The sequence below is a fragment of the Amborella trichopoda genome, chromosome 8, assembly GCF_054954075.1.
Source record: "Amborella trichopoda isolate Santa Cruz 75 chromosome 8, AtrichopodaSantaCruz75HAP2 v2.0, whole genome shotgun sequence".
NCBI lineage: Eukaryota > Viridiplantae > Streptophyta > Magnoliopsida > Amborellales > Amborellaceae > Amborella > Amborella trichopoda.
In genome coordinates, this window is record NC_142343.1 from 31,916,828 (window position 1) to 32,057,053 (window position 140,226).

The following is a 140,226-nucleotide window of genomic DNA, read 5'->3' on the forward strand; positions in this document are numbered from 1 at the left end:
CCAGATTAATCTAGGTTGTTGGGCTCCTATGTTCATATGAAGTAGTGGGCTAATCTCAACATTATATATATATATATATATATTTCTTTTTTTATTTTTTATTTATTTTTTATTTTTTTTTAAAAATGCTCATTCTGAATTTCAAAAAATTATGAATGAAATCTTTAATCCATACATGAAATTTATGATAGTATATATAGATGATGTACTTATATTCTCAGAAAATATTAATCAGCATTTTAAACATACAAGAATATTTATAAATGCAGTAAAAAATGCAGGACTTGTTGTATCTGCTAAGAAAATTAGTTTATGTCAAACTAAAATCAGATTCTTAGGTCATAACATATTTCAGGAAAGTATCATACCTATTGATAGAATTATAGAAATTGCAGACAAATTCCCAGATATTATTCTTAATAAAACCGAACTGCAAAGGTTTCTAGGTTGTCTAAATTATATCGGAGACTTTTATAAAAATTTAGCTATTGATGCAAAACCTTTGTTTGATAGATTAAAGAAAAATCCTCCTAAATAGACAGATGAATATACTCTTGCTGTAAAAAAGATCAAAAAACGTGTTAAAGAATTACCATGCTTAACCTTATCTGACCCAAATGCCTTTAAAATAATAGAATGTGATGCTTCGGATATTGGGCTTGATGGAATTCTTAAACAACAAATGAATAATACTGAATAGTTGGTTCGGTTTACATCAAAAGCCTGGAATTCTACTCAACAAAACTATTCTACAATTAAAAAAGGAATTTTGGCAATAGTACATTGTATGGCAAAATTTCAAAGCGACATCCTCAATTAGAAATTCTTAATTCACACAGATTGTAAAGCAGCTCGTGATGTTTTATTAAGAGATGTTAAAAATCTAGTTTCTAAGCAAATTTTTGCCCGTTGGCAAGCTATTATTTGATCTTTCGATTTTGATATTCAACATCTTCATGGTTCTGCTAACTCTCTTCCTGACTTTCTCACTCGTGAATTTTTGCAGGGGGGAAAGGGATAACCAGCAGCAGCAGCTAAATAGTCTAATAGTAGATATGAATACTCAAAATAAGGGCAAGGGGAAGATGGAAATTGTTCCATCCTCATCTGTAGGGTCACCATTAATAAGTTACCCACCTGCTTCACCTTCAAGACCCATAGTAACTTATACAGGATCTTCTGGTCCTCTAATAACTCATCAACCTCCAGTTTTTATGTCTTCACCATGCCCAAATAAAGTTTTCCCTTCAGGGAAATCCCAATTTGAAGAAACTGCCTTTATGATGGATACCATCATAGAAGATGAGCATTGGAATATGAACCCAATTAAAACAGCCAATCTCTATTTGCTGAATAACTTAAATTCTTCAAATGGTAACAAAACAAGAGAATGGTATGAAGCCATTCTGCTTGAAACTGGATCCATCACTCTAGTACATTACTACTAGAGAAATACAAATAATATAACATATTCAAAGCTCGAGATACAGAAAATAATAACATATAAAGAATGGGGCTCAGATCCTTTGAGAAGCAAAAAGTTACAAGTTGCAGAATTTACCAATAAATATTATAACTACTCAGAATATATTGATTCTTGGCATAAAGCTTTAACGCTCCAAAATAATAATAATTCTCATACATGGTTCCTCCAAATAAAAATGCCAGTTACTGAAGTATTTCTTAACTGGTTTCGAAATTGGTTTCTCATCTGAGGATCAGGATCACAAATCCTCCCAGAAAGGTTTCAGAGATCTCAGGCCAAATTTGTTGAATATAATAATAGAGACCCCAATATAGACTACCATTTATATTTTATGACAATATACCAGGTCCCATGGATAATGAAATGGGAATATGCTATATCTGAGAATTTAACAAATTGATTATGAATATATTCCAAAGCTGGGAAAAAAGATATCCATCAAATGGTGGGATATATATGAGAATAAATCTCTTGAACCAGAAAATATCAAACTAAAGAAAATTCCGGGACAAGTACTATATGAAAACCCAAATAGTTTCTCAGAATACATCAATAAAATGAGAAAACAACACCCTCAAGCCATAAAGGAAGAGTTGAAAAAACAACTTCTACAAATATTCGAAGAAGAAGGAGAATTAATGACTACTTCAAGTCAGAATGAAGAAGAAGATTATGCCCAAGAAAACGAAGACGGTGAAGTAATCCAACCTGCTATCGAATTCTCCCAGTAAAAGCCCACAAGCTCGACCCGATAAATAAAAAGATGCTGCCGACACCACAGTAACGCCATCTGTCCTTACTACAGTAAAGAGATTCTGCCGACATCTCCACCTGTCCTTGCTACAGTGAAAAGCTTCTGCCGACACCTCCACCTGTCCCTGCTACGGTAAAAAACTTTTTCCACTTGTCCTTATAAAGCTTCAGTCGATAAGATGGAAAGGGGGAATCAGAAAGAGACTGGACGGATCACAACAAACATGAGTGAAGAAACCGTTGGGGTCTGGGCTCTATAAAAGGGGCAGAAGACCTCTGTATCGAAGCATCCAAAAATCTCAGTCCACTCCTACTTTCTCTTTTCCTAACTACTCTCTCTCTTATATGGTCTCTCTCTCTCTCTCAAATAGTTATGACAGAACTCAGCAGTCCTTAGGTACTCTGTATTACAGTTTATTCCAGGTTCTTCTCTTCATCTCCTTTTTATTTCATAGTTTGTATAATAGATGGTAATCTATAAACCATCTTAATAGTTGTTTAAAATGTGTGACTGTAAGTTTAGCGATCTTCCAAGTTTCTTTCCTGATGAGTGAAAGCTATTTACTAGCTTATGTATGTGTAAAATGTAAGTATTTCACTTTATTGTGGTGTAATAGTTTGCTATGAAATGAAAGTGAAGTTTATTATTAACCAAAAAATTTGTCAAACTGTGTATACTAATTGGATAATTATTGATATTTCTTTCGTTTCATTATTTATTATAGTTCTTGCTTTAGTATATTTAGAAATCTTTAATCTACCTAGAACTTTCTTAAGATTTTAATACTGGGATTTTAATAACTAATAACAAAGACAATAGAATTAAAAAATATGATCTGAATAGAATAAAAATAGATCCTGAGTCGAATGTTATCAAAGCCATAATTCCTTTAATACTGGCCAGTGATAAAATCTTAAAGATTAGGAACTTAATAAAATATTTCCAATCAGAACTTAGTCCGAGAGTTGAACTTGACGCCTAGTCAGTTCCCAAGGCCAGGAAGAGCCCGAAAGGGATTTAGGACGTAAGAGGTTGTCTAGAGATATCATCCGTAACTCTGTAATGGAAAATTTTATTAAGAACCTAGCCAATAAGAAATTATCTCAGTCTAGTAGTATATTAAGAGTAAAAAATAAAGAAGAAATAGTTATTGAAGATATAGAAAAACAAGTAGAAAACTGGAATATTCCTAAGGTCCCAATAACAGATGTTTATACAAAAGAAACCTTTGAATTTAAAACCAGTTATGCTACAAAGACTGTAGAACAAAGTATGTCTGTTAATGATAATCAGGAAACTTTCCAATTATTATCCAAAAAAATGATTCAGTCTCATAAAGATAAAAATTATAAATATCTTCATATAGGATTAATATAGATAGCGGTAAAACCTCTTACAAGACTAGGATTGAATAATTCGATATTATTGTGCTTAAGAGATAGTAGGCATAATAGATTTTCAGATTCATTATTAGGAATAGTTGAATCTAGTTTATGCAGTGGTCCAGTCTACTTTAATTGCTTTCCCAACTATTTTGTATCACTAAGTGATCCTAACTTGCTTAAGGTTCTTACCCACCTAAAAACTCAAGGATTTGACACGAACCCAGGATCAGAAAATATAGCTCTAATCTACCGAATTGCTCCAAATTTGCTATAAAGTTATGAATACTTTAAGTCCTAATGTATTACAAATAGATACAAAGGGACACAATATTCTTTCAAACCAATATAGATAAATCCAACACTGTAATCCCAAGGTCAATTAACTGGTCCCAAATTATTCTTCCACCAAATTGGTCTACAAATGAAAATTAGCAATATAGGAACCCTATATATCAAAATCTAGAACAAATAATAGAACATCCTGATGGAGAGATTGAAATCCAATTCCATTATAAAAAAAAAACCACGTTAAGTACGTCAGAAAGAAAGCCTGCATCCGCGAGGCATTCTATTGATTCTCTAAGACATTAGTCTACCTCTTCTTAGACAAAGGTTCTACATCTTCTAGTAAAGAAGAACCAATAATATAAGGATTAAAAAGAACCACCAACAATATACATATACCTATTTATAGACAAAGAGATTTGGATTCCTCCACCCCTGACAAAAATTTTAATATTTTAGTTATAGAAAAAGAAGAAAAAATAGATATTCAAAAAGACTATTTGTCAGACCAAAATGCAGAAATAAGAAAGTGGTATTTAAAGGAATTTTCAGAAGAACTAATAAATGCTCTCCATAAAAGATATAATAAATTTATAAGAAAGAATAAGAAAAAAATAGGATTTTTTGAATGGTTAAAATTTGCACTGAAAGAAAAAAATGTTGCTATTCCAAATTTTGAAATAAATACTTTAGAAACCCAATACCAAACCTATAGTGCTATTGAAGGAGGAGAAATAAGAAGTATACATCCACCTGAGAAAAATCTCCAAATCAAAGGAATACAAAAAGATAAATGGCAAAAGCAATCCCTTATAAACTAGCTCCTAATGATCATAAGCTAGAACTAATACCCCATATCATAGAACAAAATAATTATACTAATCTTTATTTACAATCTCTAGGAAAACAAGCAACTAGAATAGAAAATATTGTAAGACAACCTCAAGAAAAAATAAAAAGCCATACTCTTTGAACCACCTCTAGAAATAAACAAAGAGTGGTTTAATTTAAGAAAAAAGGAAAAGAATAAAGAATTAATGGATCAATTAATACAAAAGCTATCTCAACTAGACATAAAAGACAAACCAAAAGGAAAAGGGATAATTTTAGAATCAGAAGCTATGGTAATCCAAGAAGAAGATACTATAACAAATATGGAAAATGCTTTTAAAGAAGATATAGATAAAATGAATATTAATCGAATAGATTATGGGAGAAAATGGCGGCCTACTGCTCCCACTAGGATGTATCATACTAGGCCTACCCCTATATATATTCAATTTGAAGAAGACTTAATATCTCATACAGTATCTTATTCAAGACGAACTATTGTAAATTGGAATATTGATGGTATGTCAGACAATCAAATACTTGATACAATGAAGCATATGACTATGTATGCATCAACTTGTAAGATAACTGGTAATCATGACCAGGAAGTCGCAAAAGCCATTGTATGTGGATTCAATGGATGGCTGAGAGGATGGTGGGACTTCTACATGAATGACAACACTAAAAACCAAATACTTACTGCAACCAAACAATGGGTTGTAAAAAATGAGCAAAATCAAGATATACCTTATAGTGAAAGTGATGCAGTGAATACACTTATATATACAAGCACTCTTCACTTTATAGGAAGTACATCCCTATTAGATGCTCGATCGAAAGATCTACTTTCTAACTTACGATGTTCTACTCTATCGCATTATAAATGGTATAAAGACGTTTTCTTTTCTCGCCTTCTTACGGGAGAAGATAGCAGTGCAGACCACTGGAAGGAAAAATTCATAGCTGGCTTACCCTATTTGCTCGCTGAAAAAGTTAAAAATCGGTTAAAAAATAAAAATGGGGGTATAATGCCATATTCTGCTTATACACTAGGAGAATTATCAGTTGAAATTTGTGCCAAAAGCCTTGCCCTATGCACAGACTTAAACCTTAAGCAACATTTAGATAAACAAAGAATGACCGGGAAAAAAGAATTAGGGGATTTTTGTGAATAGTTTGGTTATAATATAAACCCGACCCTAAATAAAGCTTATTAAAGAAAAAATAAAAAATATAAGGTTAAAACAAGAAACGAAAATAAAGATAAATTTATAAAAAAATTCATGCCTAAAGCTAAATTTAAAAAAGGGAAAAAGAAATTACCAGTCTGTTATAAGTGTGGAAAAGTTGGACATTATAAAAATAATTATCGAGTTAAAAAACAGATTGATGCCTTAATATTAGAAGATCATATCCAAAATCAAATATATGATATTATTCAAATAAATAAAGACTCAGAGAATAGCACATCTGATTTTGATTTTGATTTTGATTCCTTAGCAGGAATAATCGAAGACGAAAATCTAATATGGAGTAGTCCAGAAGATCAAACCAACTCTGACTTTGATGAACTAATGAAAAATTGTTTTTGTAATACCCTTACAAATGAAGAAAATCTAATATTAGACTTAATAGAGAAAATTTCCAACCCTGAAGATAAAAGAGAAATTATAACTCAGTATGTAAAAATGGCCAAAACAAAAAATAAACCTACTCCGTTCACTAAAACACAAGAAGAATATAGCTTTTCTGAAATAATGAAAAGAATAAATAAAACCCATAATACACAAAAGGAACCAACTATATCTGAGTTAAAATGCGAAATTAATGAAGTAAAAACTGAAATACAACAACTAAAAAAAAGGATAAGAATATTAGAATTAAATAACAGTTTTTTTATTGATATATCAGACAATGATGATGAGCTAGAATTTGATGAATTAATAAAATCTTATAAAGAAGATACATTACCTAGCAATTCTGAACTTCCAGAATCTTCTAACACAGACAAAAAGAATAACTATGTAAATCTTATAAATAAAGTCGTAACCAAAAAATAATATACTCTAATCAAGATAATAGTTAAAAATGAATATAGTTTTCAATCCCTGGCACTTATAGATTCAGGGGCTGATTTAAACTGTATAAATGAAGGATTAGTCCCAACAATATATATATATATATATATATATATATATATATATATATATATATATATATATATGGGTGCGGTTTCTATAAGGTTGCAACCTTAAACAATCCAATTAAGGCGTACCTACAAATTCTATCATAACATGTAATTTTGTTGTAAATTTTTTTTTAGGATTATCTTAAAACTATTTTCATATATAATTAGAAAATTTATCGAAAAGGCTGTTTTAATGTTGAAAAACCCTCTAATTGATCATCTCGACATCGAGATATATGAATATTAAAAAAGAAAAGTTTTTGAGTCCCAAAATAATGCATCTTGCCACATATTATCTAGACCGTCCATTTTCATGATTTTCATTTGTTTGTAGATGTAGACACCCCCTTTTAAAGCGGGCAAATTCTATGGTTTTTTGAACTCTTATGATCACATTATCCTATTAGATTTAATTTAATTACTTTAAAATTACCCAAATCCTATCCCAATTTGAAGTAGAGCCCAAGATCTTTCCAACGGTCTAAGAATCTCCTAAATCGAACCTACGGATAAAAAGATATAATAAATGACAATTTAGTCCTTGTGATACCCAACTGTCGGGTCGTGGGCGGGGCTGTAACGAGCCCGACAGGCCCATACGCGGGCTGATGATGCAGTCAACACATCTGATGATGCAAAAAATATGTTTTCTTTAATTAGATAAGGCTAAAACTTCAAGATAAATAAAAAATTTTTCGAAAAAACTTCAAAAAATTTAGACAAAATCACCAATTGAATCTTATAAATACCCTATCTCCCTAACCCAAAAAGAGAGAAAAGGAGACAAAAAAGACCTTAGAAATTTCTGAAATTAGGAAAATTATACAAAAATACTAAAAATAAAAAAAACCCTTACAAAAATTCCTAAAAATTTAGAAAAAATCTCAAAAGATTAGAGAAAAATCTCAGAATTAATATTTAATCTCTGGAGATCACAAAAACCTTAGAAAACTAAAGAAATTCTCCATCAGACCCTGAGAAAGACCGACAGCTTTAGAAATATCTTTAGATTGAAAACCCTAGAGAAGATAGAAATTCTAGTCTCCTGAAGTCCTAACCCCAAAGACTGAGAAAACCTAGACCTAGGGCATAAAAACCTTAGATCAAAACTAGAATTAGAGCACAACAACCCTAGATCTAACCCTTTACACCAGAGATCTGCTGGTCAACATCTGAAATCAGAGAGGCAAAGTGGACCGGTTTTTATATGGGCGAGCCCTTGAAGGCTCGGGAATCCCGGACCATCTGATCCGGTTTGGTATTATTTCTTCCTCTCTCTTTCTTCTTCTTTTTACTGTTTTGTTTTATTTATTTATTTTTGATATGTAAACTTGTCTTAAAAATCGCATTTTAATGCTCTTGATCATGTTGGTTCTGCCATAGATTTGAGAGTAGATCTGCTTGTTTTCGGGCAACCCTAGTCTCAGATCTGAATTCGATTTGTCCCACTGTCTCTACCACTTTATTTACATCTTTTTAATTAGTTTAAGGAATTAAAATTTCTAGAGATCTTCATCGGAAGATCTGTCAGATTTTCATCATAAACAGTTTGGAGCCCACCATGGGGCTATTTCGAGCTTGATCGAAACTTCAAAATATGATTTTTATTCACTGTTTTTCACTATTTTCAGTCACAAAAGGTACCAAAAGTCGGCTGTGACTAGAATCCAGGGTTTCGATGCTCTGAAACCCTGCTTTTTCTGGGTGACACTCCCAATGTCGCCCAAATTCAAAGGTCTTAAAAACCACTAGAACTTTGTGGATCTGTTCTAGGGACTCTTTTGTGACTGCACAAAAACATTCAAATCAAAATAAAATTTTTAAAAATAATAAAAAAAAAGTTTCATTTCAATTTGGGCTCATCTAGTTTACTTTATTTTAATTTATTTCATCATAAATATTTTTATTTTCTACTTCTTCCAAGTTAAAAGTTGTCTTATTTTATCAAGATTAATAAGTTAAAAATATAAAACAAATAATAAAAATAATTTTTTGGGCGACACTAGTCGTGTCGCCCACCTTGCAAGGGCAACACCACTAGTGCCGCTTGGGTGACACCACTCGGTCGCCCAACTGCAAGTGTCCCAGAAAAATTCTAGGACCCTACAAGACCATTCTAAGGACTTTTGGCTCCCTGTTGACCAATTTTTGACCTAAAATAAAATTTTTAAAAATATAAAAAAAAATATTTTGCTTCAGATAGATCTGTTTTGTGACTGCCCTTTTGATTTTATTTTAGTTTGTTAATTTTGACTGAACTCATATTTTCTTTGCTTTCACCATGCTTAGTTTAACTATGTTTCATCAAAATTACAAAGATAAAAAAAAAGAAAAGATACATTAGGGTTGCTTACCCCTCTAAACCAAGACCCACTCTTGGTCTGAGCCGAGACTCGTGCACCATCTAGTCTAGATCTTAGTCTAGGTTCTAGCATAGGTCTATGCTTAAGAGTTGCCCTTAGAGCTAGACTAGGTTTACCCTAATTTAGGGTCTTAACCAAAATCCATTGAGTATAGTAAGTCTAGGTTCCAATCTAGTCTTAGCCTAGGTCTTAGCTAAGGTTTTTGCTCCTAGTGTCAGGCTAGGTTTGCTCTAAGTCGTCGAGTTTAGATCTTACCTAAGTTTAGATTTTATAACTCAACCAAAAGCAATCACCATGTCAGTCACTCAAGGTGACCATGATGGCTGCTCCACGGCTGACTCTAAGCCTAACCTGCCCAAACTTAGGGACCAGTATGCTACAATCCCTTGGAGTTATCGACAGACCTCAGGACAATCCATTATCCAACGCCCAAGTCTTCAATTAGAGGCAAAGTCCTAAGCATCCACTCCTAATCCTGAGATCTGTGTGGCCTGAAAAGTGGGCTCTGCTCGAAAAACCTTGAATAGTCAGGGAGTCCTACCAGGTGTCGTCCTACAGGGGATTTTAGGCAACCAAAGTAGAAGTCGAGTGAGAGAAGAAATTCATGCAACATCTAAAGCTAATTCCCGTAACTTGAACCAAGATAACTCTAAGGTGCAGCGATCTCAAAACCAAGACCCACCTAGGTTTAGGGGATCTATCCCAACCTCAAGCCACCATATTACAAGTCATGATGTCCTGAACACTGTACGAAGTAAAGGTATCGACTCAAACCGACCCTTAGGCGAGATAGGCGTCCAAACTGCCCTCAAAAGTCTAGTTGACCTAGGTTACATTGTTTATGCCTCAGCTTACGGGTCGATCCCAAACCAAGTTAGTGGTATAGCTCAACCCTTAGCACAGTCGAGTCAGCCGATTCTTCAATCGGTCTTTCTGGTTCATCCGGTCTAACAAACCGTGCAATTTCTGCAACTAGTGGCGACACCTATGGGTCAGTATGCCCCTTAGGCACCAATGTATCAAACCACCCCGGTGACTGCGGCTCATCAATCTCAGGCCCATGCAGGCCAACATATACTCCAAGTTTCAACTTATCACTCTACGCTTAGGACCCCACCAACCATTGGGCCTACTACCATGCCAAATACTCAACAAGAAGGCACCTTAAAAGCAATGCAGGATATGCTTGTAAGAATGGGCATGCATGAAATTCTACCCCCAATGGCCTATGCTCATGAGACCCTTGCAGGCATGGAAGACCTTCCCCTGGGATTTGTCGTCCCAGAATTTAGAAACAAGTTCAATGGGAAGAACGATTTAGATGCTCACGTCAACGCATACCTCCTCTACGTTCAAGCTTTACGAGACAAGCCTAACCAACTAAAGGCTATTAGTCACAAACATTGACCGGTGAGGCCTTGAACTGGCATCAGAGAATAATGTTTGCTCGACCACACATCACTCCTGACGAAATGTTCAACCTATTCATCTCTCACTACCACAAGTAGAAACCAAGACCTCTCTCCTTGGGCGAACTCAGTGCAACAAAACAAAACCCAGGAGAATCCTTTGAGGATTTCATCGGTCGATTTTGCGAGGCGGCAATGCAGGGTCATGGAATGTCCACTTACATACCCAGCCAAGATCTCCATAGTCTTAGAGAATACTGCTTCCGAGTACATGACCTTCTTCAGCCAAGATCTTATCCCCCACTCTTTCGACTCCATGATCGAGCGGGTGGCGCGACATGAAAGAGTTAGGCGGACACCCCTCAGCACCAAGCCCGGCAACAAGCCGATAACAACTCCCCAAAATAAGAACAAAAATAAGGGGAATGCTTCCTGTCAAGTTAATGAGATCGTTGTTAACAGATCGGCCCAAGATTCAGCTGCTCAATGCAATAATCAGAATCAAAACCGAATGGGTTAGCATAGAGCCAACGCTCAAAATAATAACCAAATGCGAGAGGATAATTTCACCCGTCGTAAAGACCCATTAGAAAAGTATTAGAATTACTCTTGGCTAAGAATATGGTTTATCTCCTGCCACCATCTGAACCACCATTTCAAGTCACGGATAAGAGCAGATGGTACAAATGGCATCAAAATCATGCTCATGATACACAAAACTGCATATATTTGAAACAGGTGATTCGAGGGTTAATCAATAGGGGGGACATCACTGTTGCACCTAGAAATCAACCTGTCGAAGAGCCTAATCCAAATGTCGGTAGCTTCAGATGCACTAGTTAAGGCAAAACCATGGTTCCACGATGTTTTGTCCTTGTTGAAAGATGGGTTATACCCTGAAGGAGCCACCAAAAAGAATAAAGAAGCCGTTTGAAGGTTTTATATGAGATTCTTAGTAAGAGGAGATCTCCTGTTCAAAAAGTCAGTCGATGGCATCATTCTGCGGTATCTTGATCAGCTAGCAATCGACCAAGTACTGACAGAGTTACACAATGAAGGAGGTAATTCTGACAAAGCCGACTTAGCTCATAAAATCAGGCGTCAAGGTTATTACTGGACGACCATGGCTGAAGATTGTTGATTCGTAAAGAGGTGCCCCAAATGTCAGTTTTATGGAGACCTCATCCATGCAGCGTCTGTACCACTCAACTCAACGCCGCCTGTATGGCCCTTTGCCAAGTGGGGTCTTGATATCATCGGAATGATCTGACCAAAAGCCTCAAACATCCACCATTTTATATTAATGGCTACATAGTACTTCACAAAATGGGTAGAGGTCGCATCATTTGTCAAATTGGGGGACAACATGTTGCCCGTTTCATAAAGAACAATATTGTATTCAGGTTCGGTGTTCCTGAGTCAATCATTACTGACAATGGATCCAATCTAAAAAATGAAAAGGTCTCTAAGATGTGCAAAAAGTTTGGGATAATACATAAATTCTCCACATTTTACTACCCTCAAGGAAATAGACAAGCAGATGCTACAAACAAAGGGCTTCTCAGAATTATAGATAGAATAATAGAAGGTGGCAAGATTGACACGAAAAGCTAAATGATGTGCTATGGGCATACCGGACAGCTAAGAAGACTCCTACTGGCATGACCCCGTACTCATTGGTGTATGGTATGGAAGCAGTGCTACCCATTGAAGTTGAGATACCGTCTCTCCGAGTGCTTATTCATAAAGATTCAGATGAGGAACAAAAGATCGAAGCACGAATCGCTGCCCTCGTTAATTTGGATGAAAGACGACTACGAGCACTACAAAATATTGTTTCTTACCAGAGTAGAATCGAGAGGGCATACCAAAGTAAAGTTGTTCCTCGACAGTTCAAAGAAGGGGACATAGTACCCAAGAAACTATTCTACACTCATGCAAACCCACACCCTTTAGGCAAGTTCAAACCTAATTGGGAGGGGCCATTCATGGTCACTCGAGTGCACACAGACAATTCTTACAAGATCAAGAATCAGGTGGGGTGCGAGCTCATCGACCCCATCAATGAGATGTATATCAGAAAATACCACCCGTAATGGGATCAAAAGAGTGGTGAAAACTTGAAAAAGCATAAAAAAAAAGAAAAAAAAAGAAGAAAAAAAAATGGACGTGGTGAAACCCTGAAAGGGCATCACGGGTAAAAAAAAAAAAAAAAAAAAAAAAAAAAAAAAAAAAAAATCTCCAAGAAGGAGCTTTTGATTAAAAAACACTCAAGTACAAACAAGTACTTGCATGTTCCAACAATACAGCACAAGCAGACCCTGAGGACGAAGACTCCTCTTAAACCCTGCAGGTTCCCAACAGAACCAACTCAAAAAGATGTGGGAGCATGATATGAATGAAAACCGAAGTGACTTCGACGAATCCTGGAACATAGGGACCTCTACAAGATGGAAGCTCAACAAGAATCCAGAGAACTCTTCATGGACCCGCGAAGCACATGATGAAAGCTCTAAAGGTAAAAAGACAACTTCGAGACTTTTGAGTTCTCACGATCCTACAAGGTAATCCTTTCATCATCTTTGGGTAAAATATAATAAAGAAAATGACCACTAAAGGGGCCACATGTGGCAAAACTGTAAGGAATATCCCTTTTAAAAGCGCTTTTTTAATCTGATTGTTAAAACCCTCCAGTTCTAAAATCCTTTTAGAAAGGACTTCCTCCATCACTACAAGATGTTAAACTGTTAGTCGACCTGGTCTCGTTCTTGAAGCCAACTTCCTACGCTTGTTGTGAAGGTTTGAAATTAGCCAGGTACTCCATGATTATATGAGTATAACTACCAACTATCACATGTCGGAGATGGGTGAACCTCGCCAATGACGATATTGACTAGTATGGGAGCGTTTTTCTCTCGACTGGATCCCTTGAGGCAAAATGAGGCAAGCTCATCCTCGTGTGTGCATATGATGTCCCAAAGTCCAATTCAGAAAAATGTCAAATTCATGCGATGTAAAAGAGCCGAGACAGGATAAATGTCAAACTCGTGCAACGTAAAAGAGTCGAGACATGATAAGCGTCAAACTCGTGCAATATTAAAGAGCCGAGGCAGGAAAAAAACGTCAAACTCGTGTGATGTTAAAAGAGCCGAAACAGAAAGAACATGTCAAACTCGTGCGACGTGAAGGAGTCGAGACCAAAAAAAAGTCAAACTTGTGCGATGTTAAAGAGCGGAGATAACAAAATGTCAAACTCATGTGACGTTAAAGAGCCGAGACAAGAAAGACATCAAACTTGTATGACGTAAAAGAGCCGAGGTAGGTACCGTCTATCCCCATACGACGTGAAAGGTCAGGTGTATTCAGGGCACAACCACCCAGTTCGATGGAAAAACGTCAAACTTGTGCGACGTAGAAGAGCCGAAGCAGGTACCGTCTATCCTTGTATGAGGTGAAAAGTCAGGTGTATCCAAGGCTCAACCACCCTATTCAATGGAAAAATGTTAAACGCGTACGATGTAAAAGAGCCAAGGCATGTATCGTCTAGCCCCGTATGACGTAAAAAGGTCCGGTATATCCAGGGCACATCACCCTGTTCGATGGATTCCATCTATCCCCGTATTGACGTAAAAGGGTCGGTTGTATGTCCATCGTTGCATGATGCTAGACTACTTAGAGGGCTCTATGGTTGCAAGAGTTAAAACTGCTAACCAACCTTGTTTTTCGAAATATCTTTCTCTTTTCAAAATTTTCACTATATGTTTTGTGTTTTTTAAAAAATTTAATTTCTTTGTTAAAATCGTAACCTGTCCTTGCTCCGGTTTTATTTCAAATCTCCCCATACTTTCAAAAAAAAAATAATCTAAAAAAGTATTAAAAAAATGAAGGAGCTTGGATACCCCGTATATGATGATTACCGTGTTGTCGCGATTGTTGCGTTGCTGCCTCGTTTCACTTCGGATTCGGCCAGACAAGTCTCTTCTTATAGAAAACCTTTTCCTATAGGCAGCCTTAAGAAACCCTAAGGAGATCAAAGAAAATACCAAGGTTAAAAATTCAAACTACAAAAACCCCTGAAGTTAAGTGGCATGACTAGAAAATCCAACTCGAGTTTCAAGCTTGAGTAACTCACCAGCACCTCATGTCGAAAACCCTAGGAGAAAAAATTCCCTAGGTGGGTGAGCTCGGTGAGCGCAGTGACTTGGAGGGATGGATAGTTGGTGTGCCCCTTGACCGCCTGACCTCAAGAAGAAATTTAAAATGTCTACTTTATCTTTGATGTTCATCTGCCCTTTGAACATCAAAGTATCTACTTCTTTGTCACTCACCTATCCCTCGAAGGATAGGGAGTGCCAAAGAGGGGCAACTGTAGACACCCCATTTTAAAACTGGCAAATTCTATGATTTTCTGAACCCTTAGGATCATATTATCCTAGTAAATCCAATTTAATTACCCCAAAACTACCCATTCCTATCCTAATTTGAAGTAGAGCCCAAGAGCTTTCCAACGGTCTAAGAATCGCCTGAATCAGATCTACGGATAAAAAAATATAATAAATGACAATTTAGTCCTCGTGAGACCCAACAATCGGGTTACGGGACGGGTTGTAATGGGCTCGAGAGGCCTAGACGTGGGCTGATGATGCAGTCAACACATCTGATGAGGCAGTAAATGTGTTTTCTTTAATTAGGTAAGGCTAAAACTTCAAGATAAATCCAAAAAATTCCAAAAAAATTCCAAAAAATAGGAAAAACTCACCTATTGAATCTTATAAGTACCCTCTCTCGCTAACCCAAAAGGAGATAGAAAAAGAGACACAAAAAACTTAGAAATTCTTGAAATTAGGAAAATTACCCAAAAATACCAAAAAAAAGAAAAACCCTTAGGAAATTCTTAAAAAATCAGAGAAAATCTTAGAATTCATATTCAACCTCTGGAGATCACAAACTTAGAAAACCATGGAAATTCTCCTCCAGACCTCGAGAAAGACCCATAGCTTTAGAAAAATCTTTAGATTGAAAGCCTTGGAGAAGATAGAAACCCTAGCCACATGAAGTCCTAACCCTCAAGACTGAGAAAACCGAGACCTAAGACACAAAAACCCTAGATCAAAACTAGAATTAGGGCACAACAACCCTAGATCTAACCCTTTACACTAGAGATCCGCTAGTCAACATCCGAATCAGAGAGGCAAAGAGAACCGGTTCTGATACGAGCGAGCCCTCAAAGGCTCGAGAATTTCGGGCCATCCCACCCAGTTTGGTATTATCTCTTTCCATCTCTTTCTTCTTCTTTTTATTGTTTTGCTTCTTTAAAATTGGAGTTTAAAATTTTCTAATTAGATATGAAAATAGTTTTTAAGATAATCCTAAAAAAAATTTACAACAAAATTGCATGTTATGATAAAATTTGGAGGTGCGCCTTAATTGGATTGTTTAAGGTCACAATCTTATAGAAATTGCACCCATATATATATATAGAAAAATTCAAAAACAATTCTAAAAAAATCATAAACTATTAAAATAAACATAATTAAGTACTTTGATGGGGAAAATGATCCATATAAACAAATAAATATACATTGAGGCACTCCACCTTCTACTGTGGACTATGGTCCACACTTGTTTTCTCAAATTGATTCAGTATTGCCTATGACTCAGAGTCTATGTGTGGGCTTATTAGTGGGTCACCAACGTCTAACCAATGGGCAATGGGTTATAGTCCCAATCTATGGATTTCAGGTTCTCCCTTAGAGACGTACCAAGGTCACCTAGACCTGATGCAATCCATTGCTTTATGATGCATATAGTTTATCTCTCGCACACGGACAAACTTCACCCTAAAAGGTGGTTTACTTTTCTGAAAACGGCTATCATATGTGCATACTGTGTGATCGTACGTGGATAAGGCTTTTAGCCATGTCTCTGAAGGCCTTCATCACACATAAGGGCAGCATAATCCATCGGCTCACTCTTCCAAACATACTCCGACCTCATCAAAGGATGACCCATTATAACCCTTATCAGTTTATTCTCTACGCTCAGATAAAATGTGTTTTTCCCAACTAGACTAACCTAGCTCGTAAAACTCAGTTTGGTATCAACAAACCTCATTTGCTAAGTATGATCCAGACAGGACCACACTCCCACTGAATTCATATTCCACTATATTAATTGATTTGCAAGCACTCATAAGGCCTTTACTGGCCACACACACCCAAGAGCGTCACACTCCTTGCCATCTCCCCTTGCCCTTACCTTGCATTCAAACTTTTCTCTCTACACAAAGTGCAAATGCCTTGTCAAAGCCTGCCTCATTTTCTCTCTCATCCCCGAACCCAACCTCTTCGCCTTCAACACCCTCCTTATTGCTTTCTCTCTCCATAATCTCTACTCCGAAACCCAAACTTTCTCTCTCCTCATTTTGTCGAACCTTCACCTTAATAACTTCTCTCTTACCTATCTCGCTGAGCCCTCGACTTGTCAAGAGGCCCATGCTTTCTCTCTCCGCCTCTCTCTTATCGATGTCGATACCTTCATTCCAAACTCTCTTGTCACAGCTTATGCGATTCATGGGTGAATTGGTTATGCTCGCAAAGTGTTTGATAAAATGGGGGAGAGAGATGCTGTTTCTTGGAATGCCATGGTTTTTAGTTATTCACAAGCTGAACTTTATGAGGAATGTTGTGTGTTAACAGATAGATGGTGAGTTTTTCAAGGTGTAGGCCAAATGGGGCCACAACAATGAGTGTTTTCCTTTCCGCTCCACCTTCACAGACTCAGACCACTTTAAAAACAAAAAAACTTATCATAGTACTCATGAGAGATGAACAATTTAACACCCTACTAATCTCTTTTGATTCAATTTTATAATACCCATGAAAAAATATGATCATGAGTTATAATAGTTGCAAAATGGTAAAATCTACTAGAATTTTATAGCATGAGACCTTTTACTTTTGGTACAAGAAAGTCACAATCAGTTTTGATCATTGGATATGAAAGATAGATTGAAGTGTATCTCAACATTTTAAAAAATTTACTTTAGAGTTTGTGCCCAATCAATAACACATCTTCAATCGCCCAATTTTACATCTAACATCTATAATGACTGTAACCTACTTATATTAAATAATTCATCTCTCATGGTGTTTTTATATTACCCGTACCACCAAGCTACCTGCCATTCATTGCCCGCGCCTTCTCACATACCATGCCAAGTAAAAGGAGTCAGGAAGCATTCACAAGTGCGGCCCCATGAATTATTAGATAGCCAAACCGAAAATGACATAGGGTACATATGGTGGTTCAATGGGACCACATTATATAATGGGTCCTATGGTCAAAACGCCCATTTGAGGAATCCTTCTAATCAATTTCAAAATAAAAAATAATGGAAATAATTAATAAAAATTAGCCAGCTACAAAACAATAATAATTAATCGAGGAAATACCTTTAAAATATGTAGCTTCCATTGACATCAACTATTTTAAATAAGGGAAAGGTTGAGGTTAGTCCATTAGTTCACAACTACATCAATGGTCTAGATTGAATCTGGACCGATCTGACGGTCATAACATCATTTTGTATTTGAATTTTTATATGTTTTTACAAATCCAAATCAATTGAAATTTTAGGCATCCATTTTTCTCATCAAGATACACATAAAAAATATTAAAAATATAATTCGCAAAAAATAAATTTATCAAAATACCCCTATAAAGTTTTGGAGGTATTTTAGTCCATTTATTATTTTACAAATCATTTTTTGATATTTTTATTAGATTCTCATATTTTTAAAGAATACATGACCAAAATTTCAAGTGATTTGGATTTGTAGGACAAAAAAAGTAAATTTTAAATATGAAATAAGGTTGTGGCAGTTACATCGCCAGATTCAATTTGAGCTGTTGGGCTCATATGTAGCTGTGAGCTAGTGGGCTAACTTCAACCTTTCCCTTTAAATAAAGTTAGACCAATGCAAGAACCATTAGCTGGAGGTTCTTAGTTTTGGAATTTGGAGCTAAATTTGGTCAAAGAGACTATCTGTGTGCCATTATTTCTGCATGAAAATAGGGATTTCTACCTGTTATTCAACTTCTCTTTTCAAAATTTTATATTGTATATCCCATTGTTTTGTTATCTTTTATGTCGAACTAGGTCTCTGATATTTTAAACAGCAAGTGTAGGATGGGGCTAGGCTGTGAGGCTCGAGCATGAGAGTTGATTCGGCTTCTGGATCATAAGCATTTCACGAATGCTTGTAGCCATGTATGCATCCTTAGCATTAATAAGAAAATAATTGAAAAGGAAAATATAAGCAAATTTTCATATCTCAGTTTAATATCTCCCTGCCTCAACCTCAATACAACCCCCTAGTGAACTAATTTCATCATAACAAAACAGCACACATCAGATTGGAGGAAGCCTTACTTTCCTACTTGGCCTTTACTACAATTGAGACCAGATGGAGACATGGTTGACTATCCAAGCATAACCATTAAGTATATTTGCATTCAATCTAAAGTAAGTCATAGTCGTAGCATTCTAACTTGCATCACTCACATGAACCTTATGCAACATATCCTTGTTTACATAATTTAAAGGAAACAAGAAGATATCAAGCATAGATAACACAGATTCATTTACAAAATGAATGAAACTGCATATTCCTTCACAAATGCCTTAGTCACTACCTTAATCCCCATCCCTGGAATGGACTAGAAGATAGCAAACTATTGATTCGACTGCTGGCAGGACCAAGGATTGCAGGCCCAGAAGCACTAAAATCAGGATACTTAGAATTCGAACTTTAATAAGGTTAGAAAACAACGCATCAAAAATATGTTTTACGAAAGAATAGCAGTGACAGTTCAGTAAATGGAGCACTCTTGGACAACTTTGGAAAATGCGACTGTAAAATCGAACCAATTGAAACTGATATGGTTGTGGTGCTCATGCGTAACAAAGCCATCAATTTTCTCTTATGATTCTGAAAATAAGAATTGGGTTTTGTTGCGTTTCAGCCATCAAACTTTATATACTCTCTGCACTGATATGTTCATATGTCTTAGTGATTATCACTATAATAAAGGCTCATAAGAAAACTAAATTGTTGATGACTTAGAATTAGCCTTTGCTCATTCTAGACTAACCATAAAACAAGAGCATTTTTACATCTGAATAGATAGAGGTGAATGTCCAAGGACACCTAAACTATGGTGTTGACAACACTGGATTTTTGTGGCTACAGAGTTTTGCACACAGTGCAACATCCTAAATCTCAATTGTACACAGATATATGCTCCATGACTAAATTACAATGCATAGAAGCACTCATCCACACAAAAATTCAATAGCCAGAAAGAGAAAACAAGAAAGAGGGGGATGACACATGAATTGAGCCATATGAATTATTCGAACACCGGTAAAATTGACTGATGAATTCAGCAATCATTTCCAACATACATGAACTCAGATTATAAATTATCAAGTATCTTTTATGCTAGATTGGAGCTGAAGAAACCTCAACCTCATAATTAAATTTTCAATTATGAAACCAAAGCCAACAACTGATGTAGCACTGTGCCTCGAAGCATAATTCACAAAGCATCTGGAGGATAACAAAATGAGCTTGCATTATAGGGAACTTAAAAACATCAGACAACTTTCCTCGAAAAGAACAACTATTGGAACACAAAATAAAGATAAAATAGCAATAAACAAGTCCTAAGCTGAATAAAATACAAAAGGAACATAAAAAGAAGGACTAAAAGCACTAATAAACTAATTCTCTTGTCCATAGAGGATAGAATCATTTGAACTTTTATGTTTAAAGTTACTTTTAGATGATCTTTAAAAGTTCTCAAATAGACAAACTATTAATCTAACAGAGTAATAGAGAAAGTGCATGCATCTCAGGTCATCTTTTATACTGAAATGCGAGACCACAATTTGATGGCTTGGAAAGAGCAGGGCCATCTATGTTGTTGTCCTGTGCAGCCGCTCGACTATAGTCTTACACTGCAAGAGTGTTGGTGTGAATGGAGAAATTCTAATTATGGAATTCTCAGAAAGTTTGGAATCCCGCTGAAATATCCAATGGATGTTGCTTTTGTTGCCATTGATATCGTATGAAGAGACCTCAATGCAATTCCGTACAACTCGGGCGACGAAAAGATCTCGACAGTAGCTGGCAACACCCAAAACATAATTGTGAGGATATCTCTCTCTGCGGTAGAATCTTGTCTCTAGACACAATTTCGTGACTTTCTCCCATGTCGATTCGGTCAGTCCCCATATCAATAATTCGCCTCTTTTCAGTCCATGAACCAGGCATAGCCGTCCTTCCCACTCCAATAAGCTGCACTGAAGTCCAGAGGCCCCTGAAGGCATTGGAATCGTTCTGCATGCTTCAGTTTCCATGTCGAAAGAGAGCACAAAATGCTCTTCTATTTGGTACAACACATTTCTCATGCACAAGAACCGTCCCGGGTATGCCAGCCCCCATAGGCCCAGGGCAAAAGGTTTCCAAAATCCAATTGCTGAGCTGAACATGCAAAGGCATCTGTTTGATGTATCAATACGCCAGCACCATGCCCACACCTTGAAGTTATAGGTTGATGGATCAAAATAGAAACCTTGAATATCAAAGTCATGACCTGGGATAAGCGGGATGACGATGAATTGCCGGGAAATTGGGTTGCAAACATACATATTTTCACCATCATCCACAGTTCTATAACACATTAATCCTTGATTGCATGCAAATTGCCTCACACCCCCCTCCCTGTGTAGCTTTAGTTTTCTTAGAGCTACCTTAGCATTTTGTCGGCCGAGGGAGCGAAGAGCGAAACATCCAGATGACACAGAGACTATTGCAAAGGTTTCCGAAGTCATGTGGGGAGCACCATGGTGCACTTCACCAAAGTCGGCCGAGGACAACTGTTGTTCCCATGGTTTACACACACATTTGAAACGGCAAATTACTTCAACAGGGAGCTCAGACAAGATTTTGAACACAGAATCTTGTGGCAGCATAGGAAGTGATTGAATCCCTGCATCAGCGACAACGAGAGGAGCATTGTTGATTTGCTCGTTTTCATGTGCAGTGAGAGAGGTATCAGCCTCTACTTGAGAAGAAGAAACTTCCTGTGATTGCTTTCTCTTCCTCGAGTATACTTGAATTGTCACCATAGTGAGAGGAAGAAAAACTACACACACAGACAGTCACAGAGAGAGAGAGAGAGAGAGAGAGAGAGAGAGAGAGAGAGAGAGAGAGAGAGAGAGAGAGAGAGAGAGAGAGAGAGAGAGCTCTGACGATACCAAGAGAAAAGGGTCAAAGGGCAGAAGGGAGAACTACATGCAGAGGAAGGAGCCCTGTTTATTGACACTAGCAGCCATGAGGTTTTGCATGGGTTTCTTTTTTTGGCTCACCAAAATTAAAATATAGAGATAGAAGGCCCGAGATGCACAAGAAAGGCCCAAACATAGTGAAGACCGGCCACAAGAAGTTTTGACTCTTTAGGCTGTCTATTTCCCTCTCGAATGTATGCGTTTTCTTTCTAAATATTAAACACCTTCTCTAAATAACTGTCTGCTATATTATATTTCTGTATGCCATGAGACCATTTATCTTGGGTAAGCGGTTACAATCATCATTAGCCATTAAATATGAAATCTAACATCATGGAGTATGGCACATATTTTAAAATTTTTCCTACACATCAGCTGCTCGAATTCAATTTCAATGGCCAATAAATGATTATCACCTCTGATACCAACAGTAAATGATCTTATTGTATACTGTATGGGCAGTGAGCTCCATGGAGTGTGAAAGCTTTTGACTTTGTCTAAAGATGCAGTCTTCTTGACTTGTTATCCTAGTCTTTTTCGATTTATTGATGTTAGAGATTGTATATTATGAGACATAGATCATAGAAATAGTATTCGACATACTGATCTGTCAACATTTACAAAAAAACAAATCATATTTCCATAAGAATGGTTCATCTCAAACACCCACTAAATATCAAACAAACATTGAACATATAATTTTTTTAGCAGGGCTAAGAGAAATATACGAGTACTTCAATCGGTCATAATGGGGATGATTATAGCCTTTGATCAATAACAGAGGCAAAAAAAATCCAAAAAATAGTCTGTAAAGCCTGTTCTTTTTGAAAATTTTTTTTGTGAAATGTGGGGTAACGAGCAGCGCGCCTGAGTTCGGGCGATCATTGGCCTAGTACTCTCCCTATCCAAGTTTGACTTGGGCGATTACAAGTTGAAACAACAATTTTCTTTATCATTTCTTCATTATTATGATACATCTTTCAATAATTATATTTGAAGTATCTATATAACACACATTAAGCCATAGTATGGGGTGGTAAATTACTTAACAAGGGGGAGCCTAGAGGTTATATGTGACCCCATCTAAATGAGTTATCCTGGAGCTATGAGGCTAAGTTTCCTTCTAGTAAGTTTGGATATTGCCTAGCGTAGACATTAATATTAGGGTGTGGTTTGCTGTAGGTTGCACCCTAAATGATTGAAGTAAGGTGCACCTCCAAACTCTGTCACAAGAAGCAATTTCGATGTCAAAAATCCTTAGAAAAATCTATTTTTATCTCTAATTATAAAATTTTAAACTAAAAAAAAAGGTTCAAATTAAGTAGATTTATAAACGCACTAAAATCTTGAAAATATACAGCCTAGATAACATGTTGCATGATGTACTAGTTTTAGGACTAGAAATCTTTTTTTTCTCCTTATTTATTTATACATCTCGATGTTGATATGATTAATTAGATGTTTTTCCTACATCAAAAAAACCTTCTTCAAGGGATTTTTAATTTCTGATATGCACCTTAATTTCATATTTTGAGATTTCAACCTTATATAAATTTTTTCCGGCTTGGACGTTTGTAGTTATGGAGAGCTGGTTTGTATGCATGAATGCTTGGATGCATAAATATAGACGCATGTATAGGGATAGAGATGGTTTACCACTTTGATGGGTGATCTGTTCTGTAATGAAACTTTATCAATCTGTCTCAATTACAGGTACTAAGGGACCCCAATGTGCAAGTTATACAAAAATTTGCATGTTGGGATTGCATGTTATTATTTGAGTTTCCTTTTATTTGAGTTTCCTTTTATTTCTATAAATTAAATTGACTTGATATTTGGGGTTGTGCATGTCTCTTCCTCATGGACCTAAAAAGTAATTAAAAAAAAAAAAAAACATATAATACCCTGCAACAGTTGTTAAAAAATGGAACTACTTTTAGATATTATCTCTATGGGCTCCAAACTTAAAGAATCCTATTCTTGGGCATCTGATATGGGAAATTCTTAATTTTTTGAGGGTGAACTCTTTGATTAAATTTTGGCCCAACCTTTTGGTCCCATCTAGTCAAAGTCGCTTCAATGCCCTGATGGATATATATGTGTGTGTTTCCTCTGAAGATTAAAAAAGCGGTCGAACATATGGAGAAAGTTTCTTAAAGACCATTATAAGACTATAAAATCCATTACAAGTCATGACTATGTTTAATACTTTAAATTAATGAAACATACTTTTTTTTATGGAATAGTTGAGCAAGCAATAGGAACCAAACTTAAGATGTAGTGCTGCTAACACACGCTGTAACCACAAAAATGCAATTCTAAGAACAACAAAAAGAGCCTGATTGTATACATTGGCAAGTACTATGATAAAAATGCTATCATTAACACTTGCTGTAAGAATTAAAAAAAAAAAAAAAAAATTCACAAAGGGCTAAAAGTTAAGAATGAGAATATATATTCCTCTCTTCAGAAATTAAGTAGCTCTCTCCCTCTCTTTAGAAATTGGGACTCTAAAGGAGTTTACAAATGTGATGCGGGTTAGAATCCAAAATCTCACCTATTGTCTCTCTAGAATTCAAAATCCCACCTTGCCCATAGACTACAAAGCCTTTGGTCACCTCCTCCAACACTGCACAGACCACTCCCTTCTTTCTCTAGGCCGCCAGCTCCACGCTCGCCTCACACTCCTCGCCATCTCCCCTCGCCCTTACCTTGCATCCAAACTGCTCTCTCTCTATGCAAAGTGCAACTGCCTTGTCGAAGCCCGCCTCGTTTTCTCTCTCATCCCGGAGCCCAACCTCTTCGCCTTCAACGCCCTCCTCATTGCTCTCTCTCTCCATGATCTCCACTCCGAAACCTGTGAAACGTTCTCTCTCCTTGTTTCTTCCAATCTTCGGCCGGATAACTTCTCTCTCACCTGTCTCCTCAAGTCTGAGCCCTCGGTTTGTCGAGAGGCCCATGCTTACTCTCTCCGCCTCTATCTTATCGATGTCGACTCCTTTGTTCCAAACTCTCTCGTCACCGCATATGCGAATCATGGGCGAATTTGTTATGCCCGCAATGTGTTTGATAAAATGGGGGAGAGAGACGTGGTTTCTTGGAATGCCATGGTTTCTGGTTATTCACAAGCCGGACTTTATGAGGAGTGTTTGGGTGGTTATAGAGAGATGGTGAATTTGTCAGGGTGTAGGCCAAATGGGGTCACTGCAATGAGTGTTTTCCAGGCTTGTGGTCATCTTGGTGATATGATTTCAGGTATGGAAATGCATAAAAGATTGTTGCAGAGTGGTGTTGAATTGGACAATGGTGTTTTGAATTCTTTGGTTGGGTTTTATTCGAAATGTGGGGCATTGGATTATGCTCAGAAACTCTTTGAGAGCATGTTACATAGAGATTCAATTTCTTGGGGTGTAATGATTTGTGGGTATTTTCAGCATGGGAGGTGTCTCGAAGCCATGGGCCTTTTTGAGAAGATGAAAAGAACCCATAGTCCATTTCTCAATCTGAGTACTTGGAATGCAGTGATCTCTGGCCTTGTTCAAAATGCTCAATTTGGAAGAGCTTTGCAATTGGTTAAAGAAATGCAGAGAGATAATGACGTGTTCAGGCCCAACTCTGTAACCATATCAAGCATTCTCCCAGCTTGCTCTTACTTCTCCTCTCTCATCATGGGAAGAGAAATCCACTGTTACTCTATTCGAACCAACCATGATTCCAACTTTTACGTGGTGACCGCTCTGATAGACATGTATTCAAAGTCAGGGAACCTGAATGGAGTTCTTCAAGTTTTTAGAAGCACAGTGAAGAAGAGTGTGGTAATTTGGACTTCAATCATGGCTGCTCATGCATCACATGGCCAAGCCTTGGAATCTCTCAAGCTCTTCTCAGAGATGCAATCACATGGGGTCAAACCAGACCACGTGACCATAACTTCAGCTCTTTCAGCTTGTAGCCATGGTGGATTGGTAGATAAAGGTCAATATATTTTTTCTAACATGGTTAGAGATTATGGTATAGAACCAGGATTAGAGCACTATGGGTGCATGGTTGATTTGTTGGGCCGATCAGGTAGGCTGGAGGAAGCAGCAAAAATGATAGAGAGTATGAAAATCAAGCCAGGTTCTCGAGTTTGGGGTTCATTGCTTGGAGCTTCGGTGGCTTATAGGAATGTGAGGTTGGCTGAGTGGTCTAGTGAGAGATTGTTTGAGATAGAGCCCGAATGTGTAGGAAATTACGTGTTGTTGGCTAATGTTTATGCGAAAGTGGGGAGGTGGGAGGATTCAGAGAGGGTTAGAGGGATGATAAGGGAGAGAGGACTGAGGAAGAAGCCTGGGTGTAGTTGGGTGGAGGTGAACAGAGCGTTGCAGAGCTTTGTGGTGGGGGATAGGTGGAAGCCAAGGTTGAAGGAGGTGTATGGAGTGCTGGAGGACTTGGCAGAACAGATGAGTGATGAAGGGTATGTAGGTGTTGCTTTGGATGAGTTGGATGGGGAGTATGTGTAATGAAGAGTGTGCGTGAGTGCACACAAACACAGAGTGAGAGAGAGAGAGAGAGAGAGACCCAACCCATCACAAGATGGGAAGTGCAAATTGAATTCCCTTTGAAATGGAAAGAACTGCCTTGTGATATTCTTACTTACATTCTATTCAAATTTTAATCTTAATACTGATATTTAAGTTCAAGGAGGATACTGTTATTGTGCAATATGATATAAAGGGAATCAAGATGCAGATGTATGTCTATGAGAGAGATTCCCATCCATTACCACAGATGGGGGAAGAGGGTAAATTGAAATCCATTTGAGATCTAAGATTCTTTGTGGTGTTGTAATCCATTTGATATTCTAATTCGTTTACTGTTTATCCAATTACATTTGAAATTTAAAGTTTGTAACACATTGTTGAAGGTGCATAAAATCGAGGGAAACAAACCAAAATCAGTATCACATACCTTTTGAACAACAACAAATATGTCCATGAATATTCCATTTTACAAGAAGAAAGGGGGCGAAAGCGAATTACAATGATCAAAAAGCAAAATTTATACATAATAAATTAAATTTCTCATCCATTCCTTTAGCCTCAAACCTTCTGGCATACAACCAATTATGAAAGGGGCAAGACAATTGGATATAAAGACTATGTAAAAGAATGAACTCTAAGCCATTTGAATTTCTTCACTCTTCATCAGAGCATTCATCTAGAGAAGAAGAGAAGCTGAAGATGTCAGTTCTAGGTGTCCGATGACCTGTCCCTTCATCATCTTCTTCTCCTCTTACTTCATCGCTGCTTGTCATGGATTGATGAGGAGATGAGAAATCCAAGCATACACCTCTGAATTCAGGATCAGATGGGGAGAGACCTTGAGAGGTCAGTTGGTGATACTCGACAAGCTGGTGAAGACACTGGTTTTCTCTTTTAAGGTTTGCATTCTCATTAGCCAACCTTGACTTCTCAGCCAGAAGGGCCTCCAGTTGAAGTCTCACCTGCCATAGATACAGTCCATACTCAGAAAGAGGAAAAAGATGATTGAATACACTTCTGAGAATTACAGGGCGTCTCTCTCTCTCTCTCTATCTCTCTCTCAAACACAAATACGCATGTGCAAGGACACGAGTCTTCTTATGCCTGAGAGAATGTGTTTGTCATATTCGCACACAGGCACTTGGACACGCTGCACACACACGTGGAGAAAGTGACATTTTAAGACTGAGAATCCCATTTATATCTGAATATGTCTGTTTGCACTCACTTGTGTGTCTGTTTGTGTACGAGAGAGAGAGAGAGAGAGAGAGAGAGAGAGTTTTCAACACAATTCATAAATTTAAGCGAGTTAGCATGGAATGTCCAATCTTACCAGGTCATCCTCCTCAGGTCTTATTCCTTTGGAGAACCCATCACGTAGTCTCTTGTTCTCCTCTTCAAGAAGAACACATCTTTCGCTCAAATAACCAACTTCCCCTTTGATTGACTTCAGTTCCTGTGCAAGTGAGGCAGCTTTTGAAGCCATCTTTGCTGCAATCTGTAGCAAAAAAATTTGAGAAAGTAATTAAGAAGCAAGCAGCAATAACAGATCTATAAACAAATCTAAAACGTTGTAATTTTTTAAGAAATGGCAAAAGCCTTACCTTTCTGGTCTCTTTCATCTTTCCACTCGCGAGAACTTCTGTTTTGATTGGAGAAACATCCTCTTTTGTGGGGCTCTGTTTAGTTTTTATGGGAGATACATCCTTTGATCCTTGTGAAGAATCATCACACCGCCTCTTTGTTAGAGGTCGCTCTATCTCATCTTCTTGGGGTTCGATGTCTCTCTGATACAATTCAGATAGTTTGGGCTTTGATAGTTCATTTGCCCCCTGTTCGGAAGGGTTACTGCATTTATGCTCTGAACTAGTTTTTTTACAAACAATTGGCAATGAAAAATAGTAGAAAGTAGTTAAGAGAAAGAAAGATGGAATTATCACGCATGTCTTTATTCAAACAGATTGAAAGATCTCCTTCCTTCTGATATGATACTGACTCGAGAAAAATCAATATCCTGATAAACTGTGAGATTTACAAAAAGTTTGTATGACCTAATATCTCTGAGATTTAGCAAAAACCTAAAGACCCAAATGTTTAGAATTTCAGCGAAAACCTAAAAGTCCAACTCTTCTTTTCTTTTGAATTAAAGACCCAATTTCTTAAACCACAAATAAATTTAGGTAAAAACCTAAAACCCCAATTCTTGTTTAGCTGGAATTAAATACCCAATTTGAAGCCATGACCAAATTCTTGTTTTATTTGGAATTAAAGAACCAATTACTTGAAGCCATGAAAACTACAGATTTCCTCACCAGATGTTCACTCAAAATAGATGATTACCTGGAGGGCAGCATCGAGGTTCCCTGTAAGCTGAGAGAGAGAGGAACCAATGGAATCAAAACCTCTAAGAAGAAGCAGAGAATTCTCTCTTAAAAGCTTGCTACTCTCTGTATCCCCAACCACCTGAAACCAGAAGAAAAGTTAGACAGAGAAACTTCTCAAAGCCAAAATACTCTCCAGCATAGATCCAAAAAAAATGCTCGGGAGAGAGAGACAGAGAGGTTGGGTACCAAGGCAGGGTTGCCAGAGATCTTCTGGCCTTTCTGTAGAGAGTCTATGCGCCTTTTGAGAGCACCCCAAAATCGTATATCTGATGCAGGACTTATGGAAGGTGTGGAATCAATGGGGTTCACCATTTCCTGCAACAAGAAATCAACAAAATGAAAAGTAAGGAACTGACTGTCACAAACATGAAAGGCTAGAAAACAGGAAACCTGCTAAAACTTACCTTATTGGATTCCAGAACAATGGCCATGTTGAGAGAGGGAGAGAGAGATGAATGTGGGGAAAAGGGGCAAGATAAGAGTGAGAATCAGAGAAGTTAGTGAAATGTTAACGGCTAGTAAGAGAGAGAGAGTGTTTAAAGGTGGGGAAGAGAGAGGGGGGCACGCTCCAACGTTCGAATCTTAATAAGTGGGGCATTTACCTTAAAAAAAGATAAGAAGAAATTATTGACGCCTTTAAAAATGTAGTTCGTAGACATTCTACTCCTAATATTTTATGAGTGGCCGTTTGTATAATGCTGATGATCAAAACAATCAAAATAAAATGCACCTTTAAATAGTGGTTTTAATACTGAAAATGTTTGTGATGGCTTTCAAATAGTATTTCTCTGTGTGTGTCTCTCTCTAACCATCCAATATCGCTCGCTCACTCTCTCTCTCTTATTGAAAACTTTGGTTATGTGCCGAACCGACTTCCAAGTTCTGGCTTTTGGAAATTCAGAAGCCTCATGACCGGCCAGCACACTTTTGTGTTGGATTGAGGTTCTGGAATTCTGCCGGTTCGGCACACTTTTGGGTCAGACCAAATTTTTTTTGTTTCAATCGAACACACTTTCCAAAAGTTTCATCACACTTTGTGTCATACTACTTTTTTTTTTGTTTCTGTCTGACACAAAAGTGTGTTGGACTGGCTTATGGGATTCAAAAAGCCTAATAATCAATCTGACACACTTTTCAACATAAGAGAGAGAGAGTTTTAATAGATATGGTAAGGGTGGGAAATAATAGTTTAGTCTTTAAAACATTAACCTTTTAACTAATACAAAAGCAAAAAAAAAAACATTAATTTAAGAGGGAATTTTTAATTTTCCAAACAAAAAGAAGAAAAATTCAGGATAACTTCAAAAAGACCAAAACATCCCCAAATACATCTTAAAATAGCTCAACTTCCTGTTTGGAATGACTGCGTGCATGCATTATTGGTAACTTGCACTCTTTTCTCACATTCATCAGTAGCAGTAACCGTTATAAGGAGAGTGGGTGGATCATGAATAATTTTTTTATTTGAGTTCCCAAACAAATGGGTCTTTATTTTGAAATAAATGAATTTATAGAGGTTCACATTCAAAAAAAGAATTTACGGAGCCCCTCTCTTCCTCTCTCATGTGATGTTCCTCTCCCAAGTGATGTGTATGTGTATGTGTAGTCTACGAAGATTGTGCTATAAATGGTGAAACCAAAAGATTTTATACTCCCGTAGACAGGCGTATACTTTCCATTCACTCCCCTGCATAAAACCCAATAGTACTTTTAGAACCCTAAATTTTGGGGTAATATAAACTTTCACATAACTGTAATAAAAAAAACATTCTCATATCGAGAAGGAACTCCTGCTAATGCAACATCACCATAACATTACACTTACTATATAATAAACTAGCCATTGTTACACATGAGCTTGTCATCCTGAAGAATTTGGGAAAGCCCAAAGGAAGAATGAGAAAAGAGCAGAACCTTGTAGGAATGTGACCCTTAAACAAGGTGACAATCATGTCCTTGCAGTCATTTAACACGCACAAGTTTCTATAGAAATCAGGTTACCTATGTTGCATGTGTGAAGTTAAATTACATATGTTGAGTGTTTTATTTGTTTGCTCTCTTTTATTTTGGGCCATTGGATTGACTTCTAATCCAAGGGCTGTGAGGTTGTAGGAACTTTCTCTTCAAATGGGTTTTATTTAACTTTCTTTGAGAGAGAGAGTGAAAAACAAGAGAAGGTAAGAGCTCACGTATTTCTTACTGGCCATGTTTTTTCCATCTTGTAGAGAGAGAGTAGAGATATTGGGTCACAAATCTTGGGTATTTTCGGGACCCTACAGCTGACCCTATTTTAAAGAGAGAAAGTATCCATTTGTAGGACCTTTGAAGCTTTGGAGAAAGTATCCATTTGTAGGACCTTTGAAGCTCTGGAGAAAGCATCCATTTGTAGGACCTTTGAAGCTCTGTTTTGGGCCTTATTTTAGATAAGAAAAGCTGTTGTAAATTGGAGTTTTGGAGCCCGATTTCATCTTGTAATCTTCACAAATAAGTAAGTAAAACCTCACACCATTTTCATGTGGATATAGGGTACGATTTGTTACCAGACAATGTTAAATTATTGTGTTATGTGAATGCTTGTTGCTGAATTTTTTATTCTATGTTCTTGTTTTGATATTGTGTAGTTTTCATTGCTTGTTTATATTGATATGAATGCACAATAACTATGAATGCACAACAACTGGTATCATAGCCTAGGGTTTGTTCTTCATTGTGTCTATGAAGAACGGGTTTTTTAACTATTGTGGTTATTTACTGTATTGTTCTTTAAAATAAAAAGGGTAATGGAATTTGAATAATTAAATCAAAGCAACTGATCAATATGGAAAATGATGATGGAAGATTATCTTGTTGGAAAAGAATTGGATAGGCCAATTCGAGGAAAAGAGGTCATGCCTGATGAAATGGAAGATCGGAAATGGGATATTCTTGATCGAAAATGTTTGATAACTATTAGACTATGTATTTCACCATCAATTTATTTGATGTTTGTCAATGTAAAACATCTGCAGAGCTTTAGCAATATTTTGAGCAATCTTCTAGTACGAATAAAATTAGTGCGATGAAAAAATTATTTTTTTTGAAAATGAAAGAAAGTGTTACAATTAGATCCAATGTGAGTGAATTTAATTCAATTTTTGCACAATTGAGGTATTTGAAAGTGAATTTGGTTGAAGAAGTTTTATGTTTGCATTTGCTGAGTTCTTTACTTGCTAGTTGGGATACCTTGGTTAATTGTGATTAATACAATGGGTAACAAGTTTAATTGAATAGATGTTGTGACTTCATTATTGAATGAAAAGACTAGAAAGGCATCCACACAAATGCTTGTTGAGTCAAATAAAGCATTAGCAACAGGAGATAGAGGAAGAACTCAACATAGAGATCAATCCGAAAGATTTAGTATGCATAAATTTCATAGCAGAGGTAGGTCCAAGTCACAGGGCAAGAAGGTTATTTGCTGGTATTGCAAAAAACCTGGTCATACAAGAAAATATTTTTATGTTATGAAGAATAAACAAAAGGCCAAGGGCAATGATGGTCATGCAGAAGTAAGTACAGTTCCAGATGGTGAAGATGTGATTACTTTTATTGTTGCGTGCACACCATTATCCATTGCAAATAGTTGAGTTTTAGATTCTGGTGCTTCATTTCATGTTTGCCTAAAAATGTCATATTTTTCATCCTATACAGATGTGGTTGGTGGTTTGATTTATCTTGTTGATAATCTTGGGCATTGAAAATGTTGTTATCAAGCAATCAGATGGAAAGAAGCATACATTGAGAAATGTGAGGCCTGAGTTGAAGAAAAACCTTATTTCAGCCAGGCAATTAGATGACTCTAGTTTCATAGTGAATTTTGAAAATGGGTCATAAAAGATTTCTAAATGTTGTATGACAATGTTGAAAGGGCAAAAAGATGGGAGTCTCTACATTCTTCATGACATGACTCAAAGGAATGATGCTGCATAGAAGATTGTTGCTATTGCTAGTAAGCATGAGGATATGCAAATTTGGCATAGTTGTTTGGGTCATCTCAGTGAGCATGGTATTAAGGTATTACAAACTCAAAATCTCATTCATATTTCTAAGCATTCATTTTTTTATTTTTGTGATCATTGTGCCATGGATAAGCAACGTAGAGTTAGTTTTGAAAGAAATGAATTTCATAAAAAAAGTAAAGCATTAGAATTGCTTTACTATGATGTTTGTGACCCTGTTAATGTTAAATCTCTTGATGGAGCTTATTATTTTGTCACTTTTTTAGATAATTATTTTAGAAAGTGCTGGTTGTATCCATCGCCATCCAATGATCAAGTTTTTGAAGTTTTCAAAGTTTTTAAAGCCGAGGTTGAAAAAGAAACAAACATATTTATTAAATGTTTGCAAACTGATAATGGTGGTGAATGTTGCTCGAATGCTTTTGATACTTTCTGTAGAGAGACTGACATTCGCAGGGTAAAGACTGTTCCTGGGACACCATAATAAAATAGTGTCATTGAGAGGATGAATATGATCATCATTGAAAGAGTAGGAAGCATGATTTCATAATCTATTCTTGGTAATCAATTTTGGATTGAAGCTGATAATACATGCGCATATTTAATTAATATATCTCCCAGTGCACCAATGAATATTGAAGTGCCTGAAATTTTGTGGAGAGGTAAAAGTGTGTCATATAAACACTTGAGAACATTTGGGTATGAAGCTTATGTTCAAGTGCCCAATGAAAGTAGAGCCAAGTTATGCCAAGTCAAAAAAATGTGATTTTTTTGGGGATGGTGGCGATGATAGAGGTTATAGGATTTGGGATTCTATTGCAAAGAAGACCATCAGAAGTCCAGATGTTTTTTTTAATGAGAATGTAATGTTTGTTGAAAAGAAGCAAGAAGAGCCAAAATAAGAAAGTCTTCTTGTGGATATACAATAACCAAATCTCATTGTTTCACCGACGAGTGCAAGATACTCAAACTCAAGCTCAAGATAATTTTGACGCAAGTGATGTTAGTTATGAGGATGACACTAAACTAATTCAAGATAAAGAAAGCCTACCAGTTACACCTGAGCCATAATTAAGAAGATCTATACGGCCTCACAAGCCCACACAAAAGAATTCTCCTTCTTTATATTATGCTTTGTATACTAATAGTGGCGAACTTGAATCTTTTCAAGTGGCTATTTATTGCCCTAATGCTAAAAAGTGGCATAAGACATTAGAGGAGGAGATTGATGCTTTGCATAAGAATGATACATGGGAGTTAGTAGAATTTCCACATAGAAAGAAAGCATTGAAGACTAGGTCTGTGTATTAAATTCAGTGGGAGGCAAATGGTCTTATGCGGTATACGGTTAGGCTTGTGGTAAAAGGTTATAGTAAACAACCAGGTGTTGATTTTATTGAAATTTTCGCTCTTGTTGTTAAGCGTAGCTCTATTAGAGTTGTTTTAGTTTTTGTTGCTAACTTGAATTTGGAGCTAGAACAATTTGATGTTAAAACTACCTTCTTGCATGGTTGATCTTGATGAAGAAATTTATATGTGTTAACTTGAAGGTTTTGAAAAAAAAACCAATCCTAACTTGGTTTGCAAGTTGAAAAAGGGATTGTATGGTTTGAAACAAGCATTTAGGTAATAGTATAAAAAATTTAATAGTTTTATTATGGGTGAAGGTTATTCTAGATACAATTTTGATCATTGTGTGTATTTCTAGGGTTCATCATAAGATTATTTTACTGTTTTGTTGCTTTATATTGATGATATGCCCGTTACTAGCAATGATCTGAGTGAAATCAAGCATTTAAAGCTTCATATATTCAAGTATTTTGCCACCAAGGATTTTAGACCAACCAAAAAGATTTTGGGCATGCAAATCCATAGAGATAGAAAGCAATGTAAGCTTTAGTTAAGCCAATCTGAATATATATTTCTAAAATTCTTAAGCGCTTCAATATGATTGACTGTAAACTTGTTTCTACGCCATTAATTGCAAAATTTAAGTTATCTAAAAGGGACTCTCCAATGAATGAGGTATATAAAAGTAATATGAATAATGTTCCATATACTTCTGCAGTGGGTAATTTAATGTATGCAATGGTTTGTACTAGACTTGATGTTGCCCATGCAGTGGGAGTTGTTTTCAGATTTATGTCTAATCCAGATTGAAAACATTGGCAAGCAGTTAAGTGGATCCTTTGGTATTTGAAAGGGACACAAAATGTATGCTTGCGTTTTGGGAACTCATCATTGGAAATTGTTAATTATGTAGATGCAGATTATGAAAGATGTCGTGATACTAGAAGGTCTACCACTGGTTACATTTTCAAGGTTGGTGGTGGTGCAGTCAGTTGGATGTCAAGGTTGCGAGATATTGTCGCTCAATTGAAGCTGAATATGTGGCATTGGCAAAGGCAGCAAAAGAAATGATTTAGTTGAGAAGGTTACTTGACCAGTTTGAAGTGAAACAATATAAATATGTTGTGCATTGCGATAACCAGAGTGTTATTCATCTGGCTAAGAACGCAGCTTATCACTCCAAACCAAAACATATAGATGTTGGATACCATTTCATTCGATTGGTCCTAGAGCGTAGAGATTTGCAGGTGGACAAGATTCACATTGAGAAGAACCTTGATGATATATAGACAAATGTTGTCTCAACTGAAAAGAATGTGATGTGTAGAAGACTTTCGGGTTGGATGAAACGTAACCTCGAGTGGATAGAGAGTGATGCATTGGTAGATATTTTAGAGGCATTATAATTTGTCTTCAAGTGGGAAATTGTTACATGTGTGAAGCTAAAACACACATGTGAGGTGTTTTATTTGTTTTTCGTCTCTTTTATTTTGGGCCATTGGATTGGCTTCTAATCCAAGGGTTGTGAGGTTGTAGGAATTTTCTCTTTAAATGGGTTTTATTTTACTTTGTTTTAGAGAGAGAGAGAGAGAGATAGATATAGTGAAAAAGAAGACAAGGTGAGAGCTCACGTAGGGTTTTCTTGCTAGCCGTATTTTTATCATCTTGTAGAGAGAGAAAGTAGAGATTTTGGATCACAAATCTTGGGTATTTTTCAGACCCTACTGTAGGCCCTATTTTAAAGAGAGAAAATGTCTATTTGTAGGACCTTTGAAGCTCTGTTTTGAGCATTATTTTATATAAGAAAAGCTATTGTATATTGGAGCTTCGGAGTTCAACTTCACCTTGTAATCTTTCCAAATAAGTAAGTAAAACCTCGCACCATTCTGTGGTGTATGTAGCTCATGATTTGTGATCGAACCACGTTAAATTGTTATGTTCTGAGAATGAATGTTGCTGGATTTTTTATTTCATATTCTTGCTTTGATAATGTATAGTTTCCATTGCTTATTTATATTGATATGAATGCACAATAGCTGTGAATGTTATAAACCCCTTCTGACTTTTCACCAATCGATGACAACAACCTGTTCGCATAAAAACAAACATACTTGAGTTTACCATGCAAACGAATTTTTGGTATTCACTACTTTGTAGTAGGGGTGGAAATGGACCAGGACCCGACCCATACTTGCCGGGTATTCCTGGTATGGGTCCAAGTTTTGGACTCGTGAGTAGGGTCCGGGTTTAATCAAGGATACCTAAATAGGCTTGGGTCTACGGGTCCTGCTATACCCGACCCAATGGGTACCCGGACGCGAATTTTTAATTTACCAAAGGCCGAAGCCCCAACCCTAAATCATTTCAATACTTTTCATCTTCCCCTAGTTACCCAAACAGCCAAACCCCATCGCCATCCTCCCTCTCTGCAATTCTCCCTCTCTCAGTTTCTTGGGGACATAACTCTCTCTTAATCTCGAATGTCTCTCTCTCTAATCGCCCACTCCTCAAAAATCAGTTCTCTGTTGTTCACCATTGTAGGCTACAAAAAGGGAAGCCCGACCAGACCCCGGACTCGACGGGTATGGGTATGGGTCCAACTTTTCGACCCGACGGGTTGGGTCCGGGCCTAACCGGACCCGACCCATTGCCTCCTCTACCCTATAGCAACTCACAAAACAGAATAAGTTTTTTCAACCAAGCTCTTGCGTAAAAGAAATTTAGAAAATCAGTTGTGTTGGAACTAGATCCTTCTTTGTCTCGTTACTCTATGTAGGAGCAAGAAGTTGATTTGAATTTTCTTGAAAGACGGTACACTCTCTCCCGCTATCTATGTGTGTGGAGGGCGTCTGTATGTTGAATTAGTTGTAGGCTCACAAGTTAGAGGGTAAACACATATTGCAAGAATCAAGGTGGACTCTATTTTTAGAGTGGTTTTAGGGTAAATGATTTTTAAATAAATTATTTTTGGACATTTATCCCTTTCTATTTCTCCATCTCCTTTTCCTTTTTTTTTGGGCGATAGTCTACAAAGAGACCATTTATCTTTTGTATATGAAGGTCATAATCATTATTGTCCCTTAAATTTCAAAATGGGTGGTTATAGGAGTGTCATTGAATAAACACAAAGTTCCAAAAATAATAATTTCTCAGACTTCACGACTCACCCTAAACCATCTAACTTGATATCTAATGAGTGGGAATAATTGTGACCTCCATGTACAAAAGATAAATTAAACATTTTTTTATTTTATTTTAACTTTTTGCATATAAAATATTTTCAAGCTAAGAATTAGATTGGCGTGCCAGTGTTGAAAGAAAGACATATGTGATCTTTTACCGAGGAATAATAATATTTTTTTGTCACCCCTTTCTTTTGGCAAAATATCACTTACAGGTGGTCTTTATTACAACAAGATAAATTTCAAAATGAAATCAACATAACAATAAAATCAAGATCTTAACACTTAATGCTATTGAAAAAACTATGCACTATGCTATGCCTGAGAAAATAAAGATAAAATTACAAGAAACAAAAATAGAGCATGCCGGTGATTACCTCAAACGGGCTTATTACACCCCATACCGAGTCACCAACATCCGATGGTACAGAATCAACGGTTTAGCTTCAATCTCGAACTGGAAAAACAAATTTCGGCTAAATTGAGTATGCACCCTTAAATCTCTTCAAACTCTAACCCCCAAATTTTCTTGGCTTAACCCTAATTTCCCAAACCTTAGTATTTTAGGGCATGAGAGAGAAAGTGGGAGACCTAGGGTTGGGGCGTGCCCTTCTAGAGGCTTAGGAGAGAGAGGGTTAGAGAGAGAAAGTTGGAGAGAGAAGAGAGAGCGAGAGAGTTGTGGGAGAGATAAAAGTGTAAAGAATACGTGGGGTTACACCCTTATTTATAGTGCAAAATTTGGTTTAGGGTTTCTCACAGTTTGCCTCTTTGTTGAGATTGAATATGGACTGTTTATCAGGGTGAGTTGTGTGGTGAGAGATCTGAGCCATCCATTCTATAGATGTGTCATCAATATTATGGAAGGTCCATGGACCATTACCCCCTATCCTTAACCATTTCCCATCATTAGAAAATAAATAAAATACATCTAATTAAAATATTATACTTTCCAATCCATAGCATAATCTTTTACAAAATATTCCAAAGATATATCAAGTCAATATTCTCTTTCAATCTTTGGTCAATATATGGTCAAAATATTCTCATATCTCTATTTGACCACATGCCATATAATATCTTACCAAATCTTTGAGAAAACTTGATCAAAAAGCAATCAACCAAGAGGTAGGGTGTGCCACCCATGTGTGGCACGTGTGGGCCCCCACCCACATAGTACATGGTGGGCCCATGTGCACTATGGGCCCCCATGATATTTTATGTAATTTTAAAATTAATAAAATGACTTCTAAAATATTAGTTGAATTTTAGATTTTTGTAAAATCAATATATTTATTTTTATAAGTCAAAAAATTATAAATAAAATATCAAAAGACGCATAAAAATTTAAATAATAATTCTAACATAATTTCTATCATAAAACAAACATAATTAAATTAATATGATGGGAAATAGATGTATATGGTTTAGAAATTTAATCAACAATCATTGGTTACTCCACCTTCAACTGTGGACTACAGGCTTCACATGTTTTATCGAACCGACCCAGTGTTTTCCATAACTCACAGTCCAAGCAGGGGCTCATTAGCGGGTCACCAAAGTCTGGCCAATGAGCCAATGGATCGCAACTCCAGTTTGTGGATTACAAGTCCTCCTCTAGATACGACCACGTAGAGCATAGGGGTATCTCTCGCACACGCATACGCTTCACCCAAAATGTGGATTTTTGGCTTTTTCGAACGATCTATCGATATACATGTTGTGTGATGGTATATGGATCATGTTTTGACCCTTGTCTCTGTAGGCCGCCATCACACACAAGGGTCACACAGTCCCTCGGCTCACTCTTCTGGGCATGTTCTCCGACCTCATCAAGGGGTAACCTATAACCCTCATCGGTTTATTCTTCATGCCCAGGTAACATGGGTTTTTTCCAACCGACTGACCTAGATTGTCAAGCACAAATCAGTATCTGCAAATACTATTTGCATAGCACGGTCCACGAGGGACCACACTCTCATTGAATTTATGTTCCACTATATCAAATGTTTTTGTTACAAACACTCATAAGGCCTTTAAAGGCCATATAAACCCAACATCTCCCACTTAGCCTTTAAAAGCCTTACATTCTCTCTTCCTCACTTTATCTCATCCCCATCTGTCTCACATGTCTTATAAAAACATTAGGGGCAACCCCCTTAGTCAGAGGATCTGCGATCATCAGATCTGTGGATATGTAGCTAATCGCGATGTCTTTCAATCTCACCTCAGCTCTCAGGTGATAGAAATAGGGTTTGATACGCTTGGAATTCTTATGAAACCGTGGCTCCTTTGATACGCAAATTACCATTGTATTGTCGCAGAAAATCCTTACTGCCTCACAACTCACAGGATTAAAATTGAGCTGATTAAGAAACTCCTTAATCCATACGGCCTTCTTGATTGCCAGGCAGCATGCCACATATTCAGCTTTCATGGTGGATAATGCTCTTAAATCCTATTTCTTCGACTTCTAAGAAACTGCACCCCCTCCAAGCATAAACACATATCCAAATGTGGACTTCGCATCATTTGAATCCGCGAGATAGCTTGCATCTGAATATTCCTCTATTGCTATTTTAGTTCTCCCCTTGTATGTGAGCGCACAGTTCATGGTCCCTTTTACATATTCGAGAATTCTCTTTACTGCTTTTCAATGCTCCTCTCCAACATTGTTTCGAAAACGACGAACCAAGTTCATGACGAAAGACAAGTCAGGTCTTGTTCCCGTCATGGCATACATAAGGGACCCAACTGTGCTCCTACAAGGTACTCTCTCCATGGGATATTTATCAACATATTCGGTATGACACATTTTATTGATGAGCATTGTCTTTTTATCTATTGGGGTAGACATGGGCTTACACATACTCATATCAAACTTTTTCAGTATCATTTTATAGTAGGTTGCCCGGAAAAGTTAGGTAATTTTCTCTCTCCTATTTCTTATTATCTTGATGTTTAATACATATGACGCTTCTCCAAGATCCTTCATATCGAAGTGTTGTGCAAGGAAATTTTTTGTCTCTACTTCTAAGGCAATTGAGCTACTAACAATTAGTATATCATCCACATATAACGATATAAATGCCACATTACTCCCACTGACCTTTTGATATATGTAGTAATCCTCATTATTTCTAGAGAATTCTGCTTGAGCTAGGGTCTCTTGAAATTTTATGCACCAATGTTACGATACTTGTTTAAGGTTGCAAAGGGATTTATTAAGTTTACATACTAATATAGACACCCCATTTTAAATTTGGCAAATTCTGTGGTGTTTTGAACCCTTAGGACTACACTTATCATAGTAAACCCAAATCCATAGTTCACACAACCTACCCTCTGACCCAGAGCCAATTTGCCTAGCCAAAACCCTGCAGATACTGTTTTGACCCAGAATCCTACAAACGCCACATTTTATCAAAAAAATCATTAAAAATAGTAAACAAAAATGCTTTTTGACCCGAATTTTGTTTGAGAGCTTCACAAGAGGCTGAGGAACACACTTGAAGTGACAGATTTCAATTTGGATAACATTTGAGCGACACCAGCCATGTCGCCCAACCCCTTTTGGCCCAAAGTGAAATTTCCTTCAAGGTGTTGATTTCTTGCCCTTTTGTGATGTTTTTTACCATTTTATTTGGGCAACACTAGGCGTGTCGCCCAAGCGACACCACCAGTGTCGCCTAGATCCGTACCCCCAAAATTAGCATTTTTGGCTGGAGGATATGTTAGTTATGGAAAGTTATCCTTCCCAATAGATCTGTGACCCTTATAAAATCACTTTTTCGTGCCACTCAAAGGAACCCCTTTGAGAGAAACTTAGGAAGGAAGATTGAAACCCTAAAGAGACTTCCTCAGAGAGAAAAACCATAACTTTGAACCCTAAGCCTAAAAACCCTAAAACTTTAAATCTATAGGGCACAACAACCCTAATCCTAAGAAACCCTGACCATTTTCAGTCATCTTTAGGGCACAACAAACCTTTGTCCCACGTTCTCTATCACTTCTTTTTCATCAGTTGAAGGTGTCAAGATCCGAGAGATCTTCGTCAGAAGATTTGTCAAATTTTGCATCGTAAACAGTTTTGTGCTCACCATGGGGCGTTTCGAGCTTGATTCAAGCCCCAAAATACGATTTTTATTTGTTTTGGGCGACACCAGCAGTGTCACCCTTGCCTGCGCGACACCCCAGTGTCGCCTAGATCCAAGGCGACTACCCCATGTCGCACAAATTTAGAAGTTTCAAAATCTTCTGAAAATTTTCGATATTGTTTTAGGGACTCTTGTGACTGCTCAAAAAATTTCAGATCAAAGTAAAATTTTTAAAAATGCAAAAAAAAATATTATTCTTGATACAAGTCTATTCTATTTACACTTTTCTGTTTTGCTTTATTTTAATTTTTTTCATTAGAAATATTGTTTTCGCTGCTTATGCAAGTCTACTGTAACCTTATTTCATCAAAATTCATAAGAAAAAAATTAAATAAAAATATAAAAAAATAAATTTTGTAGTGTCGCCCAGCCTGCAAGGGCGACACCACCCTTGTCGCCCAGTTGCAGTTGTCCCAGAAATTTTCTGGGACCCCACATACCTCTTTAAGAGGGTTTTTGCTTCCTGTTCACTAATTTTGAACTTAAAATAAATTTTTTAAAAATACAAAAACAATGTTTTGCTTCAGATAGGTATGTTCTGCTTCTGGCTTTCTGATTTTATTTGGGTTTGTTAATATTGATTGAAATCATGTTTTCCCTGCTTTCACCATGCTTAATTTAACTGTGTTTTATCAAAATTAAAAAGATAAAAAAAAATTAAAAAATACATTGAGGGTATCTTGCACCCCCCCTGAACTGTGTCCCGTTCGAGTCACCCTCGACTAGGGCTGTGCTCGACTTAGCACGAACTGTACCTGGTCTCATTGTGGTTGCTATACCTTCTTAGGGGTTTCTTACCCCTCCATCTATAATGTGCTTCGAGCGAGAGAGCTTCGCCTCAAAGCGCGCATCGCTGGGCACGATTAGTGCCAAGCACTCGTTTTATTTCTTTCTTGCATTGTGTGCTTGCCTGCTTGCCACTTTATTTTTTATTGCGTGCTTCTTTACACATTCCAGCACACACCGGACAGGGAATGCTCAGGAAACCAACAAATGATATTTCGAAAACCCCCAAAATCCGCTTTAATGGTGTGAGGGGAACCTAGCGTTGAGAGTCGAGGCGGTGGGATTCGCGTAACTTTAACTGTGAGCGCCCCTCTGTAATCCTTTGCCTCAAAGCAACTCCGCGTATAGTAGGACCTGGTGAAAATCCTATAACAGGAGGGTAGGACCTATGTGGGGACCTATACCAGCCTAGTCGCATTTCAATAGTTACAAACCCACTCTCAAGCCAAGCCTACTTATAATATTAGGTCAAAAGTTTTCATGTGTTGTGTTTGCTTTTTTTTTTCTGCTGGTTAATCTTAGATCTCAGTTCGGACCCGCTTTTGGTCCGAGCTGAACCTTCTGGGTCCAAGTACAGGCTTGTACCCAGCTTAGCTCATGTTTGAACCAGGTTTCGCCTCGGTCCGAACTTAGGCTCCCCCTCGGTCCGAGTCGAAGGCTTGTTCCTAGTTCATCTTTGATTCAGTCCGGGTCCATACCTGGTTTGATCATCAAAACTCTCTAGGTCCAAGTTCAGGCTTATACCCAGCCTAACCCAGGTCGGAACCAGGTTCACACCCAGGTTCGAACCTGGGCCCCCTCTTGGTCCAAGCCTATGGCTCGCGCCTAACCCAACCTTGATCCAGTTTCGGTCCACACCCCGTCTGATCTTCAAAACTCTCTTGGTTCAAGCCCAAGCTTGCACTCAGCTCAGTCCAGTTCCGAACCAAGCTCACACCCATGTCCGAACCCATACCCACTCTTGGTCCGAGCCGAGACTCGTACCCATCTAGTCCAGGCTCACACCTAGGTCCAAACCTAGATCCACTCTTAATTCGAGCCGAGACTCGTACCTATTTAGTCTAGATCTTAGTCTAGGTTCTAGCATAGGTCTAAGCATAAAGTTGCCTCTAGAGCTAGGCTAGGCTTACCCTAGTTTAGGGTCTGAACCAAAACCGATTGAGTCTAGCAAGTCTAGGTTCCAATCTAGTCTTAGCCTAGGTCTTAGTTAAGGTTTTGCCACTAGAGTCAGGCTAGGTCTGCCCTAAGCCGTCAAGTCTAGATCTCACCCTAAGTCTAAATTCTAGAACCCCACCAAAAGCAATCACCATGTCAATCACTCAAGGTGACTATGATGATCGCTCCACGGCAGACTCTAAGCCTAACCTGCCAAAACCTAGGAACCAGTATGCTGCGATCCCTTGGGATTATCGACAGAACTCAGGTCAATCCATTATTCGACGCTTAGGCCTTCAATTAGAGGTAGAATCCCTAGGATCCACTCATAATTCAGAAATCTACGTGGCCCAAAAAGTCGGCTCCACCTGAAAAACTTTGAATAGTCAAGGGTCCTACCAAGTGTCGTCCTACAGGGGCTTTTAAGAAACCAAAGTAGGAGTCGAGTAAGGGAAGATGTTCATGCAATATCAAACGCCAATTCTCGTCATTCGAACCAAGATAACCCCGAGGTACAGCAACCTCAAAACCAAGACCCACTAGGTCTAGAGGATCTAACCCGACCTCGAGCCACCATAGTATAGCTCATGATGTCTTGAACACTGTACGAAACAGAGGTGTCAGTCTAGACCAACCCTTAGGCAAGATAGGCGTCCATGTTGGCCTTAAAAGTCTAGTTGACCTAGGTTACACCATTCATGCCCGAGCCTATGGGTCGATCCCAAACCAACTCAGTGGTATAGGTCAACCCCTAGCACAATCGAGTCAGCCGATTCTTCAATCGGTCCCTCTAGGTCATCCGGTCCAACAAACAGTGCAATTTCTGCAACTGGTGGCGACACCTAAGGGTCAGTACGCCCCTCAGGTACAAATCTTTCAAACCGCCCCGGTGACTTCAACTCATCAATCTCAGGCCCATGCTGGCCAACATATACCCCAAGTCTCAACTCATCAGTCTATGCTTGGGGAACCCACCGACCGGTGGGCCTACTGTCATGGCAAATGCTCAACAAGAATGTACCATAAAAGCAATGTAGGATATACTTGTAAGAATGGGCATGCATGAAATTCTACCCCCAAAGGCCTATGTTCATGAGATCCTTGGAGGCATGAAAGACCTTCCCCTGGGATTTGTTGTCTCATAATTTAGAAATAAGTTCAATGGGAAAAGCGATTTACGTACTCACGTCAACGCGTACCTCCTCTCTGTTCGAGCTTTACAAGGCAAGCCTAGCCAACTGAAGGCCATATTTTCGCAAACATTGACCAGCAAGGCGTTAAACTGACATCGGAGAACAATATCCGCTCAACCACGCATCACTCCTGAGGAAATGTTCAACCTATTCATCTCTCACTACCGCAGGTTGACACCAAGATCTCTCTCCCTAAGCAAGGAAACAAAACCCAAGAGAATCCTTCGAGGATTTCATCTGTCGATTCTGCGAGGCAGCGATGCGGGTCATAAAATGTCCACTTACAGACCCAGCCAAAATCTCCATAGCCTTAGAGAATGCCGCTCCCGAATGCAGGACTTTCTTCAGCCAAGGTCTTATCCCCCACTCTTTCGACTTCACGATTGAGCGGGTGGCGCGACATGAGAGGGCCAGAGGGACACCCCTCACCACCAGGCCTGACAATAAACCGATAATAACTCCTCAAAATAAGAACAAAAACAATAACAAGGGGAATGCTTCTGGTCAGGCTAATGAGATTGTTGTTAACGGACCGGCTCGAGGTTCAGCTTCTTGACGCAACAATCAATACCAAAACTGAAGGGGTCTGCCTAGAGCCAACGCTCAAAATAATAACCAAAGGCGAGAGTATAATTTCACCCCTCTCAAAGACCCATTAGAAAAAATGCTGAAATTATTCCTGACTAGAAACATGGTTTATCTCCCGCCATCATCTGAACCACCATTTCAAGTAGCTGATAAGAGTAAGTGGTGAAAATGGCATTAAAACCATGCTCATGATACTCAAAACTGCTTATATTTGAAATAGGTGATTCAAGGACTAATTAATAGGGGGACATCACTCTGTCGCCCCTAGAAATGAACCTGTCGAACAATCTAACCAAAAGATGGGTATCTTCACAAATCCTCTCCCTTAAAATATGGTCACAACGACCGAATTTTGAGAGCCCAATACGACTCAAAAGAGAACGTCGTCATTCACATAATTGAGAGTGGAGACGAAGAAGATGATCCCAGTCAGTTCATATTTGCTTGTGATCAACACTTTCAAGAGTCTGAAGAAGATATTTTGAGCCTTCTAAGAGGAAACCCTTCATCTCCGAACTTCGATAACCTTCTCAAGTGGGACTGATATGACGAAAATGACATACTAGAGATCGATATGGTTAGGATCAACGAAAATGGATCACCTTCCAAACAAGGCGCCAACACCCCAAAGCTTCCCATTACTCTTTCTATGACTGACCCTATCGAGCTTCAGGCGGGTGAGGTTGATTCCCTAACCCGAAGAGGCCGAGTCTTCAAATCCATTCAATTGATGACTGATACTCTTGATGAAAGAATGAGAAATACCTCAAAAGCCAGACAACCATCAAGGGTCACAGATTATGAACCGAATAAAAAAATTCAAAGATCCGCAACCACCTACGATCTATGGGCTCATCTTGAGAAGATCCAAGCTCAGATCTCCATCTTAGAGCTACTTGCCAATTCACCAGCACACAAAGCTCAGATTGAAAAGTCATCGTCAACGCACACATCCGGAGCAACACACAACCGAATGAGTTGTGCGAAATGATCAACCAACTGATGGCACCAACGCCAATCATGTTCACGGACGATGACATCTCAATCAGCTTCAACCGCTTTCATGTCCAACCTCTGCATATCACTGTTTTCATGTAAGAATATGAGATACGGATAGTGCTTGTTGATAATAGAGCATCCTTAAACATATGCCCTATGAAAACAATGAAACAGTTAGGCAAAAACTCGGATGACTTCGAGCCATGTCAACTAACTATCGCTGAATACGATGGGAGCAAGAGACAAGCTGAAGACATACTGCCTCGCACACTCAAGATTAGCCCTATCGGCCAAGTGATAAAGTTTTATGTCTTGGACATAAAACCTTCGTTCAACATGCTACTAGGAAGACCGTGGCTGCATGAAAACCTCGTGGTTGCCTCTACACTCCATCAATGTCTCAAATTTTCGACTAAAAACAACGTCGCTAAGGTATGTGCTGAAACCCCTTCTTTTCTCAATCCTAGTATAGGTAGCGGGAAGCTAGCCGTAGAAGTTGAGTTTGGAGAAATCACATTCGCTTCCTTCGAGCAAGCTGCTTGTGCCACCTTACACCTAGAGGCTGGGGACCCTGCTCCCTAAATTGTGCAAACTTTCGCATCGATGGAGGACATCATCTAATGTCAACATCGATACGGTTTCGGGTCCCTCGAGGCTTGGCACATGCTCTTCTCCTAATGGTTCCAACCAAGCCAAGGCTTGAGGAGTCAAGGGCAAAACGTAATGGACGCAAATTTTGAATCATCCCAAGCTAAAACTGAAAATGGGGATCGAAGAGGATTCAGGTGTTCTCTCACCTTATTGCAAAGCCATATGAAGCCTTCTTGCCATCCGGGCTTTGTATATGGAGGCATTCAAAGCCTCGATCATCTCGATGCCCATCCTTCAAAATGGCCAAAGGTGATCCTTGAATCCCCAATGGGGAATAATACCTCTTCCACACACAAGAACTAGGGATTGAAGACATTTTCGTTGACCTGGATTTGAAGGTATGCCCAATCGGCTCTAACACAGCCAAGCGTGCTCATTCAATGATACAAACCCAAGAACGGAATTGGTCGATCATCCCTCTATCTCGAGAATCGTTGGAAGCATACCAGCGGTACATTCAAGTCTTGGTGCCAAAAAAAGGATAAGCGCAGGGTGGCCATCTAACCTCCTCTGGGTCTAGTCCCCAACATTTCTCTCGTGAGTCCCTTAAGGGACACCTCTTGTGTTATTTCAAAATCCGTTGAAAATTCAAAACATGATAAGACTAATAATAATGAAAAAGAATTTTAAAAAATGGCGAACACTCAAGATAACTCAATAACGGTGCAAAATACCCAAGACGACGAATTGGACGACCAAGACGAAGATCAAGAGAGCTAAGAGTTTAAAGAAATCCCTCAACCTGAGGAACTCACTTCCCATGTTGAGCAATTCAAGAAGAGGTTCGAAAGTGACCCAACGGCTTTCATCGACGAGAAGATCGACGTAAACCTAGGAACTGAGAAGGACCCAAGGTTGACCAAAATTGGAACATCCCTATCTGCTGAAGAGCGGGAAAATATGATTTCATTTCTCAAGGAATGTCATGCTGTCTTCGCCTGGTCATACGATGATATACCAAGGTTAGATCCCACATTGGTGCAACATCACCTACTATTCAACGAAGGAGCAAAGCCGGTAAGGCAAAAACTCTGACGTCAAAAGACCCACCTTGAGCTCAAAATCAAATAAGATATCGATAAACTGCTCAAGGCGAAGTTCATTACCCCCGTCGTTTACTCAAAATGGTTGGCCAACATAGTGGTCGTACCCAAGAAAGACAAGATGATTTGAGTGTGTGTCGACTACAGAGACCTCAACAAGGCATGCTCCGAGGACAAATTTCCATTACCAAAACATAGATGCCTTGGTCGATAACACTACGGGGCACTAGATGTTGTCATTCATGGACGGCTACTTAGGTTACAACCAGATCTTCATGGCAGAAGAAGACCAGACCAAGACTTCGTTCATAATGCAATGGGGAACTTACTGCTACAAAGTCATGCCCTTCGACCTAAAAAATGCAGGGGCAACTTATCGGCAGGCAGTGACTAGCATCTTTCATGACTTAATGCACACCATCATGGAAGACTAAGTTGACGACATTCTGGTCAAGTCGAAGACCAAGCTTGATCATCTCACCAACCTGAGGACCATTTCGAAAGACTCCAGAAACATCAACTCAACTCAATCCACAAAAATGTGCCTTTAGGATTGAATCCGACAAATTATTAAGCTTTATAGTAAGCCAAAGAGGCATTGAGATGGACCCGTCCAAAATACAAGCCATCACTTAAATGCCCTCTCCCCGGAACATCAGAGAAAGTCATGGGCTGCAAGGTCACATACAAGCCATAAGACGTTTCATCTCACAACTAGCAAACAAGTGCACGCCGTTTAATAGACTACTCAAGAAAGATACCCCATTCCTATGGGATAATGAGTGCCAATAAGCATTTGATCAAATCAAGGAGTACCTCACAAAACCTCCCCTCCATAGTCCTCCTAGTCCGGACAAACCCATGTTCTTATGTATGTCAGTGAGAGACAAGACCTTGGGGGCAATGTTAGGACAATGCGAAGACCATGGAAAAGAACAAACGATTTACTACATCAGCAAAACCATGGTCGACTATGGGACAAGATACACGGACGTGGAGAAGCACTGCTTGTCACACCTCAAAGTTTTTAACATTCCCGAGGTGCGACAGACTATTCTTATACTATCTATATATATAGCAAATTTAAAATTTCTACTAGTATATTCACATTACAACAGATTTTTCCATTTCTTTTTAATTTGTGCAAAGTCTACTCGCAACAATTATTATCATGAAGGACTAGATATATACATCTCTGGATAAAACAAAAATTACAATGGTACATTTGATTATAAGTTACAAGGGGAAGGTCAATCATGCCTACAAATTCTTCAAAGATGGTCCTGCTGCATTCGAACTATGAGATTGCAATTACCCTGAAAAAATATTTACCATAGTTTGATGAGTTTGACTACTTAGTAAGTGATCATCATGGTCCTAAAATATAATCATGGTTGGAAGATATAAACAATTTCAAAAGGGATATCTATTAAAAACAATGCAAACAAAAGCATTTATGGATAATAATTTCTCCTTCAGAATTACACAATTTAACATAATCCAAAAGATTGAAATGCATATAAACATTTTAACAACAATGCATAACTCAAAAGATTTCATAAAATACCCTACTAGCGTCTCAAGTAGGTCACCTATATACCCCACCAACATCCTGGATGGGTCCAAACAATCCTCACCGGCGTCCCGGATGAGTCCAAATAGTCTCCACCGACATAATTGGATAGGTCCTAATAATCCTTGCGGGTCTAAACATAGCTCATCGGCATCCCAGAAAAGTCCAAATAGTCCCTAACGGCATAACCGGATAGGTCGTAACAATCCTTGTAGGTCCAAACATACCTCACAGGCATCCCGGATGAGTCCAAATAGTCCCTACCGGCATAACCAGATAGGTCATAACAATCCTTGCAGGTCTAAACGTACACCACCGGTGCCCCAGATGAGTCCAAATAGTCCATACCGACATAACCAGATGGGCCCTAACAATCCCTGCAAGTCCACTTATACTCAAATTATCTCAGAAACTCTTTTAACATCAGAAAGCAGCAACATCATATATACAAAGTATCATTGAATCATTAACAGGAATTCACTTGAAGCAATTTAAACAATCACTTTCAATGAAATATTTGTAAGTAACCAGTTAAACATTTTGACAATAATTTCTTAAAGGTAGCAGTTCTGAAGGACATTCGTGAAATGTAACATGATAAACAGTCTAGTATCAATAGAAGAACTCTTATGGAAATCCAAAATTAAATACGAAATTATCACAATTTATGGAATTGCCAATTCACAAGTAGTCATTTCATAGGCAATACTACGATCAATTGCAGAAATATCAGTTTTTTAAATAATGAGGAAGTCATTTGCACATGAATTTTATAATATCTAAATATTCAAAACTGTAGAAGGATATTTCACAATTTTACTAAAAGCGAAAATATCACATTTATTTCTAATAATTTACAGTATCTAAATTCTCAACAATAGACAGGAAAAAGAAACTTATTTCTAAGAATTTACAGCATTTAAAACTTCTAAAAATAGATAAAATATCACAATTTTACTAAAAAGATTATTTTTCAAGACAATGAGGTCACTTACTTTGAGGATGCCGATATGCCCATGGGATGATCATCCACGTATCATGATGCATAAATACATGGTCGAAGCTTGAGATTAGAGAGATCCAAGAGACTATGTCTCTCTTAGGCATTGTGTCGAACATTTTGGGCGTGGTGCTGAAAAGGTCACATCGTGCATACAGATTGATGAGGTGATTGGAGACGAAAAAGTCGTTTAGAGAGAGAAGTAGCCATCTTTTGTGGAGAACAGTGCCAAAGAGTGGGAGCTTGAGATTGGTGCAGGCTTGAAAGAGAGCAGAGTAAGTCTAAAGGTGGTGCATAGTTGGAGCATCTAAGAGAGAGAAAGATTGAGCTCTACACACTACTAAGTGTGAATTCATTGGGTTGTTAGAAGAGAGAGAAATTGCAAAGAGTGGGTGGAGAGTACAAAGTGCAATTTGTGTCCGTGAATGTGCCTCGTATAAAATCATCAAGGACATACCTAGAGAGAGAGTTTCGTTGGCATACCTAGAGAGAGAGTCTCGTTGGTTGTTAATGGTGTTAAAGAGAATGGGGTTGCGAGTTCCTTCCTCATCTCTCGTGTGGTTCCGGCTTGCCTGCTCGTGGAGCTGTTTCATGTTGATTCCTGGAGAACGAAAGTCGCTGCCTTCAGATGAACTTTATCTCTACGTCTCACCTGCACACATTATCTGTGGCGAGGATGGATTCGTGAAGGTTGCAGTGAGATGGCGATTTGTCTGTGAAATCTGCTGCCTCCTCTTCCATAATGCGTTGATGGGGGATTTGTTGATTCAAGGAGAAACCAGGAGCTGTTGTAACCATTCCTCTTGTTGAGCTATGAATTTGTTACTTTAAGAGAGAGGTGGAGAGGGTTAAAATGGTAGGGCCGGAGGGTAAGGCATGAGAAAGGGCTAATAAAATTATAACACCTAATACTATATGTGCCCATAACACATGAATTAAGATGGCAAAACAAAACGCTTAGCGTACACATCATAGGGCAACGTCAAAAAGAGGAACGACTGGTCCTCTTGGGCCATATTATAAAAGTGGTCTCCTATAGAAATGGTTCACAAGACAATCAAATGAAATTACTGTCAGAAAAGCTAACACTCCTAACCTAAACATATCCATGGTGCATTTTGACACAGCGAATTTTATTTATTTATTTTGTATTTATTTTTATCAACACTATTAAAGATATTTTTCAGTTCCAAAAAGTTTAAGTTTGTCACACTGCTTGACGCTTGTGTGGGCTATGAAGAATTTAAGACATTGTCTTATCTCATACAGTCAAGCTCATCTCAAAAATAGACCCATTCAAGTACCTATTGGAGAGACCAGTCCATAATGGACGTTTGGCAAAGTGGAGAATGCTGAGTTCGAGATCGAATATGTCACTCAAAAATTGATCAAATGACAAGCCATTGATGACCACTTAGCTGAACACGTATTGCTAGATAACACTCCCGTTAACACGGATCTCCCTGACGAGAACCTCTTCACAATTGAGGACTCAATTTGGGAGCTATGCATCGATGATGCAAGGAATGAATACGGGTCAGGTGTATGCATCATACTACGCCCACCAGAGAAGATTTTAATGCCAACAACCATCAGATTGAATTTCCCATATACCAATAACATTGCTAAATATGAATCCTTGATAGCCGAGCTCAATAACATTATGGGAATGAAAATCCAGCAAATACGAGTGATTGATTACTCCTTACTAGTCATAAACCAAGTTCAAGGGATTTAGAAGGTGCAAGAAGAAAAGCTCAAACCCTATCAAGAGAAGGTGGAAAAGATGATCCCATATTTTAATAAAATCACCTTTCTGCATGTAACTAGGGAAAATAATATGTTCGCTGACACCCTTGCAACCCTTGCTTCAATAGTTGATATTCCTTCAGAATCACCATGCTATCATTATACATCAGGAACAAACATGACTCTTCCCCACCAAGGATCGAAAAAGAAATAGAGCAACAAAATGAAAACGATGGGGAAGGGTCTCTCGAGGCTTCAGATGCGCTAGTTAAGGCAAAACCATGGTTCCAAGATTTCTGTCCCTGCTAAAAGATGGTTTATATCCCAAAAGAGCCACCGAAAAGGATAAAGAAGCCCTTCGAAGGTTTTCTATGGGATTCTTAGTAAGAGGAAATTTCATGTTAAAGAAATCCTTCGATGGCATCATTCTACGGTGTCTCGATCAACCAGAAATCGACCAAGTACTGACAGAGTTACACAATGAAGGAGGTTATTCTGGGGGCAGCCGCTTTAGCTCAAAAAATCAAGCGCCAAGGCTATTACTGGACCACCATGGCAGAAGATTATTGGAAGTTCATTAAGAGGTATCCCAAATGTCAACTTTATGCAGACCTCATCCATGCACTGTCTGTATCACTCAACTCAACACTGCCCGTATGGCCCTTTGCCATGTGGGGTCTTGATATCATCAGAATGATCTCTCGGAAAGCCTCAAACGACCACTGTTTTATACTAATGGTTATAGAGTACTTCACCAAATGGGTAGAGGGTGTGTCCTTTGTCAAAATTGAGCGATAACATGTTCCCTGTTTCATAAAGAACAACATTGTATTCAGATTCGGTGTTCTTAAGTCAATCATAAAGGGTCACTAAGCCATGCAAAAAGTTTGGGATAATGCAAAAATTCTCCACACCTTACTACCCTCAAGGAAATGGACAAGCAAAGGCCACGAACAAAGGACTTCTCAAAATTATAGACATAATAATAGAAGGTGGCAAAGATTGGTACGAAAAGCTAAATGACGCGCTATGGGCTTACCGGACAACCGATGAGACTCCTACTGGCATGACCCCATACTCATTGGTGTACGGTATGGAAGCGGTGTTACCCATTGAAGTTGAGATACCATCTCTCCTAGTGCTTATTCACAAAAAATTCAGATGAGGAACGAAAGATCGAAGCACAAATCGCTGCCCTCGTTACTTTGGATGAAAGACGACTATGAGCAACAAAAAATATCGTTGCTTACCAACGTAGAATCGAGAGCACATGCCAAAGAAAAGTTGTTCCTCGACAATTCAGAGAAGGGGATGTGATACTTAATAAAATCTTCCACTCCTGCAAATCCACACCCTTTATGCAAATTCAAACCTAACTAGGAGGGGCCATTCGTGGTTACCCGAGTGCGCGCAGGCAATTCTTTTAAGATAAAAAATCAGGAGGGGTACGAACTCAATGACCCCATTAATGTGATGTATCTCAGAAAATACTACCCGTAACGGGCTCAAAAGAGCGTCAAAAGCATGAAAAAGCATCACAAAGAAAAACAAAAAAAGAAAAATGGACGTAGTGAAAGCCTTAAAAGGCATCACAGGTAAAAAAAAAAAGAATAAAAGATCTCCAAGAATGAGCTTTCGATTTGAAAGAATCAAGTATAAACAAGTACTTGCAAGTTCTAACAATACTGCACAAGTAGACCCTGAGGATGAACACTCCTCTTAAACCCTATAGGTTCCCAACAGAACCAACTCAAAAAGATACGGGAGGGTGACATAAATGGCAAATCGAAGTGACTTTGACGACTCTGGAAGAACGTCGAGACTTCTCCAAGATGGAAGCCCGGCAAGAATCCAGAGAACTCTTCATGGACCTGTGAAGCACAAGATGAAAGCTCCAAAGGTAAAATGACAACTTCGAGGCCTTTGAGTTCTCATGATCCCACAAGGAAATCCTTTCATCATCTTTGGGTAAAACATAATAAAGAAAATAACCACCAAAGGGGCCATAGGTGGTAAAACTGTAAGGCCCATCCCTTTCGAAAATTCTTTTTCAATTTGATTGTTAAAACCATCCATTTCCAAAACTCTTTTTAGAAAGGACTTCCTCCATCACTACAAGAGGTTAAACTGTTAGTCAATCTGGCCTCATTCTCGAAGCCAACTTCCTACGCTTGCTATGAAGGGTAGAAACTAGCCAAGCACTTCATGGTTGTATGAGTATAACTATCAACTACCACATATCAGAGATGGGTGAACCTCGCCAATGACGATATTGGCTAGTCTTGGAGCGTTTTTCTCTCGACTAGATCCCTTGAGGCAAAATGAAGCAAGCTCATCCCTGTGTGTGTGTACGATCCAATAGCCGGGAGTTCGAGACAAATACCCTACAATTAGGGAACTGAATGTGTAGGAATTCAGTTTGAAAAGTGTGTGAAAAAAAAAGAGGGTTCCACTATGCTTCGGTGAATAAAATCGCACACTTATTGATGAACAAGAACCCCCCAACAGGGGCAAGTTGAACAAGGACCCTCAACAGGGGCAATAAAAAAAAAAAAAGTTTTTAAACTCCCCATAATAGGGGCAAGTTGAAAAAGACCTCCCAACTGGGGGCAGCAACAAACACGGGTTAAAAAAAAAAAATATTATATGGGCGATACGCCTAGTGTCGCCTAGCCTGTGGGGGCGACACCACTCATGTTGCCCAAATTCTTTTTGCCAAAATTTTTTTTTTTTAACTCCCAGCTAACACTTAAAAAAAAAAAAATTCATGGGCGACACGCCCAGTGTCGCCCAACCTATGAGGGCGACACTCCTTGTGCCGCCCAGGCTACACCACTGGTGTCGCCCATATCTTTTTGCCAAAAAACGTTTCTTTCAATTCCCCATTTTTCCACATAAAAAAAACAATAATAAAAGTTTTTGGGGGCGACACCACTAGTGTTGCCCAAAATTTTTTTTCAAAAATGTCCCCACTCAATTTTGGGGTCTTCCGGGGATCAAATTTGATTTTATCATGTGTTCTTACGATTGTTTTCAAACATATTAATTTTCAAAAAAATTCAAACGCTCCTCGGTGGCACGAGCCTAAAGTGCCAACCAATTTTCAAAAAATAAAAAGTAATAAAAAATTCAAAAAATTCAAAAAGAAAATGCTCCTCGGTGGCATGAGCCTAAACTGCCAACCAAAGTCCAATTCAAAAAACGTCAAACTCATGCGATGTACAAGATCCAAGACAGGAAAAAAGTCAAATTCATTCGAAGTAAAAGAGCCAAGACAGGTATACCGTCTATCGCCATATGACGATAAAGTTTTGGTGTATCCAGTTCAACGTCAAACTCGTGCAACATAAAAGAGCCGAGGCAGGTAACGTCTAGCCCCGTATGACGTTAAAGGTCGAGTGTATTCCGTCTATCCCCGTGTGACATAAAAAGTCGGGTGTATCCAGTTCAACATCAAACTCGTGCGACGTAAAAGATCCAAGGCAGGTAACGTCTAGTCCCGTATGACGTAAAAAATCAGGTGTATTCTATCTAGCCTCGTATGACATAAAAGGTCGGGTGTATTCCGTCTATCCCTGTATGATAGAAAAGGGTCGGGTGTATTCTGTCTATCCTCGTATGATGTAAAAGGGTTGGGTGTATGGTCCATCGCTTCATGACACTAAACTGCTTAGAGGGCTGTATGGTTGCAACTGTTAACCAACCTTGTTTTTCGAAATATATTTCTTTTTTCAAAATTTTCACTATATGTCTTGTGTTTTCAAAAACTTAATTTTTTTTGTTAAAATTGTAACATGTTCTTGCTCCGGATTCTATTTCAAATCTCCCCCTATTTTCAAAATTTCTAAAAAGTCTTTCAAAATGAATGAGCTTGGACACCCATACATGATGATTACCGCATTACCGCGATTACCTTGTTGCTGCCTCGTCTCTCTCTTCGAAATCGGCCAAACAAGTCTCTTCCTATAGAAAGCCTTAGGAAACCCTAAGGAAATCAAGGAAGATGCCAAGGTTAAAAATTTTCAAACTATGAAACCCCTTAAGTTAAATCCAACTCGAGTTTCAAGTTTATGTAACTCGACGACATCTCATACCGAAAACCCTTGGAGGAAAATACCCTAGGTGGGTGAGCTTGATGAGCGCAATGACTTGGAGGGATTAGTTGGTGTGCCCTCTGACCACGTAAGGTCAAGAAAAATTTAAAATGTCTGCATTATCTTTGACGTTCACCTGCCGCTTGAAAGACAGGGAACGCCAAAGTGTCTACTTCTTTGCCACTCACCCGTCCCTCGAAGGACAGGCAGTGCCAAAAAGGGGCAACTGTAGACACCCCATTTTAAATATGGTAAATTATGTGATTTTTTGAACCTTTAGAACCACACTTATCCTAGTACACCCAAATCCATAGTTCACACAACCTACCATGTGACCCAAAACCAATCTGCCTACCCAAAACCCTGCAAATACCCTGTTTTGACTAAGAATCCTACAAACACCATATTTTATCAAAAAAATAATTAAAAACAGTAAAAAAAAATCATTTTTGACCAAACTTTTCTCCGAGAGCTTCACAAGAGGCTGAGGAACACACCTGAAGTGAAAGATTTCAATTTGGACAACATATGATTTGGGCGACACTAAGAGTGTCGCCCAGTCACCCCCCGCCTTTTGGCCCAAAGTGAAATTTCCTTCCAGGTGCCGATTTCTTGCCCTTTTGTGATGTTTTTTACCATTTTATTTGGGCAACACTAGGCATGTCGCCCAAGTAACACCATCAGTGTCGCCCAAATCTGTATCCCCAAAATTGACATTTTTGGCTAGAGGATCTGTTAGTTATGGAAATTTATACTTCCCAACACATCTGTGGCCCTTATAAAATCTTTTTTTCGTGACCACTCAAAGGAACCCCTTTGAGAGAAACTTAGGAAGGAAGATTGAAACCCTAAAGAGACTTCCTCAGAGAGACAAACTCTAACTTTGAACCCTAAGCCTGAAAACCCTAAAACCTTAGATCTCTAGGGCACAACAACCCTAATCCTAAGAAACCCTGACCATTTTCAGTCATCCTTAGGGACCATTTTCAGTCATCCTTAGGGCACAACAACCATTTTTTCAATTAGAGATCTGCTGGTCTACATCTGAATCAAAGAGGTAAAGAGGATGCCGGTTCTGATACGGGTGAGCCTTGAAGGCTCGGGAGTTCCGAACCATCCGGCCCGATTTTGTATTATTTCCTTCCCTTTTCTTTCTTCTCCTGTCACTATTCCTGATTTTATTTTGATTTGTTCTATTTTGATATTTTGGATCATGCTGACTTTGTCACAGATCTAAGAGCAGATCTGCTCATTTTTTGGCAGATCTGGCCTCATATCTGAATTCGATTTGTCTCATGTTCTCTATCACTTCTTTTTCATCAGTTTAAGGTGTCAAGATCCGAGAGATCTTCGTCGAAAGATCTGTCAGATTTTGCATCGTAAACAACTAAGTTTTCTTTTTTTCCTTAAATCCCTCAGGTTGAGTCATGTAACTTTCTTCTTCTAAATCCTCATTTAGAAAGGTTGTTTTAGCATCCATCTAATGGACATCAAAGTCAAAATGGGCTGCTATAGCTATAAGGATACTGATAGGTGGGAATTTGGCAACGGGGGAAAAGGTTTCCTCATAATCTATCCCTTCCTTTTGGGTGAAACCCTTTGCAACTAACCTAGCTTTGTATTTTTCTATTTTCCCTTCTGAATTCAACTCTTTCTTGAAAATCCATTTACAACCAATGGCCTTATGTTTCCGAGGTAGAGGTATTAATTCTCACACATGGTTTTGGTTAATTGAAGCATATTCATCTTTCATGACTTCTACCCAATATTCCCTTTCAGGATAAGTCAAGGCTTCATAGTAAGTTTTAGGCTCAGAATCTGGATCTTCCCCAACTCTATCATAATGTTCTCCAAGGTAGACAAATTCTTTTAGGTATAGAGGTGGTCTACTGATTCAGTTACTTTATCTTGGTTCAGATAGAGGTTCACTTTCTTTAAAGAGTTCAGGTTCAGGCTGGGACTGTTTTGAAGTTTCAGTTTCAGGTTCGGGTTCTTGAATCACGTCTTTGTTTTTCGCCTTATCATAAAAGTCGGCTTGTTTTCTACTCACCTTGCTTCAAATAATTCTTCCTCAAAGAAGTGAGCATTGCGGCTCTCAATAACCGCTCTTGTTTCAAGGTTGTAGAATCGATACCCCTTACCATGATCTATGTAGCTAATGAAAATATATTTGACAGTTTTGAGTTGTAGTTTGGTCAGCTTTTCGTGTGGGATAAGAACATGGGCTGAGCAACCCCAAATTCTCAAATGATCAAGGGAGGGAGTACGACCTATGAAGATATCGTAAGGAGTAAGTGGGGCCGCTTTTGTGGGAGTCCGCTTAAGGATATAACATGCCGTTAACACGGCTTCTCCCCAAAAGTCTAGGGAAATATTGGCATGCCCCATCATACTCCTTACCATTTCAACCAAGGTCATATTTCGTCTCTCGGCTATACCATTTTGTTCGGGAGTATAAGGCATGGTGTATTGATGGATGATCTCATTTTCAACACAAAGTTCTTTGAATAGTTCAAAAGAATATCCTTTCCCTCTATCGGTTCTAAGGACTTTGATTTTCAAGTTGGTTTGATTATCTACCGCGCCTTTATATACTTTGAATTTTTTTAGGGCTTCAGATTTTGTGTGAATAAGGTACACATGGCCATATCGATAGTGGACATTTATAAAAGTGATGAAATATCTTTTACCACTTTTGGTGGTCACATTCATAAGTCCACATATGTCACTATGAATGATTTCTAAAACGCTAGTAGATATTTTTGCCTCAGTGGTATTTTTCCTTATTAATTTTTCTTGCACACAAAACTCTCACACTTTCAATAAATCTCCCTTATAATTTTGAAAAATGCCATCCTTTTTTAATCTTTCCATTCGTTTGAGATTAATGTATCCTAATCTCATATGTCATAGGGCTGCATCTAATTCATTAGGGGATGAGACATAAGCAACGCTCTCTTTTATTTCAATAGTAAATAGTCCTACAAGTCGTTCAATCATGATAACATCTTTTTCCTTCTTGACCATCATTTTCTCTCCAATGAAAGTGGTCATGAATGTAGCCATAGATATCTTAGGAACTGAAACCAAGCATTTCCTCGTATCAGGAGGTTAAAGTGCTTGTTTTAGGATCATGGTGCTCCCACTCTTCAATTTCAACTCAAAATCTCCAACTCCAAGGATATCAATTTTTTTATTTCCTCCCATATAAATATGTTGTTGTCCTGATCCTATGGGAGTAAAAGAACGAAAACCATCCTTGGTGTTCGTAGCATGAGTCGTAGCCCACGAGTCAAAACACCAAGAAACTCCCTTGGGGTCAGTCAGTATAGACTCAAAAACCACACATGCCAATTCCTTGTTAGCTCTCCCAGATTTGTTGAACCGATAGTTATTGGCTATGTGACCCACCTTCATGCAAATAAAGCAAGTTCAGGTTTCTCTTTTTCCTCCCTTATTTCCAAAATCTATCTTTATGAATTCTCTTGTCTTCCCAAACTTATTTCTTCTCTTTTCTTTATCATAGTTAAAAGAGGGTGTAGATTTTACCTTATGCACAACTTCCTTTGGAGTTATTGTCAGTGCTTATCTTGAGTTCCTCCTTTCTTCTTCTCCCCTGATTGTGGTGATAAGCTTATCCAGTTTTGGTGCTTTCTTTTAGGTCGAGAGTGAAGATACGAAAGTCTCCCATGAATTAGGAAGTGAATTCATAAGATGAATCACTTGCATGGGTTTAGTTGTTTCATGCATGTGTCATCCAACTCTTTGACTAGTGCACAAAAAGTGTGCACATGATCTGCAAACTTAGTTCCTTCTGTCATCTTTAAATCATTATAATTTTTCATGGCTATAGCTTGCTTTATGAGAGGGTTCATCATACTCTCTTTCAAATTTATCAAAAATTCCACTTGCAGTAGAAATTGACTCATACTAGGAAGCATATGAGTCAGTCATGGCGCATAAAAGAATATTCTTGCATCTCAAGTTCCTCTTCTTCCAAGTGGAATACTCATATTTGATTGTTTGAAACGAGTCGTCACTTGGACGATAAGGACGGCGCTCATAGAGCATCTCATGCAAATTTTCCTCCTCAAGCACACATCGAATCTTTCTTCTCCAAGAAATATAATTTGTCCCATCAAACCTTACGGCTTTTAGGATCTCAAAGAGGAAGATACGTGCGGCCATATCTTTAATTCTCAAGCAAAACTTAGAAAAGACTCCTAATGGAAACCAAGTAACTTTACTCTGATACCAATAAAAGAAAAACCTATGTGATATTTTACCAGGGAATAATTTATTTTTATTTTTTTTACCCTTTTTTTTTTGGCAAAAAATCACTTACAGGTAGTCTTTATTACAACAAGATAAATTTCAAAATGAAATCAACATAACAATAAAACCAAGATCTTAACAACTTGATGCTATTGAAGCAACTATCCACTATGATATGCTTGATAATATAAAGATAAAATTGCATGAAACAAAAATAGAGGATGTAAGAGATTACCTTAACCGGGCTTATTACACCCCACACCGAGTCATTAACATCCGATGGCGCGGGATCAACAATTTAGCTTCAATCTCGAACCGAAAAAGCAAATTTCGGCCAAACTGAGTACGCACCCTTAAATCTCTTCAAACTCCAACCCTTAAAATTTTCTTGGTTTAACCCTAATTTCCCAACCCTTAGTATTTTAAGGGCATGAGAGAGAAAGTGGGGGACCTAGGGTTGAGGCGTGCTGTAACAATCCTAAAATTTCAAAAAAAAAAAGAAGAGAAAAGATACTTTTAAATAAGTGATGGTCTGTTTGAGTATGATGGTCCTTGAGGACCATCACTATTTTCAAAAGTTTTACTTGGTTTAAACTTTTGCTTGCTGCTTGCTACGTCCTTTAGTGGATGTGGTTTTCATATGTTAACAGACTCTTAACGCGACACCTCAGGTATGAGGTAGAGCCTAATAAAATAATATAATAATACGTTATAAGAATTTAAATAGGAGAGGTGAGCACTCCCACCCTAGAAAATTTTGAGATCTCTCTCTCTCTTTGGTCGAAACACAGTGAACTCCTCTCTCGAACCGAATTTTTTATCGGAAGCTCCCTCTCAAATATTTGTGGGTAAGTGACATCGTCTTCCTGAAAAATAGTCTGTTTTTAATAAATAGTGATATTTCCATCTAGGATCTTTATTTTATAAGTTTTGTGTGTAAGTGACCTCATTGTTTCGAAAAATAATCCATTCTTTTTAAAAATAAAATGAAATAATTATTTCTGCTTATTATCATGAATTTTCGGTGCGATAAATTTTATGCGCACGTGACCTCATTATCTTGAAAAATAATCTTTTTAATAAAAATTGTGATATTTTATCTATGTTAGAAATTTTGAATGCTGTAAATTAGAAAAATAAATTTATTTATTTTTCTTGTCTATGGTTAGAAATAAATGTGATATTTCTGCTTTTAGTAAAACTGTGATATTTCTTTCTACTGTTTTGAATATTTAGACATTGTAAAATTCATGTGCAAATGACTGCCTTATTATTTAAAAATTGACATTTTTGCAATTGATTATAGTATTGTTGTTAAATGTTTATTTGTGGATTGATATCCCATAAATTGTTATAATTCCGTATTCTTGAATTTCTATAAGAGTTTTTCTATACATATTAAATTGGCAATTATGCTAGAATGCATTTACAAACTGTTACCTTTCTAAATTTGAGCCCAAAATATTTGATTGGTTATTTTTTAAATGTTATAGAGAGTGACTGTTATTAATGGTTTAAGTGAAATTCATATTAATGATTTCAGTGATATGTTGAGTACATGATATTGCTGCTTCGAATGCTTAAAGAGATTTAGAAATAATTTAAGTATGCAAGTGGACTCATCCGGTTCGCCTGTGAGGTATAAGTGGACCTATCTGGGACGCCGGTAGGGATTAAGTGGACTCATCCGGTACGCCGGTGCGGTATAAGTGGACCTGCAGGGATTAAGTGGACCTATCTGAGACGCCGATAGGGATTAAGTGGACCCATCAGGACGCTGATGGGGTATATAGGTGACCTACTTGGGACGCCAATAGGGTATTTTGTGAAATCCTTTGAATTATGCATTGTCGTTAAAAGTGTTATAAGCATTTCAATTACTTGGATTATACTTAATTATGCATTTATTGAAAGTGAAACTGTTGATGCATTTCTGTTAATAGATCTCATTTTGGAAAATATTGATATCTTTCAATCATGATTATTTTTAGGATTATAATGATCACTTACTGAGTAGCCAAACTCATCAAACAATGACAAACATTTTTTTGGATAACTTCGGTTTCATTTGAGTGCTCGTCAGGATCAACTTTAGGAAGATATTGTTGTTGTGCTAGCTTTCTTTTGTTACTTTGTAAGACCTCGCCACTGTAAATTTGTCCTAAAAAGAGATGTATGTATATGTTTTGACTGCCACATCTCAGGAATATCAGTATTGTAAATTCTTGGGGTGTGACAATTATGGTATCAAAGCAATAGGTTTAAGATTCTTAAGAATGGAAATTTAAAAAGAATGTACTTAAAATCACCTTTACTGTGTGTACAGACCGGGACAAAGTCAAGATCCAGAATAGCTGAGGCTAATATGGAAGGAATTCACAAAGCCTTGGAAAATATGGTTACTATAATGCAACATCAGATGGAAAACAACAATCCACCCAGGCAGTCAGTTACAGGAAATGGTGGGAGTAATATCGAACAATTTAAGAAATTGAACCAACCTTCTTTTAAGGGTGCTCTAAACCCACTGGAAGCCGAGGGATGGATTATGCAATTGGAAAAATATTCAAGGTTATGGAATGTCCTGATGATAGGAAGGAGGCCTTGACAGTTTTTATGTTAGAAGGTGAGGCACAACACTGGTGGCCAATGGCAAAAGGAGTATTGGTCAAAGAAAATAAAACCTTGACCTGGGAAGTATTTCTAGAGGCATTTAATGAAAAGTATTTCTCAGATTTTATTTGAGACAAAAAAGAAATGGAATTTCTAGAATTAATCTAAGGAAATAGGACAGTAGCACAGTACGAGGCCAAGTTTACTGAATTGGCCAGGTTTGCACCACATATGATTAACAATGAGGCAAGAAAGGTGAAGAAATTTGAAAGGGGTCACAGGTCAGCTATTAGAAGTAGAATATCAGTCTTGAAATTGAGAACTTATGCTGAAATAGTAAATCGAGCCCAAATTATTGAAAAAGATTTTGAAGATTACCAAAAGACGAAAAATCAGAATAATCATGTTAGACCTACATCATCTAATCGACAACAGTTTGAAAGGCCAAACAAGAAGCCAAGGCCCTTGCCATTTCAAAACCCAATAGAACCATGTAGAAAATGTGAGAAAAATCATGGATCAAGCCCTTGTTATTGGAATACCGGAGCCTGTTTTAAGTGTGAAAAATTGGGACACCAGATTAGACAATGTCCTAGCTTACAGACACAACAGCTTCCAAAGCAGGGAGAGATAGCTCCAAAGCCTCAGATGAAGGGAAGAGTATTTGCGATTACCGAGCAAGACGCTCAGGCCTCAAAATCAGTGATCCAAAGTACTCTTACTATTTTCCAAAAAGTACTCATGTTTTGATTGATCCTAGATCTACTCATTCATTTGTGTCACAACACTTTGCATGCCACTTAAAGGTAGAACCAGAACAATTAGAATACATTCTAGAGGTAGCCACACCGATGGGAGATTCAATTAACACCAATATAGTGTACAAATCATGTGTAATAAAGATAGAACAAAATGAACTGTTGGTTGATTTAATACTCCTGGAAATTCAAGATTTTGATGTAATCTTAGGCATGGATTGGCTTTCTGCATACCATGCAAGTATTGATTGTTATAAGAAAATTGTTACCTTTAGTATTCCGAATCAACCAGTATTTTACTTCAATGGTGTCAAAGAAGACTCCCCATCATATTTAATCTCTTGTATTCGAGCTAATCGCCTCCTTCGAAAAGGGTGTCAAGGCTTTCTTGCATATATCAAAGAAGATAGGAATGAAGAAATAAATTTGGATACCACTCCGGTTATCCGAGAATTTCCCGACATTTTTCCAGAAGAATTGCCAGGATTACCGCTTGACAGGGAAATTGAATTCTCCATTGAATTATTGCCAGGGGTAGCACCAATTTCTAAGGCACCTTACAGAATGACTCCTGCAGAACTTAAAGAACTGAAACAACAATTGGAAGAATTATTAGATAAAGGTTTTTTTGGGCCCAGTGTGTCACCTTGGGGTGCTCGAGTACTGTTTGTCAAAAAGAAAGATGGGACTATGAGATTGTGTATTGATTATAGACAGTTGAACGAAGTGACAGTGAAAAATAAGTATCCATTACCTAGAATTGATGATTTATTTGATCAATTACAAGGATCACAAGTGTTTTAAAAAATTGATCTTAGATCTGGATACCATCAGCTTAAGATTAAAAGTGAAGATGTTCCCAAGACAGCTTTCAGAACAAGGTATGGCCATTATGAATTTTTAGTCATGCCTTTTGGATTAATTAATGCACCGGCTGCATTTATGGATTTGATGAATCGAATCTTTAGGCCCTTTTTGGATAAATTTATTGTGGTATTCATCGATGATATTTTATTTTATTCCAAGAATCAGAAGGAACATGAGCAGCATGTAAGAATGGTATTGCAAATATTAAAAGAAAAGAAATTATATGCCAAACTTAGTAAATGTGAATTTTGGCTTGAACAAGTGACATTTTTAGGACATGTTATATCAAAGGAAAGTCTATCAGTTGATCCTTCAAAGGTTGAAGTCGTTGTTAATTGGAAACAACCAAGTAATGTGACTGAAGTTCGAAGCTTTTTGGGATTGGCAGGATATTACAGAAAATTTGTAGAAGGATTTTCTTTAATCGCAACCCCATTGACTCGATTGACACAGAAAAATGTCAAATTTGAGTGGACAAGTGAATGTGAGGAGAGTTTTCAAGAACTAAAAGTTCGATTAACTTCAGCACCTATTTTAACTATTCTTGAGGGGAATGGGGGATTTGTGATTTATAGTGATGCTTCACATAAAGGTTTGGGCTGTGTATTAATGCAATATGGGAAAGTAGTGACATAAGCATCCAGACAGTTGAAAGAATATGAGAAAAAATATCCAATTCATGATTTGGAGCTAGCTACAATAGTATTCGCTTTGAAAATATGGAGGCATTATCTATATGGTGAGCAATTCGTAATATATACGGATCATAAGAGTTTGAAATACCTTTTCTCTCAGAAGGATTTAAATATGCGGCAGATAAGATGGATGGATTTCTTAAAAGATTATGATTGTACAATCCATTATCATTCAGGAAAAGCTAACGTTGTGGCCGACGCTCTATGTAGAAAATCTACGTGAGTCTTAGCTCATCTAATGATCCAAGAAATGCGATTGTTAGAGGAAATAGTGGATTGGCATCCAACTCCGTCAATTAATGGTGTGGTAAGTATAATTGACAACATTAAGGCGGAATCCCAATTAATCCAACATATTCGATTGGTACAAAAGAAAGACCTTCAGCTTATAACAATTATAGAAGAGGTGAAGCAAGGAAAGAGAGATGAATTCTCTATATGTAGCGAGGATTTGCTAAGATTCAAAGGTCGGGTTTGTGTCCCAAATGATGAGAGTGTAAAGAAAGCTATCTTAGAAGAAGCACATCATTCTCGTTATACGATACATCCCGTAAGTATTAAAATGTATCAGGACCTGAAGAAAACCTTTTGGTGGAATAATATGAAAAAAGAGGTAGCACTATTTGTGTCTAAATGCCTAACATGCCAGCAAGTAAAAGCTGAACATCAAAGGCCCATTGGGTTGTTGCAGCATTTACCCGTGCCAGAATGGAAGTGGGAGCACATCTCTATGGATTTTGTCTCTGGCTTGCCTAGAACAAATTCAGGACATGATAGCATTTGGGTCATTGTGGACCGGTTGACCAAAGCTGCCCACTTTCTACCGATTCGAACAACGTACACTTTGGATCGACTGGCTCAGTTGTACATTAAGGAAATAGTGTGGTTGCATGGCGTTCCTGTCAATATTGTATCGGACAGGGATACTCAGTTTACTTCTAAATTTTGGGCTAGACTACAGTCAGCCATGGGGACTAGACTCACCTTTAGTACTGCCTTTCACCCCCAAACTGATGGACATTCGGAGAGGACCATCCAAACCTTGGAAGATATGCTGAGGGCCTATGTTATTGACCTTACAGGAAGCTGGGATGACCATTTACCCCTGATTGAGTTTGCTTATAATAATAGCTTCCAAGCCGGTATTCAGATGGCACCATATGAAGCCCTGTATGGAAGGAAATACAGGTCACTCATATGTTAGGACGAGGTTGGTGAAAGAAAGCTTTTGGGGCCAGAAATTGTCCAGATAACCACAGATAAAATAGCATTAATTCGTGAAAGGCTTAGGACAGCTCAGTGTCGGCAAAAGAGTTATGCCGATAACTGAAGGAGAGATCTTGAATTTGAGGAAGGTGATCGAGTTTTCCTAAAAATCTCAGTAATAAAAGGCATTATGAGATTCGGCAAGAAAGGAAAGTTGAGCCCACGTTACATCGAACCATTTGAAATCCTGGAAAGAATCGGAGGTGTCGCTTATAGACTTTCCTTACCACCCGAATTGGCAAGCGTCCATAATGTCTTTCATGTATCTTCACTACGAAAATATCAGCCCGACCCATCCCATATCTTAAAATATGAACCTTTACCGATCAGGAAGGACCTATTCTTCATTGAGCAGCCAATTTTGATACTGGATAGAAGGGTGCAAGTGTTGCGTAACAAGGAGATTCCTTTGGTCCGTGTATTATGGCAGTACCATTCAAGAGAAGAGTCGACTTGGGAACGAGAAGACGAAATCAGAGAAAAATACCCCTATCTTTTTCAGTAATCAGGTACACAAATTTAGACTAAATTTCTTTAAGGGGGGAAGAATGTAACAATCCTAAAATTTCAAAAAAAAAAAAAAAAAAAAGAGAAAAGATACTTTTAAATAGGTGATGGTCTGTTTGAGTATGATGGTCCTTAAGGACCATCACTATTTTCAAAAGTTTTTACTTGGTTTAAACTTTTGCTTGCTGCTTGCCACGTCCTTTAGTGGACGTGGTTTTCATATGTTAAAAACAGACTCTTAACGCGACACCTCAGGTATGAGGTAGAGCCTAATAAAATAATATAATAATGCGTTATAAGAATTTAAATAGGGGAGGTGAGCACTCCCACCCTAGAAAATTTTGAGATTTCCCTCTCTCTTTGGTCGAAACACAGTGAACTCCTCTCTCGAACCGAATTTTTTATCGGAAGCTCCCTGTCAAATATTTGTGGGTAAGTGACATCGTCTTCCTGAAAACTAGTATGTTTTTAATAAATAGTGATATTTCCGTCTAAGATCTTTATTTTATAAATTTTGTGTGTAAGTGACCTCATTGTCTCGAAAAATAATCCATTCTTTTTAAAAATAAAATGAAATAATTATTTCTGCTTATTATCATGAATTTTAGGCGCGATAAATTTTATGCGCACGTTACCTCATTATCTTGAAAAATAATATTTTTAATAAAAATTGTGATATTTTATCTATGTTAGAAATTTTGAATGCTGTAAATTAAAAAAATAAATTTATTTATTTTTCTTGTCTATTGTTAGAAATAAATGTGATATTTCTGCTTTTAGTAAAATTGTGATATTTCTTTCTACTATTTTGAATATTTAGACATTGTAAAATTCATGTGCAAATGACTGCCTTATTATTTAAAAATGGACATTTTTGCAATTGATTATAGTATTGTTGTGAAATGTTTATTTGTGGATTGATATCCCATAAATTGTGATAATTCTGTATTCTTGAATTTCTATAAGAGTTTTTCTATACATATTAAATTAGCAATTATGCTAGAATGCCTTTACAAACTGCTACCTTTCTAAATTTAAGCCCAAAATATTTGATTGGTTATTTTTTAAATGTTATAGAGAGTGACTGTCATTAATGGTTTAAGTGAAATTCATATTAATGATTTCAGTGATATGTTGAGTACATGATATTGCTGCTTTAGAATGTTTAAAGAGATTTAGAAATAATTTAGGTATGCAAGTGGACTCATCCGGTTCGCCGGTGAGGTATAAGTGGACCTATCTGGGACGCCGGTAGGGATTAAGTGGACTCATCCGGTACACCGGTGAGGTATAAGTGGACCTGCAGGGATTAAGTGGACCTATCTGAGACGCCGATAGGGATTAAGTGGACCCATCAGGACGCTGATGGGGTATATAGGTGACCTACTTGGGAAGCCAGTAGGGTATGTTGTGAAATCCTTTGAATTATGCACTGCCGTTAAAAGTGTTATAAGCATTTCAATTACTTGGATTATACTTAATTATGTATTTATTGAAAGTGAAACTGTTGATGCATTTCTGTTAATAGATCTCATTTTGGAAAATATTGATATCTTTCAATCATGATTATTTTTAAGATTATGACGATCACTTACTGAGTAGCCAAACTCATCAAACTATGATAAACATTTTTCAGGATAACTGCGGTTTCATTTGAGTGCTCGTCAGGATCAACTTTAGGAAGATATTGTTGTTGTGCTAGTTTTCTTTTGTTACTTTGTAAGACCTCGCCATTGTAAATTTGTCCTAAAAAGAGATGTATATATATGTTTTGACTGCCACATCTCAGGAATATCAGTATTGTAAATTCTTGGGGTGTGACACGTACCCTTCTAGAGGCTTAAGAGAGAGAGGGTTAGAGAGAGAAAGTTGGAGAGAGAGAGACTAAGAGGAGAGAGAGTGGGGCATACCCTTATGGGAGAGAGAGGAGAGAGAAAGTTGTAGGAGAGAAAAAGGTGTAGAGAATAGGTGGGGTTACACCCCTATTTATAGTGTAAAATTACGTTTAGGGTTTCTCACAGTTTGCCTTTTTTTTTAGATTGAATATTGACCATTGATCAAGGTGACTTGTGGAGTGAGAGATCTGAGTTATCCAATGCATAGATGGGCCACCAACATTATGGAATGTGCATGGGTCATTATCCCCATTTCTTTAACCATTTTTCCATCATTGGAAAATAAATAAAATATATCTAATTAAAATATTATACTTTCCAATCCATAGCATAACCTTTCACAAAATATTCCAAAGATATATCAAGTCAATATTCTCTTTCAATCTTTGGTCAATATATGGTCAAAATATTCTCATATCTCTATTTGACCACATGCCATATAATATCTTACCAAATCTTTGAGAAAACTTGATAAAAAAGCAATCAACCAAGAGGTAGGGCGTGCCACCCATGTGTGGCACTTGTGGGCCCCCACCCACATAGTACATGGTGGGCCCATGTGCACTATGGGCCCCCATGATATTTTATGTAATTTTAAAATTAATAAAATGACTTCTAAAATATTATTTGAATTTTATAGTTTTGTAAAATCGATATCTTTATTTTTATAAGTCCAAAAATTACAAATAAAATATCAAAAGACTCATAAAAATTCAAATAATAATTTTCATTTTTTACGTTTATATGTTTTATTTTAATTATATTTTATGTTTTATCATTGAATGTGAATTTATTTTTTTTCCCTCTAACCAAATTTAGAATTAGCTAAGATCTATTTAAAGAGAAATTAGTTGTTTTTCTTTATTTATTTAAACAAATTGCTTTACGTATTGATTTTTATAACTCTCAGAATTTGTCTAAGTAAAAAATTTTAACTTACTGGGAAGAGAAGAAACAACATTAATATTTTCTAATTTTTTACTTATACGAAAGAGAAGAAGGAAGATTAATATTTTCTACTACAGTGACGTCTAATTGGTGTGTTGTGCCATACTTTTCTCTCTGGATGGCAGGCATCGTCGAGCTTCCATGTTGGCAAATTTGAACAGTCTGCCACATTTTTTATTGGCTCCTTTCCACTCCCCACTTTGGCAAACTCCACTCTTCCTCTTGATATAGTTTTCTGTGGATGCCAGCCGCCTCTTGGTATAGTTTTCTGTGCCAGCCGTATAGTGGTACATTACTGCTCTTCATTTTCACCAGATCGAGCGCTTTTCCCTTCGAATCCCAAATGGCAGACTCCCACTTATAATGTATGTTCCATACATTAACGCGGTTTATAGATCATTGATTGCGGATATGAACTAAATATTAATTTTCTTTTCATTGAATTTATAGGTTTTTGAAATGAAATTCAAAATTTTCTATTTTCTACAGGTGAAGTAAAAACTAAAAAACAGATATCTCCTTATGCAAACGACAACCTCATACGTCTCGCGACAAACTTCTTCTGTCACCTTCTTTCGCGATAATTGTTACCTTTCATCACCACAATTCAAAAACTTCTTCTGTCACCATTACTTTTCATACACAACACGGAAAGAAAATACGTTGAAAATGAGTCGCATTCCTCAACAGGTGAGAAGATTTCGTAAAAAAAATTAGGTTAAAATAACCTATAATTTAGACATTGCTTCATGTGTTAATCTATGAATTCCCTCATTTCTTTAAGTGACCTAAAGAGCTTTGAGTCCGATTCATAATATGAAGAATTGAGAGGGAGTGTTGACCCGCAAGAGTTAGAGAGCAATGGTATCGGGAGGAATGTAACTAAAAACATTTAGACAGCATTTGGTATATAGGTTGCAATCTTAAAATGTAGAATTAAGGTAAGTAAATAAATTTTTTTAAAGCATCTAAAAAAGGAAAAAGTTTATATAAAAATATAGAATTAAGATAACTAAAAACATTCACAAAGCATTTAGAAAAGGAAAATGTTTATGTAGGGTTGCAACCTTAACATTTAGAATTAAGATCCGCCTCACAAATTCATCGGAAAATGCTGATTTATGTTGGAAAATCCTTTAACTAATGATCATCTCGACATTAAGATATATGAGTATGAAAAAAAACGAAGATTTCGAGGCCAAAATAGGGCATCTCTTAACACTCTGGACCATCCAATTTCAAAATTTCTATGTATTTATAGATCTACTTAATTTGAACTATTATCGGTGTTTAAAGTTTTATAATTAGAGGTGAAAATGGATTTTTGGGCGGCCCTAAGAATTTTTTACACCAAAATTGTATTTTATGATAAAATTTGGAGGTGTGCTTTACTTTGATTGTTTAAAGTTGCAACCTTATAAAAACTGCATCTAAAAAGTAAAAAGCGAGGTTTGTGTAAGGCTGCAACCTTAAACAACCTCCAAACTTTGTTATAAAATGCAATTTTGGTGTTGAAAAGTTTTAGGATGGCCCACAATCTATTTTCATCTCTAATTCATCATCGTCAAAGCCTTTTCCCACCTAATTGGGGTCGGCTAAACGAATCCGAGTCCGCTATTTTACTTTTTCGCCGCAACTGGGCGGCACATCGTTTTTGGGGAACTCCTTAGCTAACACCGGCTCATTTCTCACTGTGCCCAGGTTCCACTATAGCATGTCGCTACTGGGGAATGCCCTAGTATAAACAGCTATTGTAGGTTCAGGATTCAATCTAAGTTTTGTTAAAGTTTATATTAGCTACCTACCTAACACAACCCAGCCCTTTTACCTGGATATGGGACGGGTTGGGGAAAAGTTTGAGGTCCTCACGGCAATATTTTCATCTCTAATTATAAAATTTTAAACTTCAAAAAGTGGTTCAAATCAAGAAGATCTATAAAGATATAAAAATCAAGCCATATTTTCATCTCTAATTATAAAATTTTAAACTCCAAAAAGTGGTTCAAATCAAGAAGATCTACAAACATATAAAAATCTTGAAAATGGATGGTCTCAATAATAAATTGTAAGATGTATTATTTTTTTCCCAATATCCATAGATCTCGATTTCAAAATAATCAATTAGATGGTTTTCCAATGTCAAAATAGCCTTTTCCAATGGAGTTTAGGTGTAGCTTAATTATACAATTTAAAGTATCAACCTTATATAAACTTTTTCCAAAAGAAAATCCATACTATTTTGGCGAGGTTTAAAAAAATGGATCGGTAACCCAAATCACCGACCCCAAAAACCGTGTCAAAGAATAGACCGGATCGGCCTGTTTCGGCCTAAAACAAATTCAAAAAAGACACTATAATTTCTCAAAAATTTTGTTTTTTAGGTTTCTAAAAAAAATAGCTACAATTGCATTATGGTTTTCATTATTGTGTCAAAAATATATAAAAACCGAGCATATGTCTTTGAGTGTTTGTTGTTTATTAAATTCATTTTATAATCAAAATAAAATTTAAAATGCAACATGAAAATAAAATGAATATTTCTAACTCCATTTATTTATTTTATTGTTGTGTTAACTTTAGACTTTTGATTTTTGAAAGAAGCTATATTGAATAAATTTAAAGGAAGAGGTTGTTAGTAAAAAGAGAATTTTAGTGGAATTATTTAATTATACTACGTTACAGAGAGAGAGTGTATGAGTTTTAGTGGAATTATTAATGCAATAAACTTTGTAAAGAGAGAGTGGTGGTTAGTAGAGAGGGTAAAAAAGAGGTTTTTAGGTCCCAAGAGAGAGATGTTAATAGAGACATAGAGTTGTTAATGGAAAATTTCTAACTTTGAAATGGCCAGAACTGCGCTAATTTTATATATGCTAACAAGGGTTTAGTGTACAGAAATAATTTTATATTCTTATATTAAGGAAATATTGACTCCTCCCCATTCATAAAAGGAACTTTGACGAGCTCGCTCTTGGTCCAGGAAATGCCAAAATCAAAACTTGTGGCACTACAAAAAGAGGAATTGGCACTTGGCCCTCATATTTTTTTTTGTTCACAAAGGCGAGAATTGGATTTAGTTTCAAATAGCTTCTCTTTAGTGAATGGCTTTCCCCAAACCTGCCTTATCCAGCCGAATCCCAAATAATGCGTTTAAATTAGGCAATTGATAGATTTCAATCACCTTCACTAAGTACAAGCCCAATCATTTTTCCAAAACTTCAGAGATTGAATAACAAGTTTACTTAGTTGGCGTTTGATAAATTTCATTGTATTTTTTTTCCGAAATTCCTTGTCACTAACTTTTCTAGATTATAGGAGGCGGTAAAAAATCGGTTGCTTGACAGCTGGGAGCCTTCTCTTGATACAATGTAGCGGGTAAAAAAATGGTAGCTTGAAAGCTGGGAGTCTTCTCTTGATACAATGTAGTGCTGGCATTTTTACCTATTTGGATTTGAGAAAACTGGAAATTGTTTGTCTTAACTTCTCTTGATACAATGTAGTGCTGGCATTTTTACCTATTTGGCATTGAGAAAACTGGAAATTGTTTGTCTTAACTTCTCTTGATACAATGTAGTGCTGGCATTTTTACCTATTTGGCATTGAGAAAACTGGAAATTGTTTGTCTTAACTGTTCATTGTATATTTCATTGAACTGCTGTGTGAAATGCATATTTTGAATAAAAAAAATTTCCTATAACCCATCTAATGCATTTCTTATTAAATTCCATCCATCCAATATGACATCAAAATAAATAAATAGATTGAAGAAATATTTTATTGTGCTTGGAGACTTCACAGAGGTGTCAATCCTCTATGGTTCTACCAATATTTACATCATTAAGAAACAAAATTGGTTTCTTACTGCCATAATTTCACTAAGTGCATAAATCAACATTAAAAAACAAGCATACTACAATTATTTAATAAAAGGTGTGGTTTGTATAGAGCTAAGGCTCTAAACAATCAAAGTAAAGCCCACCTTCACATATAGTTGAGATATGTGGTTTAAATAATGGAAATCTTTGTGATAGCCTTAAAATATATCATTATCTTTAATTATAAAATTTAAAGTTTAAAAAATAGTGTAAATCAAGCAGATCTATGAAAACTTGAAAATTTTGAAAATTGAAGGTCCAAAAATGTGTTACAAGATGCACTATTTTCAAAATTTGAAATCCATTTTTTTTCATGTCCGTGCATCTTGATATCGAGATAATCAATTTGAGGATATTTGGGTATCAAAACAACCTCTTCTAGTGAAATTTTTGAGGTGTGCTCTAATTTGATTGTTTAGAGCCTCGGCTCTATATAAACTTTTTCTTTTAATAAATAGACATTTAAGGTTCAAAGCTAACCATTTCACAAAAACACTAAGCATCCCACCTCTCCTTCACAGTCTAATGCACTTCTCAAACTATAAACAAAAGATGGACAAAAACAAGTCTCGAAGAGAGAGAAGATACGAAATCCAACAAATCTTTGTAAACAAGGAAGAGAGACCAAAAATCAAGAGAGAAGCAAGTATTATGGAAGAGAAGAACAATCCCACCACATCATATCTCTAGGCAAGAAGAAAAACAAAGGCAGAACTTGAAGTGTATTGCTGCTCACTTTTTCGAGTTCAAACTTCATGGTCCAACATAGGCAGAAAGAAAGACCAATAAACCGAGAGAATCAAACACTACCTCTGATATATATATATATATATATATATATATATATATATATATATATATATATATATATATATATATATATATATATATATATATATATATATATATATATATATATATATATATATATATATGGAAAAGATGGATTAGCCCACTAGCTCATATGAATATATCAGCCCAACAGTCCAGATTGAATCTAAGCCGATCTGACGATCACAAATATCCAATAATGCCTGAATTTTATTATTATTTTTTACATATCCAAATCACTTGAAATTTTAGGTGTGTTCTTCTCATCAAGGCTATATATGGGAAAAATTGGGATTAGCCCACTAGCTCATATGAACATATGAGCCCAATGGCTCAGATTGAATCTAAGCCGATATGACGATAGGAAAAGTCTTCCCAACGCCTATAGGCGATAGGAAAGAGTGTCAATGTTGCCCCCTGCAAAAATTCACGGGTTAAAAAATCATGAAGGGAATTAGAGGAACCATAAAGGTGTTCAATAGTAAAATCAAAGGCAGAAAGGATAGCCTGTCAGCGAGCAAATATTTGTTTGGAAACAAGGTTTTGAACATCTCTTTTCAGAATGTCCTTCAGCTTTGCAATCGGTTCGAATAAAAAATGGTTGATTGAGAATATCACTTTGAAATTTGGTAACCCAATGGACAATAGCAAGTAATTCCTTTTTTACCGTAGAATAGTTTTGTTGAGTTGGATTCCAGAGTAGTTGTTTATGATCATCGACTCGTTGTTTTAATATTCCTCCTAAACCCAACTCTGAGGCATCACATTCAATTATTTTGAAAGCAATAGGATGAGGAAGAGAAAGGCAAGGGAGAGTTTTGACTTTCTTTTTAATTAATTGTACTGCTTGAGTATGCATATCTGTCCATGGTGGTGGATTCTTTTTTAATCTATCATGGAGAGACTTAGCATCTATAGCTAGATCTTGATAAAAATCAATAACATAATTAAGACATCCTAAGAACCCTTGGAGTTCTGTTTTATCTAAAATTTTATAAGGAAATTTATGAGCAAATTGTATTGATCGATCTATAGGAATAATGGTACCATGATGGATATTATGTCTTAAGAATCTAATAGTTGTTTTGACTAAAGTAATTTTTCTAGCAGATACAACTAATCTAGCACGTTGTACTGCATGGATAAATGTATTAATATGTTTTATATGTTCATCTATTGATTCAGAAAATATCAAGACATCATCAATATAGACTATCATAAATTGATAATAAGCATTGAATACATCATTCATTATTTTCTGGAATTCAGGTGGGGCATTTTTCAATCTAAATGGCATTACATTCCATTCGTATTGTCCAAATGGAACATTGAATGCTGTTTTATATTTATCTTTCTCTTGGATTTGTATTTGCCAGTATCCTGACTTCATATCAAATTTGAAAAATATACAAGCATTTGCCACTCGATCTAATAAGTCTTTTTTATTAGGAATTGGATATCTTACCCATTGTAAGACTTTATTTAATGGCTTATAATTAATTACTAGTCTTGGAACTCCTCGTTCTTTTTCAGCATTTTTATTTACATAGAAAGCTACACAACTCCATGGTGATGAGCTTGGTTTGATAAGCTTTTTTGTTTGGAGGTCAGCAATTTATTTTCTACACATTTCTAGTAAAGTAGTATTCATTTGTATTAGTCTTGCTTTAGTAGGAATATGTTTTTCATTGAATCCAGGTTAATATGGGAGACTGATACTATGTTTCTTTCTTTCCCAGAAAGCATTGGGATGTTCACTGCAGATAGAGGTTTCTATCTGTTGTTGTAGTTGTTGAATCTTTTGTAGTATTAAGGGATGTTGTAATTGTTCTTCCACATGTTTATATTTAATTTCTTGTTTTAAAGTACAGAAAAATTTTTCTTTATTTTGTAATTGGCTTTTAACATTATTTATTTCTATGAGTTTTGGTTTGTTAATGAATTCAAAATGTATAGGTACATTTTGATATGTAGAGGTTATTCCTGTATGATCTATGGATAATGGGTATGATAGTGTTAGGAATGGGACCCCAAGGATGACTGCTTGGCTGAATCCTTTGACCATGATAAATGGTGTCTGGATACATTGGTGATTATTACATACAGAGGCACTAGATAGTTTATAGTTGATAAAGAGTATACTACCATCAGCAGTATTTAGGATTTGAGTTGTTTCATCAAAATATTTTGTTGGTACTAATCCTTCATTGATGCAGTTTAAATCAGCACCTGAATCTATTAAGGCTGATGTTTGGAATTTATAATCTTCTGCAACTATGATAGTTACTTGAACATACCATTTTTGTATAATGATTTTATCCAACAGATTAACTGAAGAAGACTGTTCAGTTATCAGGAGAGGTTTATTTTCTGAGGTTTCTGGAATATCTCCAGGTGGATCAGGACTCTATGTAGTAACTAGATGATTAAATTCTACTTCATCTATGTCTGAATTATAATGGGATAGATTTTGTAATTCTAGAAGTTTAATTCTATTTTTGAGCTGATGAACTTCTTTCTTAACCTCATTTATTTCTTGTTTGAGGTCTGAGATAGAAAGTTCTTTTTGCTTATTGAGACGTTGTTCATTAACTCTCTTCATAATAGAGGCAAAATTATATTCATCTGGTGTTTTACTGATAGGAGGAGTTTTTGCTTTTGTTTTAGCTAAATTTATGAATTTAGTAATAATAGCTCTTTTTTCATTGGGATCTGTAAGTTTTTCTATGAGATCCAAAATCAGATTATCTTCTTGTGTTAGAGTATGAAGATTATGTGAGGGGATAGGACAAGTACAAGTAAATTCTTCCAATGGATGAGGTGATTCAGAATCGGTAGAAGATTCTGAAGAGTCTGATGACTCTGTCCATATAAAATCATCATCATGAATATTTTCTATAAGGGAATTGGTAGAATCTGTTGTAGAGGAGGATGTATCATAATTGATAATATTATATAATTTTGATTTTATTGACTCATCTAATTGTAAGGTATCTATTTTCTTATATATATATATATATATATATATATATATATATATATATATATATGAAGATACCACAACACGCTTATAGACGAAAATGAACAATGATTTATATATATATACTACAAAACGCCTATAGGCGAAAATGAACAGTGGTTTCGCCTACCCTCATCACCGTCTAAAGTTCATCACACGGTTACTATTGTCGAGTAATATTTTTTTTTTTTTTTACAAATTGGAATGATCTGAAATTTGGAGCGTGTGTTCATAAAAAATAGATGAATCTACGAAAAATATCAAAAACATATTTTACATGAAAAATTGGCCAAAATACCCCCAAAATGTTTTGGGAGCATTTTGGTCAATTTATTTTTTACGAATTATTTGTTTTATATTTTTATTAGGCATGCCTCACTAAGATGTACACACGCTCGAAATTTCAAGTTATTCCGATTTTTAAAAAAAAAATGAAAAATGAAACACTACTAGACAATCGTGATCGTGAGATGAACTTTGGACGGTGATGAGAGTAGGTGAAATCACTATTCATTTTCGCCTGTAGGTGTTGGGAAGACTTTTCCATATATATATATATATATATATATATATATATATATATATATATATATATATATATATATATATATATATATATCGGGTAGTGATTTCATGCAATGGTTGTATAGTAATATGATGCAACAACCTTAAAAAACTATGTTAGAGCCATTTGTTTGATCCAAATTTTAAAATATACGCTATTTTCATTTTAATGAGCAATAAAAAAAAATTATTGAAAACACCACCTAGAAAGTGTTTTTTTAGCACAATTAAAAATAGTCCATTCATTTTGGTGAGATGTTTATATCTAGGATTTAGAATAATCTTTTTTCTTTCCAAATTTTTTAGATAATTTTATTATCATTAGATTAACAATATCATAAAAGAAAATAATAATTTTTAATTCATAAAGGCCTAAATCTTGAGATTCATCAAATGGACAATCTAGATTCATTGTTTGAAAGACTCATTTTGACCATATATAGGGTGCAATTTATTTTTTTACCTATATTGATTATTGAGATAAAGTGAACATGTGTGCAAAATGCTGGGTCTACATATACCACAAATATAGTTATCTAGAAATGTAGTTGCATTATACTATGATACAACCATTACACAAAGTCCCTGCCCATATATATATGAAAAATGATATTACGTCACCATGCCATTATAATATAATAAAATCATACTTCTAGGCGGCCTATATTAATTGGGCTAAAAAAATATTTTCTAAATTGTATTTTGAACATTTTGTTTTTTGTGATTGCTCATTAGAATGAAAATAGTATATATTTAAAACTTTAGGTCCAACAAATGGGCCCCTAACATAGTTTTTAAATATTGTTTCATTATATTGCAATGCAACTATGGCATGAAATTACTCCTCATATGCATTTTTATATATAGAGAGAGAGGGGCAGTGTTTTCATGCAACGGTTGTATCATAGTATAATGCAACGACACTTCTAGAAAACTATGTTTGTAGTATTTGTATGATTCAAAATTTTAAACACACTCTCTTCTTCTCAATAATCAATCCCAAAAAAAAAATATTCAATTTGAACTCTAAATATGATCAAAATGAGTCCCCTCCAAAAACAAATCTGGACCATTGATTTGATAAATTTCAAGATCTTAGCCTTTATAAACTCAAAATTATTTTTTTATTTTTTAACATTGTTCATCTAATGATAATAAAATCATCCAAAAAAATTGAAAATTAAATATTCCTTCTAAGGTCTAGATCTAAGCATCTCACCAAAATGAACGGCCTATGTTAATTGGGCTAAAAAAATACTTTTTAGATTGTTTTTTTAAATTTTTCTTTTTTGTGATTGTTCATTAGAATGAAAAGAGTGTATATTTCAAATTTTGAATCAAACAAATAGCCATAACATGGTTTTTAAAGATTGTTGCATCACATTACTTTATAACAGTTGCATGAGATCACTGTCCGAGAGAGAACAATCCATCCAGACCCAAGACAGTAAAATAGAGGGCTATGTCAATTGAAAAAGCATCAAAATCAAGGTTTTAGGAAATTTTGCTATCAATGACCGTACTCAATGAGGTATTTCGTCTGGATTTGTTGCGCGGGGTTACCTGTGCATACAACTTTCCTTCGTGGGAAGGATGATGGAAGAGGGAGAAATTGAGTTCCTACTTTCCCCCTTTTCAAATAGTAATAGGAATCCTTTCCCTCTTTCAGGTGAAAACTACAATAACGAGAAAAGTGGTATACTTACCTCTCTGTACACGGTTATCAAACACCACATGATTAAGTTGTGGTTGACATACAGATGCATCCGTAGGATTAGGGTGCAGTTGGCATGCAGATGCACCCGTATTGTAGTTGGCATACAGATGCATCCGTAGTGTAAAAGTAAGGTGCACCTTTAAATTTTATCACGGTATATAATTTTGATGTAAAATACTTTTAATATTATCTCAAAATCTACTTTTATATCTAATTATAAAATTTTAAATTTCAAAAAAGGTTAAAATCAAGTAGATTTATAAACATATAAAAATCTTGAAAATGGACGGTATAAATAATATGCTGTAAAATACACTATTTTTGGGACTTAAATCTTTTTATTTTTCATGGTCACACATCTCGATGTTGAGATGATCAATCAAAGGGTTTTTCAACATTAAAACTACCTTTTTCCGAGGGATTTTTGAAGTGCATCCATAGTTCTACATTATAAGGTTGCATCCTTATATAAACTTTTTCCTAAAGGATAATGATTTTCCACACAGTACCGCATGACATTTAGAGCATAGTAGCATGCAAGCAAGTAAAATTAGTTAATCTCTTGCTAACAAGGGTGACAGACGAAATTTTTCCTTCCCAAATCAAGGTACTCTGGAACGGAGAAACTGTTCATAAACATACGGCTCATGTTATACAAAACAATACGCTAAGGGCACGTTTCGTTCTCGTGGGACAGTTTTCTTGTAAGAAATAGATTTTTTAGATTTAGATTTCACATTTTTTATACTAATGTCTAAATTTCTTATGAAGTTGTTTTCTTTCGTTTGCTAATCGAGTTGGGAATCTACCCTCCTAGAATCTAAAATGTAAGCTATTTTCTATCTAAAAATCCAATCTCTCTCACTCTAAAAATCCAATTGCTCTCTCTAAAACCCATCATCTCTCTCTAGAAACCCAATCTTTTTTGCCCTTTCTAAAAATCCATTATATTTCTCTCATTAAAAACCCATTCTCTCACTAAAAATCCAATCTCTCTTTTTAAAAACCTATTTTATATCTCTCTAAAAAGTCATTCTCTCTAAAAACCCAATCTCTCTCTAAAAAATCATTCTCTAAAAATTCAATCTCTCTTTCTCTCGCTAAAATTCATTCACTTTCCCTCTCTAAAACCTCATTCTCTTTCTCTCTAAAAATTGATTCTCTCTAAAATTCATTCTCTTTCCCTCTCTAAAAACTCATTATCTTTCTCTCTAAAAATTGGTTATCTAAAATTCCAATCTCTTTTTCTTTCTAAAAACACATTCTCTCTTTCTCTCTCTAAAAAACTTATTCTCTCTCTAAACACCTCTCTAAAAAACTATTTTCACTCTAGAAAACCAATCTCTCTTTCTCTCTCTAAAAACCCATTCTCGCTCTAGCCAATCTTTATTTCTCTCTAAAAACACATTTTCTCTAAAAACTCCGTCTCTCTAAATTCAATCTCTTTCTCTCTCTATGTTACTTATACACGGACATGCGTGTCTATTTATGACATTGTTACGAGTGTTAGAAACTTGAATCCCAAATATTAACATTTAGACACTCTACGTCAATACAGTATACAAATATATTTTACATCTATTAAAATACTACAAACTTTTATTAACAACTACTATCATAAACTTTTACGACTAGGAAATTGTTTATCAAGACAAGCAAAAATACAAGCTCAAAAAAAAAATTCTTAAAAATTGAGATGAGGATAAATTCTACACTTTGTATGACAAAAATACTACAAGCTTTAAATCTATTAGATACTAATACAACACTTTATATGACAAGAATACAACAAAATTTAAAGAATATCAAATATGTATCTTTCAAAACTAGTAATCAATTGGTAGGACAAGATAAGTTACAATACAATTCATACTATTAATGATAAAAAAATGGAATAATAAGGATCTTACATAGCACATGGTACAACAAGAATGATAAATAGAAAAGTTGAAGAAGAGAGATAAATATCTAGTGGTTCGCAGCTTGGAAAGAGAGAAACCAATGATCCACAGGAATTAAAGAGGAGAAACCAATAATCCACAGCTTGCAAAGGTAAAAACTAGTTGTGGAGAGAAAAACCCTAAAAAGTTTCATGATAGATGAAAATCATATATTTTATTTATGGCAACAATGACTTATGGAAATACTGCATTCTTTTTTGGGCATTCATATGCACAGTATCCTGTTTCATTGCATTGATAACATAGCACCTTCAAAAAACAATAACTTATGGAAATACTAATTTAACAAATAAAAAATATTTCTAGTTTTATTCTAAAATACTTGTTAATTTTAAAACAAAAATACCATTCAATGAAGAATGAAATTTCAAAATAAACGAAACATCACTTTCGAAAAAAGAAACGTATCTAAAAAAAGACACAGTAGTGTATATACAAAGAGGCCTCAAATGCATGTCCAAGAGCGTCGGCACGCATGTCGGTGTCTGCCAAGTATTGAGACATGGTCAGAGCCCAGGACATTGTGTGTATGTTTCATAGGCCATAACATGTACAAAATGATAGAAGTAACAATCAGCTTAGGCCATAACATGTGCAAAATGATAGAAGTAACAATCAGCTAAGTCAAAATTTCATTATATAAAAGAAAATCAAATGAACACAATTCTAGAATGCCGTTTGTGTAGGCAGATTAGATTCCAATTTTGAGATTGCGATCATGATTTATCTATCAAAACAAAAGCTCAAATTCACTGTTACAAAAGGTTCAAGCCTTATGAACCTTTTTTATTTTTCTTACCTTCACTTGTACTTTCACAAAAAACGTTAGGGCAAAATGACAAACAGTATCACATATGCATCATTCATGAGGAAATGATATCCCATGAGCATCATTAGCCATCCATGTAAAGAAAGTGGCATCGAGTCACTTTGCAATCAAAAGTAACTATATAACTTCTAAGAATCTATAGGGTACAGTTAAACAAGCAAGAGTGCACAGATTCTAGAGTCCTATGAGCTTGAGCAAGAACAAGTTACTAGTATGGTATCTACTAAGCAACTAAAAGCACTCATATTCACAGATCACTGAATATACAGAAATCAAAGTTTATCTTAATATATTAGTAACTCCTTTATTCTAATATTATATTCATCTAATATTTTAGATGTTATGATAAAAGGTTCTAGATATATACATGAATTCACATTGACTTTAAGAGGTGTTAGATTGGTTTGAGGGAAATTTGAAAGGCACTGGTGATCAGGGAGACATATTAATGTAAACAAGTTCCTACATTAGAAAAAAAATGTACCATAAACAAGACACAAGGGTTTCTCAAAGCTCTTCAAACATAACTTTATTGACTCACCACTTGTTGGTTGTTGTTAACTTGGACAAAGTACCAATTAAGTGGTCATCACTAAAACAGATCAGTTGCTTCTTAGCCTTCAGTGGTAGGAGAAGAGAATGGCTAAATCTATGTTTAGTTTGCAAATTGGTTAAATCTTTATCATAGTTATTGGTTACCCTGTCTCATTTAAGATAATATGATATCACGAGGAAGCAACCCGCGCATGAGAGTATAATGTCCGCTGGATCCAGGTCCTACAACAGAGTATTGGGATTAGCCATAATTGGATGGATTAAGAAATTCCACTCGATCCCAGGATTGGCAGTCGCACTATATATAACTGGAACACCTTTTCTGTGATGAGTAATATAACTGGAACAACTCAATTTTTAATTTGAGGGAAATTTTTTCACAAGGCTTGGTGCTTGGAGGACAAATTTAGCACCATAGCTTACAGCATAAGAAACATGGTACATGTAGAGTAAATACAACAATGCAGCCTTTCCAGGAACCTGGAGGATCATGGCTCTCTTAGGTTTTATCAAAATGAGCCCACACATAACTTGGGATGGGAGTCTCATTATCAGCTTTGACTTGGGATGGGAGTCTCATTATCAGCTTAAATGTAGATGAAAGACAAATTAAAGGACTGATAGTGCAAGGAGAACTGATTACAGAAGATTGGGAGTTTCTTGATTTGCCTAAATGGAGTTAAAAGCCAAATTTAAAGAAGCAGAATATGGGTTTACAAGAGCTGATAACAGGAGAGCAGATAACAGGCTAGTTGTTTTGCTTCAAAATAACAGGCTAGTTATTTTGCATGGTGCATAGGGAGCCTGCATAACATGTATAACAATGAGAAAGGAGGCCACCTAAACTTCAGGGCTACTTTTAAGACATTCTAAGAATAGTGGAGGAAGCTTGTCACACAACCCTGGCCTGAGGGAAGGGACTGTAATACCCATTTCTCACACGCCAAGGCTATTCCCATAAACTGTAAATATGGTCAAGGTGGAGGGGAAATAGTTGGGCTAGCGATCGGTTTTTCAAAGAAAATATACACGGCTGAAAATGGGGCTAAAGCCCTCCCTCCTAATGTAACTCAGATTTCATAAGGATGCCAGTGACCAGAGAAATCTAGGTTATAAGTGCCTTGCTCTTAATTGGTTTACAACAAGATTCTTTCAAGCATCTTTGGATATAATTAACGATGACCTCTTAGAAGTTTTCAGATAATTTCATATTCGATCTAAGATGATCTCGAGGTTGAATATCACTTCATTACCATAAGCCCAAAAAGGGAGTGAAGTAGATATAAGATATTTTTCTTTTTTTAATAATTAAGAAGGTAACATACTTTAGTCCTATTAGTCCAGTTGGGAGCTTGCAAAAAACTGATGGAAACGTGTCCCCTAGGAGGCTCAACAATGCAGTCATTCATAATTGACCAGATCCACAGGCTTTCTAATTCTACTGAGGGAAGCATATTCTAGAGAAGGCTTTCTTGTTCCTTGTTTTCTTCCAGTTTGTAGAATTACTAAGAAGTAAAGACGAAGCATGGGAGAAACTCAATGCGAACAAGTCAGAAGTAGAAAATCAATTGAATAAAAAACATAAAGATGTTTAGAAGTGATGGAGGAGTTGGAAGAATTTTTTTCAGGCAAATGGAATTATACATCAACCCAACAGTCCTGTATACCCCTTCACAAAATAGCATAGCAAGGAAAGAATTGAAATTTAGTTGACATGATCACACTTCTCACCACTTGCTAGTATTACATGGACAACGACATGCACATCAGCATTTAATATGTGTCGCGGTATCCAGTACACAAAGCCAAAAAGTCAAGACTTTACATCCTTACAAACAATATTGTGAATAAAACAATAATATATAATATAATTTATGATTATTTTTGCATATAACTTAACATAGCAAAGCAGTAGAATGTGTGGAGTGGTCGAGAACGAGCTCACCTTCAAGTGTTGACACACAATGACGCGTAACACCAAGCCAAAGGCAAGGTGTCTAGTGTAACACTGCTACTCGCATGGTCCGGATGTATTGACAGGACCCTTAAATTAAATGCATAAATGCCAGCAGTTTCACATTAAGTTCAAGGAAAGTAACAATGCACTCTTTGTCAATAAGACAAGTTAAGAGTAATGATGTCCCAGGCATACTTGTGCTAAGCAGCCATGAGGTGATAAGCAATCTGCTAGAACTGTTGTTCCAAATTAGTTAAGCTTATGCCAGTTTCATCCATGACAATAATTCCATGATTGCTACCTACTATTACCGAAGGAAACATGGCCCAGAAAATTGGCTAATAAACCAACATGAAGTGATTTACTACTGTCTAACCCAATACAAACCATTGAGTCTCTAAACCTGCATGACCGCTGAATACACTTCGAATCCAATTGTTATTTCATATCACTGATGCATACACCATGGTACTAATCAAAAACAAAAACCGGTCACCATAATCAAAATGCCACCAACATATGCTAAAACAACTTCGCCAAAAGTCCTCCCATGAAGAAACATGAAGTAATCATGATCACTCCATCAAACCTAGCATGACCTATTATTTATAAACCTCAAGAACCATGTTTATGGCATATTCTTAAGAGCATGGAAAGCCCTCAAGAGGCAAACGCGCCATTGACTTATCCTTCGCCATACCTTGTAAAGGAAGCAAACCGACCTTTTCATATAGCTCACGAGAAGAAATGCATTCTGCACATACATGAAAAATAGAGTCCACGTCTGCAGCAGCTACAATCATAGTCTGACTAGGGAATGTCTTGGTCATGGGGGCAGGCATCTTTTCAAATCAAACCTGCAATCCTAGAATACCCAAGATAGCTACTAGTTTTATACTGCTCAAGAATCCTTTTACCTTGAGGTTCACTTTGTAGATCCATCTATACTTGATTTCCTCTTTGCCTCCAATATGATTTCAATGAAAAGAAAATAAATCTTCATACAATGGGGCATCTTCTAAGAAGGATACAATGGGGCATCTTCTAAGAAGGCTAACATGAAGCATCAATGCAACATTTTGGCTCATACAATGAGTCATGCCTCATTACACCTTTTTTTCTCATACACAGAGTAACACATCATTACACCTTTTTGGCTCATATAGTCATATGCTAAGTCAAGAAGAAAGAAAAACACGATGAAGAGTAGCAAAGGGAACAGAACAGACAAACTGATTTGGAGATGCAGAAAATTGAGATGAACAATCAAACTGGTTGCCTGGTGGATCACAATCCAGGACCAGTTGGGACAACTCCCAATGGAAGACTTAATTCATTGAGTCATCCAATATCACATGAATTTTCCCTTGGCATGAAAGACCATAAAAGCTAATGAATCCTTACAAAGACAGGAAACATGTCATTCTAAAAGACTAATGCTATACCTCTTTTGAGTTTCCCCATACCCATTGATATATTTTGATACCAAACTAAACATGTGCTCCATGAATCTTTTGGAACAGCAGAAAAAAATGGCCAATTAAATTCATGCATGCAATATATCTTAAGTCAAAGAAGTCAGAGTGTCAACTGGTAAACTAGCATTAACAACCGATAACAGACATCTCAATATAAATGTTAAGCATGTTTCACCAAAAGATCATATGGGACATGATAAGATATTAAAAAATTAAGTATTTACAAAGTGTGCTTGTCATTTCTTCAGCAGATCTATTTGCTGCAGGGTGGACAGACAAGATTCTTGATAAAATAATCCTCTTGCAAGAGATACCTTAAAATTTATGAGATATGTATTCTCCTCTAAAATCAAAATGCAAAAATTACTCCTTTTCAATTCGAGTTTCCCCTAAAGCATAAAACAATCAGAAGACATCAAAGAACACAGAATGGGGCAGGTACCGAGCCTGAGTCATCAGACTCAGCCAAGTCTAAACAAGACATTGTTGAGTCTATAAAAGATTAACACAGGAATGATGAAATAAGTCAAGACTAGGGCAAGTCCGTAGCTTCTGGCTCGGGACTTGATTTGGTTTCTCATATATTCACACAACTTCGATCCATCACAAGGGAACTGGAAACTAGATCCAATTTCAACAACTTAGTATTAGTTTCAGAGTAATTATTGAAAACAAGATGGATTACTTGGCTTTCGACAACAGAGGGTGGTGAAATGGATTCCATATCATTAAAAATCATGTCCAAATGCTATGACTTTTCCAATATGAGTTTGAGAACACCAAATGGAGCATACTAATTCCAGTCAGTCTTTGCATGGCAATAACAGGCTAACAGAAAATGTTTCCACCATCATTTTGTTCAATACTCTCAATTCATCACAACTATCCCCTTATCAGAAGAGACACCTAAATAAACCAGCAACATCTACTGAAGGAATTCCTAAATTTATAGGAGTTAAGCAACTTAACACATAAAAAAGATTGGCGAATGGACTGAGTTCTTCACTGTGATAAGTATTAAAAGGCTCTCATTGCCAAAAAGAGAGTTGATCCCAAGTGTATTATAGATTTAAACACATTTCAGATTCACTTGCATATGGAGAAAATCAGTCCACAATCACAAACTAACCACAAACTGAGTAGGCAGAAAAAAGGAAAATTTTCTTCCAAATCAACAAAAAAAAGGAAACATTTACAGGATAATGCAACAACGGAACAAAATGGAAACAAAAGGAAAGCAGCTAAAACTAACCAGTCAAAAATCATACTCAGTAATGACCATTTAGAAAACAGTTCAAAGGCAACCAGAACTACTCCTGGATTTCATCTTTCTTCCTCTTCTTTTTCTTGTGGTGTTCGCAACTATCCGATAGCTCATCTTCGCCGTCTACTTTCCTCTTCTTCTTTTTCTTCTTCTTTCTCTCTCTTCCCTCAGACTGATCGACATCAGAAACCAACTCAGGTTTCTCCTCTTTCACAAAGCTCAGAACTTCACCGCTAACACCATCGGGAGCTTCATTTTTTGACTCTTTTCTCTCCACAAACTCTTCACTGTCAACACCTCTGCTTTTGGATTCCTCTCCTTCTCCAAATCTATCATTCTCTTGTTTTAGGGTTCTTCGTTTTGGGGTTTTGTTTCTATGCTTTGGTCTTGCAATGCTTTTGAGGGAAAAGGCAACGTGTTTCAGGGTTTCAGAGACGGAAGGATCCGCGCCAATATCATTGGAAAGGAAGAGATCGAGGATAGCAGAGGCCTTAGAGAGAGAGATGGGCTTGCATGACTCTATGGACCCGCTTATCGGGCCCATCTTCTCTCTCAAAGAAGTAATAGTATCAGGCAGTTGGGTTCAAATTCAACCCTCCAATGCCCTTTCCTTGAAGTCCACCATTGGAGGCAGTAGGGTTTCATTTGAGGTTTTCTTTTCTTCAGAGATAAATTAGGGTTTAAGATTTTAGAGGGTTTTATTGTTATGGAAAGCGACAAATCCAAAATTCTGGTAAACGTAACGACTCACACGAGGCAAGAAGATGAGGCAGGTTTTAAAACCGGATCGGTGACCCGGATCGGCACTTCAATAACCGGTTCTAATTGAAAATCGATTCAATCGATTGGATTAAAGCTTCAAAAAAAATTTAAAAAGATTAATAAAATTTATTATAAATGTTGGTTTTTAGAAATCTAATAAAAAATGAGGGTACTATATTATTAATTTTCATTTTTTCATCAATTTATGAATATTGAGATACTATTTCCCTGTATAAACTTAAGTATTAAATTTGCATCACATAAAAGAAAAGTCATAGAATTATCATAGATAAAATATATAATTATACATAGACTATAATAAAGAGTAGACTAAATCAATGAAAGAATAGCCATTAAAATCTCGTTTTGGCAAAAAACCCTAATCCATCAAAAAAACTCAAATTATTACGGCCAAACTAACTATAATCCAAAATTATTACAACTTAACTAATAATAATATTATATACTAAAATTATAATTATTAGTTTACATTTTATAATTATTTTATTAGATAAATAATAGCAAATTAAAAATATTTTATAATATTATCTAATTTAAAATGTATTATTGACAACTGTAAGAAAAATAGCAAATTACATGATTTATAATGTAAAAAATAATAAATAAAATAAAAAATTTGGTTATCAATGTAAAAATTAATAAAATACGTACAAATTTTGGAAATAACACTTCAATTTTTCAAAAATTTAAATTTTTAGGTTTCTATAATAAATTTAGTGAAAGAGATTGTTATTAGAAAGAGAGAGATTTCAAATAAAATAAATTTTTTATTTTTTATTTTTTTATGCCTTTCATATTATTTACAAAAATAATTATACCACTATATACAACAAAAATTAACTGCTATACAAAAAATTAGCTTTTTTTTTTTTCATTTTTTTATGCCTTTTATATTATTTACAAAAATATTTATACCACTATATACAACAAAAACTACTATACAACATATATACAACAAAAACTACAAAATATACAACAAAGACTACTATACAACATATATACAACAAACTGTAATGCCCAAGGAGATTCGACCTTGGGACAGAAAGCCAAAAACAGAAGTCATAACAATCACGTCGTCTCACTAGATGTGATTATTAGTTGCTGATTAATAGAATATATTTACATTCTTTTTTACATTTTCTCAATGTAGAAATTATTAAAATGCGTACCAATTTTCGAAATAACACTTTAATTTTTCAAAAATCTAATTTTTTCAGTTTCAAAAATCAAATTTTTTAAGGTTTCTAGAATAATCGTAGCTCAAATGCGTGCTTGAAAAGCATGATACTTGTTGTATTACTTTTTATTTATTTTTTGATAACAAATACTTGTTATATTGCCTTTTTTTCTTTTGATAGGAAAATAAGAAGACGGTACTGCCCAAGTAACTTTTATTTTTTTGCCAATGTAACTTTATTTTTTTGCCAATGTAACTTTTATTTTTTTACCAATGTAACTCTTATTTTTTTTGTCAAAACTTTTATTTTCTTGTCAGTATAACTTTTTTTTGTCAATGTAACTTTTATTTTATTTTTGTCAATGTAACTTTTATTTTATTTTTTGACAAAAATTTATTTTTTTGACAAAAATTTATTTTTTTGACAAAAAAATAAAATAAGATGGTGGCTGCCTCAAACGTCTTGAGAGGGAAACAAAAATGATAACCGACTACACCACATATCAATAGTTGTCTTATCTTGTATAATAAAAAGTTATACCATATTACGTTTTCAAGCCTACGTACCTTACTAATATCCCACATTGAAAAACCTAAAGAAGTTTGACGTCCATAAAATACTCCTTGGTACCACAATCTATCGCGTGCGTGAAAAGGTTGCCAGTCCGTCACACGTGGCGACGCTTGTACATGACTGTCACACGTGGCGACACTTGTACATGCCCGACTTACCCTTGTTGTGATGTCATAAATATATATATATATATATATATATATATATATATATATATATATATATTTGGTAATTCCTGGGGAAGATAGCCCTACACATTTTTTCAAATAGTTTGAGAGTTAGTTTTTTGGAAGGAGTTAGTAGGGTGTTGTAAGTGGGTATGCAAACCCGTTTTTTCAAATAGTTTGAGAATTAATTTTTCTGAATGTGTTAGTGGGGTGCTATGGGAATTTGAACCAAAACGTGGTGACTAGGGCATGAGGTGATACCACCACGACTCCAACCCCTTTTCCAAAAGATTTGTAAATTTGAATTTATGTTTCTATATTTGATATTCTCAATAGAGTATTTAATGAGATCATTTACCTTTGGTAGAAGAATGCCACAATTAACCTTAACCATTGAATATGAAATTATGTGGTTGTATTTATTCCATTGACCAAGCTCAAAATCCGATGAAGAATTAAGAGTCTGTACGAAATTTTTCCATAAGGAAATCCTAGAAAAGTATTCCATGCCCCAAGCAGCACAGCCTGTTGAACGGCGTTTAAAGAAATAAAAATAAAGAAAATTCATTTTGAATTCTTAGAAGGAAAAGTTTATATTAGGATGCAACCTTATAATGTAGAACTACAGATGCACCTCAAAAATCCATCGAAAATGGTAGTTTTAATATTGAAAAACCCTTTGATTAATCATCTTGATGAAATGGTAGTTTTAATATTGAAAAACCCTTTGATTGATCATCTCGACATCGAGATGTATGATCATGAAAAATAAAACAATTTTAAGTCTCATAAATAGTGCATTTTACAACATATTATCTACACCGTCCATTTTCAAGATTTTCATATGTTTATAAATCTACTTGATTTTAACTATTTTTTAAATTTAAAATTTTATAATTAGATATAAAAATAGATTTTGAGACAATCCTAAAAACATTTTACATCTAAATTATGTACCATGCTAAAATTTAGAGGTGCTTCTTACCTCTACAGCTATGGATGCATCTGCAACCTTCTTATAAAGAGTGGTTTAAAAAACATATTGGTGCCCCATATCAGGCACCCCAAAAACTCATCTGGATCGGTGAATCGACGATCTGGATTGGGAATTGACAGAATCAGTCGGATTAAACTTTAAAAAAAAATCCAAAAAAATTATTAAAATTCATTATAAATGTTGTTTTTTAGGAATTCAATAAGAAATTGGGGTACTACATTATTAACTTTTATTTTTTTAATCAATATGCGAATATTGAGATGTTCTTTATCTGTCATTAAATTTACATCACACAAAAGAAAAATCATAGAATATATAATCATACATAGACTACAATAAAGAACAGATTAAATCAATGAAAAAATGGCTACCAAAATCTCGAATCGGCATAAACCCCTAATCCACTAAAAAACCCCCAAATTATTACAACATAACTAACATTAATCCAAAATTATTACAACCAAACTAACTATAATCTTATATACTGAAATTGAAATTGATGGTTTACATTTTATAATTATTTTACTATATAAATAATAAAAAATCCAAAATATCTTATAACATCATCTAACTTAAAATATATTATTGACAACTGTAAGAAAAATTAGTAAATTACATAATTTAAAATGTAAATAAGTTTTGGTTATCAATATAGAAATTATTAGAATGCGTACCAATTTTCGAAATAACACTTTAATTTTTCAAAAATCTAATTCTTTCAGTTTCAAAAATCAAATTTTTTAAGGTTTCTAGAATAATCGTAGCTCAAATGCGTGCTTGAAAAGCATGATACTTGTTGTATTACTTTTTATTTATTTTTTGGTAACAAATACTTGTTGTATTGCCTTTTTTTTTTTACAAGAAAATAAAAAGACGGTACTGCCCAAGTAACTTTTATTTTTTTGCCAATGTAACTTTTATTTTTTTTGCCATAACTTTTATTTTCTTGTCAATATAACCTTTTTTTATCAATGTAACTTTTATTTTATTTTTGTCAATGTAACTTTTATTTTATTTTTTGACAAAAAATTAATTTATTGACAAAAAAATAAAATAGGATGGTGGCTGCCTCGAACGTCTTGAGAGGGAAACATAAATGATAACAGACTACACCACATATCAATAGTTGTTTTATCTTGTATAATAAAAAAATATATTATATTACGTTTTCAAGCCTACGTACCTTACTAATATCCCACATCGAAAAACCTAAAGAAGTTTGACGTCCATAAAATACTCCTTGGTACCACAATCTATCGCGTGCGTAAAAAGGTTGTCAGTTCGTCACACGTGGCGACACTTGTACACGCCTGTCACACGTGGCGACACTTGTACATGGCCGACTTACCCGTGTTGTGATGTCATATATATATATATATATATATTTTTGGCAATTCCTGGGGAAGATAGCCCTACCCATTTTTTCAAATAGTTGAGAGTTAGTTTTTTGGAAGGAGTTAGTAGGGTGTTGTAAGTGGGTATGCAAACCCGTTTTTTCAAATAGTTTGAGAATTAATTTTTCTGAATGTGTTAGTGGGGTGCTATGGGAATCTGAACCAGAACGTGGTGACTAGGGCATGAGGTGATACCACCACGCCTCCAACCCTTTTCCAAAAGATTTGTAAATTTGAATTTATGTTTCTATATTTGATATTCTCAATAGAGTATTTAATGAGATCATTTACCTTTGGTAGAAGAATGCCACAATTAACCTTAACCATTGAATATGAAATTATGTGGTTGTATTTATTTCATTGACCAAGTTCAAAATTTAAAAGAAATTTTTTTAAACTTTGTGACACATCCAAGCTATCTTATTTCACTTCATGTGATTATAAGTAATTGTGATCTTTTTGTACCAAAAGTAAATGGTCTCATGGCATACAATCTCTATTCTTAATCCCTAATTTTTTGGGTGGGGGTGTATGTAAATAAATAAAATTTTTTATTTAAATTCATCGACTAGTGAGCCTTTGGAACCGGTGGATGGAAGGCTTAAAGAATCAAAGTAAGGCTCAACATCCAAATTTGGGAGAAAGATAAAATTTTGGTCTCAAAAATTTATAGAAAAGCCTTAAAAAATTTATTTTTGTTTCTAATTATAAATTTTTTAAAAAAATTCAAATTGAGGGGATCTATAAATACTTGAAAATGGACGTTCCAAATAATGTTTTTAAAAATACAATAATTTTAGGACTTGACATCTTTTTTCTTTTCTTGTTTTCATATTTATATATCCATCAAAATAACTTTTTTCAATGAATTTTTGAAGCGCGCCTAACTTCTACAATTGAAGGTTGAAACCTTATATAAACTTCCCTATTTTATACTTCTTTGTTTCTACATAAATTTCTCAATTGAACTAATTTATTCCAATCTTGATTGGTTCAGCTAGTGACCTGTTCGATAGGCTAGTCATGATTTCAAAACAATAAGGTTACTAGTCACCCTCCTGAAAGATGATGACTCAAATTACACTCCTTAACAAAGTGGTCAAAGAGATGGAATTGAAATTTGCCCAAAAATATACTATCCTTTGCCTAGCAAGGGAAAAAGTAATTGGTGAAGTGGAAGTCTTCGTCTTAAAGGCATGTTGCTCCCTCATTTGTCCATTGTTTTAAAATATTGTTATAGGACATAAAAATATTTAAATTATAGAGAAAATAACATGTATAACCGTTATATTCAGCGTTATTATAGAATTTTCGTAAAGTTTATGTTTTTACATGTATACTCTTTTTTTTCACCATCATAATATTTTCTTAAAAAAGACGAAACTTTTTTTTTTGAAAAACCGAAATGTTTAAATGTTTTGGTTTTTCGAAAAACCAAAAAATAAGATTTTTCAGTTTTTAAAAAACTGAAAAGTGGATATTTTTGGTTTTTCAAAAACTGAAAACTATCTTTTATTTTTCATTAACTTACTAGAAAATTTATTGGAAAGAGACAGGCTTTTGAAAAATTGAAATTGTCATGTTCAAAAACTGAAATTAAATATTTTCGGTTTTTCAAAGACTGAAAACTTTCAGTTTTCAATAACTTATTGAAAAATTTATTAGAAAGAGACAGATTTTCAGTTTTTGAAAAATCACCCACGTGTACCAAATCGATAGAGTGCTTAAATTAATCGGTAGGATGAAACTCAACAGAGGCTCTACTCTGTTAAAGGGAAGGGATAACCCTCTTAGATCCATAAACATGAACCTTTATACTGGTATCGAAAAGAGGATTTAAAATAGATATTGCGGCTCCCTTGCATTTGTCGACTTCTAATAACAACAATCTTACCTTTTAAGACACCACATTTCCTTTTCAATGGCCATGGCCATGGCCATGATTTCAGCACCACAAAAAGCTAAAACCCCGATCTCACAATATTTACCATGCAGCCATACATTATAAGGAAATGGCCAAGATGCCCTTAACTTTTCTTAGTGCAACCATTCTAATTTTGTGAGAAAAATGAGAGACCTGTGGTGGGTAAAACTTGGAAATGTATATCACATTTATAATCCCTTATTGTGGTTTTTTGCCCTTTGGATGGCAAGGTGGGGTCCAGACCTCAATCGTTTTTTTTTGGAATCAAACTTCATAATCTTTAGTGCTAAGCTTTTCCGCCATAAGCCGAGAAGCCAAAATCGAAATTGAGTAGTTTTAGCAAAGACGGAAAGAAAGTTTGAGCAGTGTCTCTAGAAACACTTGATCGTCGGGCCCTCGATAGGAGGATGTTTTTCAATATGAAATTTTGGGAACTATTCAAGAATTATTAGATGATTATTCGTAAAAAAAAAAAAAAATGAAATTTTGGGAACTACTCGAGAATTATTAGATGATTATTCGTAAAAAAACAAATGAAATTTGAGTGTCATAACACTTGGATCTATTCAATCTCAATACATTATTTTTTTCCTGTTGGATGTGGTGATATCTAAAATCACCCACATAAAAAAAATCTCATATTATGTGGGATTGAGATTGATATTGATAAGTTTTCTAAATGAAATAAAAATCCAAAAAGATTAGGACTCTGGAATATATCTCTAGGTTCTTGAGATATATGTACACCTATATGAAGTTTCCTATTTAGTGTGTGAACTCCTAATCTTATATATATAGGATGAAAGATGAAAGAATATTTGGGTCACCATATGGGAGAGAGTATGAGATGAAAGATAAAAGAATATTTGGGTCACCATATAGAAGCAGGGGCCTCCTGTGTTTGAGAGGCAAGGTCAAGTCCTCCCCTTCAGAGAGAAGAGAACTTCCTATGTAGAAAAACCCCACGTTGTGCCTTTGAGAGGCAAGGCATCATCTTTAGAGAAAAAAGAGCTTCATATGGAGAGAAACTCCCCGTTGCGTTTCATGTAGATTGAGAGGCTGGTTTCTGGTAGCTTTCTATGGAGAGAAACTCCCCGTTGCGTCTCATGTAGATTGAGAGGCTGGTTTCTGGTAGAGAAGAGGTTCCCATGAAGATTTTGGGTGGTTTTTTCTTTAAGTAAGAGAAAGTATTGGTTGCTTTCAAGGGCATATTCTTGGACAGCAGTTTAGTTGTGGAATGGAGATGCTCTCTTCTTGAACAGTGGTTTAGTTGTGGAATAGAGATGAGAGATCGGTGAGTCATGCCGATTGGGAGAACGGGTCTAAAAATGCTTGCTTGACTGGACTTTGTCGAGGGTTAGAGAAGTGACTTTATGTCCCAAAATTTATGATGTAACTTTCATTAGTATAGTGGATTTCAGTTTGTCGTACCCATGAATGTAGCCCTCTTGGGGTCAACCACATAAATCTTTATGTTCTTGTGGCATGTGTGTATCATGCTTTATTTATCATATTATGGCTCGAGAGCACTTTTGGGGTAAACCACATAAATCTGTGTTCTTGTGGCATGTGTGTTTCATGCTTTATTTCTTGTATTATGACTCATGCTCTCTCTTATTTTTTTTATAGCTGGATAAGTACACGATCTTGGTAGGATCCAATTTTTAGGATTCTTGTTTCCGCATCTAAGGGGTTTCTTAAGGGAAAGGTTTCTATACTTCCCCTACAGCGTAGAAGTTTTATCCTTTTCCTACCATCCAGCCGTTCAATTTTGATCAAGAGACCCACTCACCGTTTGATCTTAGATCTGATGTCTCAAATTATTTTATTTTTAGTTTTTTATATATAAATTATATGAATATAAAATTTGATACGTGCCATCTTCTCATTGGGGCGCACCTATAAAAAATATTAAAATTAATTTTTCAATAAAATATAATGACCAAAATAACCCTTGAAATTTCCAAGGGTATTTTGGTTATTTTTTCATTGAAAATATTTTTTTTATATTTTTCACTAGTACGAGTTTAATAGAGGAATGGACGTACAAAATTTGGTGTCAAAATAGTTTATAGAAAAAAATTAAAAATAAAATAGTGTAAAGACATGGCAGGGGCAATCTTAATCCTCCATTCAGAATAGACAGCTGGATAAGGGGGAGGATATAACTTCTATCATGTAGGGAAAGAATAGAAAACTTGCCCGTTTCTTAAATCCTAATATTTTCAAGTGCATAGAGGGTAAAATTAGTATATCTTTTTTTAGGTTAATCTATGAGTTAAGGTGATTACATCCCAAAATTTGTGTTCTTAAAAAGAATTCTAGGTGGGATTTTAGCTGATAGAGTAAATGGACAGAAGAATATCTTTTGGCAAATGGGAACACAAGTATTTATGAATAGGGTTGGTATTGCGTTCGGAACATGTGGTTCCTTAAAAGGTGCACAAGCACCTTTTGGTGGCTTAGATTGAACCATGCTCATCTAAGGGTCAATAATGAATCTCAATTTTTATTTTTATTTTATATTTAAAATTATAGTTTTAGGTTCATTTTTTATAAGTAAGATTGAATAAAAATAATAAAATATATTTTGCAAAAAATATTAACCAAAATAAATTTAGGTGTATTTTGGTTATTTTTATTTATTTTTTTAAATATATATATTTGGTTATATTTCTAAATATCCACATATACTCCAAAATTCAGATAAGTATCTTATTTAAATAAAAATAAAATATGAGATTGACCTTCGGCATTTGGATAACCATCTCAAACTCAACCATTGGAAGTGTGCTCGTGCCCTCTTCTACCCCCACACGATGTGGACGAGTTACTTTTCCATGAAAATGGTTTGATATCACAACAATCTTATCAAAATAAGTAAAGCCTCGTATCGTAACTAATTGATCATTGTAATTCAAGTGATGGAAAACTTTTAAGTCAATTATCTTGTCTTGAACATTATGTTTGTAAAAAAAAAACAAAAGATTTCAAGCTCTAAAAATAGCATTTATTGTAACAAAAGTGATGAAAAACCTTTAAATCAATCATCTCGTCTTGAACATTATGTTTGTAAAATAAAAAATAAAAAATTTTAAGCTCTAAAAATAGCATTTATTATACCAAATTATCTAGATCATCCATTTCGCTCTAAAAATAAGTATTAATATATATCCAAGAGATCTATATCATTTTTTAGTCAAATTTCATTGTCGGTGTTGAAAATTGATTTTAGAACCATCATAGAGATTTTCGATTTCGAAACTGCTTTCTGGACAAGGATTGAGGTGAGGCTTTATTTGGCTTTCATAAAGCCTAGGCCTTATAAAAACTTCATTCAAAATGAATATAGGTAAGAAGAAGATTGTGTAAATCAATTTGATGAAAGCATAACAAAGAAATAAAAAATAAAAAAAAGAGAGTAGTGGGTACAAGACTATAGAACCTAAAAAGAAAAGAAAAAAAAAAAAAATTAAAAGAAAAGTGCTCAATGGTACCATTTTGTCATTTACCAAATGCAGTGCTCCAAAAAGCAACATTAATGAATTGAATAAGCTTGAATTGGAGATAGGACAAAAGAGTGCAGGGATCACGTGAAAAACCGCCACCCATTCATTTGTTTTCAATTTTTTACTTTAAATTATTCACATCAAGAAGGCGGACGTCCTCCAAGTCGAATGCATTCCGCCATTTCACAGTCATTTAACGGGAAAATTACAAAAATCTCCAAGACCACATTTTCTATTTAACGAACCCCCAATTTAATTTTTTTTCTCATTTTTTTTTTTAAATTTTTTTTATGCAAATACCAAAAAAAATTTTATTTTTTTGAATAAAAATACCCTTTCAATATACAAAAATCATTTTGGCCATTTGAGGTTTATTTAGACCCCATAACACATTGTTGCATACCATCACATTGCCGAAACGCATAAGTGCTAGACCGACAACTACTAGACTGAAATTGAGTATTGTCAGACTGCGCTTTACAAAGTGCCGATGCCGTAGAATCCAATAATATCTACTGTCAAACTGCGCTTTATATAGTGCCGGAACCCTAGAATCCAGTGACATATCTACTATCGGACCGCTCTTTGTAATTGACGACACTTTTACATAATGCTGGAGCCCTATTGTCGAATTGCACTTACACCGTACTGGAGCACCTAATTTGATGGTGATAGAGGAGAAATCCCTACTGTCAAATTGCATTTACACAGTGCTGGAGTACCTAGTTTGATGGCGATAGAGGAGAGATGTGGGTAAGGTAAAATTAAAATGTGGGTAAAGTAAAAAGTAAAAGTAAGAGAGAGTAGTTTAGACATTTATTTATTTTTTATTTGGTTGAGGAGTATTTGCATATAAGTATATTTTGAAGAAAAAAGTGAGAGAAAAAATTAAGGTGAGTAAGTTGAATAGAAAATATAGTCTTAGGTTTTTTTTTTTTTTTCGTAATTTTCTCTAAAATTAATGAATCACCACTAAAAAAGCAAAAAAAAAAAAGGGCGTTACGCCCATTTAAAAAAACACAGACATAATTGGTATATAATAATGGAAACCCAAACAGCCATAATTCAAAGAAGTTTCATTTCTCCCCAAAAACAGAAAAAAATTGAAAGAAGTTTTGAGGAAAGAAGCATCTTGATTTTATTGGGAAGAGAGAAAGAGATTGGACTTTGCATACCATTCTGTCCGGTTAGTTCCAAAATCTCTTACTTTTACTTTCAATTTTCAAACCCCATCTCTAGAATGTAGATCTCTCTCTCTCTATGATTCACAATTCAAGGTAAAAAACTAAGAATGTGGGTGGCAAAGGATGTGCTCCATCTCTCTCTCTGGTTCAACATTCAAGGTAAGAAACTAAGAAATGTGAGTGGCAAAGGATGTTATGCTCTCTCTCTATGGTTCAGTGTTCAAGGTATGAAACTGAGAAATGTGGATAGCAAAGGATGTGTGTTATTTTGTGCTTGAGAGAGTGATTTTTCTCTCAATTCGATGCATAATTCTTGAAGGATCTGACAGGAAAATGAGTATTGGAAAAGATGGGTTTTCTTTTGTTCGTGTGGTGAGGTTAATTCCTTACTCTTTTAAATTTTCAAACTCTCTCTAAATGATGAGCTTTGATCACTTTTCAGAATAAGAGAAACGAAACTATGGGGTTAGTAGAAAAGGAGGAAGTTTCTCGGAGATGCAGTTCACATAATGGCAGCCATTGTATAGATCTGAGTACAAGGTTTCTCCTTCTTTTCTCACACTTTTGTTGGGTGTCTTTTTTAAGAGTGCAGTGCACACTCACTTCTCTGTTGTTTGGCAGACAGAAAGGGATGGGAGGAGAGAATTCTTCAATCACCATTGTCTGTTTGAGGAAAAGGCTTCTTGCAGAAAGGGCAGCTTCTAAAGCTGCTAAAGATGATCTGAAACTCATAGAAAAGAGGGTCAGTTCCTTTCACTCTTCACTTTGGCTCTCTCTGCTCATCTCATTCTTTGTTTTTATTTCAAATTTTCAATTTCTGATAATTTGCAGTGATCCTCATGTCCTTGAATCTCTCTCTCTTTCTCTCTGGTACTCCATTTCTTTGATTTGTAAATGCCTTACAGTTGATCGAACTCGAAAAGCAGCTAAAGATTGAGACCGAACTCAGAAACAAAGCCCAATCAAAGCTGAAGCTGATGAACAGGAAACTCATCTCTGTAAAACTTTCAGTGATCACTGGACAGGCTATCCCATCAAGAGACTCACATCCTCAGATAGACCCCAAAAGCCCTTCTGCACACTTATGTGAAGGGAAGGAAAATAAACCCAATTCAATTTCTGATCATCTCAGATACTCGGAAACTTCAATAGTGACCCCTAATTCAGTATCAGAGGAAGCCTCTTCTCATGGAGATTGTTCCAGCTCAGTGGGCAACAGTAGTACTGATAATTCTTATGGCCATCAAATTCGTTCTCAAGAAGAAGAGATGGTGGTTTCTCAAACCAGAGAGAGGTATGACTGAAAAAATATGTGCATATAATCAGCTTGAATCTCCTGAAACAATTGATTGAATCCTTACCTTTCCTGTGAACAAAAGCAAACCAAATTAATCAGACTACAAATAAAAGCAACGGTTATCTTTAAGTTTTTGATAGATTATGGTACTGTTATGGTTTGAAATCTGTGTCAATTGTGTCTGAAATTCATGCATTGGAAGGGCTAGAATGACTGCAGGACATACTACTAGGGTATGGCTGCAGCTTTGTGATGAAGCGATGCTTCCAAACCCCACATGAAAATGCAGTTCTAGGTCTAGGTGCGTGGCATATCTATGAAGAATGTAAATTGATAATCTAGAAAAATGTGTTATAAGGCCGTCCACATTTAGGATTTAAAACCTACATCGCCTTTTCAGATCTATTATCTCTTATGTAGAGATGATTGATTTGCAGGCTTTTAAAAACCAAAACTGCATTTTTTGGCAAGATTTGAATTTAAATACATGGCCCTGTAAAACACTCGCACATTAGTACGTCTAAGCTGAAAATGAAATGAAAACAGTTCTGAATTTAATCTGAAAGACTCTTTCAGAAAGAGGATAAAGGTATGTAGAAGATTTTCTCAAAATCATCTCTACTGGTGTTCTAATTTGGGGCCACTCACAAATCTTTGGAACATTTTTGAAGCATGAATTATTGGGATGATTTTCTCAAATTTTTGGCCTCTATTGGGAAAACTTTTGAACGTCCTGAGTAAACCTAAAAATGAAGGAAATCTTTCCAAGGAAAAAGAAAACATTCTAAAATAACATAACTCAAGAAAGTCAATTCCCTATATTTTAAAAGGTCTAGGGTTTGGATGCATCAGCTGATGCACCTGTTCAAATGTGGTTCCGCTTCCAATTTCCATAATAGAAACTGATATTGGATCGAAAATTGAACAGGGTGACGATCTCAACCACCACAATCATGAATCTTATAAAAATTAGATTTTGAAATTTGAAAGTATCATATAACGTTTTTCCTTATAAGTGTTCATTTTAATTCTTCTCAATCATCAAATCTGCATTTTTTTAGGCCATGCATCCAGGATGAAAAAACGAACATTTCCTTTTCAAAATATGTACTCCCCCTTTTGTATTCCTCTAGATCTAATTCTAAACCAAGTTTCAGAAATCAAGGCGTTTGCAATGACGCCCTTGCAGCAAATACTTTCATGGCCAGAAATATGTAAAAAGACAGTTGAAAACACAAGTTTCTCTGTTATTGATGAAAATATGTGATTCCTTTTGAAACCGTAAAAAATGTTATTGAGAATTCACTGAGGAGAACTAACTTCAGTACGTTCCCTTATTTATGGGTTCATATTCTGCCAAAATCCATCCACTATTTCTGAATTTGTGCATTGTTTTTTTTTGCTCTTCAATTTCTCTGAGACCCCATTTTAGCTGAAAAACCAAAGATTTGAAACCTGACTCGTTCTACTGGACTCTAATGTAGTTGATTTGCTTCCAAAAATAGGGACTCTTCAAATGAGGACTACTCTCATGGCTCAATACTCGAGCTCGAATGCTTCGATTTTAGAGATGTTCTGCTTCCACTTCAGCATGCGAAAGAGCAGTTAAGCAAATCGTCCAACACGAAGGGCTGTATTTCCATGGCTTCTCATCCTTTAGCAAGTGTACCCAAAGAAAGAATTGGAATGGAGGGACAAGCCAATTTTCAAATAAAAAGCTCCTGAGGATCCACAATTTTAAAGGGGTGTTTATGCAATAAGGGATGTCTTGAATGGACTCAATTGTCTTGATGGGCACCAGTAAGTATGTTGAATGGGTGCCATGTTCATCTCTTTTTCTTTTTTTGTTTTTTGCTTTTTTCATTTTTATACAAAGAACGTCAACTTGAAAGCTAGCGGAAATATAACTCTATAGGTCAGATCATGGCACTCGCCTCCCTGACCACTTCAGCTTAAAGTCCATTCTCTGAGTCTGCATCCTGTACTTGAGAAACATATCATGTATAAAATCACATAAAATGGACAATAGATGTTACGCATAATGTATCCAATCACAAAAAGTTGATGATGGATGTAGCCCTAGGTTTTTATCTCGGGCGAGTCGACTCGGTCTCGCCCCACTTGAGACCGAGGGGCTCCGAGTCCATGGTACAATTGCTGCTGGTCCATTGGGTGAACAAGAATCGCTGAAAAAACAGAAGACTCGGTCCCAAAAACATAAAACTCATCCAATTTTGCTCTATTGGTGGATAAAACTCTTTTTTCCTTGATAAGAAACTTTTGTAAACTGAAAATATGGAATTTAGGAGCGATTTTGAAGATATCTTTGTGATAAGATTTGGGTTCATCAAAACCCGAATCGAACAACAATTTATCACAAAATTATCGGGTTTTTAGGGTTCTTCACTTATCAAAAAAAAAATCTGCCAATCTCTTCCTTTCTCTCTTATTTATTCACGAAATTGATTGAAGTTATCTACAAAAGCCCTCTTTTGAAGCTTTTGAAATCAGCTTCAAGGCCCTTATACAAATCAATGGTTTTCGTTTGCCATTATTGATTGATTTCGTACATTAAAGAGGTAACGTCGTTAGTTTGTGAAAAAATCACCAATTCTATTATTTTTCTCTAAATACTCCATTATTTTTTTTTATGATTTTTAGTTTATTTCGAAGCTTTTGAAATCATCTTTAAAAGCCCTATATAAATTCGTGGTGTTTTTTACTCCAATGTTGATTGATTTCGTGCAACATAGAGCTAATATAGACAAACAATAAAAAAATTGTAAAATCTAATATTTTTCTCTAATTTATCAACAATAATGTTCTGATTATTATTATTATTTTAATATATTGAAATAACTTGAAAACCCATATATTTCATCACAGATAATATCGATGAGCTGTGTAAAATCTAATATTTTTTTCTAGTTTAACAACAATAATATTTTGATTATTATTATTATTTTAAGATATTGAAATAAAATCTGCTCCCAATCGTACACAAGACCTCTTATAGACTCACCAGACATAAGTTTATTTTAAAGAGACTTATGGAAAATAGAGCTCCAAAATAAATCTAAGCCATTAATAAATATAAAAACTTTTGGAAAATAGAGCTCCAAAATAAATCTAAGCCATTAATAAATATAGAGTTAGAAAATATATTTTTGAAGAGAGTTATGGAAAAAAGAACTCTAAAATAAAGCCAAGCTATTAATAGAAATAGAGTTAAAGTATAAATCAAAGCTATTAAGAATATAAAGTAAAAAAATATTTTTTTTAAGAGAGTTAATGAAAAACAAAACCTCTAAAATCAATCCACTAAGAAAAATAGACCTTAGAAATGGTACTCAACCGATTTGGAGGTAAAAGGGTGTGAGGATTGGTTCCCAACGTCCTGTCGGGGATGTGCATGACTTGCGCGGGCATGCTACTACAGTACCAACAGATGTGCTTTGAATGAAAGTTACTCCTTGTTATATGTATGAGAAAATATGAGATTAACCCATTAGCTCATATGAACATATGAGTTCAACGTTTTATATTGATTTTAAGTCGATCTGACGATCACAGATGTCCGATAATATTTGAATTATAGTTTTTTTTTTACAAATTCAAATCATTTGAAATTTTAGATGTGTGTTCTTCTCATCAAGGTGCACCTAATAAAAATATAAAAAAATATATTCGCAGAGAACAAAATGATCAAAATACCCCCAAAAATTTTCAGAGGTATTTTGGTCTTTGAATGAAAGTTACTCCTTGTTATATGTATGAGAAAATAGGAGATTAACCCATTAGCTCATATGAACATATGAGTTCAACGTTTTAGATTGATTTTAAGTCGATCTGACGATCACAGATGTCCGATAATATTTGAATTATAGTTTTTTTTTTACAAATTCAAATCATTTGAAATTTTAGATGTGTGTTCTTCTCATCAAGGTGCACCTAATAAAAATATAAAAAAATATATTCGCAGAGAACAAAATGATCAAAATACCCCCAAAAATTTTCAGGGGTATTTTGGTCAATTTATTTTATGTAAAATATTTTTTTGATATTTTTTGAAGATTCACGTATTTTTGATGAACACACGCCTAAAATTTTAAGAGATTTGGATTTGTAGAAAAAAAAAACTATAATTTAAACACTACCGGACATCTGTGATGATAAGATCGACCCATAATCAATCTAGGATGTTCGGCTCATATGTTCATATGAGCTTGTGGGCTAATCTCATCTTTTTCCAGAATATGAGATTAGCCCACTAGCTCATATAAACATATGAGTCCAACGTCCCAGATTGATTCTGGGTCGATCTGATGATCACAGATGTCCGGTAGTGTTTGAATTATAGTTTTTTTTCTACAAATCCAAATCACTTGAAATTTTATGCGTGTGTTCTTCTCATCAAGGCGCACTTAATAAAAATATAAAAAAAATTATTCGAGAAGAAAAAAATGATTAAAATACCTCCAAAATTTTTCAGGGGTATTTTGATTAATTTATTTCATGTAAAATATTTTCTTGATACATTTCGAAGATTCAGTTATTTTTGATGAATACACGCCTAAAATTTCAAGTGGTTTGGATTTGTAAAAAAAAAACTAAAATTCAAATACTATTAGACCGAGTTGATTGCCTTTGACGAAGCCGATGTTTCGAACCTTAGATGTAGTACATCATGCAGCTTGTGACGACTGAGGATAGTTCCAAATGTTGGGGCAAAGCTAGCGGTTTTAACTCGATTCATAAATTTATTTATTTTTTTATTTTTTTATTTTTTTTTCAAGCGGTAGTCTAGGCAAAAGTACGGATTTTCGAAAATGTCAAAGAATCGGTTTTTAAAAAATAAATAAGGGAAGAACAATTAGAAATATAAAATATATTTTTAAAGCCAAAAGATTTCATATTCCTGCAATATTGTACTATCCATCTATTTCATCGGGCAAAACTTATATTAGGTGTATTTTTTAAATCCCAAACTTTGGGAATATGATTTCTAGAAAGAAACCAACCTCAAAGGGTAAAACATAACTCCCACTCTCATTCGCCTAAAAAAAAAAGAAAATCATCTCAAGATTGCACTAAAACCATCCAATTTTTTTAAGGAATGATCTAGATGTTCAAGAATTTAAAATCCAAATCTGTTTTTTTTTAAAAAACCATCTAGTTAATTACATGGATCCCAAATTTTCAAATAAAAAAGTACTCTCAATTATTTTGCCTGAGGGAGTAAATGTATAGTATGCTCCCAAAAGAGCATAATATACGTGCTCTATTCTAAAATAAGTTGTGATGTCTAAGTTAGCAATCATATAGAAGTTGGGGAATAACAATATATCGAAAATTAAAACATAAGTAGTAAATTAGATTTGCTCCAAAAAGTTAGAGGCAAAAAATCAGGTCAAAATGCACATTAAGTTGGTTAAGTTACAGAATCGTAGAGCAATAAAAATGGATATGTAAAAAAAAGCATTATAAGATTATGCGTTTCAGCCATTATATGGATACATTAAAGTTATTAAACTATAACTTTTATGTCCTTACTTAGTATCTTTACAATCATACTTGACAAATTTTTGTTGAAACTTTCAATAAATACAACATTTGCTTACTTTGTTGTCACATCATGAAACATACAATAGATTTATTGGGAGCATATAAGAAAACAATAATACTAAAAATATCCTTCAGTATGGGATTGTAATTAACTAAAACACTAAAACCCAAAAATATAAAATAGTGGTCCATCCAAATTACTATCTTTTACACAATAATGAAATAAAAAAATTGAAAATATGGAATTAATCAAACTTCTATAGGAATAAAAAAAGCAATAAAATTCTTAAGTAACAATTAGTCAAACTTTTATATGTAGAAAGGATTCAACAAAATGCTTAGAAAAATCCAAATATTTGAAGCTGACCCTGAACTCTTAGCTGCCTAAATCTTCAGTTGTCATTGAATCTCTCTTGTTGTTTATAATGACCCTCTGCGTTTTGAGGAAAAAATATTTTTTTATTGAGTTACTCTTCGTCTAACTTTAATTATTATTTTGAGATACATGGTTATTTTGATTATTACTCTTCCTCTAACTTGAGAAAGCTTTTGCGAGATGTAACATGATCTTGGAATTGATCCTGTGATACTGGAGGGCTCTGACAGAGATGAGAGGCACGTCCCTTGCAACTCATAATGAAGAATAAGAGAGAGAAAGAGAGCTCATGCTTGGTACCCCAGCCTACAAAAACTATTTCCATAAATATACCTACAAAAGGGAAAAATAGAGAGACACATGTAGAGAGAATTGACAAATGTTGCCTATCAATGGCCACTTGTCCATCTTTTCAGATGATTCTTTCTTATTCTCTACACAAAGCACTAGCTTATTTTTAAATACATTTAAGTTGGGTAGAAAAAAAAAAAAAAAAATTAAAATTTGGGACCTTATTTTGTAAATGTTTGGAAATACAATTTAGCCAAAGAAATGTCCTATAAGTTCTCGTTATGTTGTCGTTGGGCCCTCCATTTAATATAAGTGAGCTTTATTCCCAACACATAAAACGTTTGGTGAATGGCTTGAAATGGTTCCTAATAAGTTTTTATATAGTTGCATATATATATATATATATATATATATATATATATATATATATATATATATAGGCAAGTTTTCTATGTTTCTCTTACAGCATAGAAGTTCTATCCTCCTCCTTATCCAACCGTCCATTCTGAACGAAGGGCTAAGATTGCCCCAATCATAATGTCACGTCTCTACACTATTTTTATTTTTAATTTTTTTTCTATAAACTATTTTGACACCAAATTTTGTACCAAATTTCATGAGAAGATGGTACGTACCAAATTTCATATTCATATAATTTGTATAAAAAAAAAGTTAAAAATAAAATACTTTGAGACGTCGGATCTAAGATCAAATGGTGAGTGGCTCTCTTGATCAAAATTGGACGTCTGGATGGTAGGGGGAGGATAGAACTTCTATGCTGTAGGGGAAGCATAGAAACCTCTCTTTTTATATATATATATATATATATCGAAAAAGTCTTCCCAACACCTATAGGCGATAGGGAACAGTGATTTCACCTCTGTCTTATCCATCGTATGTTTCAAATTAACGAAATGTAGGGATGTGATGATGGAACAAAAGCCCCCTGCGCGAGCTCAAAAGCTTCAAACCCAAGTTTATTTCAACCCTTACCCCTCTCTTCTACTCGCTATCTTCTGTGCTACAAACGAACGCATACCCCTCTCTTCTGCTCATTCTCTTCTCTACCACAGATACCCCTCTCCTCTCTTGCTGCCAAAGGCACCTCCAAAACCCTCTTGATCTATCTGGCTGCCAAAGATGGCACCGAAGCCCTCTCGACCTTCTTGGCTGCCACAAATGTTGAAGCTCCACCACGAAAAGTTCTATGGCATCAATTCAAGTGAGTACACCTCAAATCTTATCCTCATTTGTGTATTTTCTTTGCTTGAATCCAACCCAAAATTTTTGAATAAACTCTCATCTCTTTCATCAGTTTCATAGCTAGATTCATCTGAAGATTTGGTTTCATCTTCAGATGAGGGATAAACTGAAGCTCTTGGTTCGTATGCTGATGTGTATGCTATGTATGAAAGAGCCAAGAGAGCAGAGGGTTTGGCTTCTGTATTTGAGAAAGGAAATTCCTATCTTTCTGCGTATGCTTATTCCCCAGTTTCTTCCTATGCACAACTCGTCTCAAGATTAGGTTGCCCTAAATTAAGAATAAGACCCAATTTTTTTTCCAAAAGCCAACCCAAAATTTTTCGTTGATCCCAAAATGATAGTTTCCAATAAAACCCTACGTTTTTTCAGAATAAATCATAAAAAACGGGAGAAGAAATCACAGTCACAGAAAATGAAAATAGAAGACAAAACTATATATGGGATAGGAAATTTTGGGTTTGGTTAAAAAATTTAGGCGATTTCAGTTTATCATAGTTTAAATCGTATTTTTATCACCAATAAATACCAATATTATTCTTTGATCTCTAAAACAAAGCCGAAGGTTGTGATTATATCCAAAAATGAAATTTGTGAATTAAACCCTTTTCTTTTATTCTTCTTTCTTGTTGATAGCAATTGATTTTTTCTCTTATCGTATTATTTTGTTAATTTTGATTTGATTTGTGCATTTTTTACTGATGGCTCATTCGCTCAAATGGGTGGTTTTAGTTCCTTTCTCTTTTGTTGTTGTTTTTTCTTTTCTTTTTTTGATTTTTGATATAGTCATGAAGTGATTGTAGAGCAAAATTTTGGAGTGGTTTTTATTTTTCTTTTGCAATTTTTTTTAGAAAATTTGAGTACCATTCTAACGCAAGTTTTTTGTTTTTTGTTTTTAGAACATCCACAATGAGTTTTATGATTTAATGATGCTGGGGTTGAGTTCTCAATAGCCAGCAAGTTGGTTGGTCATCACGATTGTGTCATCAAAGTATTCTAACATCGATTGATTCTCTCTTATGCTTCTTAGTGAGTTGAGTATAGGGACGTGCCTCTCAACTCTATAAGAACCCTATAATGATCATAAGATAGTCAAAATACGATGTTTCTATTGCTCTTTTTTTTATCTTTTTACTGTATCTCCTAATTTCAGTTTGCAGCAAGCTTCTCTTCTCTCACACACTCCATTCATGGTCTCTAGGTAGCAACAAAACATGCATGCAAGCCTCTACAAAATCAGTGTGTCTTCTATGACTTTGTTCCATTTTATTTATTGCAAATATTATTTGAAATTGGAAAAATGTTCCATGAGCAAGGAGAGAATTGGGGTCATCTCATTTGGCTCGAAATCCATTTGATGAAAGAGTTCTCTGGCTTTATGGGTAGTTTGTTCTGTGCATAACCGAATATCATTGAATTCCATGAGCATAGATTTCTTTGATTAGGGATACTACCAAATATAAGCTCTGCGCTTTTGATATCCTTGCATTTGCAGTACATAGATGGTAATGCATTGATTAGATGGAAATTGAATTTCAGTCCAGTTTTGAGTACATATACATGAACCCATATGCCTCGGTTTAGAAGTTTGAGCTCCCCACAAGCACTAGAAACACTCACAAGGGTAATTGGGTCAGGATTTACAGGCATAAGAAGCATTTGGTCAAAGGTCTCCAAGGCTTCCTTGCAAAATCCAGTTTGTGCACATCCAACTATAACCGTGTTCCATGTAACCACATCTCGCATAGAAATGTCGTCGAACACTTACAGCCCAGATTCTTAATCTCCACAGTTTCATGAAGACGGTGGCATTTTGGGTAGCTACATTTTGTAAAAAACCCAAGTTGATTTCCCAAGAGTGGATTAATCTCCCAAATGCAAATGACTCTAAACAATCACAAGAGGAAAGAACAACTATTAGAGTAGCTAGGTTACATCTTTGACTTGAATTCAGCAAATCTCGAAAAAGAATCATGGCATCTCTTGAAAATCTATTATTTGAATATCCCGCAATCATGGTGTTCCATGTGATCAAATCTATCTCATCCATCTTTTCAAGAAGCAACCTCGTTGATCTTACATCAGAGCATTTTGTACATGTCTATCAAACTATTAATCACAGTTAAATCCAAACCTAATTCTCGTCGAATCACATATCCATGTATAAACTTGCCATGCTCCAATAGTTTTGATTTTGAGCAAGCTGAAATTAGAGTCACCACAATAACCGAATCAGGCTTGAAACCATCTGATTCCATCTTCTCCAAAAGGCCAAAAGCTTTTGAAACTCTTTCATTCTCTATGAAAGCATTGATCATTGAATTCCAAGAGACCAACTCCCTAGAAACCAGTCCTTCAAAGACCTTACAAGCATATTCGATATCATTGATTTTTAAGTAAAATGAAATGAGCGAATTACACATAGAAATATGAGCATTCCCAATCCCTCTTTTGAATCCCCAACAATGAACAGACTTTCCAATGTTTGGGTTCCCTAAATCATGGCAGGCTGAAATTATAATTGATAGAGTTCTTGAATCTGGCATTTTTCTGAAATACCCAATGGAATTTTCAGGTTTTTGGCAATGCAAACACCCCCAAATCATCATATTCCAAGCTTCAGTTTCTCTAAAATGCATTGATGGGGAACATTTGTAATTCTTAGTTGATGTTGTTATTACTATCATTAGTACTATTTTATTCCTTTTTTGTTCCTCTCTCTCTCTCTCTCTCTCTCTCTCTCTCTCTCTCTCTCACAAATAGTACACTCTTTGTTGGTTCCTCAAAAAAAATACACTATTTATTTGTATGCATATGATACTTTTTTCTTTCCCTAAATTTAGAAATTTTGACTTCAGTAAATAGTTTCTAGGTTTTCATTGCCATAATTAGTTTCATTTGTAAGCTTTTAGCTACTTTTTGAACGGATGATCTTGGATTTATTTCTAATGTATATTACAATTGTTAGGCAATTTACTTTCTCAAAAAAAATAATTTAGGCAAATTTACTTGGATTTAGAATAACATGATTTTCTGGTCTCATTTTATGTATAAAAGTAAAATGAACTTTTTTTTTTTTTTTTTTAATGTTGCACTTTTTGAAGTGCAACCTCCCAATATAGAGGAACTCTATTATCTTCTGGTGAGATTAGGAGGGTTGGACATGACTCTTACTCATGCCTTTAGGAAGGTTGGGCAGGACCAACCAAGGACTCCAAAATACAAGCCTTGAGGTTACCAGGGTGAAGACAATGTGGTAGGCCACCTACACCGCATCCCATCATTAATGCTTAATTGATGTAGTATTCATTGCTGTGTTATTTTTGCCAATTAACATTCGGTTTTATAATGTAGTGGCACAAAGTTCTTGAAAGATGGTATCAGATCCAATGATTGGGATTTGGCCATTGAGGCATTCGACTACCTATCAAAGTATTGTCCAATCCCATTAAAGGAGCCCTAAGATGACAATGCTAATGATGATGTCCTTGGGGATATTAGAGAGAGTAGCTCCCGATCAGCGAATCAGATCCCGACATAGCCCACTCCTACTCTAGCGCTAACGGAGGAGGTTGGATGGGTGTTGCGCCATTGAAGATGCCTAGATCATGGAGTTAAGAGCAGCGATCCAAATAGTGGCCGGAGCAATGTAGATGGTCCCCTTGAGAAAGGCAAGGGGATATTATGAAGCAGGGTGCAGAAACTTAAGCCAATATGTAGGGGCCACAATTAGTGTAGCATTGTACATGTCGAGCAGCGTTACTAATTTTTTTAAGTCGCCTTTTTGTAAATTTGGAGCTAGTAGTAAATTTGGAGCTAGTAGTAAATTTGGCAAGTTTTTATGAACTAGTAATTGTACTTTTGCAGCAATCTGATGTGTATATGGTGTTTGTTGGTTCTTTTGATAATGAAAGAGTGGTTGTTTTTGTATTACTTTTGAGCTTTAATTTGTTTGTGAAGGCAATGAATACTAGATCTTTAGGTTTGACATTTGCTTATTTCTATATGGTATCAGGTTGGGTTGGTTACATTGATACCACATTATGTTTTGGTGTTGCTCTCGTTTCATGTCTTGATATGGATATGGCCCTAGGAAGGTAGAGAGTTTTCAGTGAGGCTTTTTCCTTTGCTTTATAATGAGATGCATTGTGCGCACAGCCTATCTCGCTAGCAAAGTTGCATAAATATGCTTGGCTGCTCTATGTCCGTGATGTATGGAAACCCTCCAGGAGGGTTTTGGTCGGTGTCGAGAGTGCCAAAAGAGAGGGCAAGGGCCGTCACAGACCTTCTATTTTGGAAACCCTCCAAGAAGGTTCTAGTAAGTGCTAAGAGTGCCGAAGAGAGGGCAAAGTTTGTCACGGCTCTGGCACTGTCACAAACCTGCTATCAAACACTCGACATACAAAATGAAGTAAAGTGGGAATTATCTGGATATAAATACATTTCACTATCAATATAAACCCACATTGCATATTTAAATGTCATACATGAAACAATAAGGCCTTTACAAAAAAGTATTTTACATCACATTTCATTATAAATGAATTCCACTATCCATAAAGAGCTCCTTTACATGACCCCAAAAATAGGTCCTTTACATGACCCCAAAATAGGTCCTTTACATGCCCCCATAATTAGGTCCTTTACATGCCCTTATAAATAGGTCCTTTACATGCCCCCAAAATTATATGACTATTCAATAGTCGTATAACCCCGAAAGTCAATTTCAAAAAGGGGTATTTACATATCTCCAAAATTTCAAAAATTAGTCAATACAAAAAATATTTATGTATACGTGCAACTAAAGCCCGCAAGTTGCAATATCCCATTATTTTATGATTTTCTTTCTTGGCTTGTGGTCTTAAGGCCGTCATCCCTTTTGCACGATTTGAATTTGCAAAGTGCTTGATGAAGGTAGCCTCGACCCTTTCCACAAGTCTGATAACCTGGAAGAAGAGAAGGTGAATTAGTCCACATACCAGGGACAAGTTTAAGTACAAAGATAATTTGAGAAACACTAATGAAAGAAAATTATGATAAAAAAGAAAAAAATAGAAAGATAAGCTATAAGTTCATTAGAAAATTTTAGTGACATCTCCAAGAGTAAAAGTAAATTTGTATTATCTTTGTATCTCTCAAAATATGAAACCAAACCTCCTCAAAACTGCCAAGGTAAGACCTATCCGCCATCACCAAGTAAGACTGTGGCATGTGCTTTTCTGCTTTCTGTAGTGAAACAAAATCATATAGTTTAGTTGCAGTATTTTAAGGTTAAACTCTCTTAGACAATTTGCATTACCAAAGCATGAATTCCATGTGGAAAAAGATCAGTCAGAGTTTCCAAGAACAATAGGACATATTAATTACTTAATAAAATTCATTTCATAGAGAAGCTAACTTAACCGACCCCAAGTACTTAGGATGAGGCTCTGATGGTGATGAGAGTAGCTAACTCTAGGTTTTACTTTCATTCAGCCAAATGTTAGAACAAGAAATCAATGTGGCAAATCATCCATCAAATGTATTATTCTTTATTTCTACAGGTTTATTGCTTGGCATTGCATAGTGTGATTTTTTTTTTTGCTTTTTTTTAAAAATTTTGGGTTCTTTTTTTTTTGGGGGGAGGGGGGGGGGGGGGGGGGGGGGGGGGGGTTTCTACATATGGTTGTGTTTGTATGGCTCTGGGTGAGTGAGTATCATTTTCCTTTGTTTAGATATTAACTCCTTTTCTAAATGAGTCATGCATAGAGTTAATAAAACTTATGTCTTATGTTGATTAAATGGATCTTAGGATCCAAAATCAGAAATCATAAAATTTTTAGGTATTTGATTGACCTTGTCATATTTCTTCATGATCTTGGAGAATGCCACAAGATTCAAGGCACTGTTACAGCCATTGCCAGAGATTAGATACATTAAATTAAAGTATCTAAATTTAATAAAATTCTAATAGTAATACAAAAGCAAACACATACTCTTATGAATTTATTCACAAACCAACAAAAATGGAAGAATGATATAAAAAAAAGAGTGCAGATCTAGTCAATTATTTTATCAACAAAAGATAAAAAATACAGATATACTAAAAACTTTAGGAAGAAAGTAAATATTTCCCGGTAATTTTTCAAAATGAGGAGTTTCAAATGAAATTCTATAAATACCCTTCTTAGTAATTTTTCCATTTTCTTTAGGCCTTGCCGGATTAAATGTAGGTCTTTGGTTTTGAGGTCCATCAGAAAAGCCTTTATAGTGGAGCGTGGAGGGTGATATTGATCTTCACTTTTTTAAAATTTTCCATGGGTACCTTTTCAATGACTAGTCCATTCAACTTTTCTGACAGAGCTCTTCTATTATATTTCTTTGGTCCAGCCAACATGGAATTAGGGTTCTCAGTTATCTAATCACTCTTAGCATCTTCAATTATTACAGCCATGTAGTAATTCCTTATACATCAGGAAGAAAACCCTCATAAAAAGATATATAATAATACATTGTTCTAAAATCAAAACATATTAGATAATCCTTCAAATGTCTAATAGACATGATGGTAAGATAGAAATGAAAAAGAACCAATGGTGCCCATTGTTGAAGAATAGCAAACAAACCAATGGAGCCCATTGTAGAAGATTAGTAAAGATTATGATCATTTCTAAACAATGCATAAGCATCACCTTTTCAGTACAAGGGTTGTGGACAATCCAATTTAACAGAACATAGATAGGATCTTTTGGTTAATTCATCCTACGTCAAGATTATCATGACAAAATCAATTTTACGATCTAATGAATTGGAATAAATAATTACCAACTCAATCTATAGAACTAGACTCACATCAATCTCAAAAGGAAAAAACTTAATCAACAGTAGAGGATTGTAGGTGGATGTTAAGAGTAGAGGATTGTAGGTGGATGTTAAAGAGTCTCTCTGTGTGTAATGCTAGCTAGCTAGACGATTCTTCAAAAAAGGTGGCAAGGGATTCTGTGATTGATCTCTACAACATGCAATTTGAAAAAAAACAGAAGTACCAATATGGTTAGGGCTTCAGAGCACAAAGTAAAATTAGTTAAGAATACAATTCAGAAACATTACCATGTAATAATGAGCATTCAATGAAACAGAATATGCATATCTTGACATGATTAGTACTTTGTTATTTTTCTAATTTCAAAAACATTGAATGCTCTACAAACAATCGATCTACAAAAGAAAAATAAAAAACCACTCCAAAATTTTTTCCTACAATCACTTCAGGACTATATAAAAAATGACAAAAAACAAAAAAAAAAAAAAAAAAAAAAAAACAAAAACAAAAACAAAAGAGAAAGGAACAAAAACCACCCATTTGACCCAATGAACCATCATTAAAAAAGTCACAAATCAAATCAAAATTAACAAAATAATACCATAAGAGAAAAAATCAATTTCTATTAACAAGAAAGGAGAATAAAAGAAAGGGCTTAATTCACAAATTTCATTTTTGGATATAATCATAAACTTTGGCTGTGTTTTAGACATCAAAGAATAATATTGGTCTTTATTGGTGATAAAGATACGATTTAAACTATGATTAATTGAAATCACCTAATTTTTTTTTAATCAAACCCAAAATTTCCTATCCCATATATAGTTTTGTCTTCTATTTTCTTTTTTTTTTATTGTGATTTCTTATCCCGTTTTTGGTGATTTATTTTGAAAAAAATGTCGGGTTTTATAGGAATATATCATTTTGGGATCTACAAACATTTTTGGGTTGGCTTTTGGATAAAAAAAAAGGGTTTTGTTCTTAATTTAGGGCAACCTAATCTTGAGACGAGTTGAGCGTAGGAAGCAATTGGAGAATAAGCATACGCAGAAAGATAGGAATTTCCTTTCTCAAATCCAGAAGCCAAACCCTCTGCTCTCTCTGCTCTTTCATATATAGCATACGCATCAAAACCCACATAAGCATATGAACCAAGAGCTTCAGTTTATCCGTCATCTGAAGATGAAACCAAATCTTCAGATGAATCTGGATCTGAAACTGATGAAAGAGATGAGAGTTTATTCAGAAATTGTGGGTTGGATTCAAGCAAAAAAAAATACACAAATGATGATAAGATTTGAGGTGTGCTCACCTAAATTGATGCCAAAGAACTTTTCGTGGCGGAGCTCCAACTTTTGTGGCAGCCAGGAAGGTCCACAGGGCTTTGGTGCCATCTTTGGCAACCAAGAAGATCGAGAGGGCTTTGGGAGTGCCTTTGGCAGTAGGAGAGAAGACGGGCATCTGTGGCAGAGAAGAGAGCAAGCAGAATCGTCTATAGCAAATAAGAGAGTGAGCGGAAGAGATGCGTACAGGTTGAAATAAACTTGGGTTTGAAGCTTTTGAGCTCGCGCGGGGGGTTTTGTTCCATCTTCACAGCTCTACATTTCATTAATTTGAAACAGACAGTGGATAAAACAGAGGCGAAATCACTGTTCCCTATCACCTATAGGTGTTGGGAAGAGTTTTCCATATATATATATATATATATATATATATATATATATATATATATATATATATATATATATATATATATATATATATATATATATATCTAACCCTATATATAGGAAAAATCTTCCCAACGCCTATAGGCGAAAATGAACATTGATTTCGTCTACCCTCATCACCGTCCAAAGTTCATTGCATGGTCGCAATTGTCCGGTAGTGTTTCATTTTTCATTTTGTTTTTACAAATCGGAATCATCTGAAATTTGGAGCTTGTGTACATCTTAGTAAGGCACACCTAATAAAAAAAAAGAAAAAAATTTGTGATATATATATATATATATATATATATATATATATATATATATATATATAGGAAAAATCTTCCCAATGCCTATAGGCGAAAATGAACAGTGATTTCGTCTACCCTCATCACCGTCCAAGTTCATTGCATGGTCGCGATTGTCCGGTAGTATTTCATTTTTCATTTTGTTTTTACAAATCGGAATCATCTGAAATTTGGAGCGTGTGTACATCTTAGTAAGGCACACCTAATAAAAAAAAAAAAAAAATTGTGATATATATATATATATATATATATAGCGTTGGAATACACTACGCAACGCCTATAGGCAAAAAATGAATAGTGATTTTGCCTATACTCATCACCGTCTACAGTTCATCACACGGTCACAGTTGTCCAGTAGTGTTTTAATTTTCATTTTGTTTTTAAAAATCGAAATGATCTGAAATTTGGAGCCTGTATTCATCAAAAATAGGAGAATTTAATATAAATATAAATATAAATAAAATAATTTAAAAAACATAAATTGACCAAAATATTCTTGAAAATGTATGGGGGCATTTTGGTTAATTTATATTTTACGAAATATTGTTTTCATGTTTTTATTAAGTGCTCCTCACTAATATATACACATGTTTCAAATTTTAGATCATTTCGATTTATAAAAAAAATAAAAATAAAACACTATCGGACAATCGTGACCATTCGATAAACTTTGAACGGTATGAGCATAGGCAAAATCACTGTTCATTTTTGCCTATAGGCGTTGGGAAGAATTTTCCTATATTTTTTCTATTTTAACATTGTTCATCTAATGATAATAAAGCCATCAAAAAAATTTGAAAATGAAAAAAAATCCTTCTAAGGCCTAGATCTAAGCATCTCACCAAAATGAACGGCCTATGTTAATTGGGCTAAAAAAATACTTTCTAAGTTGTGTTTTCCATTATTTTTTTGTGATTGTTCATTAGAATGAAAAGGGTGTATATTTTAAAATTTAGATCAAATAAATGGCTATAAGATGGTTTTTTAACGTTGTTGCATCATATTACTATACAGCAGTTGCATGATATCATTGCTATATATATATATATATATATATATATATATATATATGTGTGTGTGTGTGTGTGTGTGTGTGTGTGTGTGTGTGTGTGTGTGTGTGTGTGTGTGTGTGTGTGTGTGTGTGTGTGTGTGTGTGTGTGGAAGATACTATAAAACGTTTATAGGCGAAAATGAATAGTGATTTCACCTACCCTTATCACCATTCAAACTTCATCCTACGGTCACAGTTATCTGGTAGTGTTTCAATTTTTATATTATTTTTAATAATTAGAATGATTCGAAATTTGGAGTATGTGAGTGAGGTACATCTAATAAAAATATGAAAAACATAATTCGTAAAATATATATTGATCAAAATACCCCTATAAATTTTCGGAGGCATTTTGGTCAATTTATATTTTACGAATTTTTTTTTTTTCATATTTTTAATTGGTGCGCCACACTAAATATGTACACACGCTTCAAATTTCAAGTAATTTGGATTTGTAGAAAAAAAAAATGAAAATTAAAACACTACCGAACAACTGTGACGGTGAGATGACGTTTGGATGGAGATAAGGGTAGGCGAAATTAATGTTCATTTTCGCCTATAGGCGTTGGGAAGAGTTTTCTTAGATATATATATATGGGCAATGATTTCATGCAACCATTGTAAAGTAATATGATGCAACGACCTTAAAAAACCATCTTATGGCCATTTGTTTGATCCAAAATTTGAAATATATACACTTTTAATTCTAATAAACAATCATAAAAAAAAAATAAAAAAATAAAATAAAATGAAAACACAACCTAGAACTATTTTTTTAGCCTAATTAACATAGGCCGTTCATTTTGATGATATGCTTAGATCTAGGCCTTAAAAGGATTTTTTCATTTCCAAATATTTTGGATGTTTTTATAATTATTAGATAAACAATATTAAAAAAGAAAAAATTGATTTTGAGTTTATAATGGCTAAGATATTGAAATTCACAAAATGAATGGTCTAGATTCGTTTTTGTAGGGGACTCATTTTGATCATATTTAGGGTTCAAATTGAACTTTTTTTTTTTTGAAAGATTGATTATTGAGATGAAAAGAGTGTGTGTGCAAAATTTGGGGCCATAAAAATACCACAAACATAGTTTTCTATAAGTGTCGTTGCATTATACCATGATATAGCAGTTGCATTGGATCATTGCTCTCTTTCTCTCTATATATATATATATATATATATATATATATATATATATATATATATATATATGAGTAATGATCCTATGGGACCCTCACACACCTATGTGTGTAGGACCCCAAAGGATCAGCATTAAATTTAGCACATATCTCTAGAAAAGTCAAGTCCCACAGCCTATATATATATAAGGTGGTGAATTCATGCAACGGTTGTATCATAATATAATGCAAGACACTTCTAGAAAACCATGTTTGTGGTATTTGTATGACCCAAAAATTTTCACACACACTCTCTTCATCTCAATAATCAATCCAATAAAAGAAAAAAGTTCAATTTGAACCCTAGATATGTTAAAATGAGTCCCCACAAAAAATGAATCTAAACCATTCATTTTGTAAATTTCAAAATTTTAACATTTATAAACTCAAATTTATTATTTTATTTTTAACATTGTTCATCTAATGATAATAAATCTATCCAAAAAAATTGGAAATGAAAAAATATTTCTAAGGCTTAGATCTAAGCATCTCAGCAAAATGAACGGCCTATGTTAATTGGGCTAAAAAAATACTTTCTAGGTTGTATTTTTAAATTTTTCTTTTTTGTTATTGTTTATTTAATGAAAATAGTTTATATTTCAAATTTTGGATCAAACAAATGGCCATACCATAGTTTTTGAAAGTTGTTGCATCATATTACTATATAACCGTTACATGCATATATATATATATATATATATATATATATTTGGGTGAGTCACAAAGTCCGAGAATTTGTTTTGGAACTTTATTTCTATTGAATGACACTCTTACAACCACCCATTTTGAAATATAAGAGACAAAAAAGATTGTGACCTTAATGCACACAAGATAAATGGTCTCCCCAACATTGTATTACCTCTCCCTGAAGTTTTACTGTTATAAATTATACTCATGGCACACTATAAAACTTTGAATGAGCCTTAAAAAGCTTCCATTATAAAGAGTACAAAGATGTGCCTTAACATGTCACATCTTTTGATTTGGCGGAGAATAAAAAATGAGCATTTTATGATAAAATTATAATATCTCTCAAATCACAATGAGTTTATCTTTGAAACTTTTTGAGTATAAAAATAGACTCAAGAGTACAAAACAAAATGCAATGTCATCCCCAAATCATACTATTTAGTGAGTCTAAGAACTAGTGACATTTACGTCACAATTCCGTTTTTTTTTTTTCGAGAAAGGGGCTGGGTCGTAGTAATAGCACTCCCACGATCCAGTCACCACGTTGTAGTTTTCATTCCCATTGATACCACCTTAATAACACTTCCAAAAAAATTAACTCCTAAACTATTTGAAAAAAAAGGCTCTGCCTCATATGAGATAAATATGCTTACCGAAGTTATCTCCCTAAACATTATACCCCATGAAGCTCTCTCACTCCAAGATTTCCCCATAAATCGTTCTCACCATAGAAACGTGCTCTCCTACTGCATGTCTATTTTTCAAAGCCCTCCCTCATACATCTATCTTTTAAGTCTCGGACAAAGGGCCGTTCATGAACGTCCCTCACATGGCTTATCTGCATGTCATGCAAGTGAAACCGACTAAAGGGTTCGGTTTGTATAGAGCCGAGGCTCTAAACAATCAAAGTAAAACATATCTTCAAATAGTATCGAAAATTGTGGTTTCAATATTAGAAATCTTTGTGATAGAGTGATTTAAAAATCAGCGAGTCGCAACGGACTCGTCCGAGTTGGTACCGAAATCGGTATCCTCGTGTGTTGCGACTCGCCCGAGTTGGCATGGGAATTGGTATCTTCGTGCCGATTACTTCGCAAAATCGAGAATCACTCGGTTCTAGATCAAATCAGTGATTTAAAAATCGACGATTCGCAAAACCGAGAATCACTCTGTTCTAGATCAAAACCGATCTGAACAATAAACCACCGCCTATATGACATCATACACCGATGAGAACCGATCACATCACCTCACGTTTCACCAGTGGCAAGCCTTCAACCCAACAGCATCACAGCCCCCCGTTTTCACACGTGCGTTTAATTAGGTACAACAAAACTATTGATAACACTAAATTTGATACTCATTCTTGGATGTGGGATAATTCCCACAAGGTGCATTAAATTAAAATAGACGTTGAAAAAGTATCATTAATATGAAAAGTTAATACACTTGCCACAATGTGGCTTTATGGTTATATCACCTCCTCTTGAAGGACATCTCAAGTTTGAACCCCAGCTCGGGTCCTCCACATTATTTTATTTTGTTGTAAAAAAAATAAAAAATAAGCAGAAAATAATATTGTTAAAAAAAAAATTTATTCCATTTAAAATTCGATGTTTCTATTAACAATCTTTTTTACTAAATTTATTCTAGAATCTAAAAAATTAAAATTTAGAAAAATTAAGGTGTTGTTTCAAAAATTGGTATGCATTCATATCATTTCTATAGTGATAACCAAATTTATATTTTATTTATTAATTTTTGCATTATAAATCATGTAATGTACTATTTTTGTTGTAAAAAAAATTAAAAATAAGTAGAAAATAATGTTGTTAAAAAAAAATTTTATTCCATTTGAAATTCTATCTTTCTATTAACAATCTTTTTTACTAAATTTATTATAGAGTCTAAAAAATTAAAGTGTTATTTCAAAAATTGATACACATTCAAATAATTTCTATATTGATAATCAAATTTTTATTTTATTTATTAATTTTTGCAATATAAATCATATAATGTACTATTTTTCTTATAGTTGTGAATAATACATTTTAAATTAGATGATATTATAAAAATTTTTGGATTTGTTATTGTTTTTATAATAAAATAATTATAAAATATTAACCAACAATTTTAATTTCAGTATATAACATTATAGTTAATTAAGTTGTAATAATTTGGGGGTTTTTAACGGATTAGGGTTTTCCACTAATTCGAGATTTTAGTGGCCACTTTTTCATCGATTTAGTTTACTCTTTATTGTAGTCCATGTATGATTAATATACTTTATCCATGATAATTCTATGATTTTTCTTTTGTATAATGTAAATTTAATGGTTAATGTAAGTTTATACAGGAAAAGAACGTCTCAATATTCACAAATTGATGAAAAAATGAAAGTTAACAATGTAGTACCCTCGTTTCTTATTGGATTCCTAAAAGACAACATTTCTAATGAATTTTAATATTTTATTTTTATTTTTATAAAGCTTAATCCGACCGAGTCGGACGATTCCCTATCTGGATGGGTTTTTGGAGGGCACTGATCCATTTTTTAAACCACTGCTTAAAATATATTTTCATCTTTAATTATAAAATTTAAAGCTTGAAAATTAGTGTAGATGGAGTAGATCAACGAAAACTTGAAAATCTTGAAAATTGATGGTCCAAAAATACATTACAAGATGCACTATTTCCAAACCTGAAATCCATTTTTTTATTCTCATGTCCATGCATCATGTTGCCGAGATGATCAAATTGAGGATATTTGGGCATCAAAACGACCTCTTCTGGTGAATTTTTTGAGCCGGGCTCTAATTTGATTGTTTAAAGCCTCGGTTCTATATAAACTTTTTCCTTGACTGAAAGACCAATTCATTTTTTCAGTAAATTAGGTATGGACCTGAAATTTAAAGGAAAAAGATTATATAAGGTTACGACCCTATACTGTTGAAGTAAGATGCACCTAAAAAATCCTACAGTTGAGAGTGTTTCAGCATAGGAGAACCCTCGAACTGATAATCTCGACCTTGATATGAATGGACATGAAGAAAAAAAAAGAATTACAAGTCTAAAAAATAGTACATCTTGTTACAAATTATTTGGACAGTCTATTTTAAGATTTTTTAAATGTTTCTTTGCTTGATCTGTACCATTTTCAAAATTTTAAATTTTATAACTAAGGATAAAAAGAGATTTTGAAGCCATCATAAGGTTTTCAATACTGAAATTACATCTCTAAGTAAATTTTATAGATGTGCCTTACTTCTACAATATAAGGAGGTAACCTTATGCAAACCTCACGCTTACTTAAAATACGTAATGGTTCAATTATAGGTGGAAATTATAAGGAAGGTCGATCAACCTATATTTTTTTATTTTTTTCCATAATTGCCCCAAAGTCTGAGGATTCCATCCTCAGACTGCATTTTAATTTTTAAATAGGGCAATGCCCAGGCGGTCTGAAATTAGAATTCTAAGACCGCCCTGCAAACACAACAAAACCTCAGTAGAGCTGTATTTCTCAAAAAACAAGAACTAAAACGCGGTCCGAGGATGGGAATCTCGGATCACCTAGGAACTGAGTTCTACTCAGTCTAGAGAGCGGTTTGCGGTCCCTATCCTTGGACTGCTATTTTTCTCAAAAAAAAGAAATAAAGAGTGGCCCAAGGATGGGGACCTCGGACTACTGTTATTTTTATATATATATATATATATATATATATATATATATATATATATATATATATATATATATATATATATATATATATATATATATATATATATATATATATAACTCTTCCCAACGCCTATAAGCAAAAATGAACAGTGATTTCGCCTACCCTCATCACCATCAAAACTTCATTGTACGGTTACAGTTGTCTAGTAGTCTTTCAATTTTCATTTTTTTTTTACAAATCCAAATTACTTGAAATTTGGAGCGTGTGTACATCTTAGTGAGGCGCACCTAATAAAAATATGAAAAACATAATTCGTAAAATATAAATGGATCAAAATACCCCCAAAAATTTGTAGGGGTATTTTGGTCAATTTATATTTTACGAATTATTGTTTTCATATTTTTATTAGATGCACCGCACTAAGATGTATATATGCTCCAAATTTCATATCATTCTGATTGGTAAAAAGCACTACTTGATCTTCCTATATAAAGAAATATACTACAAAACGCTTATAGACGAAAATGAACAGTGATTTCTCCTACCCTCATCACTGTTCAAACTTCATGGAACGGTCACAATTATTTAGTAGCGTTTTCTGTTCCTTTTTTTCTTTACAAAACGGAATGATCTGAAATTTGGAGCGTATGTACATCTTAGTGAGGCGCACCTAATAAAAATACAAAAAAAAAATTAATTTGAAAAAAAATATTAACTAAAATACCCCTGAATCAGTTCATAGGTACTTTCATTAATTTATTTTATATAAAATATTTCAGATCAGCCCATATTTAATCTAGGTCATTGAGTTCATATGTTCATATCAGCTAGTGGGCTAATCCCAACTTTATATATATATATATATATATATATATATATATATATATATATATATATATATATATATATATATGATAGAGTATAGTGTAAGCACGACAGTCAAGATTGAATCTGGACAAATCAAATGGTCACAACTACATTTTGTATTTGAATTTTAAGGTTTTTAATAAATTTAAATCACATGAAATTTAAGGCATCCACTCTTCTCACCAAGGTCCACCTAATAAAAATATTAAAGTAGTTATTCGTGAAAAATAAATTGACCAAAATACTCCTAAAATTTTCAAGGCTATTTTGGTCTATTTAACTCTTGTGAATTATTTTTTGATATTTTTATTTGATTTGTATATCTTTTTAAGAATAGATTCTCTAAATTTCACGTGATTTGGATTTACAGAAAAAATTAACTTAAATATGAAATACAATCGTGATCATTAGATTAGCTCATATTCAATTTGGGCCATTGGGCATTTACTGTAGCTGTCAGTTAGCATACTCAATATATATGAGTCAATTTGGAGATCATTGATGAGCATTGAATTTTGAAGTCTCTACTCGTGCATTGCACGAAACACTTATTTATGAAATTTTATTTTAATTTTTATATTTAAGTTATAAATTGCAAATCTATTTTTACCTATTTTAACTAAAATAAGAAAAAATTGGATTATTTAACTATGGTTAGAAATCAACCTATTTGTAAAATCTATTTATATGATTTTTTGTTGTATTTTAAATTACAAATACTTGTAAATTCTATTTATATGATTTTTTCATATTTTAAATTACAAATACTCTATGTTCAATTAATACCAATCTGTATAACCCAAAGAGCACGATTCTTGAATTCCTTGCCAAATCGACTTTTTCCCTTTGATTTCTTTAAAATTTTAGGAAATAAATGAGATGATAGTCTTGTGTATCCTATTTATTTATTTTCTAAATATAATTTTATTTTAAAATAAGTTTATATAAAGTCGACACCATAAAATATAGAACTAAAGTGCACCTCTGAAATGCTTCGAAAAAAGTTGTTTTAATGATAGAAAATCATCCAATTGATCATATGATGTAATGATATTAGGAAAAAAAGTGATTTTAAGTCCTAAAAACAGTAACATCTTGCAAAAAATGGACACTATTGAAAAATAGAAACTTCAAAAAAATGGAAACTACTGAAAAAGGGCAGCACCTTGAACAAAAGAACTGGAAGGAAAATCTTATGAGCTTCCAAGAGAAGAAATACTCACTTTTCATTCATTTCTCGGGAAAGAGAAAATTCTTGAATGGTAGAGGAAACCAATAAAGAAAACATAAGAATCAAGAGAGAAGAAATACTCATTTTTTGTTTCTTGGGAGATTCCTGGATGTGGTACAGGAAACCAATAAAGAAAACAGAAGAAATCAAGAGAGAATAGTCTTTTGGCCTAAAATCCGACTCGTGAATTGTCTCCTCACTGTTAAAACCAAACTGCCGATGAGAGAGGAGAGAAATGGATACTATGAATTTTCTCTTCACTGTGGAGAGGAGATAGATATTATGAATTTTCTCGTGTTAATATTACAATTGACTTTAATTTCTTGTAGATGCATATGTTTCTCTTGCTTGACCAACAGCCCAATTTATTTTTATCATGGTCATAATATCAGAGCCAGTTCTGAGACTCGGCCGAGTAATTCGGGGCGAGACGAGTTTTGCACGAGCCAGTTGTACAATATTTTCTTTAATTTAATTATATTACCTCCAGGTTAAATCCCCATAGTAGCCACTTTTGAAAACCTCCTTTTTGAGGTCAAGACTCAAGACCTCTTGCAAAGCTCCCTATTTAGGCAGCAATAACCATCACAACAATTGTCGCTTGGTAATAAAAATGTCCTTTTTGATGTCAAGACCTCTTGCAAAGCTCCCTATTTAGGCAGCAATAACCATCACAACAATTGTCGCTTGGTAATAAAAATGTCCTTTTTGAGGTCAAGACCTCTTGCAAAGCTGGCTTTGGCTATTTAACCAACACAGCAACTGTCGCTTGGTGAAAAAAATGTCCTTTTTGAGGTCAAGACCTCTTGCAAAGCTGTTTATTTAGGCGATAGCAATAACCAACACAACAACTAACGCTTGGTGATAAAAATGTGGGACTAGTAAATCGAGGACTAGTATCTTGACTGAGTCAATTTTTTGAACCTTGATATGAGGTATACATGGTTTTGTGTCTATGAGTCAATTGATTCATATATTTCCGTGTTGGTTTTCAAGGAATTAAGACCAGAAAGAAAATCGTATCACTTCAAATCCATTTCCACCTTATGTTAATGAATTTGGAGGTTCGCAAACTGTGTAAACTAGACCTTTGAAGAATTGAAATTAATGGTCCAAAAGAAAGTGCAAAAACTAATCATTTTTAAGGCTAATTTTTTTTATTTTCAAAATCGTGATCTTGGTGGTTGAGATAATCAACCTGAAAATTTTTGGATCTGAAAATTTTCTCAAAGGTGGATGTTGGTAGCGTGGAGTCATTGTAATAGGCGCGCTCTCCACGGTATTGGGTGGAGTCATTTTCCTTAGTGTACTTTAATCTCTAAACATCCACATTTGGAAGTGTTAAAAGATGGCAGAAATGGTGGAATTGTTAACAGATTATATATATACGTTAGACTATCATACACCATGGTTGATTGAATCGGTAAGGAGTCCAAATCAGTTTAAGTGTAAGTTGAATCAGTTGGACTAGATTTTAAAAAATAAGAATAAAATTAAAAAACATTAAATATATTACAAAAAAATCTCAACTTTATTTGATTAGTCTGATTAATTGACCAATTTGACTTACTAAAACCAGTTAAACATTGGTTTTTTACTGATGTCGACCAAATCTAATTTTTACTTTGGATCAGACTGGAGAAGACACTATTTAGCGAACTTTGAGTTTGGATTGGGTGGACTGATCTGAATGTAAAATGCAAGGCTTCCCTATGTGTGTGGTTTATGGTGTTGGGCAATGCAAAAAGTAGGCACATCGTTTGTTATACCTAGTTCGATCTCAAGTTTTGTGTCCCAGTTGAAATTGTTCGATGTCCCAAAATTGACTCTTTGTTTTGGGACATATTTCGTGCGGCTATCATTTGGGAACTTTGGCGTGAAAGGAATAGAAGAACTTTTGAGGGGGTTGCTATGACAGTGGAAGAGTTGAAAAGAAAATTTTTGTTTAGAGTTTGGAGCTGATTTGACATCACTAAGGAGCGGTGGGGAGTTTCTAGGGTGGACATCTATCATAATTTTGCACACTTGGTTCATTCACGATTTATTTATTGAAGTTTGACCAAGGAATGTCTGGTTAAGCCATCTAAGGGAAGTTTTAAACGCAATTTTGATGGATTATCGTATGGGAATCTTAGGAGGGCAGGGGTGGGGGGTGTGTGTCGCGATGATCGGGGAATTGTGGTCTTTTGTTATGCTGCCCCTTGTAGTGAGGTTATTGCTAATCATGCAGAATTGACTACTTTACTTCAAGGACTAATCATATGGAAGGATAAGAATTTGGGGAGTTCCTTGGTATTAGAAGGAGATTCATCCAATGTTATCAACTGGTGTCGTAGAACTGCCAGACCGCCTTGACGCCTAAGGTATCTATGGTTGCAAGTGATAGATCTATCTTCGACTGGCGTTGACTTTTAGCCAAGTCCACAGAGAGGCCAATAATGTTGTGGATGATCTTGCAAGGAAAGGAGTTCTTCTAGATTCACTAATTATTTATCAATTCCTCTTTTAATTGCATACTGGCTATGTAACACATCTTTGACTTAATAATATTTAGTACTCTTGTCAAAATAAAATAAAATAAAATGCAAGGTTGTTTTTCCTGAAATCCCTTTCCTCTAAGTCGAATAGGACAGCCATAACTCAACTCCCCAGTCCTCTCATTTTTCTTAATTTCAACTTAGTTATATCTATACTATATGAGTTCTAGCTAGGAGCAGGAGACTTTCACTCAATCAGCATACCCTTGCTTTGCATAATTATGATATGAATCAAAACCAAGGTTTTCAAATATTTACAAAATAGAGGCCCAATTTTTTTTTTTTTTTTTTTTTCTGCCCAATTAAAATGTATTTTAAAATAAGCTAGTGCTTTGTATAAAGAATAAGAAAGACCCATGTGAAGAGAGAGACAAGTGGCCGTTGAGAGGCATCACTTGTCAATTTTCTCTCTACACGTATCTCTCTATTTTTCTCTTTTGAAGCTATATTTATGAAAATGGTGTTGGGAGGCTACGGTACCAAGCACGCGCTCTTTTTCTCTCCCTAAAACCTATTTCTCTCTTATCCTTTATTGTGCTCCCTAAAACCTATTTCTCTCTTATCCTTTATTGTGAGCTGGATGCAAGCGATGTGCCTCTCATCTCTGTGAGAACTTCAAATGTCATAGGATCAATTCCAGTATCATGTTACATCTCGCATAAACTTTCACTCTCTAGATTATTTGCTAACGACTGTTTTATAGGAACCTTGTGTTTTATTTTATGTTATATATTGCTAAAAAACCCATTCTCAATCATTTTCTCTCTCTAGAAAAGCTATCAAACAGTGCCTGCAAATTCATACGAATTTTGTGAGTTCGTTCCAACTTTCCTCTTTATCTTTTGCATCTGAAAATAGTACTTGAATGTTAAGAAAGCTTATATGAGCCACGGAAAAGTTAGTGGGCATCATCTTATATTATTGGAATAATTTATGATGGGTTTTTAATGGGTGCATGCTTGCTAGAAATTCTATTGGGATTGCTTAGAAGAGTTTATCAATAGTTGCAATTGATTTTTGGTTGAGATTCTTTAGTGGATAATAAAGTTAGTGATATTTGTACATAGTTCCAAAGAATTTACACAACTTTTTATGGGTATTTTGATAAGATTTGCATACCAAATGTTTGTGGATATTTCTGATTGAGTTCAAAACCCAATTTGCATGTTGATATAGCTCTATTTACTTCTTAAAATCTTAAAAATCCATTGGATTTGGGTCAAGAGTTGCCAGCAAGGAGGTTTCTTAGCATTCACTTTGAAGGCTGCAATGGCTGAATTGGCTCAGCATATAGGATACCATGATACAAAGCATAGGGCATGTTTTCTTTGGTAGTCGCGATTCTTCTCTCCTCCATGGAATCCATCATCAGTTTCCAAAAATGTTGGTCCCTAGGCTCCTGTGGAGGAAATATCAATCCCAAGATCGACAACTAGTGGTGACAAAAATAAAGGCTGCATAGAGTCATTATAATGATAATCCTGGTAATGGGGGGAGGAAGGAAATTTCGGCTGCCTTGGCCAGCCCTCCATATCACCCTCTACCATAGTGATCCCCCTCTGCCTAGTAGAGCTCTTCTCCACTTCCGTAGACATGATGCCATCTCCACGAGGGGGAGGGGCCCTGTTAGGCATATCTACCAAGGTAGTTGAATAAGACTACTATTAAATGAGGGAGTATCTCTCTGAGGGTCCATCACCTCTCCAGGTAGGTATGAAGAGAGGATGGGAGATGAGGATGATTTTGTGTTGATATGGCTTCTTTACCCATTTCTAATTTTGCAAAAGATGCTAAATCAAGGGCTTTGTACTTTACCAGCCTTGTAATGGTTCTCCCCCAGACCAATTGAATGGAACCTAAAGGAGAGGAGGAGGGACGGGCATCCTCTCCGGCCAAATTCTTACTATCGGCTTGCCTCCGGCAGTCCCTTGATTTACATGTGGTATCCATCGACGAGTTATCTTCAAATTTTGTTTATGCCACATTCTAAGTTTGGAACAGACCTTTTAGTATAGGATTTTGTCAATGTTTCATTTGAGTTCTGCCACCTATGGCTTCTTCCTCCCTTTCGAATTTTGCACCTTTCTGATCCCTTCTGTCATTTTTCTTTGTCATAATTGGTCTATAGTTCTCTTAGTTAGGACCCCTATGCCATGTGGTCCTCCCCTTCTCTGTGTTCCATTGTCATGGCCTGCAAATACCAAAAACTCCTGTCCTTTCTCTCTGTTCCAGTGCCATGACTTGCGAAAACTAGGTCAGTTTTCTATTGTTTTGTTCATTCATCTTGTTAAATGACCTTAATGGTATCATGGGAAAAGGTATATTTTCTCAATCAAATTTTCTTTTCCTTCCTCCTCCAAAGTGATCTCATAATAATTAGCACCCACTCACAGTATGCATGCTTCAGGGACTTCCATGATATTCTTATGGAATTTAGCTCTACATGTCTCATAGGATTCTAATCCTGAGAAGTCTCAATCTATGTAAGAGTACAGCAAATTTCTGCAATTTGCTTAAATACAGTGTGTGACTAGGAACATTAGCGTGACTCCATACACTTTAATTTATACGGTTTGTTTGCATGTGATGAAAGAATATTCCAAAAGGGAGCAAGGAGAAATAATAAGGAATGCATATGTGAGCCTCCAATGTCTTTATTTAGGGAAAAAACCGCAGTGCACAAACTCCTCTCTCTAAAATGCCTTACGCGGTCGTATATTTCCTGGTGAGATGGTTATAGGAATGTCGCTCTCAACTCTGTGAGAGCCCTACAGCGCTCCCTGATCCACTTCTTGCTCTCTCTCTCTCTCTAGTCTAAACATTTACTTTGCAACATGCTTCTCTTCTCCCCCATGTACGGTACTTATGGCAAGCTTGTTCCCAAATGTTTTCTCTCACTAGAAAGGCAAAAAACAGGGCCTGCAAATATCTATAAAGCCAGTGAGTTTGTTCTATTTTTTTGCTCCCTTAATGTACTACTTGAAGTTGGAAAAAATGCATTAGGTATGAGAGACCTATAGGATATCATTCCTAGTTGCTTGAATAAATTTAGATGGAGTTTTAATTTATAACTCTTGGATGATGTACACAACAATCATAATTTTTGGATTTTGATTCTTTAATGCATGACAAAGTTGTGGTCTTAATACATCATTTTTAGAGTGTTAATGAAATTTACAGCAAATCATAGTAACTGATTTTTTATATCAAAAGAAAGCTTGAATCCAATTATACGTTGAATTTCTTGGTTGAGCTGAAATATTGTTTATGATGCTAATATAGCTCTATTTGCTCTTCAAAAACCAAAAGATCCACTATAATCGAGCCAACACTTGGTATCAAAGCTTAAGGGTTTTTCAATTTATATCAAAGATGGCTAATCCTGGAGCTGTATTGATTAATTTAGTAAATTGATAAGCGCGATGGCTATAATTTCTCACTTTGGAAGAGTAAAGTATCTTGTTTGCTTATACTACAGATTTCTTGTATGTTTTTGAAGAAGAAATCGCACCAAAACCTGATGATGATTCTATATTTAGAGAAAGGAAAAGATAAATTAAATGGAAAAATGATGGTTTTATATGTAGAGCTGTTATATAGAATTGCCTTGGTGATAGATTGCATAAGGTCTTTAAACCATACGCTAATGTTAAAGATTTTTAGGAGGCCATAGAGAAAAGGTACACATAAGATAATTACATGGAAAAGTAAGAGCTATATGAAAGGTATAACCACCACAAAATGAGATAGAATGAATCGGTATGGAATTTTTTGATGACATGATTGTAATGGTAAACCAACTTGCTAGTTATCCAGGACCCCTATCCGAGCACCATCATGAAAAGTATAGAAAAAGTCCCTAATTCGTAAAAAGACCTTAAGAAAAATTTACGTCATAATGGTACCATCCACCCCTTAATGATCTAAGAAGGGTATTTTAGGATAGAAGAGAATGATAGGGCCGAAGAGAAAAATGAAAGAGCCCAATGATAAGCTTATTTGGTCACTCAAAAAGGGGCCAACTAAATATATAATAATAAGAAGAAGGGGAAGATGGAAAACATGGAAGATACAAAGAACGAAGAAAAGAAATAAGGAAAATACTTTAAAAATTTGAGAAGTTACATTAATTAAAACAACTAGGGCCAAACCAATTAAGATAGAGAAAGGAGACCATAGTCACCTAATAGATATTGCGTTAATGGTAGAAGAGTCCCTTACTGCAGCCCCATCTGATAGTCAGTGGATTGACTCAAGTGCAACAAGGCATATCACCACAAGTGAGGAGCACATGGTGGAATTTAGAGAGAAGGATTTTTCCTTTAAGCGGATATATATTGGAATAATTTTTTTAGGGGAAAAAGTACCTTACACGAGCTCCTTTCCAAACATGTGCCAGTCTCATGTTTGGAAAGGAATTCTTCACAATAAGTTGTTTATGAAACAATATGTTCAATGGGAGATTGGTGAGGGGTTAAGGGTTCTTTTCTGGCATGATAGATGGGAGGGAGGCGCTCCATTAAACTTAACATTCCCTTTGGTGTATAACTCTAAAGTAAACCCTAGGAATTCAGTTAGAGAGATGTATGATGGGGTTCAGAGAGGATGGAACATTGAGTGTGGGTATAATAAAGTAAAAGATGATTTTATTAATCAGTACTCAAATTTGTTACATCGGCTGGAGGGTAAGGTGATCTTCAATGGGGTGAGTGATGAAGTAGTTTAAGAAGCCCAACCGGATGGATGTTTCTTGGTTAAATCAGCTTATACTTTTCTATTTCATGAAAGAATAAGACGGAATAGATAAGCCCTTAGATAGGTATGGTATTGGAAAATTCCCCACAAGGTTAAGCTTTTCTTATTGGTGTTGTTTCAAGGTAAATCTCTTACTATAGATAATCTTGTGAAGAGACGTAGAACCATTAGATATGTTTGTTTATTATGTAAAGAAAATGATGAGAATGGGGATCACATGTTCCTTCATTGTCCTTTTACCTATGACATTTGGTGTTGCTTTTTCAATAAGATAGGGAGTGTTGGATCCATACCCCAAAGCCATGTAAACTTCATTGATCAATTGAGCTTCATGGGGTTACCTAAGGTGGGGAATATCATTTTGAATATTGGAAGAGAAGCAATGCTTTGGGAGGTTATAGCAGAGAGGAATAAGCGCGTTTTTTAAGGGATTTCTATGAACAAAGAGTTGGTGGAAAAGAGGATTACACATATGATATGGAGATGGTTCTCAATAACTAAAGAAGGTTTTGGGATTACAAAGGTGAATGTGGAAGTTAATTTGGGGATTCTCATGCAGCAGAGAAGTATTAAGATAAGACTAAGAGGTAGATGGGAGGCACCGGATATGGGAGGTATAAAGATTAATACTGATGGGAGTTCCTACGGTAATCCGGGACCAACAGGTATTCGAGGAGTAGCGAGAGATCATAATGGTGAGATTATCTTCTCCTTTGTTGGTCCGTGTGGTGAGAAAACAGCTAATGAGGCGGAATTGTTGGCAGTTCTCCAAGGATTTAAAATTATGAGGGAGAATATGAGGATTCCATGTGTTACAGAAGGGAACTCTTTGAATGTAATAAGTTGGTGTTCTAAGATTTGGAAACCACTATGGAAGTTAAGATCTCTTTAGATAGAAGCTATGATTATTGGAGATTCATTGGAAGTATCATTCAGACATGTGCGTAGGGAGGCAAATGATCTAGTAGATTCTTATACGAAGAGGGGTGTTTCTCTTCAATCTTTATATGTTTTCGACTTTGCTTTAATTTAGTTTGTTGTAATTTCTTTCCTTTCTATCAATAAAAACTTGAACATTGTCAAAAAAAAAAAGAGTACTACTTAAAGTTCGGGAAAATTCCATGAGCAAAGAGAAGACCTTAGGATATCATTCCTAGTTGCTTGAATTAATCTAAGGAAAATTATTTCATGAGGCGGGGACCACATTCTATATTTGCGGTCCCCGAGATATAAAGCATCCATCTTAAAGATGGATGCAAATAAGTAGTCCTTCTAAAAATAATTGAAACTAACGGTCCAAATGTTTTTTTAATAGAATTATTATTTTTAATTTTCAAAATTTATTTTTTCATATTCAAGATCTCCATGTTAGAAATTACATGTCCTTAAAAATTAGGTCCAAATATTCATCTCAAAAATAGATTTTTAAGAGTTGTCTCATTTCCACACGGACTCATAGAAACCGTGTCCTTAATTTAAATGGAAGTTTCATTTAGATATGCTTGCTAGAAATTTGTTTTGGTTGATTAAAACTCATGAGTGATGTAGACATCCAAATTGATTTTGGATTTTTGGTTTTTTACCTTTCCTGTTTGAGCTGAAATACTATTTATATGCTAATACAGGTAACTCTCTTTTCTTTTCCAAAATCAAAAGATCCGCTACAATTGGGCCAACAAAATGTTCCTCTCTTTTTTTTTTGTTTCTGGTTCTTATGATGCCGAGCAACCAGTGTCTTATAGTGCTCTTGCGCAAAAGACTCGGTATAAACCAGGAATATATAAAGTAAGTGCCCCTAGCTTCATTTTCATTGTTCATCACTTCCCTTTGTTGTCCCAAATACAGTGGATCTTTAAGATTTTCAAAAGTAAATAGAGCTATATCAACATGCAAGATGGGTTTTGAACTCAATCAAAAATATCCACAAACATATGGCATGCTATGCTTATAAAAAATTGTTGTAAATTCTTTGGAACTCAAGAGGATGTACAAATATCCCTAAGCTTGTAATCCACTAAAGGATCTTCAAGCAAAAATCAATTGCAGCTATTGATAAACTCTTCTAAGCAATCTAAAGAAATTTCCAGCAAGCATACACCCATTAAAAAGCATTCCAATGATATAAGAAAATACCCAATAACTATTTTTCTTGCTTATAGAATACTTCCCAACCTTCTTATAGTATTTCTAGATGCATAAGATAAAGAAGAAAGTTGGAACAAACTCACCAATTCCTATGAATTTGTAGGCACAATTTGATAGCCTTTTAGAGGGAGAAAGTGGCTGAAAATGAGTTTTCCGGCAAGATATAACCCAAGATGAAACACAACTTTCCTGCAAACATTTGTTAGCAATAATATATATAGAGAGAGCTTATTCAGGATGCTGCAACACGGTGCTTGCGTTGATCCTGTGATTCTGGAGGGCTCTCACAGAGATGAGAGGCACATCCCTGCACCCAGTTCACCAAGAAGCATGAGAGAGAGAAAAAGATTTTAGGGAGAGAAGAAGAGCTCATACATGGTGCCCCAGCCTCCCAAAACCCTTTCCTTAAATATAGCTACAAAATAACAAAATTGATAGACACATGTAGAGAGAGAAATGACAAGTGGTGGTGCTTCTCAATGGCCACTTGTCCCTCTCTTCACTTGAGACTTTCTTTCTCTCTCTACACAAAACACTAACTTATCTAAAAAAAGTTTTAAGTGGGGTATTAAAGAAAATAAATAAATCAAAAATTTTTAGGCCTAATTTTGTAAATATTTGGAAACACAATTTTCTCTAACATTCCCCCACTTGTTTCAAAATATTTATAAAACCATCATACAAACTTTTTGTAGCTATATAGAAGTTGCTTGAGTTATACATCCTCAAACAACAAATCCATCTACACATATGATCCATCCACTCAATGGCATCAACCACACACATTCCCACGCTCATCAATTGTCATGACGTATTGCATGATCATCAACCATATCATGAACTTCACCGACATGCATCTAGATTAGTGGACTTTCTCTCTCTCGCTAGTGTCCTCCGAAAAGCATCGAACACTCACGCCATGATACATACATCGCCAAAAGGATTATCTGCCACCTGAAAATGTGAATAACCATTAATACAGCGAATCATGTCATGATCCCATAAGGATCAAACTGTCCAAACTAGCTATCGCAAAGTGGAAAACGATGTCTTTAGGACATGCCAACCGGAGGTCATGCTCAGTGAGTCATGCCAAATACAACTGTCCAATTTGGCCATCATAATGCGGATAATAGAGTCAAAAGACTGCTAGTCAAGGGTCATGTTCAACTGTCCAGATATCCAAGCTAGCCATCACAGTGCAGAAACACGGAGTCAAAAGACTACTAGTTGGAGGTTATGCTCAATAAGTCATGCCAAGTGTAACTGTCCAGTCTAATCTCGCAATGTGGAAAACAGAGTCAAAAGACTGCTAGCTGGTGGTGGTTCGTGACACATACCCCTTCGAAGGATTTCACCACAAACGAACCATTAAATGTCCGAAGACATATCATAACCACCTGCGGAGGGCGCTTACACATGCCACATAGGCATATCGCCATAAGGCGGATATGCCATACATGCGTCATCGCCACAAAGGCGGATATGCCACACATGCGTCATCACCACAAAGGCGGATATGCCACACAAGCGAAGGGTAATCACATAACATTCCACATGCTCAATAGTTGTGCCACTAACGTTCATCACAGGTGTATCACAAGAAACCTGTGGATCTCAATCCCATACCCCTTACACACTTTTCATGTGTGTTTCTGTTGACACCTTTAGTCAACGGGTCAGCTATCATGAAATCTGTGTGGAGATACATTACCTCTATATCCTTTCGTCCCACAAACTCTCTCACAGAATGATACTTTCTATCAATCTGTTTTGCAATATTGTGGTACATAGGATATTTAGAAATGGCTATGGCAGCTTGGTTGTCACAATAAATAACTGTTGGAGTGCTCTCAAATATAGCCAATGGTATCTCACTAAGCAATTTTCTTAAATATATTGCTTCATTGACCGCCTCATATAAGGCAACATACTCTGCCTCCATTGTTGATTGTGATATACTCTTTTGTATATGGCTGCCCCATGATATACATGCTCTTCCATAAGTGAAAAGCCATCCAGATGTAGATAAATTCATCCTCTCTACCAGCCCAGTTAGCATCACTATAGCCTTGCAATTCTAATTTACCATTTTCATAGCGTAAGGTGGTCTTTTCGAGATATCTAAATATTCTCTTTACAAGTTTCCAATACTCTATGCCTGGGTTACTCATATAACGGCTAGCAACCCCCATTGCATATGCTATGTCAGGACGTGTGCATTTCATTAAATAGTTTAATGATCCTACTGCTTGTGAATAAGGGATCTTTTCCATAATTTCTTTTTCCTTATCAGTTTTAGGACACATGTCCTTAGACAGTTTACACATTTTCTCATATGGGGTTCCCATTGGTTTAGATTCAATCATTCTAAACTTTTTTAGTATCTTTGCAGTATATAATTATTGGCTTAAGTAGAGTAATATTCTCTTCTTATCTCTTATAATTTGTATACCAAGAACCTGCTCTAGTTCTTCTAAGTCTTTTATCTCAAATTGTAAAGATAACCACTCTTTGGTATCTTTAATAACCTTACAATCACTGCCTGTAATGATAATGTCATCTACATATAACACTAAAATGATATGATTACCCCCACTACTTCGAATGTATACACAATAGTTAGCACTGGTATTAACAATGCCATAGTTCTTTAGTGCCTCATCAAACTTTAAATATCATTGTCTTGATGACTGTTTAAGTCCATAAATAGATTTATTTAACTTGCACATTTTGCATTCTTGTTCTTTAGACTCGAAACCCTCGGGTTGCCTCATAAATATCTCTTCCTCTGATTCACTACTGAAGAGTGTTGTCTTTACATCCATTTGATGTATGTCATAATTATAATTGTTTGCTATTGTTAGTACAATTCTAATGGATGACTTTCTAGCAACAGGGAAGAAAATTTCTTAATAATCTTCCCCTTCTACTTGGGTAAAACCCCTAGTAACAAGTTTAGCTTTATACCTATCAATTGTTCCATCTGGATTCAGTTTTTTATTAAAAATCCATTTATATCTAATGGCTCTATGGCCTTCTGGTAGGTCTACTAAGGCCCATGTCTCATTCCTCATTAATGAGTTATATTCATCTTGCATTGCCTCCATCCAATTAGATGCCTCTGATGAACTTATGGCTTCTTTAAAGCTTATGGATTCATCATCAAGTTCTACATCATACCCATAGTAGTCATCCAATGAACTAGGTCTTTTAGTTTCCCTAGTACCTTTTCTAGGCTCTACCATAATCGGAATACGATTAATACACCCAGGGTTCTCATAGGAATCACTAGGTTGTCCCATTTGTTCTTCTTCTTCCTCTATAATTTTAGGTTGTTTTCCCTTTGGAATTACTTTATCCTCAAAGAAATGAGCATCTCTACTTTCTATGATAGTCTTAATCTCATGATCATAAAATCTATAACCCTTAAAATGACTAGAGTACCTAACAAAAATACATTTAATTGTTTTAGGTCCTAGTTTTTCTCTATTTGGGTTAAGGACGTGAGCTACACAACCCCAAACTCTAATGTGATCTAAATAAGGCTTTCTATGAAACCATAACTCAAAAGGGGTTCTATTTGTAGATTTGTTAGGAACTTTATTTAAACTATAAGTTGAGGCTAACTAAGCTTCTCTCCAAAATTGGTAAGATATATTAGCTTCTTGTATCATACTATTAACCATCTCTAATAAAGTCCTAGTTTTTCTTTCAGCCATACCATTCTCTTGGGGTGCAATGCCATGTTCCTTACAAAAACTTTCAAACTCAAGTGAAATATATTCTTCTCCTCTATCACTTCACAAAATTTTAATCCTTTTACCTAGTTGATTTTCTACTTCCATTTTATACTCTTTAACTTTTTCTAAAGCTTTAGTTTTATGAGAAATCAAATATGTATATGTATATCGTGAATAATCATCAATCAAAGTGATAAAATATTCATGTCCTTTAAAGGTTTTAGCATTTATTTTTCCACAAATATCAGTATGGACTATATGTAGAACACTTTCAGCCCTTAATCCCTTTGGGAATGGTTTTCTATGCATCTTTCCTTTTAAACAGTTCTCACATTTAAATTTATCGTTTTCTTCATAAGGAATTAATTTTTCTTTCATCATTCCAGACAATTTTTCATACCCAATATGTCATAATCTTCTGTGCCATACATTGAAGCTTTATTGGACAGAAGAATCAACAATATAAGAGGAAGATCATTTCATTTCATTAATTTCAAGTTTGTACAAACTGCCACAAAGAGAAGCCTTAGCCATTTCTACACCATCCTTAAGAAAAGTCATATTCCCCCCCTTTTACATTCACTTGGACCCCATTTTTATCTACCTTAGACAAGAAAATGAGGTTACATGTCATATCGGGGGCATATAGGACATCATTAAGGGTAAGAGTATC

At 35.3% G+C, this 140,226-nt stretch overlaps 5 protein-coding genes and 4 long non-coding RNA genes across 23 annotated transcripts; 3 read left to right on the plus strand and 6 right to left on the minus strand.

The window, feature by feature from the left end:
- Positions 1 to 24,329: 24,329 nt before the first annotated feature.
- LOC18423594 (Pentatricopeptide repeat (PPR) superfamily protein) lies at positions 24,330 to 26,942 on the plus strand. The gene has a single exon (XM_006828194.4). It carries the CDS (start codon positions 24,589 to 24,591, stop codon positions 26,557 to 26,559), a length of 1,971 nt encoding a protein of 656 aa, XP_006828257.4. The 5' UTR covers positions 24,330 to 24,588; the 3' UTR covers positions 26,560 to 26,942.
- Positions 26,943 to 26,979: 37 nt separating this feature from the next.
- LOC18423593 (GRIP/coiled-coil protein) lies at positions 26,980 to 30,651 on the minus strand. 2 transcript variants are annotated; one of them, XM_006828193.4, is made up of 6 exons: positions 29,369 to 30,651; positions 29,151 to 29,279; positions 28,921 to 29,043; positions 28,185 to 28,412; positions 27,914 to 28,078; positions 26,980 to 27,542 (listed from the first exon to the last, which is right to left on the minus strand). In XM_006828193.4, the coding sequence occupies exons 1-6, from the start codon at positions 29,393 to 29,395 to the stop codon at positions 27,234 to 27,236; spliced, it is 981 nt and encodes a 326-aa protein (XP_006828256.1). In that variant the 5' UTR covers positions 29,396 to 30,651; the 3' UTR covers positions 26,980 to 27,233. The 2 variants fall into 2 exon arrangements, with proteins under 2 accessions (XP_006828256.1, XP_088729824.1); XM_088873698.1 differs by having other exon boundaries at positions 28,185 to 28,446; positions 29,369 to 29,474.
- A 610-nt stretch (positions 30,652 to 31,261) lies between these two features.
- LOC148781016 (uncharacterized) lies at positions 31,262 to 36,129 on the plus strand. Its single transcript, XR_016060671.1, has 2 exons — positions 31,262 to 31,452; positions 35,226 to 36,129. It is a non-coding gene; the product is annotated as an uncharacterized LOC148781016 (long non-coding RNA).
- A 13,040-nt stretch (positions 36,130 to 49,169) lies between these two features.
- LOC110008295 (uncharacterized) lies at positions 49,170 to 51,560 on the minus strand. Of its 3 annotated transcripts, none has more exons than XR_016039762.1 (4): positions 51,120 to 51,560; positions 50,632 to 50,768; positions 49,656 to 50,013; positions 49,170 to 49,379 (listed from the first exon to the last, which is right to left on the minus strand). It is a non-coding gene; the product is annotated as an uncharacterized LOC110008295 (long non-coding RNA). The 3 variants fall into 3 exon arrangements; XR_016039763.1 differs by having other exon boundaries at positions 49,656 to 50,024; XR_016039761.1 differs by lacking the exon at positions 49,170 to 49,379 and having other exon boundaries at positions 49,470 to 50,024.
- A 23,606-nt stretch (positions 51,561 to 75,166) lies between these two features.
- LOC148781017 (uncharacterized) lies at positions 75,167 to 88,953 on the minus strand. Its single transcript, XR_016060672.1, has 2 exons — positions 80,153 to 88,953; positions 75,167 to 75,423 (listed from the first exon to the last, which is right to left on the minus strand). It is a non-coding gene; the product is annotated as an uncharacterized LOC148781017 (long non-coding RNA).
- Positions 88,954 to 99,902: 10,949 nt separating this feature from the next.
- Positions 99,903 to 103,313, plus strand: LOC18423591 (uncharacterized). 12 transcript variants are annotated; one of them, XM_011628985.3, is made up of 5 exons: positions 99,903 to 100,061; positions 100,502 to 100,599; positions 100,681 to 100,801; positions 100,965 to 101,353; positions 102,862 to 103,313. In XM_011628985.3, exons 1-5 carry the CDS (start codon positions 99,918 to 99,920, stop codon positions 103,079 to 103,081), a joined length of 972 nt encoding a protein of 323 aa, XP_011627287.2. In that variant the 5' UTR covers positions 99,903 to 99,917; the 3' UTR covers positions 103,082 to 103,313. The 12 variants fall into 12 exon arrangements, with proteins under 12 accessions (XP_011627287.2, XP_020529456.1, XP_088729828.1 ...); XM_020673797.2 differs by having other exon boundaries at positions 100,986 to 101,353; XM_088873702.1 differs by having other exon boundaries at positions 99,921 to 100,061; positions 100,685 to 100,801.
- Positions 103,314 to 110,177: 6,864 nt separating this feature from the next.
- On the minus strand, positions 110,178 to 110,594 carry LOC105421568 (pentatricopeptide repeat-containing protein At1g11290, chloroplastic-like). The gene has a single exon (XM_011629436.1). The coding sequence runs from the start codon at positions 110,592 to 110,594 to the stop codon at positions 110,178 to 110,180; it is 417 nt and encodes a 138-aa protein (XP_011627738.1).
- A 335-nt stretch (positions 110,595 to 110,929) lies between these two features.
- On the minus strand, positions 110,930 to 111,394 carry LOC148781018 (pentatricopeptide repeat-containing protein At4g21065-like). The gene has a single exon (XM_088874688.1). It carries the CDS (start codon positions 111,392 to 111,394, stop codon positions 110,930 to 110,932), a length of 465 nt encoding a protein of 154 aa, XP_088730814.1.
- A 2,002-nt stretch (positions 111,395 to 113,396) lies between these two features.
- On the minus strand, positions 113,397 to 117,280 carry LOC148781019 (uncharacterized). The gene is made up of 3 exons (XR_016060676.1): positions 116,963 to 117,280; positions 114,003 to 114,074; positions 113,397 to 113,794 (listed from the first exon to the last, which is right to left on the minus strand). It is a non-coding gene; the product is annotated as an uncharacterized LOC148781019 (long non-coding RNA).
- Between the last annotated feature and the right edge of the window lie 22,946 nt (positions 117,281 to 140,226).

Bases quoted from the DNA above. Each gene is read 5' to 3' on its own strand.
- LOC148781018 (XM_088874688.1), bottom strand. From the start codon at position 111,394: ATGCCAGATTCAAGAACTCTATCAATTATAATTTCAGCCTGCCATGAT.
- LOC18423591 (XM_011628985.3), top strand. From the start codon at position 99,918: ATGGAAACCCAAACAGCCATAATTCAAAGAAGTTTCATTTCTCCCCAA. The intron at 100,600-100,680 runs GTTTCTCCTTCT...GTTGTTTGGCAG, and splicing joins TGTATAGATCTGAGTACAAG to ACAGAAAGGGATGGGAGGAG. The intron at 100,802-100,964 runs GTCAGTTCCTTT...AATGCCTTACAG, and splicing joins TGAAACTCATAGAAAAGAGG to TTGATCGAACTCGAAAAGCA.
- LOC105421568 (XM_011629436.1), bottom strand. From the start codon at position 110,594: ATGCGAGATGTGGTTACATGGAACACGGTTATAGTTGGATGTGCACAA.
- LOC18423593 (XM_006828193.4), bottom strand. From the start codon at position 29,395: ATGGCCATTGTTCTGGAATCCAATAAG. The intron at 29,280-29,368 runs GTAAGTTTTAGC...TTCTTGTTGCAG, and splicing joins TTGTTCTGGAATCCAATAAG to GAAATGGTGAACCCCATTGA. The intron at 27,543-27,913 runs GTAAGATTGGAC...TATCTATGGCAG, and splicing joins GACCTGAGGAGGATGACCTG to GTGAGACTTCAACTGGAGGC.
- LOC18423594 (XM_006828194.4), top strand. From the start codon at position 24,589: ATGCGGGTTAGAATCCAAAATCTCACCTATTGTCTCTCTAGAATTCAA.